This window comes from Rhopalosiphum maidis, chromosome 4 (assembly GCF_003676215.2).
Source record: "Rhopalosiphum maidis isolate BTI-1 chromosome 4, ASM367621v3, whole genome shotgun sequence".
Lineage (NCBI taxonomy): Eukaryota > Metazoa > Arthropoda > Insecta > Hemiptera > Aphididae > Rhopalosiphum > Rhopalosiphum maidis.
The window spans coordinates 47819484-47933009 of record NC_040880.1 but is presented as its reverse complement, the minus strand read 5'-3'; the positions used below and the strand labels follow the sequence as shown (position 1 = coordinate 47933009).

General features: G+C 28.1%; 9 protein-coding genes across 15 annotated transcripts; 5 read left to right on the top strand and 4 right to left on the bottom strand.

Moving 5' to 3' along the window:
• Positions 1 to 3847: 3847 nt before the first annotated feature.
• Positions 3848 to 14980, bottom strand: LOC113556959. The gene is made up of 19 exons (XM_026962206.1): positions 14586 to 14980; positions 12257 to 12646; positions 11959 to 12155; positions 11655 to 11881; positions 11359 to 11585; positions 10241 to 11295; positions 9675 to 9875; positions 9369 to 9598; positions 8971 to 9302; positions 8727 to 8901; positions 8423 to 8650; positions 7297 to 8048; positions 7140 to 7239; positions 6539 to 7071; positions 5686 to 5887; positions 4867 to 4982; positions 4676 to 4798; positions 4255 to 4429; positions 3848 to 4189 (listed from the first exon to the last, which is right to left on the bottom strand). The coding sequence occupies exons 2-19, from the start codon at positions 12617 to 12619 to the stop codon at positions 4074 to 4076; spliced, it is 5352 nt and encodes a 1783-aa protein (XP_026818007.1). The 5' UTR covers positions 12620 to 12646; positions 14586 to 14980; the 3' UTR covers positions 3848 to 4073.
• A 1930-nt stretch (positions 14981 to 16910) lies between these two features.
• Positions 16911 to 21757, bottom strand: LOC113557196. 3 transcript variants are annotated; one of them, XM_026962573.1, is made up of 9 exons: positions 21543 to 21757; positions 21300 to 21469; positions 20478 to 20698; positions 20072 to 20260; positions 19749 to 20012; positions 18711 to 18915; positions 18489 to 18644; positions 17912 to 18420; positions 16911 to 17034 (listed from the first exon to the last, which is right to left on the bottom strand). In XM_026962573.1, the coding sequence occupies exons 1-9, from the start codon at positions 21648 to 21650 to the stop codon at positions 16976 to 16978; spliced, it is 1881 nt and encodes a 626-aa protein (XP_026818374.1). In that variant the 5' UTR covers positions 21651 to 21757; the 3' UTR covers positions 16911 to 16975. The 3 variants fall into 3 exon arrangements, with proteins under 3 accessions (XP_026818374.1, XP_026818375.1, XP_026818376.1); XM_026962574.1 differs by lacking the exon at positions 21543 to 21757 and having other exon boundaries at positions 21296 to 21434; XM_026962575.1 differs by lacking the exon at positions 21543 to 21757 and having other exon boundaries at positions 21292 to 21424.
• Positions 21758 to 29272: 7515 nt separating this feature from the next.
• Positions 29273 to 40556, top strand: LOC113558678. Its single transcript, XM_026964178.1, has 6 exons — positions 29273 to 29620; positions 29978 to 30080; positions 37903 to 37970; positions 38550 to 38730; positions 38799 to 39064; positions 39128 to 40556. Exons 2-6 carry the CDS (start codon positions 30021 to 30023, stop codon positions 39777 to 39779), a joined length of 1227 nt encoding a protein of 408 aa, XP_026819979.1. The 5' UTR covers positions 29273 to 29620; positions 29978 to 30020; the 3' UTR covers positions 39780 to 40556.
• Positions 40557 to 41723: 1167 nt separating this feature from the next.
• Positions 41724 to 54951, top strand: LOC113555764 (ATP-binding cassette sub-family B member 7, mitochondrial). The gene is given in 13 exon segments (XM_026960291.1): positions 41724 to 41983; positions 44372 to 44575; positions 44639 to 44779; positions 44781 to 44844; positions 45584 to 45750; positions 46122 to 46223; positions 46282 to 46458; positions 47189 to 47363; positions 47464 to 47621; positions 47855 to 48018; positions 49749 to 49878; positions 50126 to 50401; positions 54344 to 54951. Coding segments are annotated over 13 exon segments (2052 nt in total). The 5' UTR covers positions 41724 to 41908; the 3' UTR covers positions 54563 to 54951.
• A 5891-nt stretch (positions 54952 to 60842) lies between these two features.
• On the bottom strand, positions 60843 to 72073 carry LOC113559283 (histone acetyltransferase p300-like). Of its 2 annotated transcripts, XM_026964948.1 has the most exons (3): positions 71377 to 72073; positions 69197 to 69282; positions 60843 to 68210 (listed from the first exon to the last, which is right to left on the bottom strand). In XM_026964948.1, the coding sequence occupies exon 3, from the start codon at positions 67897 to 67899 to the stop codon at positions 61690 to 61692; it is 6210 nt and encodes a 2069-aa protein (XP_026820749.1). In that variant the 5' UTR covers positions 67900 to 68210; positions 69197 to 69282; positions 71377 to 72073; the 3' UTR covers positions 60843 to 61689. The 2 variants fall into 2 exon arrangements, with proteins under 2 accessions (XP_026820749.1, XP_026820750.1); XM_026964949.1 differs by lacking the exon at positions 69197 to 69282.
• Positions 72074 to 78188: 6115 nt separating this feature from the next.
• On the top strand, positions 78189 to 81728 carry LOC113557317 (protein odr-4 homolog). 3 transcript variants are annotated; one of them, XM_026962772.1, is made up of 10 exons: positions 78189 to 78561; positions 78910 to 79047; positions 79139 to 79288; positions 79392 to 79585; positions 79676 to 79862; positions 79945 to 80097; positions 80183 to 80314; positions 81000 to 81090; positions 81163 to 81348; positions 81520 to 81728. In XM_026962772.1, exons 2-10 carry the CDS (start codon positions 78952 to 78954, stop codon positions 81672 to 81674), a joined length of 1344 nt encoding a protein of 447 aa, XP_026818573.1. In that variant the 5' UTR covers positions 78189 to 78561; positions 78910 to 78951; the 3' UTR covers positions 81675 to 81728. The 3 variants fall into 3 exon arrangements, with proteins under 3 accessions (XP_026818573.1, XP_026818574.1, XP_026818575.1); XM_026962773.1 differs by having other exon boundaries at positions 78895 to 79047; XM_026962774.1 differs by lacking the exon at positions 78189 to 78561 and adding an exon at positions 78796 to 78811 and having other exon boundaries at positions 78895 to 79047.
• Positions 81729 to 86246: 4518 nt separating this feature from the next.
• Positions 86247 to 90950, top strand: LOC113556460 (coiled-coil domain-containing protein 6). 2 transcript variants are annotated; one of them, XM_026961413.1, is made up of 8 exons: positions 86247 to 86417; positions 86583 to 86814; positions 87958 to 88107; positions 88188 to 88420; positions 88492 to 88658; positions 89269 to 89541; positions 90036 to 90166; positions 90245 to 90950. In XM_026961413.1, exons 2-8 carry the CDS (start codon positions 86599 to 86601, stop codon positions 90428 to 90430), a joined length of 1356 nt encoding a protein of 451 aa, XP_026817214.1. In that variant the 5' UTR covers positions 86247 to 86417; positions 86583 to 86598; the 3' UTR covers positions 90431 to 90950. The 2 variants fall into 2 exon arrangements, with proteins under 2 accessions (XP_026817214.1, XP_026817215.1); XM_026961414.1 differs by lacking the exon at positions 90245 to 90950 and adding an exon at positions 89693 to 89795 and having other exon boundaries at positions 86257 to 86417.
• Positions 90951 to 92211: 1261 nt separating this feature from the next.
• On the bottom strand, positions 92212 to 95217 carry LOC113557166 (protein downstream neighbor of son homolog). The gene is made up of 9 exons (XM_026962510.1): positions 94864 to 95217; positions 94532 to 94766; positions 94335 to 94471; positions 94037 to 94280; positions 93370 to 93520; positions 93121 to 93287; positions 92853 to 93056; positions 92560 to 92746; positions 92212 to 92494 (listed from the first exon to the last, which is right to left on the bottom strand). The coding sequence occupies exons 1-9, from the start codon at positions 95058 to 95060 to the stop codon at positions 92325 to 92327; spliced, it is 1692 nt and encodes a 563-aa protein (XP_026818311.1). The 5' UTR covers positions 95061 to 95217; the 3' UTR covers positions 92212 to 92324.
• Positions 95218 to 105691: 10474 nt separating this feature from the next.
• LOC113559404 (cuticle protein-like) lies at positions 105692 to 113167 on the top strand. Its single transcript, XM_026965208.1, has 3 exons — positions 105692 to 105830; positions 110139 to 110317; positions 111514 to 113167. The coding sequence occupies exons 2-3, from the start codon at positions 110219 to 110221 to the stop codon at positions 112378 to 112380; spliced, it is 966 nt and encodes a 321-aa protein (XP_026821009.1). The 5' UTR covers positions 105692 to 105830; positions 110139 to 110218; the 3' UTR covers positions 112381 to 113167.
• Positions 113168 to 113526: the final 359 nt, after the last annotated feature.

Genomic DNA, 113526 nt, shown 5'->3' with positions numbered 1-113526 from the left:
CCGTTGTGAGTCGTGACTGATATCAGTGATATTCAACCACATTGAATAATAGGCTTTTACCACTAATTGTCATTTGATCATATTGATAACTCGTGAAAAAGACTGTAAATTCATTGAAATGGTTAAAATATTCTACTTTTTCATTTTATTTTTCACATTATTTTAATAAGATGATTAGATAATATGTAATGGAAATGCGTGAATTATTGAGTGGGAAAGAAAAACTGGAGAAGAGGTGGATAGATGGAATAGATACATAGGGTGACATAAGACTAAAGACCAGTGCTGCAACTTAGTATGTCAGGATATGCAAGCAAATATAGGACCCATGTAACCAAGGACCTAAATACCTAATAGATCCTTAAAAAAATATAACTTACTGATTGTAGCTATATACATTATTGTATACAGATGGATGAGGAGCCTAAAATTACCTGCTGCTCCTAAAACAGTCTATTGGTTTTCTATCTCATTAGGATAAAATTAGGAAATGTCAATAATGTTTTTAACTATTAATAAGAAAATATGTTTCATGTAGCCGTGTAGGTAATAATAATGATAATCTAAAAATTTTTCATTCTGATGAGACATATAATAAATTGTAGCCCTAATATAATATTTAAAAAAAAGTTCCAAATAGTTCGGCCACAGACCTATTTTTATGAAATAATTTGGGGCCTGACTCCTCGGAGCCCGGGGGTTTTTGCACCCCTAGCACTCCCGTTAGTTGCAGTACTGCTAAAAACATAATAACAAACACATGCACGAGAGCTAAGATAATATCAAAACTTAATGATGGAGAAATAGAACAAGGAATACCGAACCCTAAATATTTAGAAGTGTATGCGGGGTAAAAGGTGAATAAATTTATTATTATTATATTGATATCTAAATTATAAATTTTATAAAAGTTTTATTTTATTTTCGTTCTTTAAAGAAGCTAACTTTAATTAATAAAATTGTTTAAGGTAGAGATAAACGTATTGTACTCAGCTATTATAAGCACTTGCATCTATTCTTTTACTTAACGAAAACATTTTAAACGGGGCATTAAATAGGCAATTTAAGGGTATTAAAGCATAGAATTCAAATTATACGTATCTTGCGGGTGTTGCAAAAATCTAGACTAATAAAATGAAATTACTAAACTTAAATTTAAGAATATAGATTAGAGAATGATGTAGGCGTTTATTTTAAAAGTGAGTTGTTAATTTTATATTATGCTGCTATCACTATTAACGTAAACTTCACAACGCATAAGTTCAAATTAATATTTTGGCGAAAATAATGTTTAACAAATGTTAAAAATTGTCTAACAATAACCTAGAAAAAAATGTTTAGTATTTTATTTTTATATTAGTACCTATATTTACATAATCTAAACCTTTATTACATAAATGTGTACAGTTTATAATTAAATTAAACAATAATGGTGGTAACACTATTATATAAAATAAATTCATATAAATTAAAAATCATTAATATTTAAAATTTAAATCAACATTGATGTTTAACATTAAGTGCCTTAATGACTCATTTGCTAAATAATTATAATGGTAGCAAGTGGAACCATTGTTGGTCATCGAGGGGGACTATCGTGTGAATACCTAAAATTATACTACAATATTGATTCATAACCGACAATATAGTTATTAATATATTATTTTATATTTATTTTTAGTGGATAATGGATGTGTCCAAAGAATATCTTAATCCAGAGATGACAATGGCAAAACGTGTTGTAGACTGTAGTTCAAAACAGTGGTTCTGATGTGAATACCTATTAACATAATTGATATTATAAGAAATTTGTCAAAAAACCAAACAGTATACCTTAATTTGCAAAAACTATTTACAATAGTATTATTAACGATAGGTACCAATTAGTTCGGCTACTTGCGAAAGAAGTTTCAGTGCAACTTGGCTAAGGACATCGATGCTTCAGGATAGGTTCAGCGATCTTTCTATGTATTACATATTGAATAAGATATGTCCAAAAACATTAATAGCAATGGTTTTTTTAAACATATTTGCTGATAAAAACAAATATTTTTGTTATTAAAATAAAATTAATTATTAATTATTTTTAAATATATGTCATTTAGAGTTTTTTATTTCTTAAACATATTTATATTTTTATGAGTAATATACTATGTACTTGTGTATAGAAATGGGGTGCGAGGGCGAAGCTCTTGCGGGTCACTTGACTTTATATTATAATAGCCACTCTAAAAATTCAACCAAATGTCCGCCTATGAGTGAACCGTAGAAAAATAACAATGGTTCGTGATGAGTGTTGAGGTACCTTACAACAAATCAAAGAAAAGTAAAGACAAATATATTATGTTTCCACTCAATAACAACCTGAATAACCATTCAAAATGCCTGATTCCGCAGTATGTTTTCAACTAAAGCCACTGTCGTATACGTCACGCGATGGTTTAACGTAACCATTGTCGTCGCCGTCGACAATTTAATTATTAATTTTTGTTGAATCGGCATTTGTTGACTCCCGCTCCGTATATGAAATAATATTTTGTTATATATATACAACATTACAACACCACTAAAGGTCCAAAAAATATAGGACAAGTTTATAATAACTATTGGAGTAATATATTTACATGGTGGACAAAGAATGTTTACTATGTGGCGAGCACAACGTGAAACCTTACGTTGAACTCGCTCAAGCTGCCATGGTTGTTAGTAGTGTAGGGATCCCGGACACAACACACGATATAATATACCTAGTATTTTGCCAGTCTTATAAAGAAACAGAGTTTTGAACGCATCACAGTATAATACGTATTAATATTTATGCAGGTTACCTAATTTTTAGAAAGAAAAAAAATTCAACAAACTATCCAGTGCGACGGTCGTGGCGCGACCTAAGTATAAAAAAAATATAGCGGCGGCACAACAGTGTAGGCATATTATCTCGAAGCTGGAAGTTAGTTTAGTTAGGAGTTGCCCATTTAAACAGTGTAAATTTTGGTGTTTTTTTTTTAACCGGACCCAACTAATTATCTACTGAATCAATTAATACCTGAAAAATTGGAAAAAAATCAGAAAATTGTGCAGACGATCCTTTTGCATAAACTATCGAAATCGTATGGTTAGAAATTAAGTTATAAAAGGAAACGCGCAAACTTTTTAATGAGAAACTGGAATCACGGCGGCCGTATCTCGCGTTGTCGTGCTGACCGATTCGTCCACTCCATTACGACGCATTTCATTATTGCTATGTCACATTCGCGTATTTATTTTTTATTATTGAATTTTGTTTCATTTTGTTATAGACTATCGCTTCGTTGCGTCGCTTGTTGTTAATGTATACTAAATACTAATAAAAAGGGATGGCCTCGTGCTGGTAGACGTTTAAATAATAATAAAAAAAATAAAAATAAAATTGGTAAAATCACAATAAATGAATAAAAAAACTTCGTCAAACAACGTATAAAAAATGGCTAAGTAAAAAAAAAACCAGAGCTTTAAACGCTATAAAGATGTGATATCATAAATAAATGCTAAGTAAATTGATTTAAAGTACACTTATTTTGTGTCAATAATTTATTTAATTGGCGAGAAATTTAATACTACAAATTATTCAGAGTAGAAATGTCCATTATAATATTTTCAATTATTATGAAATTCTAATGCGTTTTGTTTATTTTGAATGCGTGATTTTGTGTGCCATTTCATATAAAATATTCAATTTATTTAGAATTTATTTATGATATACTTTTTATAGTGCTTAAAGATTTGTTTTTTTTTTTTTTACTTAGCCGTGTTTTATACAGTTTGATAAAGTGTTTTGTTGTGATATTTAAGTTTTTTAACAACAACAAATACTTGAATTAATGTTTATTGAAATCCTTCAAATAAAGTTTATTGAAGCAAACAAATATAAAACAAAATAGTAGGTAACAATCAGACTACATACACAAAGTAGACATTTAAGTCATATTTAAACCTTATTATGGTTTATAATAAATCATGTCATTATAATATATTGTATAACGAATGTATATAAATAAAAAAATAATTAATAAGGAACTGTTATCCCACAAAGGTTAAGTATTTGATTCATTTGGTCCTTGGCTACAAGTGTCTTGATTGGACTGTTGATGAATAAACACAGGTCTCACGCTATCAGAATTTAATATTCGAGCAAACATTTGTGATCGTCCTGTAACAATTTTTTATTTTAGTCAAATTTATGCAGAGATTGTTAACTAATGCAAAAATATAAACCTTTAAGATTGTGTTGTGATATTGGTATAACTTTTAACCCTTGAAAAGACTTTAAAGAACTTGCAGGTACAAGTATTTGTTGAGAACCTTGTTGCACCACAGTATAAGTGTTGGCAGTAGAACTAACTACTGGTGATGATGTTGATATACCCGTAATAGCTGATGAAATCTGTGCCTGTGAAAATGAATTACAATTAATATTTGTATCAAGTTAATGTTTCAATGGTTTTTAATATAATTCCTATCATAATATCTCATGAACATAATTTTTGATATAAACTTAAGGACCAAGTGTGAAGTGTCAGAAAACAAAATTTACCTAACTTTCATTTTTAAAGAAGAAATATGTTCACGATTTGAGGACTATGCAAAAAAATAGTTTTTGTCACTAAACTTAATACTTTTAAAAATATAAACTTACTTTATTAGTAACTAATAAAGGTTTTCCACCAATTTGTGATTGAACCACACGTACAGTTTGTGGTTGATTGGTATCACCAGATTTTAAACGATCATTAATAGTTGATATTCGTGTAGGTGTTTTCTATAAGAAAAAAAAACATAAATTTAAGTACATAAAAATATAGTTAAAAATAATTTTTAATTGATAACCTGTCCAATATTTGGTTGATTTGATGGCATAAGTTTTGGTTGAGCAACAGTCACCACTGTATAGTGTGGTTGACCACTTTTAGAAGTTTGTACTCCAGAAATTCGTAATGGAGTGCCTAAATAATAAACATATACCAATTAATAAATAATAATAAATTGTATACAGGGTGATTCTTTTATATCAAAATACACTCATTATTTCAAAAAGTATTAATGGTTTTGAAAATATTTTTTTACATAATTTCAAATTGTTAAAAAAACGTTTTTATTAAAAAATTATAATTTTAAATATTTTTTAACCTTATAAATTTAAGTTTTTTGCTTTTTTGAATGACAACATAGATTCTTGATTTCATATTCCAAATTAATAACAAAAATATTTTTTTGAGTATTTTGATACATAAAAATCAAATTTAGGGCGAATAGTTTATGAGTTATACATATTTAAGTTTAGTTGCGCGGAGTGGAGTGGTACGGGGTTACCCCAAAAATGTTTGTCCACTACTCTGCTTGTCTAAACTTTAAATAAATATAACTCATAAACTACTCACCCTAAATTCAAATTTTATGTATCAAAATACTCAAAAAATTATTCTGCTTTGGAATATGAATATAAAAATCTATGTTGTCATTCTAATAAGTAAAAAACTTAAAAAATTATAAGGATAAAAATATTTAAAAATATAATTTTTTAATAAAAACGTTGTTTTTTAACAACTTGAAACTATGTAAAAAAGTTTTTTCAAAAAATTAATACATTTTGAAATAATGAGTGTTGTTTGATAAATGAATCTTCCTGTATATTTTTAATTATCTAACCTGGAATACCAGATAATTTTCTATTAGCAAGAACTGAATCAACAGGTAATTGTGCTCTTTGATTAGACACAAACTTGCCAACAAGAGGTTTAGTCATTTTTCGCTGTACATTTGGAGTGGCTTGTCTTGCTTGTACTAACAAATTAGCAGTTTTCGCTGGAGTTTGTTGAATTTTTGTACCACGGAGTGATGTCAATATTGGCTAGATTAGAACAAAATATTACAGCAATTATTAAAAATTCTATGGATACCACATACTTTTAATAATACATTTTATGTTCTCAGAATATTCTGTGACAGAAAACTTTAAGGAACCAAACAAATTTATTCATATTGAAAAATATTTACACAAACTTGTTAATTGATTTCAATTTATTATCAATATTATTAAGATAAGAATTGAAACTAACCTAAAGAAAAATAAAAGTAGTCAAAACTACAGGTGATCATTCATAGCATCACATGTAATTTCATCACATCCACAGTGTATTGTATTAAAATATTAATTATTAATTTTAAATCGATAAAATATTATTGCATACAAAAATATATTATGTATGGAAAAGTCAAGATTATTTTCATAAGAAATGTGCTTGCTTTATATTTTCACAGTACTTTTATTTAATACTAATGAGAAAATTAAAATGAGGCCACATAAAAATAATATGGACAATTTTCAACAAATTAATAAAACCAACTAAAAATACTCCGCAATCACTGTAAACCCCTTGTTCTATACACAATCAAAAACTAAATCATAACTTAGCTTATAAATTATAGAAGATAATAATATGTAATGTATGTATTTTAAGACATAAATTTTAATATAAAGATAAAGAAAAATACAACAAACCTTAAGTGCAATAGATTTCTGATCATTTCCTTGTTGTTTAACCATGACAACCTGAGCCTGTTGTCCTGCCTGTTGCTGTGGCCTTAACATCAATAACTGTTGTAATTGTTGTTGTGTAATTTGTTGTGCCTCCTGCTGTTGGACATTCCTTGGACCCTGTTTTAAGAATATAACTTGAGGCTGTTCGGTGTCTACTGCTTCTGTTTTATCATCCCCATCAGTCTTTCTGATAATGACTTGCTGTTTATTTTGTTGCAAAGTTTGCTGTTGAATCTGTTTATGTTGCAAGAGTTTCAGTTGCATATTTTGTTGTTGTTTCTGCAACTTTTGTTGATTCTGTAGTTGAATAAAATGTTGAACAGTTTGTGGTTTTATAGTATCAGTTTGGTTAACAACAGTTGTATTTTGTTCAGAACTAGAAATTGAATGATCAGATCGCTTTTGTTTTAAAACTAATATCTGGCGTTGTTGTTCTTTAATTTGAGGTGATTTGGTAATATTAAGATGATGATCATGTTGATAATTTGTAAGTCCTAAAAGAAAAGTAATTATGTAATATATATTATGTAATTTTAAAAGATAAATTACAAATAAAATATACCAGAAGATTGTCCGATAGAAACTGGTTGAGCAATTTGTACATGTTTTGTTTTCTTTCTAGAACCAATTGCTAACAGATCTCCAGATGATAACACTTGTTTCTAAAAATAAATTTTAACTTAAAAATTATGATAAATAAAAAAATAAAAATTACATACATTTGAAGATATATTGTTTACAACCATTTTATTGTTATTGATAAATGTTTGATTATTGCTGTTCATAGTTTGGGAAATGTTGATCATCTGTCCATTATTGGATACAGCTTGACTGCTAACTACTTTTAAGCTGTTAACAGCCTTTGACTGACTTAAAATGTTACCAGCAATTGATTGACTACTTATATTACTGGCAATTGATTGACAGGTAAAACTATTAGCAATTGATTGACTATTACTACTTATAATTGAATGGCTAGTAATGTTGCCAGAAAATGATTGATTAGGAATATTATTAGAAGAAATAATTGAGCTATTAGTAGCTGTAACTGTTGAATTATGGTTTGAAACAGGCATGGAAAATATTTGGGAAGAAACTGTACTATTTTGATCAATTAATGTTGGACAATCTATGTTTAGCTCAACTGCGTTATCTGTCATTTGCATGGTTTGTATTGGTACTTTTCGATTCTTAGTAACCCTAGGTGTTTTTATTGATTGTTTTGAATGGTCTATCCCAGTCATTTCTTGAGTGACACGCATATCAGGCAATACAGGTGATGTGCTTGAACTTGGAAAAGAGTCTGAAGTTGAACTTGTAGGTAAATCTAACATTGATAAAGATTCTAAAAGAACGTTTGATGTTAATTTTCTATTTGGTGTACGTTTTGGTTCTAATGGTTTTTTTTGTGCTTTATTTCTTCGCCAGCATTTCATTTTGACTGCCCCTTGTTGTTCCAAATGCAAACGTTCTGAAACATAATACAGATATTTCTAGTAGAAAAAGATAAACATATTAATTTATAATTTGTTAAAATATATCCTATTTTATATCTTTCATATCTTCTACTTAAATATAATTAAACATATTAAAACCTTGATAAACTCTCAACAATTTTTTTTTATTTTTAATTTTGTTTTAAACTTTGTAACTATATTTAATGAAAATATAAATACAATTATAATAGAATATTAGTACAATTTTATACAATAAAAATTTTAAAAAGCACCTATAAATTACTTTTATTATTTAAGCGTTATTTCTCTACACAATTTCTTTGAAAATGCTGTGAAACAATATTATGACATTAATACAAGAATATAATATGTATCGTCGTGTACATACCAAATTCTTCCAATTTTCGTCCTCTGTGTAAATAAATCCATATTTTACGTTTTGGATCATATTTAACACATGGATCATGTTCATAATGCAATCTATCCAAAGCTCCACTAACAGCATTATGTAATTCAGTTAGATTTGCTTCCATCAAGTATTGAGAATCTTTAAGTAAGGTACAAATGTCACTACGAGTGCCCATTCCATTTGGTAATCTAGCTGTTGCATCACGTACTGAAATTACATAATAATAATTAATATAATGTATTATTTTATTTAATTTACAAGAGCATAAATAATAATAACTCACCTAATACTAATATTGATATGAAATGAGGTCTATTTTCAATCAATAAGGAATGACCACGAGCTGCTTTGTGAATATTAGATGAATTATAAATACCGCGCACAGGACCCACAACCGACTCATAACCATGCATTTGATAAATAAATGAACGATGTGGTTTTAAAAATCGTTGCTTTTCCTAATTTTAATAAAAATGTTATAGTAATCAAAACATTTTTGTTTATATTTATTATATAATTTAATTTACTTGAGCCTGAAAAATTGCACGTTCTTCATCACTAGAAGGAGTCACTATCCATGTGTCTAATAACGGTAAAGGTATAGGAATTGTAGAATCAGTTTCAGACATTTCAATTGTTGAAATAATATCTGTTGTAGATGGAATTGGTACATTTTTAATACCAATCACATCATCATTAATACTTTTTAATTTTGAGCTAATATTATTCAAGTTATGTAACCAGCACTTGCATAAATCTCCAAGTCGAGTGTCTGAATCTCTACCAGCACCAATCCATTGATAAATATCTAAACTAGGCTTATATTCAATGTAAGGAACAAAATCTTCAGGCTGCCATTCTAAAGAAAACAGTATATTACATGATTTATTATACAATTTATATAAACAAATAATATCAAATTTACCAGGGAAATGTCCAGCTAAGAAACCTATAGCTGACTGTAGTGATTTTGGCCAAGTTTTTAATGTTAAGCTGTGGTACCAATCTGGATTTGTTCTGTTATTAAATGTTGAAATCACCCAATCATTAACTCGTTCATTCAATGCAGTCATATCCATACGGTAATCCCAGTTGGCACAGATTATATCCCTTATAAGTGCAAAGAAACTAGAAACCATTTTTCTCATTTGAGGACTAAAATGTAAACATAAATATAAATAAAATATTTTGTACATCATTTAAATATAATTAAAAATATATTTTAACATACGTTTTCAGATCTAAATCCTCATTGCACATAGTTTTAATATCTAAAACATGAAAACCCTCTAACTCTGATAATGATCCAACATAATTAGAATCTGTTATGACTTTACTAGGAGTAGACACTGGTGATAATGATAGCTGTTTAGAACCATAATCACTAGGAGTTAGAGAGTGTAAACAAGGATGTATTATCCTAGGTGGAGATCTACATAATTCAAAAAATTTATTAAAATTTCAATTATATAATGCATGGCAAAATGTTAATAATTAGTTACCAAATAATATAACAAGGGATCAGAAGTCATAGGAGCTAAATAGGCAAAATATTCACAAAAAAAAAATATTTTTTAGATTATATCATATATGTTTAATATGTGTGAGAAAACCAAAAAAATATTATGCTCTTTTTCCCTAAAATTGACAAAATATGTATTTTAAATTTTCTATTTTTTAACTTACATTTGGATAATTCGGATTTCAACCTGATATATCATACATCAAGAGTATATAGAACATTATGTAACTCCTACAACCTCCAAACCTTGATAACAAAATACAAATAATACTTACTCTGTATTTATGGTTTGCACTGTACTAGTTAACATGTCTTCTGGATGAAACTCTCTCTGAATATAGTTAGGTGGACTGAACTTAGAATCTGAAATATTTTCAGGTAGTGGTGGTGGTGATAGTCTCGATGATGAAGGTGGTGGTGATGATAAAGGTGGTGATGGAGATGGCGATGGTGGAGGTGACGGAAGTGGTGGTGAAGGTATTAATGGTGGATTGTACTTTTCTTCGACATCACTCATTTGTTCTAATAACATAGCTGCAGCAGCTTGACCTTCTTCTGCTTTACGTATTTCTTCAGCTGTTAGACTAATAGGTTCTAGTTTAATAGAATCATTTAAAGTTATTTCTTCTTCCATTTTTAAAAAATCTGTTAGAATAGGAGTACAAGGATCTAATTTAATGGCATTCAAATTAGTCTTGATTGATTCTTCTTCAGCCATATTTGATAATGAAATCGATGGTGATGATGGTGAAAGAAGTGGAGGTGAAATTACATTTTGGAGTGTCTCTTCTTTAGTATATGAAGTACTACACTTTTCTGATTGAGTCCTTTCTTCTTGTTTTGATAAAATATTGTGTGATTCATCTAACTGCATATTAGGTCGCACATCTAACTGCATAGTAGGTTGTATATCTAACTGCACACGAGGTTGATCATCTAGCTGCACTTGAGATTGTGCATCTATCTGTTTATGAGATTGTACATCTAACTGCACTTGAGGTTGTACATCTAACTGTACTTGAGGTTGTACATCTAACTGTACTTGAGGTTGTGCATTTAACTGCACAGAAGATTGTACATCTAATTGGACAGGAAGTTTTGCATCTAGTGGCACAGGAATTTGTACAGGTGATTGTACATCTAACTGCAAAGGAGGTTGTATATCTAATTGAAGTGGTGTTGGAATTGACTGGTTTTGATGTTTGACAGGTTTTGTACGCTTCAACCGAGGTCGATCACTATTTGCTAATTTCTTTTTCTCTGTCGTGCTTAATGATACTACTGGTTTAATATGTTCTTTGATTTGTTCATATTTCATACGTTTATGTTCCTTAAATAAATATAAATATATTATTAGTATTTTAACTACATACATTGTACTAGAATAACATACCTGTTCAATTTTCTTTTTTTTTCTTTTATGAGATATTAACATTTCTTTATACATTTCATCAGAGGGCTCAAATGGATTACTTAATGGCAAAGCAACTTTACACAAATCTAGTCTATCAGGAAAACTTGACAAGGTAGAAGTAATAATTTCTAACTCAGGTTCAAGTGAATCTTGTATAATACTTAAATTACGTCGCTGTTTTTTAGCCAAACGAGTAGGTGGTCGTTCTAAATATTTAAAAAAATAAAATAATTATAATTATAAGCTGATAATCAAAAAATATGAAAGCTTTTAACCTTGATAATTGCTATCTGAACTATCTTCAGAGGCATCCCCAACTAATTGCTTAATATCAGAAACTTCTTGGAAATATCTTCTTTTAACTTGCTGATGCATATCAAAATTATTAATACCATCATTGTTTGTCATAGATGTAGTAGAACTATTTAAATCATCAATAACCTTTTTACGCCCAGAAATTAATTTTTTTAACATATTGTAATTATATATACGTTGACTTTTTCTAGAATATTGTTAAAAACACATTATTAAAATAAAAATTAAAACTCAAGTAAAAAAGTTTATTTCAATAATGCTTACCTATACTCTCTCTTGAGCGATCGTCGTAAAAGTGATTTCATTTTGACAATATCAGGTCGAAAATGTCCGTTTTTTAATTTATCATGAAAATCATCGATTGGATTAACACCGAACCGAAAACTTTTTCCACCAAAAAGCATTCTTAAAGTAATTTCTTTTTCCATTAGATCATTTTCAGAAAATGTAGGAAGAAAATTCTATAGGACAAAATTGTATTATTTCTTTTATAAATTATTATATATCTAAGCTAAAAATATTATTATTCTGTATTTGATACAAATTTGTACATATTATTTACCTTTAAATGTTGCTTTTGTAGATCACTAAGGCACACCCAAGAGTTAACAGAAAATAATTGTTTGAAAACTTCTTCATCTTCACACATTCCAGCTGGTAAACTAAGCTCAGTTTTATTGGCTATCACAGTTTCAGTTTTCAGCGATATAGTTTCATCTTCATCGGCAGTGCTAGTACTTTCAGAATCTGAACCTGACTGACTGCTACCACTACTACTTGTACCAGAAGTACTAGTACTAGATGTAGATGACTCAGTATCATCATCACTATCGTCCTGCTCAATTTCAGGAGATGACAATTCATCTTCATCTGAATTTGATGTGGACTCTTGAGGCCAATGTTGATAGTCATTATAACTCGACATGGTGATGATTTTAAACCAAAAATGTTACTAAAACAAATATGATTATAAAATCAAAAATTGGTACATAAAAAGCTAATGAGCTATTTTATTTTAATGTCTAAATTATAATTTAACTTAAAATTGTTAACTTAAACTCATTATTAAAAAATTATCTTATATTTTAGTTTATATAGAATTTTAATATGAAAATAACTTATTTTTAAATTGGTGACTATAAAATAAACTATATCTACATTTTGTAGAGATAAAAACTTGACCAGTTATGTATGATTTATTAAAATAAAATATATAACAACTTCTAAAACTTATATTTTATTTTCTCTTATTGTTCAACAACCAACACTCAAAATTAAACATTAAATTACTTCTCTATAAATCTCTAATAAAACCAATTTGGACCTTAAACCTATGGCTTAGTTATGAAGTAATGCAAAAATCTTCAGTCTAAATAAAATACAGAGATTCCAAAATATTATACTGAAGAAAATTATCAATTTTCCTCCATACTTATCTAATCATACCCTACATAAATACTTACACATGAACATGAAAAGGCCAAAAGTTACTATAAACAGTTTTACCTGTGCCTTAACCCTCACCCAAATCCACTCATAAAAAACTTTAGCCATCCTAAGAAATCCTCCTCGTCGCCTTGAGAGAAAATGGTGTAGACACCTGTTAGATAACAATTCTTAACACAAAATAAATAGAATATGAAAACAAAAAATAAATGAATAAAAGACGATCAGTATCATCAATAAATGGGTTCTTCACTCAAATTGTTCATGTTTTCTTTTTTCACATAGCTCATACTCTTATTGTGCCTACTGGTACAGATTGTGTATAAATTGTAACAAATAAAAAAATATATATTTTTTATTTCTAACTTATATCAAATTTAATTTTTACATTTCCATAAATGCTTAAGTTGCTTATAAATGTTAGAAATTATGAGTAAATGTCAAGGTCATCACTCATCAGTTTCAACAATGATGGTTATGGGTACTGAATTTCTGTAACATTTATGTATTATCTACTATTTAAATACAGTAAATAACTTTTTCAATAAAATATAATGTTAATACTTGTTATTTGTTAAAAAAATAAATTATAGCTACTTGTTTAACCGAGTAGGTATTTAACAAACATGAAAATTATTTATACCTACACATATTATTTACAAATATATACTTTTATTTGCATTTTATTTCAATCAGCCAAATTGGTTTTTATTCCATTTATTCTAAGGCTAAGTTAATAATTTTTCATATTAGATAATTATAAAATAATAGTATTTGAAAGTACCTACTATCTAAAGCGTAGCTGGTAAAGTAACTTACTAGTCGACTAACCACACTGTGAAATATTATTATTGAATAATTTCTTCAATCAAGCTAACCAAGCCCTCTTATCTAACCTCTATCTATTACGCTTTTTGTTAATTTTTTTTTAAACAGACTGTTCAAATTAAAATAAATATGATGAAAAAAATTTGAAAGTAAAATTAAATTCTATCGGTTGTTAGACATATTATGTTTATATACTATAACAAAAAATTATATTTTTATTAAATACGAGTATTGTTAGTTTATTTATTATTAAAAACCACCACTTCAAAACATTTTTACATACTTAGTTACCCAAATTAAATTTAAAAAAATAGGTTTGATTAGGTATTTTTATATCATAAGGGTGTGTTCATCAACTTAAATGAATACTGAATGTATACTATTATTTTTATAATTTATCTTAGATCTAATTCTAATCAATTTAAGAAAATCTAGTGAACTTGTGTCTAATAAAACTGTCATCGGGCAAATTGTATTGCATAAATATTCCAAATCACAGTATATCCGGCGCGGATATAGATACATCATAGTGAGTGAAGTCAAAACGCAAAAGTAATGCATAATGCAGTAAGCAACTTACTCTATAGGAAAGCACACAGTCTAAATGTTATGCTCACCTAAGTCTGATAAGCCTGTAGTCCGAGTAGGAGAACAAATTGGACTGTGGTAGCAACAGGATTTGATTGAATTCGGCCAACGGGCCGCAGATGACCAAGCAGTCAGAATCGCGAAGTTACTGGGCGAAGACAAGTGACAACCGGTTCCGCTCACAGTTCTTGCTGCCGAACGTTAGATAGAGACAAACGACGACGAACGGTCAGTAGGTACGACGGATTGAAGCCGCTGTCGTACCGTATACATGCATTTCGGACATAACGTTACTATTGTTCGTGTTCTCCCGGCCGACATAATATTAGTAAATAAATCGGAATGGGTAGGTTAGGTGTAGTTGTTGCATTGGATTTCCTCTCGGCGCCGAACGTCACGAGAGGAGCCTGAGCTGTTGTGGTGCTAAGTATATTTTGTTTACAATAATACAAATGTACAAAGTATCGTCGTCGCGACACTGATAACGTCGCCCGCCAAAGAGCTTGGAAGAACAAACACGTTTTTCGCTTTCGCCATGACATACGAACGTTTATAATAATAAGTATTTTATGTTCGTCCGGGTAAATACTAAATACTAAATGTAAATTTACTTAACTCCCCTAAACCAGGAACGTACACAGTGGGATGTTTTGGGTGTTCAAACACCTCCCAAAACACTTGGGTTTTGCATGGTTATTTACTATTATTTAATTTTAATGTTAATTTTGTTATATCAATGTTTGTATTTAAAAAAATTATTTTAGGTATACCTAATTTTCATAAATTTTTTTTGTATATTTATTAAAAAAAGTTCTACTTTTCAATAACTGATTTTCAAAAATACCCCTCAAAACTTTTTTCTGCGTAAGTCCCTGTCCTAAAACGCATATCTAAAATCTAGATGTTAGATAAATAAACTTCCTTTAAAAGATTAAAGATGCAATAAAAATAATTAAAATGTATTTGTTCGTATTTTCTATTCTATAAGATTCATATACTTCAATAAATAATAATAGATAGTTACCATACATTATTAATTTAAAAAATGACAACAATTATTAAACCGGTTAATACAAAATTATAAAAAAACAATTTCACTGCATTTCGTTGTATAAAAATAATTTCACATTAATATTCAAAAAATAACCTGCATAACGAAATCAATAATTTTAAAAAATATAAATAAAATATGAATAAAGAAATATAAACATAAATATAAGTACAATTAAAAAACGGGTGGGCAAGTGGGTTACTACGCCATACATGTGGTTACTACGTCCTTTTAAATAAATTTATTTTCTCATTATAGGTTTGCAGTATTTTTTAATTTAAATTAAGTTTAAAAAGAAAACATTCTGTTTCAAATATAATAATATTATAAATAATATCTGCTATTTATTTTTATAAATTAAAAATGTATGCAAGAAAAACATAATTTAATAGATATAATAAATAATAATGTTACTAATAATTTAAATGATTTTAATTTTTTTTCTAGATTTCATTCTTGAAAAGTCATCAATTATATCTTCATAGTTCATACTCTAACGATCACGTTAAGTCACGTTCTATAATTTATATGATGGCTTAGGAATTTAATATTTCTTGAAACATAGTTTATTGTAAATAATTTTTCATTATTTTTAAAATGAAAAAAAGAATGTTCTGCGACACAGTTAGTAGCTGGTGTTGAGACAAATATTTGAAGGGTAATTTCAATAGTATATTTAATTTATATTTTATAACGTATAGTGTATTTTATCTATACTCAGATATTTTATAAACAACTACCTAGATAAGGTATGATAAAATACAATCATCGTCATCATCGAAAAGAAGTTTAATTTAGTAACCTGGAGATCATTTTAAAATCAATACATTTATCACTCTGTTCAAAATACTAACTGCATAACTGTCCATTACCTAAACTACACACTCAAAGATGATTAAACATAACTATAGTCTATTTATCAATAAAAGCTTTCTTAAACTATTTACTACAGATCAGATTCACCAAGCAAGCAAGCAAGTGCCCAATACCAGGTATCAATAGGAATATTTCTGGTTATAATGCATATTTTTCGAATAATACTTTAATAGTTGTTCAATATGATTAGCAAGAAATTGGGAATGTAGCAATTAGACTACAAAACAGACATACTTCAAAAATGTATGATTGAGAATACAAGTTGTGATAAAATTGTATTTTCACTTTTCAGTCTAGATTACATATTTATTATATTTTATAGTAACATACAAATAACATTTACGGAGTAAAAAAATAATATTATTTGTCTAACAAAACCAAATATTATGTAAATACAATATTATTAACAATATTTAAAAATAAAATAATAATTTTACAAGTATAAAATGAATCAATCAACACAGTATTTTGTAATTTACATTGATTTGTAACTTAAAATAATAGTTTGTTAGGTACGTATTTTCCAAAACACCAAACACAACTTTGATTTTCTGTAAAAAATATAAAACTTAATTAATGTTGCTAATAAATTATATTTTAGGACAAAAACATTATATTACTAATTTACTATGTTTTAACAGTTAAACATAGTAAATGTTTGTACAGACAAACACTACAAATGCAATTTTTTTTTATAATTTATTAGTTTATTTATAAAAATATACTGAATACCTTGTTCTTAAAGAAATTTAAAAAGTCTTTTTTGTATAGAAAGACAATTCTGTAAGTATACATATACATTATATAATATAATAATATATGCCTAACAGTACTTAGATAATACACATAGCAATTTTAATACAATTTAAAAGGTGAATGAAGGATTGACATTTGTTATGGACAATATGAGTATAATAGATTCATTCACCATATAATTTGTGGCAGTGGCAGATAATAGAGTGAGAGATAGAACTCAATATACATAATAGGTATACACAAAATCACAAAAGATACTATTCTTCAGGAGGGGGCAATCAGCAAGAACAACTTTAGGAATATAAAGTGTGTGGCTAACAGTCGAGCAGGAATAGATTTAAAACTTCATTACATAATATCATTATACCACGATATATCACTAGTCAGAAACAATTTAATATAAAAGTCATATAAACTTAATATTTTTCAAGTAAAAATTAGGGGTATCAAAATTTGGAAGTAACTTATATTTATAGATTATGTTTTTAAAAAATATCAAAAAGTATTTAATTTATGGTATAGTTATTTAAAATAATATGTATTTTTATTATTTATTTATTTTAATTTTTGATTATATGGTCAATCAAAATTTTTACAAATTTTACTATAATATCATTTAGACATAAAACATTTTTCAAAAAATTAAAAAAAAATTATAAATTAAATGTTTACCTGCATTAATATTAGCCATTGTAAAACACATTGAACACACTAGACTTGGCATACCGAGTGGTCCTAAAGTAACTGGACATCTGAGTTCTTTGTGTTCTTGTTCACAAATAAACATTCTGAAATCTGTAAACGATAACAAAATTCGTTCACATGTGTTGCAAAAGTATGTATGCTTAGCATCAATAAAAGAATGAATCAAATTAGCAGCATCCGCATTAACTTGAACATATTCTATTGGTAGTTTATTAATATAAAATGATAGCATTGTTCGACAATAATATTTGTCTTCATTTCTAAATTCTTTTTTTTTATTGGAAAAATAACTTATCATATGACGCATATGAAGTAACATTTGTAACTCTTGTAAAATATTTTCGTCATATTCGTTTTTTTTAATTTTGAAGGCTACATTCCAATAAGTAAGCTTAAGATGTTGGATGGATAATTTGTCTAATAATTTTCTATCTAAATGGCATACTTTATCTGATTTATCATGCATTCTATTTATTCTGAAAACACAAACCAAATAATATTAATAGGTAAAAATTGTAATAATTTTATATTCCCAGCTTATTACCTTAAAGTTTCAATACAATCAATAACATTATCATAATCATAATCCTTTACTGATAAAATTTTTTTCTCAAGTTCCACTAAATTTTCAGGAATTGTACAAAATAGTAATTTATTTTTAACATGGCCATCATTTTTACTATACTTGGCTATGTTGCACCTAAAATACGATATAACTTTATTAAATTAAATTAAATGTTTCTATTATAAAATTGCTTAAACTTACTGAAATGCGAGAACACAAATACACTCATTTTTTGAAAATACTACTGATGTACAAGTATAGTTTTGTACTTGTTCACTAAAATTGTTATTTACTATTTTTAAAGTATAAGTTACTTCTGAATTTATAGTAGAAAAATACATACAAATAATTTTACCAACATCTGTCACTAGTAATAACAAATTTTTTTCTAGTACAATTGTAAAACCTAAACATATAAACATGACTATATTAAGTATAGTTGTACGAGTATTCCACTTTAAAAAAAATTTTGAATTAACTTCAAGAACTAGATTCAATTACACATATTTTCTATTCATAATTTAATTGACTGCTTTAATGGAATTATGAATGTAAAAAACTGTAAACATCTCGAGACTAATGATGTCAAAAATCTAGATTTTCCAAATCCAAAATTTAAAATCCGAATAATTCAAATGTTCACATAAAAATAAGATTAAAATTACATTGCAAAAACTAATCGAATATGTTTGAGATAATATAATATTCTCATCAATACATATTTGCTTATTATGATAAAATTATAACTTAACAAACATTTTTAAACCAAACAATTATTTTTAAATTTCAAGTCTTGCCAATTTAAATAAAACAGACTAAATCCTATAAATTAAATAACTTATATTTAAATTTTAAATAATTAAGCGACGAGTTTAAAATATTCAGATTATTCAGATAATTCTTATTTATTCATAGATAACCAAATTATTCTAATAGTATTGCAATCCAGATATAAGTGACCAATACTTGAAACCTTTATGTTTCTGATGTGAACACAATTAAATAAAGATTGAAAGTATGCAATGTTTATATGCAAAAAAAACTTTTTAAATACTTGATTGATTTTAAGTTTTTGGATAATTTTCAATAATTGAAAATTGATGAGTACTCGAACAATTTTGAGCACTTACTTTTGAACTTGCCAAAATAATTAATGCTGATTCAACACATTTTCAATAAAATAATACTCGCACAACTCATAATCAGTAAAATTAAATTAATAACAAAAAATAAAATTACCAGGTATAATTGCAGTCTTAGGAATCATTTCTTTTTTTGTTGACAAAATTTGTTTTTTAGTTAGTGAATACAACATCACCAATACAAATGACATTTTTGTAAAAAATATAAGACATTCGTCATTAGAAATACTTTCTACTCTAATGTTTTTCACACAGGCAAAATCTTCATCCGGCCACAAAATAAATGTATTATTTACATTAGGATAGTTCAATATTTCATGAACATAAACTTGGCCATTTGTCAAAGAAACTACTAACCAAACTGATTAAAATATTCTAATTAAAGAATGTAAAAAATATTATTTTTATAAATTTACATACATAATTCATGTGATATATGAAACCATTTAATATGTTTTATAGAAACACTATAAAATTCAAATTCTGTCAATAAAAATGATTTTTCTGACGTAGTTGACCAAAATGTCAACATATTATTTAAATGACAACATATTGTTCCATAAACTTCTATTTCATTTTCATATTTCAAGATATGAGTAAAAACAAAATCTGAAATTTAAAAAATCATTAAGTAAAAATAAATAGAATAAAAATTTCTGATTTGATTATGTCATAATTAATCAAATATAATGTGTGACAATAACATGAAAAAAACTTATACATTCATAAAATTAAAATTAATAAAAATCATATTTATATTTTATAATATATTACCTAATACAAATTCAGTGTTAATATTAAATTTGCTATTGTAATGAAATCTTACTTTTAATTTGTAGATACTTTTCTTTTTCACGGCAATAAGAAAGAATTCTGTTTTCAGTTTTAAAAACACTAAGATTTTTTTTATCAATTAAGAAACAAGGTTTCTTAGATACTATAAAAAACCATTTTTGTGGTATGTCACTCAATTTTTCTATCCATTTATTATTATTTTTTTCTAAAAACACTATATTACTGTTGTTTCCCATATAAATAATATTCCAGCTGAAAAATAAAACAATTAATAGATGTAAATTTTAACATAATTAATTTAATTATTTTAACTATATCATAACATATAATATTATATATATATTTATATTATGTATGAAACACTATTGATTTTTTCAAATAATATTAGATACTTAAAATTTTATTTTTAAAGTATTTTCTAAACTAATGAAAAATCATAAATGGACTAAAATATTTACACACGTCTCAAAATAAAAATAAATAAGAACATAAATCCTTTGATACAGAGGTTACATTTTGTGTGAAAAAAAAATAAAAGAATAATCTATTATGATATTAGCATTTAAATCCTAAGTTTATGGGATAATCAGATAATATTATTATTGTTAATTTATTCGGTATAAAAAGCCACTAAATTTAAGAATTTAAGAAAATATATTAATCAATCTCACATTATTTTTTATATCCTATTAATATCTACTTAATACTTATTTTATAACCATAGTTTTCAATAAATCCTTTAAGTTATTAAACTTCCTATGTAGAAAACATTTGTATTTACTGATTTACTTGAATACAACTTTGACAATGCATTAAAACAATTGGATACAAACCTATCCGTATACCTACTTACTTCCTGCTATTGGGGTATATTGCTAAATTGTGTTCTTGACACACTACTGGTCTTTGAAAACGTATTTCTTTGAAATTTTTATCTTCAAATGGTTTTTCCTTTGAGAATGGGATTGACGTTCTAAATACCTTGAGGTCTGCAGACGATCTGAACAAGTCCGACTGGATATCCTATAAAAAAAAATATTAAACCCAACATATTGATATCGAAATGATACTAAATACAAATCGTCGAAACACATACAATGATCAACAAACCATCGTCCGTTGAAAAGACGAACGAATTGTTGACGGATACGCACGAGATGAACTTGCTCGTGTATTCGAACTCCTGGACCAGATTGATGGTCATCTTCCTTTCCAAAAACTGATATTCTATCCACTATAATTGGAATTTTTTTACTTCGATATTGCAGAATTCAAAATTTTCTTAAATTTAGTTTATTTTAAATAGTTATCTTAAACAATATTTGAAATTGTAATCAATCTTATCACGGATTTGCCGGCGCGGCAGCGTTGCCAGTTTGCATACTATTTTGTTTTAGCTTGTACTTGGTGGCGTTGAATATTCCATCAGAGATGGAGTCAATTATTATTCCAAAGTATTAATTTGAAATTTAGAAGAAGAGTTCTCTCCACCAAGTCGTCATAGAGAGAACCTCTATGATATATTATGTAAAAAAAAATTCTGTTAGTAAGTCAAATAAATTTTTTATGAATATTTCATGTTAAAATATTTACGATATTCGACAATTACCCGTAAATCGTGATATAATTATTTCTCGTCAAACAATTTTTGAAATTTTTTCGTATTGAAAAAAATAAATAGATACTTGAAATTTTCACGAAATGTGTATAGTATCATTTTCTCTATACGATAAAATTTTAAACATTTTTTAACTGTTTTTAAGTTATTTATAGACACGTCAAGTATTCAAGATTTTTAAAATATTTTTTAAAAAATACCGATTAAATATTATTTTTTGGCGATAGAAATGCTTGAAAATTCAATAACAAACTAATATGATATTGGATATTGGAACCATATAATCTAAAAATTATAAAAAGACAATTATTTTACTTTCTTGATTTTTAATTGAAATGAAAAAAGTCTGAATTTTTAAAACATCAAGAATTTGTTTTAAATAGGAAAATAATAAAAATGTAACTTAGTTGTAATTAGTAGGTAGATAATTAGGCTAGCTTTAACATAAAATATTAATGAGAGAGATCCGATATCACACTCAAGCGGTATAATGATTTAAATACACAAAAATGTCGGTGTGAACAGTCTCAAATTTCTATTTTTTAACTTTTCTCCTAAATTATTATAGCTAAAAAGTTGGTTGATAGCTCATTAGAAAGGGATTATCAAGTAGATAAAAAATGTGGGATTAACTATTTTCAAAAAAAATTATTTAATTTTTCACAGTAAAAAAAAATAGTTATTTTTTGCTCGATTTTCATTTAACATAGTAGATTATCGAAACTGGAGAACGGATTTTGTTATTTGGAGTCTTGTTAGATTCATATTAGCTAGGAGAAGTGCTATGAAGATTTTCAGAATTTTATCTTCAATCGTTAATTCACTACAAAGCTATAAAGCTGAAAAACATAAAAAAAACGCTTAGTAAAATGTGTTTTAATTTTTTTTTGAAGGTCCGTAGTAAATTAACTATAAATAAAGTTCTGAAAATCTTCATTGCACTTCTCCAAGACAATGTGAATCTAACAAGACCCCAAACAACAAAATTTCGCTCTCTGGTTTCGGAGATTTATCTCACTAAATGAAAATAAAAATAAAATACATTATACATACATAATACATATTGCATAAAATTAATAAATTTCTAAAAATTGAAAATCAAGAAAATTTACATGCCGATCTCTGACTTGGCAAGCGTTTTTATAATCATTTTAAGTTCCAAATTGGACGAAATTATTTCTTATTTAAACGATAAATAATGATATTATGTTAATTATTTTGTTATAACTTAAAAATATTATTTGTGGGAACTGGAAGCTTAGACTTTTATGTATTTTATATTATTTTATGAATTTTTGAACTTTGTTAAACGCAATAATGTTCTTGATTTATTTTAAAATATTATCTATTTAGTATTTATAGGTAATATGAATCGAATTTTACATAAATATGGTCAATTATTGCATATGTTGATTTTTACTTGTTACTCGTTAGGTACTAAATTTTGAGTTATTTAAGTTGATGTCATTTAAGTAATAATATCAAGTATGATTGTATTATGTTATAAATAATCAGTGGCGGAGCCAGATATTTTTTATTAGTGGGCGATACTGGGCCAAATTGTTTTCTGGTGGGGCATTTAGGTATAGCTACTCGATAACGCATACATTTATTTATACCATATTTTCAGGAAAGTCTTGCTAAATAATTTTTAGGTATAATATGTTATATTACTTATATTTCTAAATAAATAATCAAAAAATATACCTACTATATTATTATAATAAAAGTACTACAGTAATACTTCAAATTTCCTCTTATTTGAATGTAACAGTCAAACTTAATAAAATAATATAACTTAAGTTTAAAATCTCTTTAAATTAATTAATACTATTTTGTATATATATATTAATAATGGTTTACAATTTCCTTATTTACTTACATATTTTTAATATTAAATTATAATAGGGAGGAAATAGAGAAGCAAAATCAATTTTTTAGGAGGGGACACCTGTAAATATTAAATATTATTGTATTAATTAAATATATTAATAATATAATAATTAATAATAAATACAATATTTTCGAAAAAAAATTCAACTTATACCGTGTAATATTAAATAATTAAGCCTTTAATAGCTATATTAAAAAACATATAAAATATAGGCACAGATTGCGGCATCTTTCAAAGCATTTGTGTGTTCTATGACATATGTGACATTACCTATTATACTATCGGTTATTTTATTGTGATATCAGATATTGTATTTAATGCAATGATGATTGGAGTATTTAACCATAGTATTCTATGATTTAACTATATTGATAATTTTATAGTATTTAAATTATAAATCCAAATGTCATTTAATAAATATTAAATATTATGTAATTTATATAATAATATATTATTTTAATGTATACTAGATGAATAACCCAGCTTTGTTCGTGTGTTAAATAATCGATTCGTATATAAATTGATTTTTTTATTATAATTAAACTATTTAAAGCCTAGCCATGTAATATATAATATATTTTATAATTTAACTTAATTTATAATATTTATAACTGAAATGACAAATAAAATTAAATTGAAAATAATAAGAGTGATTTATTCGTAGACTCATTTGGTACAACTATGTGAAAAAAATCGTTGAATTATTTAAATAACATGCTAAAAATTCGTAATCTTTAAATATAAACCCCCTTCCCCACCCCTCAGACAAAAAATTATGAAAAATTGGGTGACGTAGTGGCACTTAGAAGTGTATTTATTTATGTAAAAAAAAAAAAAAATTGTAAAAAAGTTAAATATTTAGTTTATTTTCTTTTTTCTTTTTGGTAGTAATAAAGGTATAGCGTATATATGGTAAAATTTTTGACAGTGTGTGTCCCCCTAAACAAATTATGGATACGCCACTGATCAAGCTAATAATATTTATTATCGTCATTCATAGTCTTGCAGAAAAAAATAAAAGTTTCAAATTTTAAATACTTATAAATAGCTCAAAAAGAGTCAATTTATTGAGAAAATTATAGTACACCTATAATGTGTAAGAAATGTTAATTTATACATTTCAACATTTGGTAAAAGTTCTAAATATCTACAGTTATTAACGTTTTTTAATTACAAAAAAATATACATAAATAGTTAAAAGGGTAAATTATCAATAATTATGTCGTAGAGATTTTATTCCAAGACAGTCAAATACTGTTTTTACTTAAAAATTCGCGTATTTCTTGATTTTTTTTCTGCTATTCCCTGTTACTTTGAAAAATATTTGGAATTTTTTACTTTTGACTCCCCGATGCACTAACTAAATCTTATAATTTGAAACCATGAGCTATCCCCAAAGTTGAAATCCAATGCATATGTATTGCTCTAAAAGTTGATGAATGATGACAAATACAAAAATAACACATCTTAAAATCAATACATTCATCGTTACGCTCAAAATCTGAAATATAAAATACAATAAAAATAAATTTAAAAATGAATGATATTTTTAACAAAGAAACGTTATTTTAACTTTTTTTTTATAAAGTACATGACAACAAATGTTGTCAAGGTCAAGGAAATATTACTTTGGTTCAATCACGATGTAATCGATGTATTATAACTATTACGTGTGTAAAATAAGATATATCGTGATTTCAATTGAACATAATATAACCAATATTACAATAATATAACAATTAACAATAATGGTATAAAAAGTATTATTTGAACTACAATATATAATAATTAATGATTCGGATGGTTTATGGTGATATATAATGTTGAATGACACTGAAAGGTATTGCCATAATATGTTGGCTTAGTACTTATTTAATATATCAAATACTTTATTGATATTTAATATCTAATAGTATAATCTTAAGAAAACAATATATGCTAAATGTATTATTATACATTTTAGTAAATTGTATTTGTGTTGCAAACAAATAACGATTGGCACATTCGATTCAATTAATATATTAAAGTTACAAAATAATAATAATTTTAAAATTTTCTTCATTCCTCTTTTATAAAAATCAATTATTTTACAGTATTCGAATATCAAAAAGTTGTTAAAAAACATTTTCAAACAAATAAATGAATGACTAAATTACAAAATTGTTTTTCTAGAACTAAAATTGAATTTGATATCTGAAAGTAATTTAGACTAATTATCAGAAAGTTTAGGGATATTAAAAGATCAATCCAACATTTTTAAAATCACCCATAAATCCAAAAATATAAGATATAATATGCATATTATAGTGTCTGCTAGCGAATATTAAGTATTTATTTATGAATGTATGATATTTATTTAATATTATGACTACAAATTTATGAATAAATATATAGGTACATACCTAATTCTACTCATTAAAACAAAATATTTTACTGATACTTTGTGTACCTAATTAGTAATTACGATATAAAATTACTTATTAATAGTTAAAATTAGTTGTATAGTACAATGGTTTCGATAAACAAATTATTAAACTATTATAACCAAGAAAAAATTAATTAAGAAACTTATAAGTTATAAGTAGTTGTTCTAGTTTTAGATGAAATTTTCGTCAGAGAAACCCTTGGCGTCAATACTATGTCATTGATATACTTAGGAATTATGATTAAAGGATTTTAAAAATGCAAACAATTATGATTCAGTTCTTAATTCTTATGATTCTAAGTCTAGCTGATAACATTTATCAATCAGCCCACTGCAGCAGTATTCCTTATGGGGCTTATTGAAAAGACCTGCAGCGAAAGGTAATATTACTAAAAATATAAATCCTGTTAAATAATTTTGATATTCATGAAGTTCAATTTGTATAGAAAATTACTTACTGGGCTTTAAGTATTATTAAATATTTTTTATAACTTGAAAACTGTGGCATAAATGTAATAACTAATAAGTATAATAAACAAGGCACAAGGGTGGATTTAGCTATTAAGTTGGTCCTTGGACGGGGACTATTATGGAACTCCAAATAAATAAAGACATAAAACAATACATTTATGGATTATAAAATAATTCTTCCATTTGCAAATTTGTAGAAACCCGATAACACTATTCGCTAAATAATAATAACAGTTATATAATATAATCTTTACTAACAATCTGTATAGTGTGTAAGCCCGGATTAAGGGTGGCAGGGGGGTATGGTCTCGGGCCCACAACGGATATCAAACAATAGTGGGCCCCTGGCGAATGGTGCGTTTTTTTTTTTTATTTAATCAGAAATATTTAGATATAATAATAATAAAATTATAGTATATTTTGTATATCAAAAGAAACACGAACAATTATTTATACAAATAAAATTTTTATTTTGTGTTTAATAAAGTAAGAAATAAATTTATAAATATATATATATTTTTTTTTTTTGAAATATTTTGATTTGCGGATCACCAATACTATGATTATAATTTACCTATGGTTATGGGCTCCTAAAATTGTTTAGCTCCGGGCCTAAAATGATCTTAATTTGGGCTTGATAATGTGTACTTTTAACTTTGTAAGATGTAAACATTCATTTTCGATTGTACTGTATACGTCTGAACAGTGGCGTAGTGGACTAAAAATTTTCCAAATACCCCAAGTACCCACACATAATTATTATTATAGCAAGTAGCGGAGGAGAGGGGCCTTCAAAAAATCCTGTAAAGCATCCTTAAAATGTTTAGGTTACTATTTCATTAATACATAATTGCATTATAATTTAATATAATACAACTAATTATATGATTTCAGATCATTATTGACTACCTATTGGCTATTTAGTATACTCAGACGGTCTGAACATAATATTATTATGGTTGATAATTGTTTTTGAAATATAATTCATCGTTGACCGTCATATTCATATTATTATAACTTGACGTCTTGACGTATATAATTCCTGACCCATTATGTATATGATGCGTGTGGTATTTAAAAATTAATTTAATAATATTGTACCGAACACGGGGATTATGCCTACTCAGCACAAAAATCTATAGATCTATGATTAGAACAAGTAGAACACCGCTTATTTATTTGAATACATATAAGAATAATACACAAAAAAATACGTCAGTATTTACAATAAATCAATGTAATAGGTGCTTTCATAAAGTAAAAAAATATCTATTACTTTTTTTTAACGAAATCTTAATTTTAAGTAGAAAATAAAGTTCAATCATATTTTATATATATTTTAATACATGCAAATTTAAGATTATTTAAATCCAATTTTCAGTTAAATAATTAAAAAACTATGAGGACTATTGGTCCACAGCCCAATCAATTTCATTTAAATGCAAGTTATAGTAGGCACTTCAACAAAAAAATAAATGTGAAATAGGTATGTTAGAAATAAGTGCAAAAATAAAAGAAAGTTTTAAAAGTTATTTTGTAAATCCTTTTGAAAGTGAATACTGAAGTTATATTTTTGTGTGTTCTGACATGTCAACATGCCATATTATATTTACATAGTTAGCATTTTGGTCATTTTCATTTGTGTATTTTTCTTTTGTTGTATAATTATAATACTCTTAATATCATATTTTATCTTTGTTTTTATAATAATTTTATATATTTTTTGTATATATTTCTTTTTTTTGTAATCCATATGCACCTGTTATTCTTACGTTCATTGTGAAAAAATTATTATTATTTTTTGTATTCATTATTATTGTTATTTAATGCTGATGCCTGAAAATTTCAGGCAGGAATGTTAATAACATATTTATTAGTTTAATACCTACAAATGATGAATTTATGATTTATTTACAATAGCTATTAGTTATTTGGCTCTGAATACTAGATGGCGCAAGTTAGCAGACAATTGTTGATTGCGTTTTAAAGTCCATATCTAATATTAATTAAAAACAAAATATTGATATTATTAAACTTTTTATAATATACCATTAAATCGTATAGATAATACCATAATGGCATGATATAATTCGTATCAATCGGTCAAGACCGCGGATAATAAATTTTATTATTAATTAATAATTATATCCGACTATAACATCACAGAAATATAATACAAATTAAAAATTAACAATAAATTATTGTTTTTTATACTCGCGGTGTTTAATATCGACTTATAGTCCGTGTTTACAATGTTTACATACTATAATCTATAAGTTTTTTATACTCTACGGACGATAAGAACGCGGCACAGTGACGTCAACCACAACTATGTGTCTACATCACGGAGAGATGGTTGGTACGGTGCTGCAGCCCCGGCCCGCGATGCCGCGACACCTCGCGAGTTGCGACTCGGCCGCCGCTCAGTCGCGCTAGCTCGGCCGCTCTCGCTGCCGTAGTGCCGTCTGTTCGCTGCGGCCGTTCCATCGTTATTTCCCGTTTTTGTTCGATATCGATATACGATTTCTTTGTGTGGCAGTGCTGCGTGTCGTGTTGTGCGCGCGCCACGAACTTTGTTCCTCGGCGCCCAGCGACCGCATTGCCACCGCTCCACACGGCACACGCTCCTGTGTCTGGCGCACTGACACGGGATACGTTGAACCTGTCGGAAGACGGCGACATGAGCATTGCGATCTTCGCGGCGTTGCGGTCGTCGTCCGGACAGAGCGTCGTGTCTGCGACTTGTATCTGGGCCAGTGCACTCGGGTATGTACCCTTGTACGCCGTCGATCGCTGTTTAATGGTTTTTTGTTCGGCCTGACGCGCTCGTCGCTGTTACACGTAGTTCTTTGTACTTATAATAACGATATACGTAGTTGTGGCGTTAAACACTATTAATAATAATATTTATGAAATATGAATACAAATGTAATGTATTGCCCATCATCGGTATTACGGTTTACAAATTATTATTACCACTGTTATTGTTGTTAATTGTTATTCCACTCGAGGACACTATTAGTTATGTGTACCTACTGTACCTAGTGTAGATTTTACGGTTTTCTTTCTCATTACTATGCATTTGGTACTGCTCAACAAATTGTTGTTTTTTTTTTTTTACAGTAGTCAGTAATCAATTGGAGACTTATGAGTTAACGTCTCAGTCATGCAAGAAAAATTACCCATATCTGACCCTACAGATGTGCAAGTCGTTTCGCAGTATCCAGTAAGCATTTTATTTTTAGCTTAGTCCTTCTAATAACAGATAATGTATTATGTTACATATTAAAATGTTTTCAATTTTTATGACTATGATATGTCCATACTTTGTTTTAAAAGAAAATTTTCATTTTCTACACATCACAACTAACAACTCGTTAAAACTTGCCCTAACTTGCTGAAAGTGTTAAGACAACAAAACAAATTTGTTTGATTTGTTATTGCAAACTAGACATTGGGTCACCAATGAGAGATGTAAAATGTAAAGTACTATTTGAAAACTAGTCGGGCAATCTGGGTAATCTCTTTTTAATAGTATAAATCAGAGGTCTCCAATTTTTTTCAAACAAGTGAGGTACATTTTAAGTCCCTGGTGATCGATATCCAGGAGAATTTAGGTCTTTTTTTTTTAAAGAGATTTGTTTTTATGTTAAAATTAAATAAAGGTCTAAGCTTCAAAGAATAATTATTTGAGAATATTCCACATTATCCGATTTTTTATTATGATACTGACCGATAATGGTAAAATTAATTTTTATAATGATCGACCTATATTCCTATTGAGATTGATTGTTTGGCAACCCCTGGTATCAGTGGCGCACTCAGGATATTTTTTTGAGGAGGTCTAAATTCAAGTAACTTTTAAATATTAATAGTATTTATAATAATACAAACAGAGGTCTCTCCCGGGGCCCGGAATGACAGGTATAAATATATAATATTATGTTACACCTAATGTTTCAATTTTGTTAGTTGATAATTTTTTTATTTAATAATTTAAAGTCAATTTACCTAATAAAATTATCAAAATGTTTGGGGGGGCTAAAGTCCGTTAGCCATCCCCTTGGGTGTGCCCTTGCCTGGCATGTACAGTATTGTGAGTTTTTATGTGCGCTGAACCTTCTAGTGTTCAAGTTGAAAATTATATTTAACAAATGATGTACATTTTTTTTACAAAATTATTTTGTACATTTTTTAACAAATTAATTAAATTAGAAATTTAAATTCAAATTAATTTTTATTGAATAATAAATATTATTGAATACTTTAAGTACAGCTAATTATTTATTCAAGCTTATTATTAATTAAGAATATGAATCTCAATAAAATTTATAAAGAAATTAGTATTTATACATTTTTGTTTTAAAGAGTATTTTTTCTTGTAGGTCATTTTATTTTTTAAATGATTACAACTTTTATAAAAGTACAAATGTTGCATGGTTTTAAATTGTAATTTAAGTTTGTCAATTTTCTTTTATAGCTACTGACTAGCCATAGCATTTCTGTAATATTTTATAAATTAAACAATGGTGGTTTATTATAATATAATTGTATCATTAGATATACTTCTAAAAGTCTCCTAGAAATTAGAATGACAAGATTAATGTTTATTGTGTATTATTTTTACTAACATATGATTAAATTAGATATTTTAAAAATTCACCCTTTAGCCAAAAATCTCCAGTTTACATGAACTTATAGCCCCCATATCTTATCTCCTACCTCAAAGGAATCAATTTAAATTACCGGTATCTCCATTGATTTCTCTTCTCGCAACCAATACCAAAGCCCAATTTATGGAGATGGGCTAGTTGGGCTGCAGCCCAGGCCCCTATTGATAATTATAAATATTAAAGTGGCACCATAAAATTTTATGATATTGCTTTCATGTAAATACATGATGTATAATAGTAAACATTAATTAATATTTTTCATTTGTACTAATATTATTATAACAATCTTTAGATACCTAGTTAATAATTATATTTAAATATTTTGCAAGTATTAGAAATTAATTTATGTTCTTTAAATATAAATTTTGTTCGCTAATACAATTATGTTATTTTAATTTTCACTATCTTTTTTAAATTACATTTAACAAATAGGTATTAAATTCCCCAAAATTATATTGCCTTGGACCCATATTTCCTAAATTGGGCTCTGACCAACACTTACAAACAAAATATTTAGTTTTAAAGAAAAAGCAACCATAAAAGATCTTATCAATAATCTCATTAAAAAATGATTGTTAATCCATTAAGATGCATGGAAATTAACTGGTGCAGGACAAAAAACCTTAAAAAAATTTCACTTAGGGATGTTTTTACTGGGTAACTTTTTTTCTCTAGTTCAGATTAATCCAACATTCCACACACATCATGCTTATATCTATTGTACCGATTCTAAATATTATTTATATTTAAAAAATATATATAGGGATAGGTAATTGTACAAATAACCTGTATATTATAATATTTATAAAATTAAAAATTTTATACATACACCAATTGAATGTAATATTTTGTACAACTTGTGTAATGTAAATTTTGGGAGTTTGTAGTTTGTATTCATTATACTTAATTGATATAAATTGATATTTTAATAATAAAAATATTTAATCCATTTAATTACTAAAGAGAGGTATATTTATTTAACTTACATAATAATATCTATTTTTAATTTTTTCTTTAAAATTCAAAGCTGACACATTGTCTTGTACTTTAATTTTAATTTATCCATGAAAAATTTTAATTAAGTAATATTACCTAGGAACAGTTTAAAAAAAAGGATGATAATATAGCTTACAAATTACATTTAGTGATATACAAATAAGTTTCATTACATGAGTATATTTTGTGTATAATCATTTTTACTTATGTATACTGTCTTATTTTCCATTTTTTGTATACCTAATACAATCATATCTAGGTCATTTTAAGGTCATTGTGTCTTTAGCCCTACTAATAATTAATAACTGAACACTGACAATAACTTTTTAATCTAAGTTAAATATTATAGTGACTTTATGTCTACTTATTGGTTAATACTTTTTTGATGTTATGTGGTTACTATACCAGTTCTGGTAAACTAATACCTATAATTATTACTTGATCAAACATTCATGACATAATTTTCTCATTTACCTCTTTTTTTATAAAGTATGTAAATAGTATGTCATACATGTATATTAGTATATTAAAATTTAAGCATATAGTTTTTTGTTATTACCTAATAGTTTTTCAGTGTTTACGTACAACTAGTATATACTAATATTAAATAAGTAGAATTAGTTTAAAAACAAAATATGAATGCCTAAATGATTTTAACTTAAACTAGTATAAAACAATCATACTATGAACTTAATCAAATGAACTCTATAAAAATATAAAAATTATTTTAACTTTAATGAATCATATGTAATTATATTTTTTGTATCTATATGTTGGTCCATAGACATTTATTTTCTGTATTTAAATTACATTGTCAGTTTAGTAAAATTCTTACTGTTCAAAATTATTAATATTTGTATTTTGAGCACTTAAATATATTCGAGAGCAATAAAAAAAGTATTATGTAGGTATTTTACATAGTTTTTATATTGTGCAATGGTTATTAAATAAAAGTTATTAGTATATTTAAAAAAAATACATCAATTTGCAATTAATCATTTTAACAATATTGTAACTTGAATTTATATACCCATATCCCTGTATAATATACATAAAGACAATATAAAATTCTTGCACTATTTATCATAAGTTTTTTTTGTTTTTATCAAGAACTGAAGGTTAATAAACTTAGATTAAACTTAGATTTGTAATAAGTATTAACTATATCAAAAAAATAAAAATCTATGAAACTAACCTTATCATTCTTGATTTATTACCTACACTTTAAATTATTTATTTGTATTTAGTAACCTCTATGACCTAAAAAAAATTGTATACATAATAACAACTCAATTTAAAATATAAAAATATAAATTTTATAGCTATTAAAATTATTTCTTTATAATTTCTATTAAAACAAATTAAAAAAATATATATTCATTTAGTGAAAGTAACACATTTGGGAGCTATATTTATGTGATAAACAATGAATGGAATAATAAAAAATGAAAAAAAAATGGGAGTATAGAAGTTATTATTTACATATTTTATGTGATCTATAGTTTTATATATTTACAAGAATAAATGCTATTCTATTATTTAATACAAGAATTAAATATACTTACATTTTGTCTATAAATTGATTATTATATTGTTTTAAGACTATTTTTTTTCAAACTAATTTTTTATCTCAAAACACCTGATTAAAAAATAACAGCAAAATTATTAGGTAGGTTCACGGCTTTTTATTTTTTTAACTTCAGTCATTACATTGTCAGAAAATGTTTGTCTTTTATTTTTAATTTGTTATGTATAATACTATCTAAATTATTTTAACAATACCTTTTTTTTTTATTGCAAATCATATTTTTCACCATTTAGGTACTTACTTATTCTAAAATAAAGACATTTTAGTGAAAAGTTGATTTATAAAAATTGAATATTAAACTATTTAAATCTCTATTATTAAGAAAACATTAATTTGGAAAGTATTATACTTTGCAATATTATTCTCTCAATCCCCTTTTCTTATCTAAACGTTAAATGATTTTTAATACATAATTAACTTTGCATTGATTCAATATTTATACATTAAAATATTCTGTCTTGGTGTATGAACATTGCTATTTAATAAAGTTAAAGTAATTTTTAAAATAAATAATACTAATTTTATAAAATTGTATGTTATGAAATCATATTTTGATTATATGATTTTCGAATATAAGTATGTTAATAATACATATTTAATTAAACCAATATATTTTTTTTTCGTTAAATCAGCTTGCATTAATATAAGTGTTAATTATGGTTCTGTATATAACTAATCTTATATAACCAATAACTTACCTCAAAAAAAAAAAATCTGAACTTGGATTTTCCAAAATTTTATAAATAAGTTAACAATTAAGATTGTTATTAAATCTATTTTAATTGTGTTATGAAAGAATAAATGATGGATCAGCATAAATCAATGTTGTTTTGTTTTATAGTATAATAAATATCTATTATGTAACAAATATTAAATGTCTAATACCTACTCATATATAAATAAAATTCTACAAAATGTTGATTTTATCATAATAAAATAATATATACTAAGCATTATTAATTAAAAATACATTTAAATGAAAAAATATTATGAATTATAAATTACAGTATTTATCAAACATTTATTCATCTATACATATAACATAACAACTTTTTTAAATGTTACATAAAAAATAATATATATTTATGAACTGGTTCATAATAACTGTATATTATTATTAATTTAGACCAGTTATTCCCAACTTATAGTTTGCAAAGGCCTTAGAAAAAAATGACTCGCTGCCGAGTTAGGTTGAAACAATATATTTTATGTAATTTATAAATTTCCATTATTGGTGACTTGCTCTAATTAAATAGGAAAAAAATATGTAAAGTGTCTTACATAAAAAAGTTAGGACACCATAATTTAGATCTTGTCTTTTGGTTTTTATTATAACATAATTTTTTCGTGTACAACTAGTTACTTTTGTCACACTTTACTAATAATGTCTATAATTTATAACAAAATAAATTTTTAAATGATTCTGTTTTTTGATTTTCTAATTGGTATTTTTACCTTATTTAATTACTAAATTGTTATAATAACTCATTAAATATCTAGTTATTATTTACTGTTCTAACACATTTATTAATTGGTAAAAGTGTTTATTGATAACTGATTATCTTTATGATATATACTTAATATGATTTATTTATCAATTATAACATAGCATATTTGTAATTGACGCATATTTTCTTTGTTTGCCTATTTAATAATCATATGTTATATGATATTAGTTATGTGCAATATTATTTCTTTTTACTTATCCTAAATAATCTATTATTTTTCATACATTTTTTTTTTTTTTTATCATCAATTGGATTTTCACTGGATTATTATTTTATATAAACTCTATAGATAACTTAGAGCTGCGTATAGTGTTAAAAAATAATAACCCATTAGTTAGTGTTTCAATTATTGATTAGGCTAATGATTTATTACTCTACAATATGACGTTAGGTCAGTATTTTATTAAATATTGTTTATAATTTTACATTTTTGTCTAGGGAACTTGCATAATTCATCATAAAAAATTGTATGTGTACAAACTAACAATCTCATAAGTAATAACATTATTTGTAATATAACATTTATTAATTTTTAAGTTTAAAATATAAAGTTTTCCACTATTTATTTGTAAATTACTTCATGAATGTATTTATTTATTTATATATTATACATACTAATTTTTAATGTGAATTTAAATTACTTAATAAGGCTAATTAGTTAACTAAGACCGTGCCTGGGGGTTCAACCCCCCCCCCCCTCCGAAATTTTTTCGCGTTGTATGATGTGGTAGTAAAATAACTATTTTAATCTCTGTTTTAATCAAAACACAAATTTTTAGCTAACTATGATGTCTATCATCATAAATTAATTTTAAATTCTGAATAAAACTGTGAATATATTGATTTTACAATGATGTATATTTATTTATTTTTAAAGGTAATAAGTAGTTGGAGAATGCCTTGATCATTTTAAAAGAATGAAAAAATGTTGTCAATTTTAAAAAATTGGATTGAGTTTATATTTTTGAGAAGTCAAAATTTTAATTATTTTTTAAAGTAATAAAAAAAAAATTAAAGAATAACTGCAAATTGTATAAAAAAACTAATTTTTGACTACATTTTTTAGTATAACTCTAAAAATAAATAATAGATAATATTTGAAATTTTTATAAAATGTTTATATCAGCATATCAGAATTTTATATACACAATGATAAAATTTTTTATTATTTTAACTTATTTTAGATATTTATTGATATGAGCAATGTTTGATATATTTTATACATTAATTAAATATTATTTGCTGAGTAGAAATTCTCAAAAATTGATTATAAGATTTCTTATAACCTGCTTAAATTATGTTAGTTAAAAAATATCAAAAAGATATAGTTGTGACAATACTTTTTTATAAGCTTTGATGTTAAAATTTTGCCAATATCTTGAAAATTTGCAAATTACATTGCATTTACGATTTATAAAAATGTTCAATTTTTACAGCTAAGATTTGAAACTGTAGTACAATATATACTCTATTCAAAATGAGATCGTGACTCGGCGGCGACCAATTTTCATCGAGCAGGGGGTCAGACAACACTCGTTTGTCAACCTCACCGAATAAACTATCTGTACGCCTGCCGTGTAGTAAAGCCGCACCCATCTACACAAGTGTGTCGCCAAGTCACAATCTCATTTTGAATAGAGAATAGGTAGCTTACTAAAAAATCTAAAACATATATATTTAAACAAAGAATAACAATTTTTATTATTTTTATAATTTCAAAAACGTTATTTGTTTGAATTTAAATCTGTTACGTATACATTTTACTATATGCAATGACAATGCCAAACATGTAGATTAATTTTAATTTATTACCTATATATACCATGAACATATTCATACTGTTCTATAGTAAGGTAATATGGTACTGTTGAATTAAAAGTTAATAACAATAATATAATATGCTAAATGTGTATTGCAAAAATGTAATCAAACTACCATAATATTTGTAGTAAAATAAATTACTTTAATAGCAATATCATAAAATATACTAACAACTATCTCTCCTCAGAATCGTTATACTTGTTTGATTGGGTTCAAATTTTATGCATTCATTACAGTGACCCTCTCAATATTTAGTGTACAATATCATATTTTTACTATAAATAAAATATAGATATAGGTTCTCATTTTTTTATATTACATAATATGTATATTATATATTGTAATATATAAAATAGTTATAAGTTATAACTAATTTAATTATTTTCTGTAAGTTCTGACCTGAAATCATGTCAAATTGTTTTGGTCTATATAGTTAAATGATTTTATTAATTTGTTTTTCAGAAGATGAAGAATGATGAAGGATTTTCTAGAAACACAAGTTTTTCATCCATGAATTTTGACATTTGCAGGTATATATTTAAAATAAACTACATTTTATTTACTCAGAAAATTTAGTTATGTATTATATAATAATATATCCAGTCAAGTCAATCTTTGTGATCTTTTTTAAAAATAAATTGTATTTCTAAATAGGGATTGCTTACTATTTCTTTTTTTCCCAATTTAGTGTTAATACTAGTTAATAATATGATGACTTGCATGGTTAATCACTACAATATTAAATATTAAATAGATCAATATTTAGCCCTTTAAGTATGATTGATTTGTTATATTTTAGTGAACCATTAAATTAATCAATTGATTATGCAACTCGACATTAATGTGGTAGATATACATAGATTGACAATGATAATACTACCTATAGAACGAAATAATACTACATACTGGTAATTGTAGTAATCATAATCTTTTGTACTACTAGCTACCTATCAAATTGTTTGAAATGTTTACAAATCGATCAACATTTAAAATAAAATATACCAACAATACTGCTTAAAAACAAAAACTTAAAAACTTAAAGTGTAAATTGCTTAAGAAAAACAAAAACAATTGTATTGATGCTTATATTTTGATTATGTTTTATTTAGAATATGTCACTGTGAAGGCGACATTGACACACCCTTAATAGCACCATGTTATTGTGCTGGTTCGTTACGTTTCGTGCATCAATTGTGTTTACAACAATGGATTAAATCATCTAATATACGATGCTGTGAACTTTGTAAATTTCAATTCATTATGCAAACCAGAACCAAACCTTTTAGTCAAGTAAATTTGTTTTGTCATAAATTATGTAATTGAATTAAAGTTAGGTATCTTAAATTTTGTATTTTCAGTGGGAACATTTAGAAATGTCTGGCATGGAGCGTAAAAAGTTGGTATGTGCAATGCTGTTTCATATAATTGCCATGACGTGTGTTTGCTGGTCACTCTATGTCCTTATGGATCGGACTTTGGAGGAAGTTGAACGTGGACAGTTGGACTGGCCATTTTGGACAAAACTTATTGTTGTGGGCATCGGCTTTACAGGTGGTGTTGTTTTCATGTACATACAGTGCAAGTCATATTTTATGCTTTGCCAAAGATGGAAAGCATATAATAGGTAACTTATTAATACAAATATTTGCATTTCAAATGTGTTTTCAAATGTATTACTGTATTTTAGGGTAATATATGTACAAAATGCACCAGAAAAACCACGAAAAAATCAAACTATACTTATTGATGTTGCTGAGAGTAGTTCAGTTGAAACTAATGCAGTTGCATCAATTGTGCCTTTTAAACCACCTATTGAACAAAATGATGAAACCAGTATCGATCTCAAAGGTGTTCGTAATGTTCATATATTTTTTAATAATGAAGATAATCCCATTAGATTTCAAGAGGTTGACAATCGAGAACAAGAAGATGTTGAAAAACCAATTTCAAGTGATACTGGAACCTCATGGCATATACAGATAGGAAAAACTCAAGGGGAAAATCCTGAAGGTGAATGTAACCAGGCAGCTGTATGTCAAAGTAATCAGTCAGATCCATCTTTTTTAAAATTACAAATTAAAACAGCAGAAATAGTAATCAAATTTGGACAAAATGAAGCAATTCCTAATGAGAACGAGTTTGACAATAAAAACGTTAACATTCAAATTGAAGAATCAAAATCTAAAAATGATGTGCCTGATACTGCAAATCCAGTTCAAATACGACTGGATTTTGGAAGAGATAAAAACTATGAAGACATAGAAGAAGCCCACGGGTCTCCTTCTCAATCGCCATTATTATCATCTAGAAGACTCTCTAACTATAGAGATGATAAATAACAACTTTATACACTTATAATAAGCTAATCTGTGATTTAACAGAAAATAAAACATCATAGAATTTATTTTCTTCCCACTTAGTTTAATACATTTTTTTTTTTTTGAGCATTTATTTCAAATATATTCATTCATAGTTTTTTTTAACACTGACAACAAATATAATTTCTTCGTTTTGTAAACCTATTTTGTGTTAATATTTAAGTTTTTATGGATTTATTTATGTTTAGAAGCTCAATATGTATTAAGTGTGGTTATTATTAGGATATATATTTTTTTTTATTCACAATTATTAATAATTACTTTTTGATGATGAATGATAATGATTATGTAAATTTTTGACCCGGCAAAGACTGAGTTACAAATATGTAATGTTGATAAATTTCAAACTTTTTTTTTGTACTTCATTTTTGAACCAACATATTATATATTATATATATACCAATGTCTTATTAAAATCATTATTGATGTTATACATAAAAATTATTAAATGTTTTTCCAGTCATTTTTGATTTTTTTTTTAATTTTAATGTTAAATAATTCTGTTTTAATTTTTTTTTCTTTAATTATTATTAATAACTGTATGATGCTAATGAATGTGATTCGTTATACAGAAAACATTAAAACATGTAATGCCACTTAACATAGAGCTATTGCTTATTATAGATGTATGTAAAAGATTGAATGATATATTATATATTACATTAGTAATTAATAATTACACATATTGTTCATATTTGATTCTGTTTCTGATAAACATAAGGTATACATTAAAATAAAGTTATGTTTTATTTTATTTTATGTTAAATACACTATACAACTGTTTTACTCCTTAAATAATGATATTGATTAAAATATATAGTCTATATTTACAAATAAACTATTATTTTTCCATGTTAAACAATCAAACCTAGGGTAAGTATGATTCCATTTTACTTACAGGTGTCAAATGTTTATTGCAGAGAAAAGACAAAATAAAAAAATAATAAATAATGATTTTCATTATAGCTAATGTGAGTGTTGCAACTACCGATAATTCAGATTGTATATTGTTTTTTTTTTTTTTTTTAATTGTAAAAATAAATTGTTTTTGCTAGAATACATTCTAAAACTATGTTAGCTGCTTATAAAGACATCAAAGTTAATCATTAAGATGTAGTGGATGATATTTCAAAAGACAAGGCCAAAAAAAAAACTAGATCCAAGTTATAGCAGCTTAGATGTCAATTTCACGATGTATTATATTGTTAACTTATAAATATCTTATAGCGAAACAATGCACTATTTGTTTTCTCGCTAGCTCATGCAATCATATAAAATCATTTTTAGAAATTTATTTTAAAAATCTATGAGTAAAATCACCCTTTAAAAAATTATAAATTATAATATTTTTGATGATTTAAGTTCAAAACATTTAAAGTAAAAGATGATGATTGATGACAGACACATGCAAATAAAAAAATTGATCCTAATGCGTTAGGTTTATTATATAAAATACGTTAACAAATAACATAGATTAATTTTAACAAATAATTACTTAATTGTTCAAGATTTTTAAAGCTTGTAGAAAATTAATTCATAAAATTATAACATACAAATATTAAATTTATTAATGAATAACAATAAAACAAAATATATATTTATTAATTTTTTTTTTTTGAATTTTGAATAATTTGACCTAGACAAGATCTTTAATCATGACTGTGGTCTATTCTTACAGTATAAATAGTATAATAAATATTAAATAGTTTTATAAATGTGTAACATGAATTAAGATAAATTGATTAATTTTAAAAATAATTAATTATCTTAATTCATGATGCATAATGTTCATGGTTTACCAAGGTTTAGTAAAGATCTATTCTAATTTCTAATATTATCACAGACTAATACAGAAGTGATATCATAGATAAAATTTAATGTGTGATAATAATTTGGCGACAGTGCTGATTAAACGAATTATATTATTATACATAAGAAAAAATATAGAATACCTATTATACATATTATTTTTGATTTTGATAAAAGATCAAGTGTCAACTGTCAATAGTGTCATCGTTGTTAAACATGTTAATCTGAGTGTCTGTTTTATTATTTTAAATAGTTTTTCGAACCACGCAACATTCAAAGGCATGGCGATTGTTTTTGGTGTGCCGAAATTGTGTAGCCGACACGTTGCGCTCTGTTTGCTGAGAAACCATTACAAGGTGAGTCCCGAGTAAAGTCTACCGATTCTCCGTACTTGCCAATGGGTCGTACGGCCCGCCGCCGCTGCAAACCCACTTCTGACCGCCCTTCCACTGGCTACCAGTTCGAAGTCGTCTCTTTGACGACATGGATGAAGTCTTATGGATGGAAGCCTACCTGCCGGTTAGCGCCTGCCTGTTTTTCTGACACAGGACGAGGACTGATGGCGGCCCAAAATATTAAAGCAGGACAACCACTTGCCATTGTACCCGGTCGTTTGGTAATCACTGTCGACTCTGTGTCTGTATCACCATTTGGCAAACATTTTACCACTGTGTACAAGACACAACAAGTGTTAGCCACATATTTGATGTTTGAACAACACAAAGGATCTGAATCATTTTGGCATAACTATATTGTCTCGTTGCCCACAGTTCTGTCAAATTCAGCATACTGCCCTGCTGAACATTTGCCCAAAGATCTATCAAACAAAGTACTAGATCATCAAAACACAATATTGACAACTTTCAATCAAATCATATACGAAATGTCTTCTGTTGTATGTCCACACTGTTTAGACACTTGCAAAAATATATTTACATTTGAAGTTTATAAATGGGCATGGTCGATTGTAAATACTAGAGCTGTTTATATGAGTCCAGACTGTAGCTTAAAAAATAAAATAAAATTGTCAGATGTCAACAATCTAGCACTTACTCCATATATTGATATGTTTAACCACTCTCCTTTGGCTTGTGTTCGAGCCACAGTCAATCATTTAAATGGCGCATACACTATTATAACTGAAAAATTATTTAAAAAACATTCTGAAGTGTTTATTAACTACGGACCACATTCCAACACTAAACTATTTTTAGAATATGGATTCATTGTTCCATCAAATCCACAAGATTCTGTTCATTTGTCAGCTAATGAGATCATTTCAAAAACAGGCAAAGGTTTAAATAAAAATCGAATGGATAAACTTAAAACTTATGATTTATTAGATGGTCATTATTGTACATCTGAAGGCTTATCTTGGTCAACAAGAGTCTTAACATACCTATTAATTTATTCTGATCGATTTAATGATGAAGAATTAAAAAACCGAGTGTTTGCAAATTTATTTGACCAAAGTGAGGTTGAAGCTGTATCTAAAGTTGGAGCAATAGTCGTTAAAACCAAGCTAGAAGAGGTAAAACAATGGGAATCAAATATGTTGACCATATTAGAAAGCAATCAGGCTGAGAAGTCAACTGGTTTTGTGGTTGCTACGGAGCTGGTAAAGGAGAATCGGAGATTACTTGAGAAATGTTTGCAATCATTAATTGTTAAATAATAATCTTTTAATCTGTTGGAAATAAATATATGTTAAGGTAAATTTGTTGATTTTTTTTTTAGTTGGTTTCTTTACTTGGTCTATTTCAGAGATGGTGAGCCTATGACATGCATAACTATATAAAAAAATATCATTTGTAGGGATTTTCTAGGTTTAATAAGAAAAAAATTGAATTAGTTGACATGCAGAAAAAATAAAATCTAACGAAAACTTTTTATATGACAAAAGGTTCACCATTCCTAGACTATTAAATACAAAATATTAAAATGTTCTTTAAATAAAATAAAATAAATCTTATGAACATAATAATATGAGTACCTAAAACGTATTTCAATATCTACCTATTAAAAGACAAAGATTACATATTAACTATCATTATTCATTACAAATGAATCGCATTAAAAAATGTATTTTTCATTATTATAACTGATAAATTATTTTTGCATTGAACAGCCATGAATTGTGAATTATCATATATGAATTTCATACTTTTATTTTAGTTCTAACAGAAGTATAACTTTGATTTAAATACCTTATTCAAATTATTAACAATAATTTGTATAAAATCAAAGTAGTTACTAATCTATATTTATGACTATAATATTTAAAGATAAATTAAGTATGCATTTGTATGTAATAATTAAATCCTATGGTTCATTATTATTTCCTTTTTTTAATTATATTTTATTTAAATATAATTAGATGTACCATCTTAATAATAATATATATTTAAGTTATTATGTTATAAATTATATCGTTTGCATAGGTTAAAATATAAATGTGTTTTATAGAGATATTTTTAAACACAATTTCAGTTCTTAACAAAAGTGTAATTTACAAACTATTAAAATATTTAATTAGTATCAGAAATATTTTCTTTAAATCAACAATAGGTACATTTATATAAATAATATTATTAATATATAATATATTTGTATGTATTATCTTATAAAATATAGTTAAAATATGTACTAATTGATAGACAATCACTATAATAAAAAAAAGTTTTTGCAATGTCTAATACTTTTTCTAAATTTTTCAAAAGTATTATATCATAATCATTTTTCAGGCTATTTCTACTTATACTGTACATCATAACAATGTCCTCTGCAATCACCATAAAAAGTTGCGAATTTCAAACAGACTAGCAACACTTCCAACATGTTATCATATTGGTGGGGCTCATGTTAAAGAAAACTTGTCCGTAATAGAAGCCAACACTATTACAGGCAAAGATATGATCTTGGGTATGTTGCAGTACATTTGGCCAAAGGTTGGTTTACATATTAGTTAGTAGTTAATTAAAGTATAGTTACAAAATTTAAGAAATATGTAGGATGATGTGACTATTCGAAAACGAGTTACATTGGCACTCGGATTATTGGCTGCTGCCAAAATGTTAAATGTGTCTGTCCCATTCTTACTTAAATATGCAATCGATGATCTCAATGAAAAACTTGGTACTAGTGGGGACTGCATTGTTAACTATGGATTCAGCACCCGAAACTGTGTTAACTGTTGCAGCGACACTGTTAATATCGTGTGAGTATGAGTAAGTTTCAAGTAGATTATAAGTATAAATTGATATTTTAAATACATATTATAATCGGAAAATTGTAAGAGGAAATTTGTCTCCATCACTGGAATTTTTAAGAAAGGTATCAAACTATCAACTCTTCTCTAGATATACCAATAGTAGATATTTTTAAAACATTTGTTTAAATATAAAAGAATACAATACACTTATTGTAGGATAAAAATATTTTTTCCTCAAATTATTGCATAAGGCAAATTTATCTTAGTTTCTCCTGTTGTAATGTTATATATTATATTGTTAATTTTATTACATTACATAAATTACAAAAAAAAAAATGCAACTAATTTATTTATTTTAAGTGCTTACCTTAGACTATAATAAATTTAATTTTCTTGATAGCAATTAGATTATAGCTAGTGATTTTAATAGAATTTTATATTATTATATTATTATTATATATATTTATTTAGTATTTTAATAGTACTGCACTATTTACTGTATAAAAAAATGCTAATATTTTATTCAAGTTCTCTTAAATATTCAAAAATATATAAATAACATTTTGTGTCATAAATATTTTCACATCATATTTTCATTCCAATTCTATTAGTTGTGTTAACAAATAATGTTAGTATGTAAAATAAATAAATAGAAAATTAAATTTTAAATCAAATTATTGTTTTTATAATTATAATACTAAATTAAATAACTAAAACCAATACTAATGATTTGTCATATTTTTAGATGGTGTTTGTAGAACTGCTGCAGCTGGTATGAATGAACTACGAAATGCAGTATTTGCTAGTGTGGCACAACAATCTATAAGAAAAATTGCCAGAAATGTGTTCTTACATCTTCACAGTTTAGATCTTAGTTTCCATTTATCCAGACAAACTGGTGCATTATCTAAGGTATGATTTTATACTTCTATGATCAAAAAGGCTCAATAATATCAATTTTTAAAGGGTTAAATTTGTTTAGAGTCAATTATGTTAAAATTTAAAAATAAAAATATCTTGTGAAGTATTTAATAGTAGTTTAAGTTTTATTATTTATTTTCACTTTAAATGTTTAGCTTTGTTTTAGAAAGTTAATTAATGAAGTCAGATGTAGTATATTTTAAAGTGTGGCATACCTATGTGAAATTTGTTACTTATTTACAAATGTTGTTACCATTGTGGCTTCTACTATGAAATCTATAAAAATATATATTGAATATCCAGTAATAGTGATTATACTAATTAGGTATAACTTGTTTTGAATAATTTATTTTTTTTTCTAGGTTATAGATCGTGGAAGCAGGGGAATAAATTTTGTACTTACTGCTATGGTATTTAATATTGTACCTACTGTATTTGAATTGGCACTAGTTAGCACTATTTTGGTATGTTTATGTAAATAAAAAGTTAACAAATTTTTTATGGTTATTAATATATTTTTAGGGATTAAATTGTGGTTATAAATTTGCTGCTTTATCCTTTGGTTGTGTTTCCATTTATACAGCTTATACATTATTGATAACCCAATGGAGGACAAAATTCCGAATTTTTATGAATCAAGCTGAAAATGAAGCTGGAAATAAAGCTATGGACTCGTTAATAAATTATGAAACTGTTAAGGTATATGTTTAATAATAAAATTATTATTTTAACTCAAAAAGGTAAATTATTAATTACTTTTAAATAATTATTTGTACTAAGCAGTACCAATATTGCATTTAATACTTATTTATCATTTATATTTTGGTAGCTAATTTTTGGTTATCAATTTTAAACATTCTTCATTCTTAATCTAACCATTTTTATAAATATTTTATGATATCTCATCATCTTCTATAAAAGCGGAATAATGACATTTTGCAGGGTTCCCTTGTGCCACTCCTATCTGATTAATAATCAGTGATCATCTAAACTTTAAATACTTTAAATACATATTAAGTTAAAACTAGTTGACCTCTAATTCAAAATTTAGTATTTATATTATATATTATTTACTTATTCTAAATAAGATGTTCCTAAATTCATTTCTATCTTCATCTATGGATAGATAAGTTAAACATTAAAACTAATAATCAAGAGTTATATTATATACTTTTTATATACTAACTTTATTATATATCTATATTGTTTAATAAACAAGAAATAAATAATTTAAATTAAATCATTCCAATATATTATAAATCTTTTAGTATATACATAATTGACATGTTAATATTTGAGAGATTGAATAATATTTTAATTTTAAGTAAAATTGTAATTGTATACCTATGTTTGATATTTTACTCTTTTTAATTAGTTCAGCTTTATGTTTAACTTAAAACATTCAAATATTTTTTTTCCTCAATTATAGTATTTCAATAATGAACTGTACGAAGCTAACAGATATGACCGTGTCTTACAAAAATTTGAACTGGCTTCACTTAAGACTAGCTCAAGTTTAGCACTTTTGAATTTTGGTCAAAATGCCATTTTCAGCGTAACAATGAGCGCAGCAATGATATTAGCTGCAAAACAAATAGTGGAAGGTAATATAAATAAATTAGATTTTTATTTATTAATTTTATGTTATGTATAATTAAGTAATAACACATCAAAAAATCAGATATAAATATAAATAAACATTAGGTAACATGACAATTGGTGATCTGGCAATGGTGAATGGTCTCCTTTTCCAGCTGGCCATGCCACTAGGATTCCTAGGATCTGTTTACCGTGAAGTTCGACAAGCATTGCTTGACATGCAGTCCATGTTTGCAATCATGGCATGTGACCCGTCTGTTAAGGTATGCATCCATTATACAAAGCAATTCTTTAATCAATGAACTCTATTAATTGGTCAAAACTTCAAATATTTTTAACACAAAGTTTTTAAAAATGTAATAACATTTTTACAGTTCCCTATGTTTTTAATATCATAAGCTATTAAGCTAAAGTAGCAAATTGTAATTCTATTCTAAAAATGACTATACTCTGTTCTATGTATGTTTTGTATTTTATTTTTGTCAATTTTAACCAGAACCGAACTGATGCTGTTCCTTTGTCAATCAGTAAAGAAAACGCGTCCATCGAATTCAGAAATGTCAACTTCGGATATCAAAACGGCAAACCTATTTTGAATGATTTGTCCTTTATTGTTCCAGCTGGCAAGAAGGTCGCAATTGTTGGAGGTTCTGGTAGTGGGTAAGCATATCAGCCTAATATCATCAAAAGTGTTATCTATGCCTTAGCAACATAGTTTTCCTCATTATTATTTTATCAGTGTATTTTCATACTGACTCATACTTTTAAATTGTACTAAAATATAAAAACAAAACTTATGTTTTGGTACTTATCTGTGTATGAATGTACACTACTTGGTTTTGTTATTTGACTTATGTTGATAGAAATTGTGTTATTTAATAATATTATTTTGGAATTAAACAACTAAAAATTGAAATGCTTGATAATGGAAAAATGTCACTTAGAACAGTTAGAAGTTAGAAGCTTTGAAGAAAAGGTTCACAAATATTCTAACCCAGAGATGTGACAATATCCGAGTCCCTTATAATAATAAAAATAGTATTATAACTTTGTAAATAAAAAATATGTATTATAACCAGACCTGTGATTTATTTAATGTACTATAAAAAAATAACTATAAAATATGCATTTTAAAATTCTTAAAATATAATATTACCTTTTTTTAAAAAAATTAAATTACAACTATTAACAAATAAAAAATTAAGTGTGTTCTTTTCTACAAAGCCATATAAAATTAATTTGCATAGGTACTATATACTAAACTATATATTATAATTTATTAAATTTGTATTGTAAATTAATTTAAGGTTAACGACACAGATGTTTATTTTAGATTTTGAGCCACTAAGAGGAGTGATGAATCGATGAATGTATTGATTTATAATTATGTTTTATTTGTCTGTTATCATTTTTTAATTTTTATGGCATTAAAAATATTTGATGTTTAATTATGGTTTCTGGTGGCAAATTGGATATAATTGGTAAATGGTACTTTAGGATCAAAAGTAAAAAATGTTCAGTACTTTTCAAAAACTACAAAAAAAAACGAAAACTAATATATATGTATACAAAACAAGATTTTCGATAAAATTGATTTCTCTATTTTATCATATTCCAAAGACGAATGATTTTAGAGACTTTTAATTGTTTCCAATTTTTTATATTATCATTTTCCATATAAAATAAGAATCTATATCTAAGAATCTTTTTGAGCTATAATTGAAATATCAATAGAATATTTATGGTTGGTCCTCCAAAATTTATCGGTAATTCGCAAAAAAAAAAAATGTTCAAGCATTTAAACTTCTTAATAAATTCATTAATCATTGTTATGATTAAAAAATATTATTCGTGGGAACATAAACATTTTAAGTTTATTATTATGAATTTTACTATACGCAATGACAACTTCAAAATACGTTTATTTTTATTTTAATATATTTTCTATTTGTACCTACTCAAATTGTTTTACGGCAAAGGGATTTATAACTTAAAATTTAATAATAATTATAAAATATGGTATAAATATATTATTATAGTAATTAGATACTATAATCATTTAATAAATTCAATGTTTTTGCATTAAATCAACCTACCGTAATATTAATAATAAAATAAATTACTTTATTATTAATATTTTCAAACACCATGAAATTTATTTAGTGATAGGCTAACAAACAGTCTCCGTTCAGAATCGTTTTGTGTATATAATTGTGAATTGACATCTACTGTACAGCAGTGTGGTATTCACTTGTCTATTTTATTTTTATTTTTTTTTGTGTAATAATATAAATAAATAATATATGCATATTACATACTAATATTATTTTAAAATTAAACCCTAAAAATAATAATAATTATTAAATAGTGTTGATACATGAATGTTTCAGGAAATCAACAATAATCAGATTACTATTCAGGTTTTTTGAACCGACGTCGGGCGAGATACTGATTGGAGGCAAGAACATTAAGGATGTTGATATCGACAGTCTTAGGAAATGCATGGCTGTAGTTCCTCAGGTACCTATAGTTAATTATTGCAATATAAATTATCTTACATGGATTAGGTAATGATCAGTAGTGTCATTTTAAGTAAGCTTATTTTTGTAGATTGTAGATAATTTTTATTTTTACGCTGCGGTATTTCTTTTATAAACAACTTACATTTATTTATATGTTTTAGGGTAGGTATTTTAAGAAATTGTTTAAAATTATCTCGAGGGTGAGAAATTATAGTATTATTATTTTGTTTTATCCGTCTGTGTAGGATTCAGTTTTGTTTCACGACACGATCATGTACAACCTTCACTACGGCGACATGAGCAAGTCCGAGTCCGAAGTCGTCGAGGCGGCAAAGCTCGCGGAACTTCACAACTCTGTATCGAAGCTTCCCAACGGGTATTTGACCCAAGTTGGTGAACGAGGTTTAATGATATCTGGCGGTGAAAAGCAACGAGTGTCTATTGCCAGGGCCATACTCAAGGACAGCCCCATTCTGATATTCGACGAAGCAACGTCATCTTTGGACTCAATAACTGAACAGGTATATATATATCCTATAATCTTTAACAATATAACTAGAGATTTATTTTACTCCGGGTCAACAATTCCATTTTATCAAATCCTCGGACAAAGCCTTAAATATCTTAATTTAATATTGTTAACCAGATTCTATATAGTAAATAACAATCATATTATATTAACTATTCAGTACTTTTATACTATGTATTCTTAAAAGTATATTATAATATAACATTTTATGGTCTATAATTGCAATAAATTTTGCATATTTTAGAAACCAGTAAATGATCATACTTTAATTACTTAAGTTACGTATATTATTCAGCCACAAATTAAAATATATAATTTTACTTTTAGATGACATAAACTTAAAAATAAAATAAACATTCCCTGTTGTGTCGTTTTATGACCGTATTAAACGAGCGCATAATGTTATACATAATACTGATTCTCAGAGTAGTATTTTTGTCTGCAGGCAGTTATATAGAGCAAACCCTAAGTACAAAATTGTATTTAAATATGTTCAACATTTCTACATTCGTACGATGACTGTCAACCAGATGAAATTATGATCCAAGTCGGTTATAAGACGTGTTGGTAAAATATATTAGTAATGTTATAATTATAAAAATTATATAAAAAATAAAATATAAAACACTCGCGTTACGGAATACAGTGAATTCACATTAATGCGATTTACAATATACCTGTATAGAATATAAGTAGGTATAGCCGGATAAATAAAATAAAGTATAATGAAGATATTATCATGTGCATGGCGTCAAAGACGTTATTTATTTAATAATAATTTCACGGCCTGTATCAATCTTAAAATCGAATAAAAACCTATAGAAAATCGTCATCACGTTATCACCTCTTTATATCGGGAATCAGGATGGTACTAATACGTGAATATAGAGATTGGCGCCAATAAATCTGTTCTTCATAGTATCGTATTCGTATAACCAGTGATGACTAGATTTTCTGTAGCTATAGTACCAAACAATTTTGCTGGACCTTTTTTCAATAAGTAAATATACAATAAAATAAAATAATATTAATTTAAAATTTAAAATATTTTATGCCCATACATAAAATAATAAAATAGTATTTTATGCATTGTTTTTGTTTTTTTTTTTATTTTGATAACTAAATTTTGGCTTCAACAATTAGAATTTAGAGGCAATTAGACAGAGATGCCTAACCAAGTTAGATAGTGAGGGATAGTCTTATTGTTGCTAAGGCTTTCTAAAACTACTCTGCTAAACTATGAAAATAATGACTTAAAATAAATCTATTTAGGTATTATAAAATATACTCATAAAATGATTATAAATGTGGGTTGTCACAAATTAACAATAATGAAAATATAAATTTAATTCAACCCGTCACGGTTCTTTACAACTTTTCATAAACAAGATTATAATGACGATTTCACTGAGAGGAAGTGAGGTAATAATAATTTTATATGAGCTAAGCCCCCTCCATGATATAATTTAATTATATTAATTGCATCATACCCCCTCCAGTCCACCATTAGGCTCTAGTTGACCCCGTAACCCTGCTTTCCAACCGGACAGGACACCTATAGATTGTCTCTAGCCGTTAGCCTTACATATGTATACATTTTCTTAAATTGTTAAAGTTATTAACATCATGTTTGTCTTGTACAACCTACAAAATAAAATACTAAAATAGATATACATTTATAATACAAATGATTTTTTCTATGGTAGAATTGTAATTGTTTCATTACACAAAAAATAATGAAAATTGCATAGGTAAATCAATGTTCAACGCAAATTTCGTTACAGTTCAAAAGCGGTTTAACTGCTCAAGATTTAGCTGCGGTTAACAACTCAAATGATAGTTGATAGCTGTTAAGTGTACCTAATGTAGGTTTCCATGGTTAGACAGGTATTATAGGTAGACTTAAAAACCGAACCCCGCTTATGCGGATTCGGTGGCGGCACGTGATTTAACACCACAGCCACCCTAAATTTTTAATTTTTTTTCTATTTTTTTTGCGTTTTTTTAAAAATTCAAAATTATTTTGAATCATTAATGTAATTGTTACAATTAATACATATTTAAATGTTCTTAAGGCAAAGCCCCCCACTATATGTTTATCCAATAAATTATATATCCCCACAGAACTGAATCATATCCACTGCTGTGAGGTTTAGTTTCATTTAAATTAATTTTCATCAGTCATCACTAACTACACTAAACACATAAATACAGTATTAAACTTTGACCTTTTTTGCGTACAAAACAGCTTTGGGGTATCAACGATAGGAGTTATGACAGTTGGCCGCAGCCCGCAGGTAGATCGTTCAGCCGGGTATCGATTTACACCACGTGACGACTGATAGGTAGACACGCAATTACCATTTTTATTTGTTTACATAAAAAAAGCACTAGGAAAGTGAAAGGACAAAGTATTACACTGGGTGATGACTAATTGGTAGACACTCAAACATGACAATCGGCTTTATCCTATTGTTATTTTACAAACAAAAAAACAAACCTAATAAAGGCGGTTTGCAAACGCCGGAATTGAGTTATACCAGCTCCTATTAATAATAATAATTTTATTTATAACATATTGGTTATAGTAAATTAAATATTTGGATTTAATTAAAAAAATTGGTGGTATGTATACATTTCCTGGATTTAGCCCTAAACTCGACGAAATTATATGACTTAATTTGAATTTTTCTCTGTCAGAGATTCAATGTATTGTTTTCATTCCTCTAAAATGTATATTCAATTTGAAAAGTGGTGATAAATGGACATATAGTTGACGTATACCTACTGGAGAGTAATTTTAAGCCTTCAAAAGTCCATAGGTTTGTATGAGTCAATTGTATATGTCTAACTCTGACCCGATTCCATTCTTTTTTCATTTCAGATTATGCTTGGATTACAAGATTCTAAGATTTTTGTTTTAACTAATAATTTTATTTGATTTAATTGATGTTTATTGTGTTGTATACGGGGAATATTTTTTCTTATGCATATTATGTGAACAATATATTATATATTATATAGCTATGAATGTGTTGACTCAGGGAAGTGTCGGAAAGGCGCATGTGAGAACCATCTGGTTCTCACGATGGCCCACATGATCTAAAAAGCTAAGTTAGCATATTCTAAAAGCTCGAAACGGACTATGGGTACAGGGCTCGACAGTTAGTGGGCAGTTGAGAGAACAGACCATCAAACAAGTGACTAGTGTGAACGGAGCAGACTTTACAGAATCTCGTTTATATATATAATCCCAAAGTGTTATAAATTATGTTTTTCTTTTCAATAAAGTGTAGTGATAAATTAAATCCGTCCAAATGTAATTTATTCTAATCAACATAATACCAAAGTTAAAATTACTGTATGATGGTGCATCACATTTAATTTGGCTGCTTCGTTATATGTTTTTCCAGAGAAATAGTGTTTTGTTTGAATTGTTTTTTTACGTCTGTGTTTTGGGAAATGTCGATAAATTGCATTTCGGGTGATGATACAGCTATAGAGCTTGTTTGGTTTGTTTATCTGCAATATCATTGCCAGTTTCCCAATGTATCTAGGTATCTAAATTATAAATTTTTTTATTGTTTTTTTTTTTTTTATCATTTCCTCCAATTTATTTTGAATTTGTATAAATTATATCGCAAGGAATTTTTTTTTAACTCATAAGTGAGTAGAGCGAGTCCTTTAAAATAATTGATTTATGGATGTATTTTTTGCTTATACATTTAATAGCCAAGTAATATATAGCAGTTGCATCAACTGAATTGTCTGAATATATTGAGTATGTTTATATAAGTTTATAACTAATCAATTTAATTTTAATATATTATCTATTATAGGTATTATTATAGAAACCTATTGCCTTATATAAAATGTCTTTAAAAAAATAATATCAATAATTATTGTTTTCATTTTTTCATTTTCTTATTTATAGAACATACTGAAGGCATTGCGGCGTGCTACTAAGGATAAGACGAGTGTGTGCATTGCCCATCGGTTGTCGACCATTAAAGATGCTGACGACATATTGATATTGCGTAATGGGAAAGTCGTTGAACGCGGCAGTCACCAGTTCTTAATGGAAAATGGCGCATCCGACTATTCCGAGATGTGGAACATTCAACAAGACACTACTACAGAAAAGGACCCGTAAACTCACGACGATCTACATTATAATATATTATTATTATTAGTTTCGTTTATATTCACATGGTATTTACATCAAAAGTCACGTTTTCGCCTTTGTTGTACACTGATTTATGCGATTTATGTACAAATTATTATTATCATAATTTGTCCACGTTTAAGATATGTTATTATATCAGGCTATACCTAGCTAAATATTATGTGTAGACTTCTGCAAAATGTTACAAGTGACGACATTTTTCGAAATTAATGAAAAAATATGTATTTAGGCGTCTGCTGTTACCTGTTATACAGTTAGGTAATTTATATACGTGAATAACATATATGTAATCGTACCCGCTGTACTGTTGTACATTATTTGTTTTCTTAATAAATTTAATTGTTTTTTTCGGAACACCTTTGGTTTTATTTCAAAAAAGTCCTAGTCAGTGTTATTGGCGGCCGGTGGCCGCCGACAATTTAATTTTTAATTTTTAACGAATATATATAAGTTTAAATTACCTATAAATAGCTTTACTAGTTCGAATAGTTCAATGTTTCCCGGATAAGAATAATATATAATTTGTATGAAATGTAATATACAATTAATCAACCTTAATAAAATATATTGAAATAAAACAGATTAATGGTAAAATATCAATATAATCGATCTTTACATACGAAAAACGATTCTGGACGAAAACTGTCTGTTAGCCAACATTACTAAGTGTTAAAGCTCTTAAAATGTACTACAATATATACATGCATTTTTGCTGATTAAAAATATAGAAAAGTACAATCAAGCCCACATAGTTTAAATTCTTAAGAAAGTTATATATCAATTATGATATAATAATTTTTTTTAAATACGGAAAATTACAAAATTAATATAAATTTAATATGCGAATATATTCTTAAGACTTTATACATGCAAAATTGCAAAATATGCACTTTAAGCTTTTAAACATTTTTTGATAGTGTATATTGAAACTAATTTCTAGCTAACTTAGCTAGTTATCTAGAAACCTAATATATCACAAAAAATTATTGACGCATCAATGCATATATCATAGATACTTGAACGGTTGTGTTTTTTAGCCAGCAGAGACCAGTAATGTATTATCGTTCAGACTAAGCTATTGTCTATATATACTTTGTGAACTTTTTTTTAGTTGTATATCGTATATGCTTCAATGCTTCTACAGTTGTACATAAGCATAATATGGTTAAGAAATTTAAGATGTAATAACTAATAAGTATAAACGTATAATATACCTTAAATTTTATAAGTGTTGTACTTGTAAATTATGTACTTTAGTCTTTAATATTTACTAAATAAACCGATATAACGTTTAATTTAAAAAAAAAAAGTTATAATTTAAAAAATCAGCTAAATGAAATTTTTCTTGTCTAAATTTGTCAACTAGGCTTTTTACTAGTCACTAGTGAGGAAAAAAATGCAGATTAAAGAAAAAGTATAAAAACTTTATTTGTCAGTCGAATCCCATTCCGAGTACGCCTTCGAAAATAGACTTTATTATCAGTATATACAGCTATTTAAGCTATTATAAACCATTTTGGAGTAATAACATTCAACTGTGGCTTGTGGGGTTGTGCCAATAAATAAATTGATCAATGTACTTATAAACAACGCGCTGTCAAAACATCGTTTTTTCGGCTTTTTGGTCCATCACTGCAGCATAGTGGTTCGAATGAAACAACACATTTCGCCATGATATAAATATATTATTACAATTAGAGAGCCTTATATATAGGTAGGTACCTAGAACCTAGTATCTACAATAGTAGACGAAAGTTCAAAAGTTTATTCGCGAACACGGAAGAAAGCTAGATTACTATGTCAATCTATTGGCTATCTAATTATTAGTCAACCCCAACTACTCCAAGGACATCAGATGCTCAAACATACGCAGTGGCGCCGAACCCTATGTCCAAATTTTGTGACCGCAATACATTCTTTGGATGGACGGTGGTTGCCGTAGGCATAATTTTAATGTTGTACTTAAAGATAATACTAAGGGTCAAAGTATTGGCTTAATTCAAGCTATATCATAAATACGTGAATACATTACACTTATATAAATGGATTAACTCTTCAAAATCTAAAGCAATAATATCATGCAATCCAAGGTCAAAAGTTTTAGCTTGCCCGTCTTGCTATAATTAGTAAATATATGAATATGTTTTATATATATATATGTAGGTCTATAAAACAAATTTAGGTGGTGAGTGTCTATATAAAAATGTTTAATTTCGCAACATGATTTGAAACGAACATCGGTAACAATTACCAAATTTTTATACTGTAATATCAGGTACCTAGGTATAGTAGCTACTACCTCACCAGATTCATTAACTTCCATTTTATAAACAATTATAAGCAAATTTTCGAGTCTCTGCGGTGACATGGTAGTTCGAAACCTATATAGTTTTTACCAATTTCAAGCCCGAGGTGTCTACAAATCCACTTGAGTCTTAAATTACTTACAACACATTTGTTACAGCTGCAGAATCATAGGATCATAGGATCGACATTCGACGTCATTGAGTATGTGAGTGTGGTAAATCGCAAATGGTTTATAGTGATCGACTACCACTCGTGCTATAACTATATAATAATCCGACTTACTTAATTGGTGTATCATGTAATTCATAAATTTGCAGTAATGTATTTATACTTAATTATTATAATAGGTATACAAATATATTTATCATAGACATTAGACGGCTAGATACATGTGTCATCTTACCAACATTCATTCTGTAGGTATTATTACAGAGTCCGACCAATGACCATATAGGTATAAATATATTTTTATTAATTACGTTAAATTATACTTGGTGTCTTGTCTGATATAATTAACATCTAAATTCTCAAACCTCCCATTTGCAGAGGCGTTTTTAGGGGGAGGGGCAATCGCCCCAGGCTCTAAATAGTAAGTCTCTTAAAGTGGCGCCGCGCTTTTTTTTAGGAGGAAAAGAGCGTCAAAATCTTAAAAACGTCTCTGCCCGTTTGGTATTAATCTGTCACTGCAGTTAGAGATCGTACCAGGAATAGATGATAGATATTATGTTTTAATTGTTACCTACCACGTAACATTCCCTTTCTTGACATTTTCTGAATAGCCGTTGGAAACTTGGAACAAAACTTATAAGTTATAACGTGATCTACTATCAATGAATAAACTGGTCGTCCGGCTCTGCTGCAGAATATAGATTGTAGATTGTCCGCTACTCGCTAGTTCTCTGTTTGTGTATTTTATGCGAGTATAAATATTAAATATTACCTAAATAATACCCAGATATTATTGACTGTCGAGTGTTTAAGTAAAAGTATTGAATTATTTTCAAATCAAGAAGGTATACCTCACTACATATATGTAAGTACAGGGGCGGACTGGGAGTGATATACTCCCAGTGGAGAAGAAATATACAGGCCCAAAAGTATAATAACAATAATAATAATATCTTTATTATCATAGGTGTAAGTATGGTGATGCTGTCGCGCTTTCCCCTCCAACTAAAAAAACATGCAAGTTTCCCAATTTTTTTAGTTTGAATATTGTAGTCCTACCTAAATAGTAGTATTAGTAATATTTTTAGCTTTAACGATTATGCCTACGTTATTGTTTGTAATATAAAATAAATGATAATTCCAAAATAAAAAAAAATAAAAAAAATAAATAAATGTAGGTAGACGAAAAAAAAAGTTGACAATTTATTATTAAGGAACAGCATAATAATATCACAACCACGCCATTAATTTTTTCATATTCATGTTCCTATAATTAATTAACAATAAATAGGTACAATTATGAATAATGAATATAAATAAAATGTTATGAAAATGTAAATAAATTATAATAAATAATTCCAAATATTGTTGTTGCAAAAATACTAACTTACCGTATAAGAATAAAGATATTGTTATTAAAATCATTATGTGTTTGATATTGATTTTTAAGAGCTTTGTTATTAATAAACATTTTTTACTGTGGCAGGTTTTTGCAGCTTCATTTAATTAATTTATTTTTTCTTTACCATTTTTTAGCAGCCCCTCCTAATTGTTTCTTTACATTTTTGGTTGTATCCATTTCCAAATTTTATTAGTTTATAAACGAAAATTATAATATGTAGCCGACTATATAATTAGTATATTATTCAGTATCCACACACCACACGTATTTGTGTGTACGTGTATTGGCTGTTGAGTGACGGCGGATACAATAACAACATTATAATAAGTAGATATCAAGAGCTATTAATAGCTAAATATACTTATTGACAACAATGTCAGCACACTAAGATGATAACTGAATTATGTAACACTATATAAAGAATCATATTCATATTATATGATTATTGATTATAGCGGATACGAAATTAAAATTATAGAATGCATAAGCATGACAGACAGTCAATTTACCATAATATCACAAATTTATAATTTCAATTTAGAGCCCCTAAATTGCCCGGCCTAGGTGGATTTTTCCGCCTTTCCGCCCTGGTGAGTCCGCCCCTGGTAAGTACTAAGTGATGAGTTAATTATATAGAAGTTAGTATTAACTATTAAATTTTTTCTGAGCGGAACGATAACTATATTATATTGGTTACACTAGGGCTCAGCAGTTGCAGCACTAAAAATTGGTAAATATACAAAATGAAATAAATTGTCAAATTTTTTTAATAATACAAACACTTTTTTTTTTTATTAAGGAACTATAAGTATTTGACCAGCTTTTGGAGTTTAAATACGATAAATCCGATAATTTAAGTACAATGCGTCTATTAAACATTTTAAAAATAAACAAATTATTGGTAATTAATAAAATAATTAAATAAATTGTCCGATGTCATTGGTAATAATCGATAACACACCTACTTATTTATTTTATTTTCGCACATTTTTATATTTTAATGGAGTTGTATCTATTGGTTATTTTCTTTATTATATGAAAAATATGCCTATAAATAGAACTAAAAACCATAAATATGTATAAATTATAGCAAAATTAAGTTTCTTATATATATTATACATAACATCATCAGATTTCATAGAAATCAGCCATTTCAAATCGCCAATCGGAAAAAAACGAAAATAGGGAAATAGAATATTATTTGTTGTCTATACGTATGTCGTACTTATCAATTATCGTGTATACGATATTACGATAAGTATAGCAAATAGAATGTTTCGATTTTTATCTTTGAAGGTGGTTTTGGATAGCAAATGCCAAATTGGACCTAGTTAATACTTTAATATTTTAATTTAAAATTACCATTATATATATTTTAAATAATCGGGAAAAAAATACAAAAATGAGGAAAACCCGAAATTTGTATGAAAATCTTATTAACAAAATTGATTTGTTATTTGGGCGTGATGCGAAAACAGAATAGCTGTAGATACTTGACATTTTCACAAAATATAAAAGCAGTTTTTATAAACATTTTAAGTTGAAATTTAGATGAAATTACAATTAACTAATTAATTAATTACAATTATATACAATTACTATTAATAACGAAATTTATTATTTTATTATAATTCAAAAAAATTATTCGCGGAGACAAAACTTTTACGTAAATTATTTTATTCTATACTCACTCAATGCTAATATGGTATTTTCAAATGCAAAGTTTTTAGCAAAAATTAATTCAACTTACTATATTACTATTTAGTATTTACAAATGAATAATAATAAATATATTATTATACCTATTAGCAAATAGTAATATTAAAAAACATAAAATAAAATATAGTAAAGGACTTAGACTGATGGATTGTCTCCGCTCAAATAATTTTACATTTTTACGTATACCTATTTCCAATGAACCATTACCAAAGATATATCATTGAATTCATAATTAATACATTCATCACAGTAATCCACTAGACACCTACCGCACAACATATCGGTATCCACTTACTCATCTTTATAATACGAAACTGAAAAATATTATTTGAAATGTACTTTCTTAGGTATTTTTATATACTACCAACGAATATTTCATACTCAAATTTATATTTTTCAATAAATAGTTAAATATTTTTTTTTCATCCGTTTCAAATAATTCATGTGGTTAATTAGGCTGCATTTATCAAAAATGACCACTGAGTATGGATACTTAAATCGTTTAATAACGACACTATCAACACTTGTTACATGTGAACATTATAATTATAAATGTCACAATGAGTTTAGAGGATAGTAAATGAAATGAAAACAATAAGGGTTAAAATCAATTTGTATAATAATTGTCTTACTTTATGGTTTCAATTTATTTACAAAGTCAATAATATATGTATATGTTTTTTCTTTTCATTTTTATGCAACTATGTATAACATATTTATATCAATTTCTTACATTTATTTATTACAGTATCGATTCTAAATTAATAAACATTATATGCAGTCTGACTAAGCAGACACATTCCGTACATAAATAAATATATACCTATATATTTATAATTTTTAATTGGACACAAATGTCCCTCAATGTCTTTAAATGTATAACTTACATTATATAATATAATAAAAAAAACTTAAGTTACATTATTTAAAGACTAAGGACAAACAAGAAGCCTTACACGGCTATCTTACAAAAAGCTGTTAAGGATTAAATTATTATGTGTATAAAAAAAATTGAATAAATAAGTTGGATAAGACCATCTAGTTGTCAACTCCCCATTTTATAAATTATATAATATATCCCTTAAAAATAATATTTCTATATAATAATAATAATAATAATAATAATAATAATAATAATTATAATAATATAATAACAGAATGTCTAGGAGTAAAAAATTGTAAATAAAATATTACACATTAATATTATTATTATTCCTGTACAGAAGGAAAAATCAACAAATATTATTTTACTAAAGTAGGAAATTATAAATGATTTTCTTATGGTTAATGTTAAGGAGGACATCCTTAATTACATTTCTCTAACTAAATAACAACAACGAATAGCAAAACAAATGTACACAAGTCATATAAGTCAACACGGCCGTTCAAATTTCTATACAAAATTATTATTTTGTACTTTAAGCTGCCATATTTACATTCATAAATGTACACAACAGAAACAATACCAAAATATTAAATAAGCTCAAAAATGTTCACTTTATAAGTGCATTCGGTTTTGCATATTTGATTGAGGCTGGTTAGGACCCTGTGGTCCTGGCTGCGGTTGCCCTTGCATCTGTTGAGGATACATTGGAGGAGCTATGGCACCGCCCTGTTGCTGTTGCTGTTGTTGGAACATTTGCCTTTGTCGTTGATTCCTGATGAATTGGGCCAACAGCTGTGGATTGCTCCTCAGAATCTCTCTTAGGCGTTGCTGCTGTTCAGGTGGACTGTCAGTGTTGGTGCGCAATGCATTTAATAACTGTTGTAATGATTGATTCGGTACTTGGTTAGGATTTTGTTGATAACCTTGGGGCCTAGAGGCCATAACTTGTTGCTGTTGAAGCATTGGATTTTGTTGGTTATTGAGTATCATTTGTTGTTGTTGAGGTTGTATGTTCATCTGCCTTTGCTGTTGCTGTTGAACTTGTTGTTGCTGCTGCTGCTGTTGTTGTTGCTGCTGCTGTTGAACTTGTTGTTGTTGTTGTTGTTGTTGCTGCTGCTGCTGCTGTTGTTGTTGCTGCTGCTGTTGCTGCATCATCATTTGATTGTAATTAGGTTCAGAAACCCATTGATTAACTTGTTGTTGAACAGGAGGGGCAATCTGCATATGTGGTCGCTGCATCTGTTGTTGAGGGCCACCTTTTCCATAACCCACATTATCATGTTGACGCGCTGCTTCTTCTTGCACTTGCTTAACTACTTGTAACACATTTGCAGGTGGTGTTTGTTTCCCTGGGACCATAACTGGTCCTTTATGAGGTATCATTTTAGGTTGATTAGACATATGTTGTGTTGCTACAACAGGAGCGGTATTTTCTGTACCTAAAGTACCGGTATTCATAATGGCCATACGTCTTCTTAATAGTTGTGCTTGTTGCAGTCTTTGTTGTAGTTGTTGCTGTTTGATCTTGTGTTTCATATTTGGACAGAACAAAACTGGACACTTGGCTTCAGTACAATACTTAGCATGATGGAAGCAAAGTGCAATATATTGCTTACAAATCGGACAGTTGCCATTAGATTTGACTTTACATAATTTAACATGTTGAACCACCCTTTTCATACGTTGACAACTTGCCAAACGACAATTTGCATCTCTACATTGGCATGCGTGTACAAGTGACAATATACACCGCCGGATGGACAATTTTCTAGCTTCTTGAGGATCTGCTTGTTTTTGGTCACCAGGAGATGATCCATCGTCCAAATCAAGACCCAGTTTCTCCATAGTGTGTGGATGTTTTTCTTTTTCGTAACAGGTAATACATAAATCAAAGTCATCACAAACAGTGCAGTGGTATCTGGTTTCCACATGTGACTTACAACTGTTACATGTGTAAACAAATTTGTCTTGTCCTTGATTATGAAGTTCATACAACATTGCCATAGAAGAAAACTTAGCTCTCCTAAGTGATGAAAATTCATAATGCTTTTCTCGAGCCATAGTTAAAAATGCATCTCTACCGTCCATTAAATCACAACTGATTAAAGGATCTGGGTCTTGTATGGCTCCTAATGCAGCCGCTGATTGTACACTATGCAATCTAATAACAAAAAATACTTCTTTATGTTTATCCATGTTGTCAAAGATTTTAGCAGAAAGATCACTGCTAGTTTGAGGTAACATTGTTTTCTTCGAACTGCTTTTTCTCTGGCTAGACTTAGATTTGTTTGATTTTTTGGCCTTTTGCAGGCCTTTCTTCTTTCCATCAGGTCCAATTTCAACTTCATCACTTACACACATTTCAACAGATTCTTCAGCTTCAGCTAATTTTCGTTTCTGTTCTTCTTCTTGGTCAAGCTCTTTAATACTATCTTCTAAAGCATTAGGCCAAAAATCACCTTCAAAATAGGGTAATTCTGCAGCTGAACTTAATTTGTCTTCAATAGCTTGCTTTAAAATATCTTTATAGTCCAGAATAATGCGTTCAATAATACCTTTATCTAGCATTTTCTTATACCATTCTTGTAATCGTTTTGGTTTTGGTATTTTTTGTTCAGGTGGATGACAATGAAATATATAATCGTCACCTTCAGATGGAGGACATGCCCAGATGTGTGCCATAGTATAACCTAATTGTTTTACATAATCAAGATAACCCAATAATATTTCATGATAAACATACGTTCTGTACTGTTTAGGTCTGAAAAAGTTGACAGAATCTAAATACGCAATATAAACTCTTCTTGTGTTTGGTGATGGAGATTCAGACCCATATTCTTGGACATGCATACCAAAGAAACAAACATCAGTTCCATCAATTTCTTCAAATGCATAAAGTGCTTTAGCTCTGTAAGGAAATTCACCTATCATTTCTCCACTTTCAACAAAACGATTTCGCATTCCAGGTTTCACTTCAACTATTTTATCCGAACTGGACACAACACGTATAGCAACTTCACCAGCACCTGCTTCTTTTTTCTTAAGGAAATTGTTCACTCTAGTTTCAATGTATGTGCCTAATTTTGTAATAGCCAATTTTTTTGCATTGAATTTATGATCTTTTCGTTTTTCACCCCGCTTCTTCAAACAGTTATCACAAACATATCCTTGTGGATTAATATTTTCATTATGGAGCACACAGATTTGATGGAGTTTTCTTCCACAGTGTGTACACATTATGAACGGTTCTAATTCTAGATGATCATTTTTCATTTCCATAAATTGTTCTTTTTTAATTACTTGTTGGGCTTGTGTAGGGTCTTCGCCCAATGTTACAGCATCTCCAGGTATATCATTAAAACATTTAACACAATAAATATATCTATTTTCAAAACTGAAATACTTGGCATCTCTTGGAATAGTACACAATTGTTTTCCAAAGCAACAAAGCACTTGTGGATTAAATGTGTACTTACGACCACAACAGTAACCAAGACTTCTCATAACAGGGTAAATTTCTTGTTCAAAAACTTCTGAAAGTTTTGTACAAGATTTATATACTTTTGTAGACTTTTTATTATAATGCCAAGCATTTTCAAACATCAACCAAACATCATCAACATAACTCCAGGGGTCAGTAAATTGACCTGTATTCAGTTTTTCTCGAATAGTTGATAAATCCATCGGTTTTTTTATGATAATAAAATAATCGGGTATATTAAGTGCTTGAGGATCAACAGGCTGTTTAAACGGATCTGATTCAGGTTCTTGTTTGTATAATTTTTCAAGAGTAGGCATTAATGCTTGTCTAAGTTCATCAGGTCTAAATATACATTTCTTAATGGCTGTTTTACTGTCAGATGTAGTTGGTTCAAATGGTTTAATATCTGTAGTGATGTTTGGTTTAGGACTCATAGGTTCATCTTTAATTTTAACTTCCATTTTCTTTGAACTTGAAGCATCATCACGTTCTTGTTTAATTTCAGTTTTTACAGACACTGACGGTGTTTCGGAATTCATTTTACCTTTTCCATATGCACCTTTTCCATCATTACTATCATCATATTCATCTTTTACCTCCCCTTTAATATCCTTAGGAGAGTCATCTTGTGCTAAAGCAGAAGCAATAGCATTCATCTGACTCGAATGACTAATTGATGAGGGTTCTGATCTAGGATAACCTTTACCCATACTGTTGGGCATCATTGATGGAACACTTGTAGTTGATGGTACAGTGTTATTGGCTATCAAACTAGGTCCATTAACCATTTTTTCCATATTCATTTGATTAAGTCTATTTGGTTGTAACATTTGATTGTTTAAGTGTTGTTGTTGTTGTTGTTGTTGTTGTTGTTGAACTTGTTGTACTTGCTGCTGTTGTTGCACTTGTTGTTGCTGTTGAACTTGTTGTTGCTGTTGAACTTGTTGTTGTTGCTGTTGAACTTGTTGTTGTAAATGTATTTGTTGTGGTATTTGATTCATTGATTGATTTGGAAATTGAGGTTGAGCGAACGAACCTTGAGATATGTTTGGCATCATAGGCGAGTTAGATGGGAACTGACTAGTATTGATTGGACTTTGGGCAGGTGGTTGTGTTAAACCAAAAGTAGTTTGAGGTAAATTTGTATTTGGACTTGGTCCAGGTACAGGTGAAGTAATTGGAAAATGCACCCTGTCTGGCATTTGTGTTTTCATTATACCAGATGTTGTTACTACTTGTTGTGGCAAATTTTGCTGGTTGGGCTGAATTGAAGTATGATGTAAAGGTGGTTGCTGTTGTGGTTGTGGTGCTTGCTGTTGAGTAGGTAATCCTTGTGTAGACGCAGTTGGGAAGCATTGGGCATTGATATTATTAGTTGGTTGCTGAGTCCCCATTTGCTGCTGTTGCATTTGTTGTTGTTCTTTTCGCTTTTGCATTTTTTCTTCCAACTCTTTCTGAATTTTATAAAATGTTTGGGCTAACCTATGATAATATTCTGACCTAGAGTTAGCAACATTGTACATATCACCTTCAACTTTTCTAGCATAAGCCACTAAATTATTCATACGTTTGTCAAGCATTGCTTTAGGATCATATGTTGGGAAAATTGCTTGTACTAACTTATGCACTAAATGATTTCGTAGTTCAGGTGTAATAGACTCATGCCATTCTTTACTTTCAATATGATTTCCTGGCATTGATTGACTTGGTTGTGCTTGATTGTTCATCTGAGTAGTCATTGTATCAGTACTAGTTGTCATTATGAAAGAATTAGGTATATTTGTCACAGATTGTTGAATGCTAGACGGAACTGGTACAGTTGTGTTCGAAACAGACTGCAGCATTTCATTTACAGAACTTGTACTAGGATCTGCTGCACTCATTGTAGTTGTTACCTGAGGTTGTGAATGTGGAACTAATACTCTTGTGTTTTGATTAGGCGTCAGCACATTATTATTAGGAGGATGTGGCATTTGAGATTGCAAAGCCGTTCGTATACCAACATTGTTAGGGACTCCCTGTACTTGGTTTACTTGATTATTAACAGTGTTATAACAATTCATATCGTTCATTCCAGTAGTATTTTGAGTAGTATTATTTGCTAAGGCATTGCGATTATTTGATGCTTTTAATGGTTGACAAATAGGACAATCTGGTCTAGTGCATTGTTTCCAATGTGATATTATTTGTCTAGATGACGAACAGTGAGCTACATTACAATTTCGTCCAGCTAAGCAATTTGTCATATGAGCTAAAACCCCTTTCATTGTATTACAGTGTTGCAAACGACATTGTCTCACTTCACCATTAGCTTGTTGATTATCTCGTCTCTGACATTGATGTGCATGTAATAATAGAACAAGCTGTTGGGTTATCATTTTTCGTTTTTCTGGATTTGCTTGACTACGGTCAGCAGGGACTCCTTGAGGTGGTACAACCACATTTTGATTGACCATACTAACTTGCTGTGGTCCAAGACGGACATTTGCTTGAGACTGGGGAGGAACCGGAGTATCCACTAACATTCCATTAGTGTTGGTATTAAATCTCGGTACTTGTTGTCGTACAATACCAATAGGTTGTTGTTGGACAACATTAATTTGTTGATTATTTTGGTTGTATGCATTAAAATTATTCACTGGACTCATTGCACCCATTGGAGCTTGTAACCTATGAGAATTAATTGGCAAATTATGAAGTTGATGAGGAGTTTGGTTGCGAATTTGCTGTTGATGATGCATTGCTATGTTCCTTCCCATCATAGGTCCATTTTGTTGTTGCTGGGGAATCCCATGATGAGGATTGTGCATTGAATTACTAACCAAATTATTCCCCATCATAATATTTACATTTGCCACATTTATTCCACTAATACTGTTTTGTAATTGATTGGAATTAATGCCTGCATTTCCCATATTTACAACCATTGGTTCTCCAGTTTTACCAACCAAAACATTTGGTGATGGCATATTTGGATTAATTGGTTTATTATTCATAGATATTCCAGCCCCAGACACAAGATGTTTAGTAGAACCCATAAAATGATGGGCTAACTGATGTTGACTGACTACTAATCGTTGTTGAATTGGTTGCTGAAGCTGTTGAGGATTATTTTGCTGAACAATCATACCATTTTGCAATGGTACTTGAGGACCAAGATTTGGTTTGATATCAGGTTGCTGGTTCCAAGGCGTAGCGCTAATAAGCTCATCAGGGAGATCATTCTCGAGATCAAACATCTCATTACTAGAATAGACACCAGATGAGTCGGAAGACCCTTGAAATGGATCTTCCAACTTTGGCCTCTTGTTCGGAGGGCTATCCACCAATAGGTCTGACATATTTAGTTTTAAAATTCAAAACAGATAAGACCTAGTATAAAGTTACTAGTATCAATAATCACATATTAAAATTGCACAATGACCTAAACCTATTATACATATGTCAAATTTTTAAAAACTCAAATTGAGAAACAAAATAGTTAAACATAGTTAAGTCACATAATTAAGCAGTATGTGATATCACCATACAGTAATATGGGCCATTTTATGCTATGTCGAAGGCTGATAATTGAAGATTTCATTTGTAGTTATCTATTTTCAGTTTGATTCTTGCATGTTTGAAATTCTTTATGATTGATTAATGGTTCAACCTAAAATAAATATTATCAATTAATAATTAATATATATTATAGTTAAGGTAAGTGTTAGTTATATGTTTATAAAATAAAAATTGTTGCTCAATATAACCTAACCTAATATGAACAAGAAGTATTTATCATAAACAATAAGTCAGTAAAATAGCAATAGCCATATTTGAATATTATATTATGATTAAAATAATCTTAGAAACTTGCAATTCAACTCCAGATTTAACTTAATGATAAATAATGAAACTAATTTTTTATTCAAATAAAATATGATTCGATATCATCTTAATTTTAAATTTTTAAACCATTGATGCTTTATGTTTATAAAAATATATTAATATTAACACAATATAATAACATTTTAAATATTTGGAAAGATTTATTTTATTAGAATTTGGGTTCAAAATAATTATCAACGTTTAAACTTATAAATTAATTAAGAAATTAGACAGTTTTTAAACTATTTCCTTTATAATATTATACAGGAAATAATTATTATTTATTAGTACTACAACTAATTTATAATAATAAATAATAGTTATGTACCGATAAAAAATTATAAGTTCCTAAATATAGATTTATATACTCTGGTCACAAAAGAAGTTACTCATATCGAACATCCAGACTGATGTCGACTGGCACCAACATCATTGGCATATAAAATGGAGGGGACATCAACTTGGATATATTTTGGTACTTTATTTCAATAGTGGATCGGAGTATAGCATGTACCTATATTGTATATATTTATATAATATGTTAGCTATTTTAAATAATGGTAATAATAAACAATATAAATGATGATCATGGATATTTTTAAATAGAAATTTGAAGAAATATAGGTACCTATTATAATATACAGCTAACATATAAGAAACATAACGAGACATATTCATTTTTTATCATTTTGCTCGTTTTATAAGAAATGTTTACCATTAAAAATAATTTTCACAAACATTAAAGGTAAAAAAAAATCCTAAGTTACTTACAATAAATAATATTTGAAGCTGGATAGTAAATTCAAGTCATAATATAAGTTGTATGAATAACATGGGCAGCCATAAGCAGAACCGACCTAAAAATAGTAATTTATATTATTAAAAATCTTATTAAATTTGTAAAACAAACAAAACAGTTAAGTTAAATAAATAATTATTTTTTGATTAGGATTTTTATGTTTATAATATGTACATATTTTAATAAAAGGTTGAAAGGAAAATCTTTAATTATTTAGGAAAATATAACTTTTGTTAGATACCTAAGCGTTCAAAACTCAAATAAAAATTGTGTATTTAACGAAATTATTGTTATTATAAAATTTTAAACAATAATTTGTTTAAATACTAAAAGGGAAAGAGGTGAAATTTGATATATAAATTAGTAGTAATACCTTTAAACATAATTTTTGAAATAAATTAAAATCAATTTATATGGGTAGTAAACAAGTTAACAAATAAATGTAAAAATAATTTAACTTGAATACATATAATGTAATTTGTATACAAATGTATAATTTAAAAAAAAAATTTATTAAGTATCTAAATTATTGTATTAGGATTTAGGACCATAATCAATTTTAACATAATTTAGTAAGTTACTATGTTTAGGGATGTATAATATTTTTAACCTATAGTAGATATCTCAAGTCAATAATATTCCAATAACAATATCAATATTAAAATACATGTAATAAGTACCTAACCTATTTTTAGAATAAAAATGAAAAAAAAAAAATGTTTTATTTAATTAAATTTTATAATCAATCAAAATAGTTTAAATGTAAATAATACGAAGGTTACAATATGTGTGTTAATCTACATTAAGGCAGTTAAAAATTGACTCACTTTTTTTTAATTAAGTTAAATTATTTTTATTGTTAAAATTATTATTAATCTTCATTTTAGGTTCATTTCAACTGTGATACAATAATTAATAAAAAAAAAAAGTAAATATAAATAAATAAACTTTAATAAGAATATTATTAGACTATATTTTTAATAATACAACTAATAACGAGATGACAATGTATCACATTTAAAGCAACTTATAATAAAATTGCTAAAATATTTTTTTAGAAATCAGTATTAACACTACAAAAATTTGTTAAACTTTAAAAATTTAATAATAGGTATAACCTAAAAATAGGTAATTCATACTAACTATTAAGACAAATAAAATTAAGTGTACTTAAAAATTAATACAAAATTATTATACTAAACATGACATAATGTCAAATTTGTTGTAAACAAAATAGGTAGTGATCAAGCATGAAAACATATACAAAAACCAATGTGCGTGAACATACATTGTTATTATTATTGTTTACACTAATATATTATACTGCTATATGCATTTATTAAAACCTAATCAAAATGTTCTATATACTTAGTACATTCAATCATCTTATAATAAATGACTTGTTGAAAATAGATAAACCATAGATCTATTATCATTCACCAAAATTTTTTTTTTTAATTGTTTTACTAACAGAATTACTTGTAGTAAACAATTTCATATACTTAGGAAATAGTATAGACAGTAAATGTTTTGAATGTGAAAATAAATTGTAGTATTTGAGTAGTATCATAACAAAATTGTAAGCTCTTTAAGCAAACTAGTTGATAAAGACAGAAAATCGACGAACTTCAGAGACAAAATTAAAAAGCAAATTATTTTGAAGGATATTTAATGTACGAGAAGGTATTAAAAATATTTAAAATCGACAAAAAAATTAAGAAAACTTGGGACAATGAACACTATCAGAATGAAGTGATAGTGGGGAAAATGAAGAAAAACTTAGAAAATCAGATAGAAATTATCATAAAAAGGAGTTTGAACGATGGGTGCAGCGTAAATACTCGCAAATCAAGCAAAGGGGGGCCTAACCCGGGGTCCGGGACCACAGGGGTACAATTTAGACGTTGATAATTGATTTCGAGGGTGCCACGGCAAAGGTGATAAATGCCATTGGGGACCGTGAAAAACGGTCGGGCCGTGTAAAAATACGACGGAGAACGTCGAAAACGAGTCGGAAAAGCCGACGGCGGCGGTAGTAAGACCGCCGTTGCAGTGGGGTCGAAGGAAAAAAAATTTCGGTACGCAATGTAAACACGGCCGTCGACGAGATTGTTAAAAAGTAGGCTGCCGCGGCCGCTGACCGTGTACTCACCGTGTCCGAGATTGACGTGATCCGAGCCGATGATTGCGGCCGATAAGCGCCGTCGCTATGGACCTCGGCGGTCCGTCTGAAAGCGTTCCTGGACACGTTGCGCGGTACGCCGACGATCTGCGACGGTTCGATGCGGTAAACGCGACGGATTAACAACGAATTCGGACACTGGAAATATATTTTTCGACAACAAAACTAGATGTAAATAAAGCACTCACGGGACATAATAGACATACGGGGAACGGGGGCAGCCATCGGCAGTCGGGTCAACGATTGTTCGGAGCGCTCAACTATCGATAGTTGAGCCGGGCTGTCACCGCTGACGCGAAATCGGTAAAAAAACTCGTCGGACGTCGGCAATCACTGAAATTCGTTCGGCCAACGGTTTTATGTAATTTTTTGTCAAAAATTTATGGCGAAACGCACATAAAAACTGAATTTTTGCAAACAATTTTATCAAAAATTTCAGTCCTTTATCGACGTAACGCACCCAGTGTGACCGGCGTCCGAGGAATTCACGGTCCAAGGTCGGCCTGGGTCGGTGTTGCCAACACGATTGCCGTCGGCGCTCGCGGTCTACCGTCAAATGTAACGAGCGCGCCAGCGCAAAACGCAGAAACAATAACAATAATAATAATAATCGCGACGCGTACTACAATTCCGTGTGTGTGCTGCGTACGTACCCCGCGCGCCCGTCGTAACTGTAACGCCGACACGCCGTGCGTGCACTGTACTCGACGTGTGTACTGCGTACAACGTTACGCTCGCGTTGCGCAGAGGCAGCCGTCGTTGTCGTCGACGTGACGTCTCGACGCGGATGACTCGCGTACGCGCACGCACCCGACCGAATTCGAGCGAATGAACGACACCGCGGCGGCAGCGGCGATGATAGCTACTGCTGCGGCCTGTGCACCCCCCCTCCCCCACCGATCGTTCGGCCGTTGTAATATCGCTGCACCCTGGACTCGCGATCACTATAACGTCTAATAATAATATTGTCGTAAATTCTAATCCATAATATTATATATTATTAAGATTATCATGTGACCATTAATACGTGCACGTGTGTGAGATGCGACACTGACACGGCCGCGTGTACGTTCATTTTCCCGCGGAGAGGAGAACACGCTTCCCCCCCTTAATGACCGCCTAAAACCAGACCCCCTCCAAACAAGACTTTCGAAATTCTCCTTCGTCGACTGTCAGATCGCAATGTTAGTGAAATATTTCGGGCATGAAAATACTGATATGGCAAAAAACCAGCTATTTCTATATTATGTCCACGAATATAACACAACATTGTGATATTATTATTTTGTTGTCATAATATTTTCGTACGTCTCTGGGTGATCGATGGCAGGGCGGCGGTTCGTCGGTTGTCTATATATTCGTTATTCCGTCGCCCCGTTCGTGGACTCTAATTAAAGTATTAAATTGTCGGACCGCTTCGGCCGCTGGAACTGTCGCGGAAACCGACGAGAATATCCACGATATAGACAATTCTGTATGGTCGGAGCTTTTTGACGGACAGATCCTTCGGTACGCGCGTGACGTAGCGCAAAGCGTATAGTAATAATAATACAACGACAATATATGATAATATGGGCGAGTAAGTGACGTGTGCGCAGACTTGAACCAAATCTGAACCTTTTCGATCGTACCACGCCGCTTATACCACGAGAAAATCGTATTATTATTATTATTATTATTATTATTTTGTCCGCCGCGGGCGGGCCCACGACTATTCCGCGGCCTCCAACGGCGGGGTGACCAATGCGCGCGCCCGTAACTTTATACATAATATATTATTATTTACAATTTTACTGATATTATTATTCTCGTTGGCCGTGTCACTACGAACTGCGTGCACCGCGAACATTCTGTATAATATTATACGCGGTGGCCGGCTGGTACGATGTTGTTATTATTATTATTATTATTATTATTATTATTATTATTGTATCGGCGGAGAATATTATATTCCAATATTATATACGTGTGTAGGTACGTTGTAGGTGCTCTGCGCGCGAGCGTTTCGATCGACGTCCCGAATCTCCCTCCCCGAGTGAACACGCACACCCACACGACGCGCGTCACCGTATAATAATAACGAATAACGATAATATCATAAATGATATTATGTATAGTACTTACGTGCGCAACGCTCGTACGTATATTGCATTGTTACATTCACAATATTCTCGTAGGAGACCGTATATTACACTATATAGTGTATGGATATTATTATGTACGTAAACGGCATGACAAATAACATGGCACATATTTTATAATATACTTAATATATTTATAATAAAATATACGGATGTTATAGTGTGTATATTTCTTATATCTATATTTTGTATTGCACTGTACACAGCCACACAGGTAATAAATATAAATACATAATATCATTATTATACATCTGTGGAGTTATTGACAATGTTGCTCTAAATTTAAATTTAAACACCTATCGTCTTAGAAATATGTCACTTACGTCAAACTAATTAAAAATATAAAAAATATTCGAACTTATATCATAGTATGTACAATGTACCACAGATGCACCCTGTATGGCTCTGTAATAATATATATAATAATGTGGGTTTGTGCATAGTTGGCGCGAGATTTGCCGCAGGTTATCTCCCAAATGTCGAATGACACATTTAAGTACGAGTATTGTGTATTATACAATACAAGAACAAAATATCGAATACATTTATAAACACCACAAAGTGTTTTTTATCGGGTTGGTGAACAGGTGAAGGGGGTCTTGGACCAGCCCTGATTTCCGATAAAATACATGTACCTCATTGACGACTTTACGAGAAATTTTCGTTACCGTTCGTATTTTTTCGTTTTTCGTCCTCGGTTACTACGTTTCACGTCGTTAAAACTTTTATACTTTTATAGCCTTATAGGCATCAATTATGACAAAGCCTCACCACCCACGGAGAACGAACATTAAGTATAATGTTTAAATAGGTACTTTGAATTACGAAAAAGAACTAACGTATTATATATTTTTTATTTCACACATAATAATAAATATTATATAACATAACAAATTAAAAAAATTTTATTCATGATCAATATGTTTTATATATTATAAATATTATTATATATAATTTTCGTGTGCGTCACTTTGAATATAATACTATTTTAATTACTGTTCGTGTTATCAGCTAATACTAATGCGTTTTAAAAATAATCGCTATTGGCAACAAAATGTTTTCATTATATTATATTATATTTTTATGTATTATGTATTATAATGGATGGCATATAGTTAAAATAAAATATATGAAATATTCTATGATCTGTAAAATAATATTTTCAAATGTACAATTATTACTTAGGTAATATTAAGTGAAAATATCAAATTAACTTATAATTCCACATATATAAAAAAAATTGCAAATGTCGTTATAGAATACATTTTAAACATCAATTATAGTATTATACAAAAATATGAACTCATTGTTGTACATAATATGTATTATAATTCGAAACATTATTATTATTAGTTGATACTAAATTGTTAAGTACTAGATTATTATTTATTAATCACCCAACCACCGTAGATATAGATTTTAAACTTTTTCATCTGTTCTGACAACTTATTATTTATTCTGCCTCAAAATGTAAAACACAAATATTACACTGTCTCCGTACAGCATTCTTGATATTCATAAAATTTGTTCTTAACTCTTACTAATTGAGTATGGAAATAAAATAAAATCTTAGTACTATTATTAATTAATGTACAATCACTTCCTCTTTCAAGGAACGACCAAGTATAGTCTATACATACTACTATATTCTTAATGTACTATTTAACAAGCATTTCATTTTTAGGGAACCATCTTCTAAGAATAAATTTTAAACTATATACTTAATACTTAAAGTAATAAAAATAAATTTAAATATTTTGGAGTTATTGTCTATGGGCTATAGTGCTATCTAGTGGTTTTTATAAACTAAATTGCTTTATGCTAATAATAGGTATTTGTGATAAATTCACAAGTTTCTTTATTTAGATTCAAATCTAAATGTATATATATATATATGATCTAATATATTTCGATCACTATTCACAAAACATCCCTTAAAATTTGGCTTTCTTTGAAAATAATCTGCACAATAATTTATCTAATTACATGTACTACGTACAACATACAAAATAATTGAATTAAAAATGTTCATTATTATAATATACTTAAAAAAAACCAATTCTGCCCAAGTTATAGAATTTAAAAAACAATACGGATGCTCGGAGCAGAGACAAAAAATATCACAGTAACAATTTGTCATTAAAAGTGTTATATTTGCAGACTACATTATTAACAGTAATTTTTTGTTTAACAAAACGACATTTACAGCTTCTTTGTCTCATTACTCAGTACAGAGTCAGTATGTAGGTACCTTTATTTTTTGTGGTAGTTCTAAACTTAGAAAATATGTTACAGTTATTCAACTTAGACGAGTATCACAACTATCATACTATTCTCACTATCGTATATCACAATAGTTCAATATATACTACTCTATTAAATTCGAGCAGAACTGTAAATGTATTGATTTTACAATGATGTGTGTTTTTTTTTTGTGACTGTCATCACATTTTTCGGAGGAGTAACATATAGACATAGAATTACGAGGTTCAAAAAGGCTATAGCCCCCTCGAAATTCTGTTCAGCCCCTTGTGTAAAAATGTACCCGAATCATTATTATGGTAGAGCCATAAGCTATACCTATAACCCCTCCCTTCATATAAATTCAACATGCCTATAACTTATAAGCAATAAAAAATGCTTCAATTTTGTATAATTTAAAGTTTCAGAGTTATAGTTTGTAGTTTCTGATAGCAAATTAGATCAAAAACTTTAAGTTTAAAAATAACAATTTCATCAAACTTGGGCTTTGAAATAAATAAATTCAATTTCTATTGTTAAACAAAATAGAGCAGTTTATAGACATTTAAAATCAAGATTTTCAGTTCTGAATTGTTTTTCCTTAAAATGTCGTTAAAAAAACTTGACCAAGAATTATAATAATCGACTAGATAAATGTAATATGTAAAAAGTAATAAACTATAATAAATTAATAAACCTAGATTAAAAATCATTAACAAAAAAAAAAAAGTTACAATGACAAATGATCTAAATTCTAAGGTAATAACAATAGCCAGTAGGTGTAGCGTGTAGGTCTGTAGGTATGTGTTCAACCCCTATTTTTTAGTGAACTCTGATACAACGTGTAGTGTAGTCCGAAATTGAGAAGTTTATATTAATAAATAAGACTTTTTAGTATTTTTTATTTTTTTTATTAAAAAATTTTATTTAATAAATGTGATTTTTATCATCATATATTTTGATAACTAACAGAAGGTCATCATTATTAACAGAACCTTAAAACTTCACTTTATATTAAATTAAATATTATGCGTAAATGTGTAATCTTTCCAGTTTTAATCCTCATCCAGCTATTATAAAATGATTATCTGTTAAAAAGCATAATAAAGTGGATTCGTTTCCATACAACAACAATAATATGAAAGTATTTTCCAGAAAATATGTCTAAGCAAGATAGCTAACGAGAATTCAAATATATCAATTCAATTTTAGATGATATATCCCATATAAATAAATAAAATATTATTATTAATAGTGTCTATTGTTTTCAGATTTTTATTTCATATTCAATTATACTTTCTTAATTTCTAAAATAAAAATAGATTGGTAGTATTTAAACAATAATGTGCATTATATTTGCAATTTAATTTTAAAAAAGAATTATTACCTAAAAAATTGGTTATAATTATAATTATATATTTATATTTTATCAACAAATATTTTAATGTTATGTAAGTTGTGTAAAGGGGGTAGTAGGGGCTTTGCTTCCAACTTCACTGTATCATTTCAATGTACATAAAGAAATATGCAATAAGAATTTTTATGAAAAATGGGGAATTGGGAGTTTGGGTCTGAGTAAAACCACATAATAGGTTTATATTTAATATTCTATTCTGCGTTACTTACGTATGACGTTTAATACAAAACAACGACACGATAGTTGATTACGAAAAAACCTGTGGCGCGAAGAAATATTTTAAACAACTATACAATAAGTAATTAATGACAACATCAAGACATCGAGTTATATTATACAAACTGTTGGTTAAATATTCGTTATTTGAAAAAAATAAAAATTATCACGATAAAATATTAAATAATCAACAATTAAAATATAATAAGTAACCTACTAATAATTATTAACCATTAGCCCGGCATTAGGTACATCTAAGTAAGTTTGTTTAATAATTTATAATAATTGATGAGTTACAAATTATGCAATATTTTTTTTTAACCACAAAAATTTACCGGGTTAACAAATGATTTTATATTTCTATATGATTATTAGGATGGATAAAATATGTAATGATTCTTAAATTTGAACGAATTTTTTGGGCCACTAACCAGTTATTATCAGTACCTAATGTCTAATGAGTATTTAATGACTATATAGTAGCCAGTAGTAAAGTTGTAGGTAAACATTTTGAATGTTTCATTTCATCTTTGATGAGTATAAACACTATAAACTATAAATTATGAACAAATTACAAAAATAGCTAATCTAAGATCTTATAGTTTGTGATACATAAATAATAAATATATAACATTACGTATACAGCGTATACCATCATATCACAAACTAAATTAATTCATCTTGCTATTTATCATGATATTATTGATTTGTGATTATATTTTTTTATCAATTTTACGTAAATCCGTATAATGGTAAATTAATGTAATAATTATTATTGATATAAGATATTATATTTATGCATAATTCGAACTCTTATCAATTTTTTTTATTTACGTGTTCTGTTATTGTACCACGGACCAGAAAAATTTAAAAATCTAATCCACGATCCACGGTTGATTATCTTGCCCATGCTACTATCACCTATCATACTTGGCACTTGCATATTTTATTATTGTTCACGTTTTACGTTATAATTTTACTTTCTCAATTCCCTATAGAAGTTATTACTTATTTAACATTAGTATTTACTACCAGCTGTCCAGACGTCCAGCGCTTTAGCTACACAACTATCACCACGACACTACATTAACACAAAAAAATACTTAGTGAAATGTGAATAGATAATAATATAGACTATAGGTATGTTATTACTTTTTATTGTAAGGTAAACCTATCTTAAATCGTTTTACTTACTATATTGGTTATAAAATAACATTTTATTATATATTAGAAAATGCTTGAACATAGAATATTATGTAGATCCAACATTTTCAAAATGTGATTATATTTTTTTAACATTATTGAAGTTAGATTCATCATTACCCAACTGTTACCAACTATTATTAACTTATTATACTTGTGTTCGTTTTTATGTACTTTATTCAACATAGTAAGCGTTTCAATTCAAAATTTGACAGATTTGTTAAATATAGATATTATATTACTATGACATTTAATGATTTTAATGTTTAGTAAACATTGGTTTAGAACTTTGAAGAATTACAACCTATTGTATTTATCAGTTGGAAAATGACGACCAAAGTATTTATTGAAGAACATTTAGATACATATCTAAAAAGCTTAGTTAAAGGAAAGTTGTTTATTCCAGGAGTAATTATTGGACAAGTGAGTAATTTATTAAGTTTGTGGTTTTATCAATTGTATTTACCTATATTTACCAAGTCATTTATTCATAATGTCATAATTTTTTAATTAGGTCATAGGTAACAACTATCATATAGTGCATTTATCAGCAATGACTGTATGGAATGATGACATACAAAATAATAAAATTGATGTTCTGGCCTTCAAAACTCTTTCTGATCTTTTAGCCAATAGTGATACAATATTTCAAAAGTCATTAGAAGTAATCTAATCAAGCTTCTAAATATTATTGAAAGATTCAAAATTAGTATTTACTGTTCAGTAAATAAAATATATTTTATGTATTTATGAATTATAATGTATAGGTAGCGACTTTATTACCTGGAGGTTCACATGTACTTGGTTTATTTTTTATTGTTCCACAAGATTTAAAAAGTATCCAACCAATAGATATTGATTTTCATGCATTTCACAGTGAATTAAATGAAAATGTATTGTTTAAAAAACCCAATGAAACATGGAATTACTTAATATTAAACTATTCAACCATCAACAAAAAGTAAATTATTTTTTTTAAATTTAATAGCTATTTATTGTTATACATATTTATGTATAATGTTATTATAGTATAATATATGTTTATGTGCAGATCGTATTGTTATTCAGTTGATTTTAACCGTGTAAGTGGTCCTGAAAAAACAACTTATAAAGCAGTAGATTCAGTTTGTGGATCATTTAATAATGATTGGATCACTCTTATTGGAACATTTAACTTTGGAACATTAGATAGACTAAATGTAGGTGGTGGACCAAAAGCTTTATTTTCTATTCGTGACGTATGTATTTATTTATTTTTTTTTTACTCATTTTAATGATGTATTAAGCTATTATATTTATATGTTTTGATAATTTTTCTAGAGTTTATTAGATAAATTTGAATCTATTTTAAATGAATCAGTCTGTACTTTTAACGGACATGTATGTGATGAAAATAAAACCCTTAAAGATTTTGAATGTGATGAAATTGATAATGTATTGAAAAATGTTGTGAAGATTGAATTTTACAGAATGGTTTGTTTAATACTTAATATATTTTATACATTATAAATGTGCTTAGCTTATTTACAATTTTTAACAAGTCTTTATAATATTTTAGGTTGATTTAGGTAATGAATGTAAAAATGCTTCGCTTACTGTAAAAAGAGGAAAAGGAAAAATTTCAATGTCTGGTCTATGCAGTATAGTGGTACCATTTAATCGAAATGGTACAATCAAGGATGCCTTAAAGGTATGGTAATTTTCTATATTTATTATTATTATTATTTTCCAATAACTTAATCAAGATTTGATGTAATATTATTTTGTATTATTAATATTTGAATAATGAAGAACTATTATTTGTACTTGTTTACAATAAAATGTTTTCAATATACAAGATTTTAAATTGTATAACAAATTCAAAGCAGAATGTTGAAAAAAATATTTTTGTACAATTAACTTCATTAGGTTTATTGGCTATAAAATAATTTTAACTATTATCCAATCAGAAGTACTAAAGCATATTTTTTTAATGTCTTAAGAGTGTCAATAAAATAAATTTTAACTAAAACTTAAATGTTGAATAATCATTGTCACAAATAGAGGATACTTTATTCACCCAAATTTCTGCCAAATCCCCTAATTTGAAGTTTAGTACTTTGTACTATTCATATATTATGTTTAAAAATTAATAAGTTTTTTTCTCAAACTTCAGTTTCAGCAAAAATTTTGACTATTTGCACCTAATGTTAATTTAGACAAAATTATGAATTTATTATGTAATACAATTTCAAATTACTAATATATATTTTAAATTTATTTTGTGTTAGTAATAATAATTAAGCTAGTAAATAAAATAATTTAATAGTGTGTTGTGCATGAAGGGTATCAATTTTTTATAATTTTAAACTTTTATAAAAAATATATTATTGTAGGCTATTCACGAAGATGCTATGCAGACATTTGCAACTCGTTTAAAAATGCATTTGGAATCAATGGTCGAAGAGGAATCTCTTGAAGAAGAAGGTTCTAATAGATACATATTTAAAAATAATTTAAAATATTGTATCTAATGAATACAATATTTTTAAATTTCAGATGGAGATGCAAATATATTACACGAAACTCCGCGTCGAATATTAATTTTAAAAACTGAAGGTTCTAGATTTGCATTTAGTGATTATGTATTTCCTGGTGAAACTTCTCAGGAAGCATTATGTGTAGCTGGAGAAATATTGAATCTGGCTGAAGACAAAATGGAATTATATGATATGTTGGAAAAAGGTAATTGTTTCATAAAATATTGTAAGTTCTGTTAATAACAATTTTAATTCTTTAATTAAAGAAAATCAACATCTGTGCTTTTCTTGGCACATCGGTAATTTTATGTAATATAATTTATCCTATTTATAATTTGAAACAATAATTTTTAATATTACAATTATATGTTTAAAGGACGACATTCATATTATGAAACACTGCCAGACATTGATAGTAGTCCACCACAAGATGCAAGTACTTCATCGTCAAATAATATGTTAATTTATTTCACTTGGGCAGCTTTAATATTGGCTATCTTTGCATATGTTATGAAACAGATTTTCATGTAAATTAAATTAATGTGAAGCTAATTTAACTGTAAAAAATAACATTCCTTAATTTATTATTATTATTATTATTATTATTTTTTATTGTTTATTATAAAATTATTTAAAATAATATTAAAATTAAAGTGATTGTTTTAATAAAATAAATGTGTATTCTTAACATTAAGTTTGACTGAACAAATAATTAATATAAGGTGTTCCATTAACCATTCACTCAAATTATAATAATAAAAAGGTTCTTTATACTTTCTATTATATATTTCTATAACTATTGAATAAAAATGTATGAATTATTCTATGTTCAACAGATTTTAATGCAATACAATATTTAAAATCAATCTTAAATCATGTTTGGTTTGTTCTATTTTTCATAATTATATTTTTTGAGTATTTAAAACCTTGGTAACATTCATAAAATTTAGCAGCTTGTTTATTGTTATTGATTAAAATATAGTTTAAAATAAAATGAAGAAATTATATAGCGAAAAAAATCAAGATGGTTCTTTGATTTCTTCATCTATCTTAATCATGTGTAATTAACACAACCATTGATTAAATTTAACTTTATATTTATTTTGTCATTAATAGTGTGGTAAAATATTTTTTCACCTTGTTATTATTTAAATGATCACTACTTATTATATTAGTTTATTGCTTTAAGCATCCATACAACTTATCAGAAACATACAATTTAGAATTAATTGTACATCAATAGAAATTTTAATTGACTATTAAGTATTTGTTATCAGTAGGGTTAGGATTTTTATGCACAAAAAACAGCTAAGTATGCATAAAAAATTTAAAAAAAATAAAGAAATATGGACAAAAAAAAAATGCAATAAAGCATAGAGACAAATTTAATTCTTACTATTACTATTATTAGTACTATTTTTATATGCTCGTTATATTAGCTATTATTTATTACATTTTTGAATTTTATTATTTACTATATAAAATTATATATTATAAATATATTTTAAAAAGAGTTGCATTGAATAATTATTGTTTGTTTCAAACGTTCCGTTGTAAATATTTGTCAATTTGGTGCTAATACGTATATATTTAAGTAGGTACCTTTACTCCATATAACCATATTAATTCTCAAAAATAAATAAATGATAATTTGTAAAATTCAGATAATCAAACTTATTTCAGATTCGGTTAATAAATTAATATAAAATTATGGTATTTTTCAACATTTTGCATTGAAAACCGTCAAATATGCGCTTAAAAACAGAAAAAAAAATACAAATAATGCATTTATAAATAAAAAATGTTGAAATATGCAATTATATGCAAAATAAAATTTTGATATTTTGAATATAGATATCATGAAACACATTTCTATACAAGAATGGAAGTTATTGGACAACCTAAAAAAATTTGTAAAATTATATTAACCCTAATTTTAATGTAATTCATACATACAAAGCTAGACAAATTCTCTATGACTATGAGTGACAAATAATTATAGTAAAATTATAATGCTCAATCATAAATAACTCAATTTTTAATGTCTTTTGTAGTTTTATGTAAATTACGTTATAAATATTCAAATACATGAATTTTAAGAGAAATTTTAATCAGGTGACATTACTTTATTAGATATAAAAAATAGACACTACAGGTTAATGAAGTACAATTTAGTATTTCATAAATATTATATTTTATATTGATTACTATAACAGTTATTACTGTTAGTAGTGTACTAGTGCGCATTATTCATGTATGAGTTTGTTTAGAATTTAGTTGGAGATTATATTAATCTTGGAAACTATTTTAATGTTATTTTTTGTGGCCCCTTGGCTCCAATACCTTAGAAATATAACTGATTTTAATAAATGTAATGTTAATGTTAACTTTAAAAACAAAATATTGGGAGTACACCATTTTAAGTATAGAATATTTAACTTTTTAAAAAAGAGAAGTAATTTGTATAATGATCTATTCATATGATTAATTGAAGGAATGAGTTAAGTGAATTGCAAAGGCGTGTATCCTCAAAATAATACATGTTGCTGCAAGGCATTTCTAAAGATCCTCACCTACCTACAAAGGACGGCTTATTTAGTTGAAAATATAAGAATAGTCTCACATTTTATCCACTAGGTACCACAAAATGTATATTATAATATATACATGATATATCATCAATTTTCAATGAGTGAGTCACATACCTACATACTTCAAAAATATAATTTAGTGAAAAATACTGATAACATAAATCATAATAATATGGATATTGGAGATTTAAGTTCTTAATACCACTAGGAATAATGCATTTAATTAAATTTTATTTTAAGCCTGTGACAGTGTAACGGAGCCAAAGGTGAGCCCGCGGAGCGATCCATGCCCCCTTCCTTGACAATTTAAGACTCATTAATTTTCATAGTTGGCCTGCCTTGGAATTTTAATTCAACTCAAAAGTTTTATTTTGAATTTTTAAACATCATTACATAAATAATTTTAAAAAGAAAACTGTAATGCTGTAGTCTAGTTTTTCAATACGCAGGGCCGCCGTCTTTAAATTTTTTGAGGCCCTGGGCAGTGGTGTAATGATTAATGGGGCCCCTATGACTTGGACAGAGTAATATTTTATTAAAACAGGTAAATAGGGTGGTGGTAGATAAAAAAAGTCTAGATTAATTTAACTATAAATATTTTTTATTTTTATTATTATTATAATTATTACTAGGGCCCGGATTTATATGCTCTAAAAACCTTAAAAATATGCGCTTATTTTGTAGAAATATATCCTTAAAGCTAAAATTATGCTAAGAAAAAATCTTTGACTTAATTATTTTTAAAATCTTAACATAAAATTATTTTATATTATAAACAATTTTCAATGGTGATGTCGTATTTATTACAATTTTAATCTGAAAAAGCAATAACGAAAATATTTCTTTTTTTTGATAAATTCGGTATGTGGCCAAATGTAAATAAATACATACCAAAAACAAATTGTATTGGCTGTAAATATAACTATAAACATGTTATTTAATTAATATAAACAAAATATTACATATTATGCATTTAAAAACCGTCTATATCCAAAGAAAAATCTTAAAATACAGAAATATGCTGTACGTGTCATATGGCTAATCAATCACCCATTAATTTGTTTATACCATATTTTTAGGAAAGTATTGCTAAAAATGTATTGGATATAATATGTTATATTTATAAATAAATATTCAAAAAATATACCTAATATATTATCAACATAATTCATTAATGCATTATATAGTATAACTTCAAAATTTTACCGTTTTCTTTTATTTGTATGTAATACGTCAATACATAACTTTTTATTTTTTAATGTATGAGATTTAAAAAAGTCTGCACACTTTTAGTTATATTTTATATATTTTAGTATTAACTTAATTAGGTCAAATAGGTACTCAAATATACTACAATATATTTTCATATTTTGAAACACGGAATCACAATGAATATTGATTACCTACCTATCTAATTTGAAGAGTAAGGTTTGTTTAATATTGAGCGATTTAATGATGTTTTAAGTGGTATCTTCTACATGCCTGTCATTGGCGTAATTTCATTACATTTCAGCAGGTGCAAACTAGGCGCAGCTCCAGCCCCCTCCCCCTAAGAACATATTATATTTTTTATTATAAAGTTTTGTGAAAAGTATGAGTTAGTCCCCACCCCCAAATAATTCTAGGAGCCTCCCCTGGGTGAAAACATAACAATAACAATTCAATCAAAAACATTATTAAACAATTCAATAAAACAATAAAATAGAATTATATTTTTATAGAATTTTGATTTTTGAGTTCAGTTTATTTCAGCAGGTGCAATATGTGCAAACGCATATATGTGCGACTGTGTATCACCTGCTATGTATCACCAGGGGGTGCTGCAAATGCACCGCTGTGGCGTCGTGCATCCCCGTATTTATACCACTGGTGTCTGTGATTGTAAATTAAATGCTATTAGTTATTACATGGTGTGGGTGCTTTATATTTTCAACACTTCTTAAGAGTTCCTACCTAATAATAATTCATCAGATCTGTATTCAATTAAAACGAGGATTTAATGTATGGTCTTTTGTTGACGTTCAATAAGCGATATTATTAAAAAATATTGGATAGTTTTATATTACTATTATATTATAATATAATAATATATAGCCATACAGATACAGTAGATGTTAGTTATTAGGTGACTGCTAAACTAAATCAGCTGATAAATGTTCTATAAAAATTTTAATAACGCTTTTAGTGGATTAATCGTCAATTCAATACATTTCAAAATTCTGATGTGAATATATAAATTAATTAAAATCAAATTGTCTTAATTCCTAGTTTATACATCGACAGTTTTTCAAATTTTCCACCATATGACTCATATGAGGGTAACTTGAATCAACCTCCACACCTACACTCATTAATAAATAAACCTATTGAATTATGTTCCATACATGTCTCCTCCAAAGTAACGTCACTGGAAGAAAATTGCAGTGCAGCCACACAATGAGCGTTTTCCGACGATTTAAGGTTATGTATAGATCTTCGTATTTGACTATACTGTTAAAAGTTCTTTTTATTATTTTCGTTTTGTACAGAGTTCCGACTTTCCGAGTTAGGTATTCATATTTCGTGTTATTACTAGTTTTTTCTCGGTATTTTTCATTAAAAATTCCCAAAAATTTGGTGTTCATCGCCGATTGTTGTCGTAGATAACCATTCGGGCAGCCGGACATAATTCCTAGCATTTTCGGTATGTTAATATGAAACGTTTGAGTTTAAAATCTTTGTAAGAGGGTGTCGTCCGTGCGGTACGCGCGGTACGCGCGGTAGTCGCGTTCGAACTTAGCAATTTGGCTGTTCAACTACAAGTTGGTGATTGAAATTTACGTTTTTTTTTTACTTTCAATACTCCCAGGTTTGTTTTTGCGACGATGGCGGATAGTGCCAGCGAAAGTGATTCATCGTCCATCGACGGCGGACCCATCATGATGCCTCCGTCACCGATCACAAGGGAACAGATGCAAAAGCGAATCGATTCCTTGCAGCAGCAAAATCGGGTACTCAAGGTAGAATTGGAAACTTACAAGTTAAAAATGAAAGCAATGGACGAAGAATGCAAACGACTGCGTGAAACTTCGGTTTATATTGTGAGTACCTACTTCTTAGTACCAAACTATTTTTTTTTTAACAGAGAAATAAAAAATTAATGTTTGAATTTAGTACATGCCTGATTTGTCATTTTTAGTAATTTTTAATTATTATGAGAATATCTATTAAATTCAATTTTAAATCTTCTACTCTGGTTTTCAATAATTGATTTAATTATGTATTAAGTGTTAGAAATATAATTCAAATTAAAAACAGATTGCAAATAATTTAATTATGTCTGATATTACAATATTAAAAATCAATTTCAAAATTTTTCATTCATTTTTTTCTTCTATCAATCTATGTTGTATTTTGAGATTTCAGTATTGACCATTTTCATGTTAGGTATAATATATTCAAAGACTTAATAATTATTCGTTAATTGTGTTAAGGGTTATAGTTAGCAGTTTAAAACTTATTTAAAGTACTAGCTGACTCGACAAATAATGTTTTGAGTGGTAGAATGGTTCAGAGTATTGTTGTTATCAGCATTTGTATACCAAATTTTAAAATCCCATTGAAAAAGCACTTAGTTTTCCAAATTTTTCAATTTTTTCAATAGTACTTTTTGTAATAATTTTGTTTGAACTGTTATGAGTATTAAAAAATAAAATAAAATGAGTCTAGTTAGTCCATCCGTTTTCTAGTCATTCAGTCCGTTTTACTAACGAACAACATTTTGCTTGTATGTTTATAGATGATGTTATATTTAATTTAAAAGATAAGATTATGTCTTAAACATTAATTTCGGTGTACATAACTGAATCATCAAGAGTATAAATTATTAAATTGGAAAATGTGAAATGCTTAGGTAGTGCTAGCTATACATGTTTATTTTAATTATAATTTATAATATTTTTGCATTGTTTCAACAATTTTAATGCATTTTGTTGGACAATCATCTTAATTTTTTATGAAAAATACTCTGATATTATTTTAATGGATTTTTTATATTTACTGTTATTTTATTTTTATTAAAAAAAAGATACTGAATATTATATCTTTTAACTTCGTATAATTATTTTATTAAATAATAATTATATTAATTGAGTGTTTTAGAGAATTTGAATTATACTTATTCAGTAAAATAGTTAAATAACTTGTATACTTAAAATAAGAAATGATTTTTTTTCTTTTTTTAGCAAGTTAGAGCAGAACAAGAAGAAGAGTTTATTAGTAATACCCTTCTGAAAAAAATTCAAGCTTTAAAAAAAGAAAAAGAAACTTTAGCTCATCATTATGAACAAGAAGAGGAATGTTTGACAAATGATCTGTCACGAAAATTAACTCAGGTTAGTATGATCAATAAAAGACAAGAATTTTTCTATATAATTATTTTCTCATATTAATACATTGTTTAAATTGGTTACAGTTACGACAAGAGAAATGTAAATTAGAACAGACTCTAGAACAGGAACAAGAATGTTTAGTTAATCGGCTAATGCGTAAAATTGAAAAACTAGAAGCAGAAACTCTTACAAAGCAAACAACCTTAGAGCAATTACGGCGTGAAAAGGTTGACTTAGAAAATACATTGGAACAAGAACAAGAAGCTTTGGTAAATAAACTATGGAAACGTATGGATAAATTAGAAGCAGAAAAAAGGTAAACTATTTATTCTTATACTTATTTAAGTTAAATTACTTTATTTTAATAATTTAAATTTGAATTATTAGGCAATTACAAATAAAACTGGATCAGCCTGTTTCCGATCCAGTATTACCTAGAGATCAAGTAGGACCCAACAAAGGTGAAATGGCTACAAATATAAGTGCACATTTACAACATTTGCGTGGAGAAGTTACCAGATTGCGACACCAGCTTGATGTTTCTAAAAAAGAAAGCAAGTACATAAAAATAGATGTTCTGTTCTTAACATCTAAAGTTTGGATTTTAAAGATATTAAAAGGACGTTATACCCGCTTTAAAATGATAATATCAATAAAAGCAAATGACATATTTTAGATAATATTCTTACCTTTAAATTTGATATTAGGTAAATTTACTGTAATATTAAAGCTAACACTACAAAATGTGTTCTGCTGAACAAAAATTTGCTATGATCTACATTAGTAAGTCAGACAACACATGCGGGTATGTCATCCTAAAATAATCCGTTGACTGTGTTTTGATTTTATTAGATGTCCTTAGGCTCGTTGAATGCTATTTAGTGTCAGATTTATATTTGAAGTAAATTGTTTATTATTTGTTCATTGGATATTTAATAGATAGATATTTTTTGTTATATATTTACTCATTATTTGGAAGTATGACTACATGAAAACAGTCTCTATTTATTAGAAGTCATATATATATATACAGAAGTAACTACACAGTCATTGTGTTAATGATTGAAAAATAACCAGAATTAATTTGTTTGATGTTGTTTATATAGTATTATCTTTTTATAAATGTTGTTACTTATATTTTAATTGAAATGATGTACTTTTTAGATTCCAAAAAAATGGAAAAAATGGCTAAAGAAGAGCGTCAAGTGCGTGAAGACAATTTACGATTACAAAGAAAGTTACAACTTGAAGTGGAAAGACGTACAGCTTTATGCCGTCATTTATCAGAGTCTGAGAGTAGTTTAGAAATGGAAGAAGAACGTCAGTATAATGAAATGGCTTCAAATCGATGCCGAACATCATCAAGTCCACTCCCATTTCCTCCATCTCCTAGCCAATCTAGGCCTCTTAGTCCTGGATCCACTGCTGGAACGCCAGGTAATAAAATATTTCATACATTAAATAAATAATTTAAAACATTAAATTAAATTTCTTTAAATATTTATGTAATAAGTGAATGCCTACTGTTTATGTTACTGGGTTCTGATGTATGCTCAATTGTTGTTACTTGTTTTGTATTGTACGATAGATACGACTGAAGCGGGTAGTGTATCTGCATCACCGGAACAGAAAAAAAGGAAGTGCGGTGGTGGAGGTGTAGACGATAAGTGTTTTGTCCATCCGTGAGTTGTGTAAGTAGAGGGCAGATAGCTTTTTGATTAAAAACAAAACCAATAGTGCAGAGACTGTTTATAATGAGATAGAAATATTTATATTACATACATTTCAATAGGCATTTACTTAATACTATTACTACTCACTTAAAGTTAATGTGTCAAAGCTATTCTCAGTATCAATTTTGTATATGCGTTTTACTAATTTATTTTATTTTTACAAAGTAAATTACATACAATTTTATTATATTATTTTAGGAGTGTTTCGTGGCGAAATTGGTGTATTGGGCTATGCCAATATGAATCGATGTTATGTTTGTGGTCAAGCTGTACCATCGAATCTCGTCATAGGAGCACCATCAACACCTTTATGTCCTACTACTCAAGTGGTAAGTTAATATAGTTCTGTTTTTTCATTGAGTTTTAAAAATGAAAAATATACTTATTACTTTTATCATTGTATGCAGATTAATCAATCTCGAACCCTATCATTGGGACGTCCAGTCAGTGAACGTTTTGTTAAGCCAATAGTGCCACTATCATCTAATGTAGTTAATAGTGGTAGTTTACCAAGCGGATCACAAATTCCCTTGCCCAATTCAATGTCACCGTCAACATTGCCTGCAACACTGATGGATTCAGCCAAGTACTAATTTAATCTTATTTATGTACATACAAAAAGAGCATATATTATAATATTATCTATGTATGTATAATTTTATTTTTATTGCTTTAATAAGTTGTGAAGTTCAATATATAATACATTTTCAAACAAATAATATCAGTTATATAATAACATTAAGTTTGTAATTTATACATGAATGAAATCGTTTCAAATTAAAAAAATCAACTAACAATTAAATAGTAATGGAGAGATCCTTAATAATAAGTTGCATATTGTGCATACTATGCCATTGTATTTTTTTTTTATTATTATTATTAATTTATTATTTATGAAAGTTTATTATCATATTTAACTATATAGTTTTTGGTTGGGTAACATTTGGTAAGAAAATAGTAAACCTAGTTCAATGTGATTTGCCTCTTATTGTACCTAAGCAAATGTTTTGTGTAAAGCAATAGTTGAATTTTTTTTCATTTGTAAACTATATAAAAGTTAAGTTATTTTTGATGTATGATTAATGTTTGGTAAAAGTAAATTATTACCTATTTACATTAATATTTGTTAAATACTCTGTTGTCCATTTTCTTTCAACAGTTCTGGAAACAACTATTTTTTTTTTTAAATCACATAACTGTTTGTAATGAACATAGTGTTTATAATTATTAATAAGTCCTATAATTTTATAAGTATATATATAATGACTAATTTTTCAATTAATGATAATTTCTTATAAATATCTTAATCATCTCTTTTCTATATTGCCTGTTTATATTTCAATTACCAATACTATTCACATGTAAATAATATAAATTAAAAGTATTAACTGTGAAGTCAATTGATCATGTGTCTGTATAAGCTATTTAAATTATATTTTTATTTATTTGACACAAAATTTAATTTTTATGGTAATCAATTATTTTCAGTATTTCATGTTTCAATTTTTATGTAATTGTTGGCAGTTGTAAAAAATGCCAAATAGTTATGAAACTAATATAATTTTTTTTGATAACATTTGAGAATTTGAAATTATGTTATGTATATAATTTAAAGTCTAAAAAAATAATGTTGAATTTTAAAGTTGCAGGAGTATGAATACTCAACTTTTAATAAAACATTTTGTACTTATAAACACAAATCATGACTAGGTGTCATAAATTAGAGTCTTGGTTTGTTTTACTTTGGCTTACACACCTACACATCACTTAATATTAATTACTCAATAAGGGTAGAATTGTATTTTTGCTCAATATTTATTTTAATAATTAATACCTGAGGAATAAATCCTATTAATTCTATTTCTTCACCCATACACGAAAAACATGATAATAATACATACTGTCTATATAAGAAAACAATTTTAATTTTTATATTTTTGTTGAATCTAACCTATTAAGAAGGTACATCATTATTATTTTATTGGTTTCTTGATGTGACATTGTAGTTAAACAATTTTACATCATGTCTTTTTAAAGAAATATTTGACTTTGTACCTTAAATATAAGTATTAATTAAGTTTTATGATTAATTATTTAATCATAAAATCTATAAATATCTTGAAAATGTATACTTCTGATTACCAATTAAAAGAGTTTTGGAAGTTACTATAATATTTGTGTATGCAGGGAATTTTTAAATTTTCAAACACTTACAGAATCACGAGTATGAATCAAAAAAGAAAAAAAAAACAATAAACACACAAAAATAATAGATATGAAAATAAAAATATAAATTTTAAACAAATATTATACAGTCAATAATGGTTTATAAAATTCAATTTTAATAAATAATAATTTGTTTATGTATAAATAATATAGGGTCCATTAATTAAAAACAAATAATGCCCAAATATTTTAAATTAAGAAAAAATATGCATATAAATCAAAATAATATTCAATTTATAAAAGTTTTGTAAATAAAATTGTTTATGAGATGAAATATCCATCGTCTTTAGTGTATTTTACACTGTCAAATGCTTTGGTGGTTGCTGCACAGAATTTTTTTAGAACTGAGTCTCTTAGGCCACAGTCACTAAGGTTTTGTTGACCAAATAAGTGTATAGCTTTGTCTTCTGATTTTTGACTACTACAAAATTCTAATATAAATGAAAAAATAATATTAATTTCAGTATATAGTTTTGAATCTGTTAGCAATTTATACCTTTTTTTGACTCTGAAGCAAACGTAAAAGGTTTAGTGCTTTCTAAATTGGCAAATGTAGCAGTAAATTTCTTTAATGAACTTGATAATAAATCACAAAAATTGTAGACTGCGTCTGGCAATACAGGTCCTTTTACTTCTATTGAGTTGTAGCTTTGACCATCCACTTTAACTGTACTTTGTCTCACCTAAAATATTTATTAAAAATTGTATTTACTTATTCATATATATATATACTATTTGAAACAATGTTTATTTTAAGATGAATCATAATAAAAATAATGGAATCCTTACTTTGAGTGGTGTTAAAGTAGCTCCAGTAAAAGCTACTGGTGCTAGAAGTGTAGGCGGTATACCTGCATGAGGTCCTGTATTTGATACTGTTGAACGACAATTTATTAGCCAATTAAATAGTGCTTGTGCTTCAACACCAGTTACAACTACCAAAGACTCTTTAGTACTATCAATTTTTCGTTGACGACTTGACACTAGTTCATTCTAGAAATACATTTTGAATTATATTTACAAATTCTACACTATTAATGAAATTCTGTAAAAGTACCTGTGAACTTTGCAAGCGTTTAATTTCAGATTTTTCAGCACCCATTGTTTCCAACCAACGTTCAGGTTCTTCATCATCTCCAATTTTGATGTCTTCTAATGTTTTTTTAGTAAAGAGTTCACTACTGTGTTCATTCTCATCAAGTAATGGCATTGTGAACTCTATATCTGTTAAATAATTGAACAATAAGTATGATGAATAATCAGTAACAATTACAATATATTATAATACTATATGAATGTAATATACCTTCACGTTTAAGAACATCTCGAAGTCCTTGGGTTGTTGGATATATCATTGCATTCAGCTCTTCATAACCACCAATGCTCGATGCTCGAAAAGTACATGTAAATGCATTGGCCAAAACATAGAAGTATGGGCATTGGTTAGCTCGAACAAGCTAGTGAAAAATTATTATTAATACAAGCACAAAATAAAGAAATGAAAAAGGAATTGGGTGTCCCATCATCTTAAATGCATATAGTTGTGTTGAGTACTTAAAAAAATAAAACTTAAATAAATATAATATTCAAGTACATAGGCAAATGTATAACTTAAAACAGTGAAAAACAAGAGAAAAAACTAAAAAGAATAAACACAGTATAAAATTTAAACATATTAAATGGATATTATGTATCATGAAAATATTTTAGTTCTATACTTAACTTATATTTCAATTATTTTTGTTAAATAAAATCTAATATTATCTCTAATGATTATAATTTTTTCCTGCTAACTACAGCTATAGATACTATCTAAAGTATCTGATTTTATTAGTTCACTGATATAAATTTGTTTAATTTTTGTGAATATCAGGAAAAGTAGTTAAATCTAGGTTTAATGAGTATATATAATACTGACTAATATATTTATATTTATGTATGTATTAATAATTATTTAAATTTTGAAGTATTACCTGAAATAAAGATCGAAAACTATCAATCCAATGAGTAAACAGGGACTCTCTAAAAAATTGATTTGCATTAACAGAAGGTACAGAATTGCCCGAATCCTTAATTGCAACACGAGGACCTCTATGAATGAGATCAACCCAAGGTAAAGATGGATGTTGCCAAGCCATACAACATTGATGGAATCGACTATTAGGACTAGTATCTAATGAGTTTTCAATGTTCTCAGTGTCTAGACATCTTACAAACCTAAATGTATAAAATTAGAACTTTAATATCACACACTATCAAAAATAGACTTGCCCAGTTGTAGCCGATGCTTCTTCACATGTTTTGATTTTTTGGCTCCATGGAAATGGGTTTGGAGATAAAAAACGTACTTTGGTTCTTAATGTCCAATCAATTGGTAATTGCTCTTCGCCTTTTATCACATCGACATCCTAAAATGAATAACTTGAGTGAGATACAGTAAACACTTAATATTCAATTGTATTCAATACATCTTCGACAATTGCCACCGGATCAACTTTACGAAGAACATCTACAAATGAGATGACACTTTCATCAAGAACAGGGAACTGTGAATAGCCGGTCACAGATGGAATGGATTCACAGTCACGTATCAGCTTAGATAGATTTGATGTGCAAGCATTGTCATCATCATATTCAACTCTAGCTCTTTTCAATGTCTCTCGTGCATCCACTTGTTTCTTGTTCTTGACAGGAGTTTTCCGTCTACAAACAAAAATACGTGAAAAGTACATAATGGTAATATTATTGTAGTTGTAATCCCAACAATAACTGCTAATAGTAACAATAGATCTGCTTTTACCTGAACGGATTTTTAGCTGGTGATCTCTGTGAAATTGCTAACCGACCAGTTGATACCTCTCCTGCAGTGGCTGTGTCCATGGATTTGACAAATCTGGATTGCAATGCACGTTTTTTCATCTTCATTCGGTGCATCTTCATCACGTCTTCTGGCCGCTTCCATTTTGGCGGAGTACAACCGTTGTCCAACTCCAACATTTGATCCGATGCCAATACGAAGTACTAATATTATTTATGGACAAGTAATGTGCAAACGATGATTTTTTTGTAATTTTACTTCCTTATTTAAGTAATTACATAAAAATTTGAATGTGATGGCAAAGTGCAACTGCAGCTGTTGCTGCTCGTCTTTATCTCGTTCTTGCTTACCGTTGACGGTTGTTATCAATATATATATGTATGCTTATCAATGCTTAAAAAAATAACAAAAAAAGATAGGTATACTATCATAGAAAAGAGTTGAAGGTATGATGTAACCTATGACGTATAAAATCTAACCTGATTATACATCATGCCCATCATAATATCACGGAACATTAATATTGTTAATCTGTAATATTGTATAATATAATACAACCAGGTATAATAATCGCGAGGTTTATAGATAATTATCTATCTTGGTCCGAGCTATAAACTTACTAGGTATTTGTTCTGTGGTATAACCGGACTTGTTTAACAGTCAGGTCGTTTGAAAGGCACGAGTGCACGACGTGACGTGACGTAGGTAGAGTATATTATAATAATATGATGGTATGGGTAAGTAACAAAGCAAGTGACGTGATGCTGCGTAGACTTTAACCGAATCTGGATCTTTCTGATCATATCACATGTTGCTTATATCACAGTATGATCACATTTTTAGTGATACGCATACCCCTCACTGAATCTCGTCAATTACTCAGTTCTTGGCTTCTTATTGGTCATCCAAATAATTATCAACGTAAATATTATTTTCAAACGGTAGAAGTACTACTACAGACTACGCAGTAGAGTAGACATGGTTGACGTACTCCGAGCCGGATTAGCACGAGTGCAACATGCAAAACGAGCTTTTACTGTAGCGCGATATAAATTTCACGTATTTATACAGTATTAAACATGAAGTATATTATGTAGTTTTAATGACTCCTTTTTATTAAGGGGTACTTAATATTTATTGCTTTAGGGCGGCTCTGATACTTAATCCGGCTGTGCGCGTACTGATGTGATCATAACTGTATGTTTAATATATAAATATATAACTATATATTTAGCGTGATCGGTCATATATCTACAACTGTGGACTATACACATTAAAATCGTTAGGGTGCTTAAAGATTAAAGAACAAAAATTGTAGACATTAATTTATTATAATGATCCTATGCTCATTACTGTGATGCTATATAGGTACATTTCACAATACTCAGTCGTGTTGTGTGTGATAGATACATATATAGTATATATATTTAGTTTATAACTACGTTTGAAAACAGAGTTTTAATAGAGAAAACGGAGTTCAATACAATCTGCAACCTGGATAATCATAAAAAAAAAAAAAATATTTTTCGAAATCCGACTACAGGGTAACTAATCTAACGCAGTGGCGTATTTGAGATAATTTTTCAGGGGGGCAAAATACGAAAATCTATCAGTTGTTAAAATATAAGGAAATTTGAATACAATAGTTTATTTTTTTTTATTTGGTTAGGGTTTTAGACACTGGTTCAAACTTGTTTAGTTATAATCCAAAATAAATTCAACATAATAAAAAGCACCTTATTTATGCTCAAAAGTTTAAATTTTAATATAATATAGTCTATAGTCATAAAATAATTATATTATAAGGTTTATATTTCTTTTTTTCGTGGCAGCAAACATATCAATGACCTCTTCTATTTGAATGTCCCTGTGTCTATGAATATTTAGTAAAGCCACGTCCTAGTCATAATACTCATCATAATAATGGAATTTACCTTATAATTACAGCTTCTGAAAAACAGTAAAAAAAAAACAAGTCTAGGTCCTCAGGGGTGGCAAATGTCCCTATTGCCCCCACTCAAATACGCCACTGATTTAACGAAGTGTTGAAGTTTTTCCCGTGATACAAGTTTTTTCACTATATTATATAGGTACGCGTGTAAATACCTGATACATAAATAGATTGAAAGGTAATAACAAATTACAACTTTCGTATCAATTAACCTAACCTTAGATAAAAAATAAAGATTTGTTCTTTTGCATATACATATAGGCGATTCAGAAATCGCGCAGCACGACTAGATATAATAATACATTATCATTATAATATTAATATAGTATTATACGCGGGCACGTAATCAGAATTTTTCTTAGGGGGCGTTATAATTTTATATTTAAATATAACTTTAGGGGAAGAGGGGTAACACACTACGGTGAAGTAATCAATCTTCATAACAATTATATTAAGTATATGAAACACCAGAAACAGAACCATATATAACATATATTTTAGATAATATCTAAAATATTTATAATATACTAAATATTTTTTTTTACATAAATACGATTTACGGGGAGTGTTACAAGTTGATTGAACGTATTTTGTTGTCAATTACAAAGTTACAACACCAAAAACACTCTCCTAGTTACGCCATCGAGGCATTGATATCTCTATAGGTAAAGGTAATATAATAAATAATAGTATAAGACACTTAACATTTCTACGTTTTATTTTTGTTTAATAATTATACTAATAGGAATTAATTTGTCTAACATTTTAGTTAAGGGCTTATTTAGGTGTATTATAAATTTAAAAATATGTATTTAGTGTTCAAAATATCTTTTAAAATTATTTAAAAAAAATTGTTTTAAACATTTTACGTATAAAACATAAATTTATAACACTTCAATAAGTATTCGTTAATTGTTTTAAGTTACTTACCGCCAAGTATTTAAAAACCAAAAGATTTTAATATTCCAAAATGTTTTTGAGATAAATAATGGACGTTGGATGTATATAATTTATCTATAGCATTGTTTCTTAAATTACGTATTTCGCGGAACTCTGCCGGGGTTTAGTGGAAATCACTTAAGGGTTCTGTAAAATTTAAGTGTTTTTTCAAAAATATTCAATATTAACTATTTAAATAAATCTAACTAATCAACGAGAAAATGTTGTCTGGTTATGCTCGTTTATAAAATATATTATATTATTTAATAGTAGTCAATTACAGTAAAAAAATGTCATACAATAAAAAATATGTTAGGACTTTTACCTTTTGTAAAACCACAATTAGGTATATGTGTGAAACGGGATTCTCAGCTTATGTGTATAATGATAAAAATAAAATACCGCAACAGACTAATGTAAACTTGACATAAGAATTCAACTTTCATCAATAAAGCCCAATATTATAATAAAAAGCAATTTAACTCATCTCATTAAAATTAGTGTTTTGTTTGTTATTTTAAGAACTTTTGGATAATTCTGGAAATATTTTTTGAATTAAATTTAATATTATATAAAATAATTGTCATTTTTGTTGCATAAATACTTATATAATTTTTGCGTTATTAAAACTATTAAAACAAAATAGGGATTCCACGATAAAAGTAGACATAAAAATGGTTCCAAGGATAAAATATATTGTGAAACGTTGATCTACAGTAATAATGTATCTATAAAGTATAAATTAAAATTCACCAGATAAAATTCTGTTACAGTCGGTGCCCGGTGGTAAACTGGAGATTTTTCAGATGTTATAGTCATGTACCTATTCCACTAACCCTGAACTTACCCACCTAAAACTTAATAAAGACATTTACTTTTTACTATAATTTTTTTATTTTTAACTACCTATTGTAGTAAATGCTAGTTTATACTGAATTGTTATTCGTTAGCCATTACCAAACACCCATAAAAAAACTCAGAGCCGGTCGCCTCTCAATTATCTCTTCACCACGCCACCGCAGTCCGCACTGGCGAGTAGATATAATTCAAAAATTAATTAAATGTAAAAAATGTAATTTATTAATATATACAATATTAGTATAAACTAATTAAGGAATAATGTGATGATGGGAGTAAGTGTACCTATAATTCAATAAGGTTGTTAAAGCTTCCGTACGTCTGATTACACTAAATATAATCTAGGACATTATAATTATTACTCGTGAATTGTAAACACATACATACCTACTATTAATGAATCCAAATTTTTACATTTTCAAAGAATAGAGTGTTATGTGCGTGTTATATAACATGAGAATAACATTAAAATGTTATAACATATTATTATATGAGTATATAACCGTATAGGTATCATTAATATTACATATATGCTTAATGATTGTAGGATATACATTAATATTTTATGGATTCTGAACGAAGAAAAGAACACATTAGATTTACAATAATACTTTTTAAATTAAATTTTTTGTGAACAATTTTTATGGAAAAAAGTACTCCAGAATAGATATATGTCAAAAAGGTGGTTTTTTCCAATTTCTCAAATTCCCTGAGCGTTTTAGTAAAAAAATGAAAAAAGTGTTAAATCGTTCTTAAAATATTTTAATTTATTAATTAATCATTGCATATATTTGTTATCACTTATCACGGTTTTTGACATATACTATGCATCGAAGTATGTTAATTTATAGCCTTTTACAATCGTATATACTACGTAATTTGGTTGTATTATTAATATTATTAGAAAAAAGCTTCAATATTGTATTCAATACCGTCTGCAGACAAAAATCGGATAAAAGGAATTTCTCTACTGACTAATCATCACTGATCAGTATAGGTATATATCTAATATTGGAGGTATAGCGTAGAAAGATTTACAGTACATAGAAATAGAGCAATATAGCAATAATATATAGTTAGGTATAAGCAGTAGCAGGATCCTTAAGTTTGTATAATAATAACATATTTATTTTGCACGCTAGATATATCAGTTGGTCATCTATTATGTACGTGTCCCGTAATAATTTGGATACATTCCATCGTTTCGTTCTACTTGGACGAGAGTGAACGTGAATTACATAAAAAGAAAAACACACGTATATGTATAATATATATAAATAAATAAAACTAATATATATTATACACTGGTACATAGCAGTATATTTTGTTGTAAATTGTAATTATTATTACGCCGTCTATGGACTCGATGAGCGACAATACTCGTAATGTATGTACAATGTACATATCATATTATTTTCCGGTAATGTCATTAATTACAATATAATATCACGACAATACAATAAATAAATAATAATATGTACAGTATTATGTGTTTGTTGTATACAATACATTTGTGCACGCGATGTAATTACATATCTATACTAATTTTTTTTTTATTTAAGTTTTTAAGTATCTATTTATTGGTATAATATAAATCACGATTAAATTTATCACGGTGGTTAATAATCAAAAGCAGAATATATTTCTAAACTTTTTATTGAGCAGATATTGAATAACAATAGAGAATTAAAAAAAATAAAAATACGTATCTAATATCTGGCCATTAAAATAATTCTTTAAAAATTTAGATTTTTAGTAAAAATGTAATATCCAGTGGACAAATAGTATATAGGAAAACATGTCAATCTATGTGTTCTGCGGGGGCACATAAGGGCACATATTTTTTTTTCATAAACACAAATTTGGCGTGGTCAATCAATTGCGAATTACCACGTCGTATAGGTACAACACACAATATAAATATTATGTCCATAATATAATGCTCATTTGACGAGCTATTAGCTAGGTAGGTGTATATAGGCACATCTCATATCCGCGCACATGATGTCCGTTAGAGAAACGCTCGACGCAATTACGTCCGCGATTATCGTTATCGTTTATTTAAATCAACATATAAGGTAGTCGGGGAAAAGTCTTTGACGATTTTCGAAATGAATGCGCGCGCGTGTGCATTATTTTTATTATTATTATCATTATCTTTAACATTATCATTATCATTATTATTATACCATTAAAGTTTTTTTAACTGAAACCGTTGGCGTTATTATTATAATAACAAATGTATACACAACAATAATAATATAATAAACACCTACTCTTGTTATTACGATTTACAGCATTACCTATATGTACCCTATGTACGTCTATACATGCGAATAAATTAAACAAACGCAAAATGCAGGTAGGTATACCTAAAATAGTATAGATTGCAGTACATATATAAGTATAGCGCCCGTGTACAGCATAATGCGCATTATCTATATACACGTGCGTATTATAATAATACGTGTAGGTATATAATAAATATATATACAAATAAATAGAAATATAATATATTATTATATAGGTACGAATGCCGAAGAAAGTTTTTTTTTGCGATTCCCTTTGGCCATGCGTCTAAATAATACTGTTTGAATATTATATGTACGCATCGCATTTATGTATATTATTATATTATTATTATTATGTACCTATGCGGTGCGTTTTGTATCCGTTAAACGCTTGCGTCGCATTTTGAGATAATTAAGTTTCGCGAATGATCCGTTACGCGCAAACTGGTCTAAATGATGAAAATCCTCTATTTCTATCCAATAACCGGTTAATGGCTGTTAAAACTATTGACTGAACGAGTCAGTTAATTTACGACTGTTGCGGTAATGAAATCTGAAAAAGTGTGATTTTTAGTAGGTACCTATACCTACCTAATTTGTTGGTAGAAAAAAAGATTATAAAACCTCTTACAAACAATACTTTTACCGCGGACATCATATAATATAAATATATAATAAAATATAATTTATAACGTATAAAAATATAAGATTAAAATTAAAAATATATTATTTTTTACTTCGGGCGACTTTCACAGTTTCACTGACGATGCATGTGTGTGAAAAAAAATGTGAGTAAAATTACTGGAAACAATGTTATTTGTCGAGTTATCGTAGACATACATAATAAGTTGTAATTACCACATTTATATCAAATTCGTTAAGTGCATTAAGTATGCTCAAGCATCAAGTTGTTATGGAACGTGTTTTTTTTTAAATCTGGCTTTTATTACGAATTTTCTTAAATCGTATCTCATCGCTTACATTACTCAATATACTTATTAGTTATTATTACGAGTAAAGTATTGTATAAATACGTGTTCTCTTATGTATGTAATTTTACCTAAAAAATGTAGTAAAATATAAATAATTAATTATTTTAATAATACTAGGTATTTACTTTTTACGTTAATCTTGAATATTTTCATAAACTATATATGTATAATATGTATGTATTTAGATGAATTGTAGAGTAGTTATGGAAGAGTAAATTTAGATAGTTACGAAATAATTCTATAAAATGGAGATATACTTGTATTTTTACTTGGTTAATACTTATGACTATAATATATACAAATTAATCAAGTAAAATTACGATACCTAACCTACCTCTTGTACATTAAATATTATAAATAGGGTTAGGATGCGTATTGCGTATGCATTAAAATATATAGATATGTGGACAGAAACTATGTAATACATAATAAGAATAATAGAAAAAAGTTGTTGGTTTTATTTTATATTAATACTTATTGATATTATTTCTAATAAAAGTTGTCCGGATGATTTAAGTCGTGTTAAATTGGCTGATAAATTCAGATCTCAGATAAGTTAATAAAATACAAAATTTCATTTTTTTAAATTCTGTGCCAAAATCAATCAAATATGTGATTAAAAACAGAAAAATATCAATATTAGTACATTTATATAAAAATCAGAAAATATACAATGTTGATATTTTGAGCAATTAAATATAATAATAATATTTTCCTCACCTCACCTAAATTTTTTATGTTTTAATTTATAATTATTATATGTATCTTAATTTATCACGTTATCTGTATTCTGTATGCAATATTTAATCAAATTACAATATTAATACACAAATTATATATGTTTATATAGCTTATATTTTTAATCATTGATATTAAGTGGTTGAATTTTCAATTAAAAAAATATTTTCATAAAATTCTTATATCATATTTTATACCTATATAAAATATTATTGGATGTTCAGTTTTTGAGTAAGAGTATATGAATATATTAAATCATAAAGTCAAACTCCTAGCTAGAAGGGGTCTTTCTAAAACCAGTAATATACATTTATTATTATACATAGGTACACGCATAGAATAATTAGACAAGTCGACAAATAGATAATGATGTACGATTAATATTTTTTTATTTGTTTACTGTAAACGTTCTATAATTCAATACATAATATAATACACACGAGTACACGACAACGCTGCATAATATTATTGTACCTACATGTTTATATATATATATATATATATATATAGGTCCGTTTTGTGCGCTTGCCTCTGTTAGCAAGCTTCGTGACCGATATTTGAGCGTTTTTCTATTCAACGCTTGACAATCAGAAACAAATCAGAAGGAAGTTAAAAATGCACATATTGAGTGCGGTAATAATAATAATTAGTTTATATAAGAAATGTTTCAAATCATTGCTTATCGTATATTTTAATCCGAAATTTTGTCTGAGAAGTATAATACAACTATTTCCTCCGGGTACGATCACTAATTATGTACCTATATATTCTATATTATACGCGAAAATTATACTCTTATCAAATTTCGATTCGCTTGACTGATTGACTAAACATTGAAAAAAATAACCATATTCGTTAATGGTTCAATAAATATATTTTATTGACTTTATACAAGTTTCGACGTTTCGTGCAACGTAAAACCGTACATAAATTCGGTTTAATGTACAAATCGTTCTGTTAAATTTGTGTAGATTTTATCTTTTTTTTGACAGTAGGCACGAAGAATCGAAACGACTGTATACCTACGTTTAAAATGTATAGATATAAAACAAGAGTATTGATACCCATTACCTACAAACCTACATCAAAATCATAATTTGTACTTTAATTATTTTCTGTGTTGTGTAGGTAGGCAACGAATATGATAACTATATGCTGTATTAAATTATGTAATATTTATTTTTACCATGTAAAATGCAATTGTTTTGGATATTATTGTGATGAATGCAATTTAAAAAAATCGTCGATACGGCAAATACCTAGCGCAAATCGTCCATTTTTTTCCATAGCCCAAAAGTGCAAAATTAATTTGCATTTTTGAAACTTATATAGTTATTGGACAAAAGCGCAAAAATAAATTTTATTACGTATTACGACATTGTAATTGTTGCACTAAGAAGTTTAAATTTAAAGTTTCACGCTCATTTTATTTAATTCTTTATAGTATAGTGTATTTTTCTATTTAAAAAACAATCATGTTCCAGACGTTCCAGTTCAGTTAAAATTTAGTGTAATTGCGTCGTATTTTAAATTACTATTATGATTGATAATCATTTTAGATAATTGTATTATACTGCAATATATAATATATACAATATACATTATAATAAACAGTAAAAACTTACAGAAAATGGGATTTTTGATAGTTACAGCTAATAGCTAAATCATTTTATTGAAAATGATAGCAAATATCTACCACACCTTTGTGCTGAGTAACCTTCGAACACGCCAAGGACTTAATTGTCCAGAACACCACCGTCACTAGAAAAGTTGAAAAACCAATTTTATGATTCAGAGTCCACACCCATCTATTAATAATTTTATTAAAGTATTTAAAAAAAAATCGACACGAGTTGACTTAAAACTAAAATTAAATGGATAAAAAATGAAACAATTTGCTAATGGGGTGTTAATAAAGTAATTTATTTCGCTCTTTTATTCTTATACTAGTTGTACTATTGGGTCATATTTTGTGCTTATGGGCTACAGCTGGCAAGTCGTGTAGGTAAGTTAAGGTATTTGAAACGTAACTATCGAATGATCGTAAACAATTCCATAATATAAATTATATTTTTTTATGTAGGTATTGTTGGTACTTAAAGCATTTGTAAAATCAGTATTTACAAGTGTTTTGATTAATTATCTTTGTGCGATATTACAATTATAAATAGAAATAACAACAGTTATATGGTTGGACTAGTTCATACTAAAATAACATTTTTTATGAATTATTTATTGTGTGATTTAAATATCATTATTATTGTTAAAATAAACACAATTCCAATTAATTTTGACATTTCATATGCATTTATAAGATATTAGATATTACCTAATTCCTGTAAATAATTATTATACGTACATACATGCACTTATTATAAAATAATTATTTGAGGTAGAGTATAGTATTAAATTATTAATTTTTCATAAATTTACACTAAAATATTTAATAATAAATACTACGAGTATAATACCTATTTTAAATAACCATTCATTATGAAAACTGGGAACGTGCAAATTCATTAAAACAATTTTACTTTTATTTAAATGGGTACGGACATTATTACCATAACAGCATAACGCAATATGCACATAAAAAAAAAAAAATGAAAACCTATTTTTTATTAGACGTTTGTAAATATAGTAATTAAAATACGTCTATCTTATGTCCCGCTACAGCTATAAATTATTATTGTTGTTATTATTATTATTATTATTTTAAGAATAAAAATTGCTTCACCTTATTATAAGATTATCGTTTATCTATTACATTCTAATGCTGAAACAATTGACTCGGGAATTCACGTGGTATGTACTGTATAATATAATTGATGCGTGGGGGGGTGTGTAACACTGTACTATACGTAAAACAAATACAAAATAAAACTAAAGTCGTTTCTAAGAGTACGAACGGCGCGCGAGAGAGAAAAAGTGATTGAGCGAAAGAGATAGACGCGTAGAGAAAGAAAAATAAGAGAGGGATGGGAAGAAACTATATACTATATAGTGAAATCGGAAGTATATCAAGTCCAGCTCGTTGGTCTAAAGCATTTTAAAACGTCCAGTGCAACCGATTCAGCGTTCAGTGTGTTTTCGTATCCATTACGAGTTACTAAAGTCTGTGATCAGTTTCGTATTCAATACGTTTTATACATTTTTTTTCGCAAGTCATATTATAAAAAGGTAAGGATTTATTTTTTCAATGCAAGCTACCAATTCACATCAATATTTATTATTTTACTATTTTGATAATAAACATAACGATATACATTATTATTGTACTTATATAGTTTTAAAACGGGTTTTCATTATAAATAATTTTTCCATAACCGTTAACATTTTTTTATAAATATTGTAGCTTCTTAAAGTATATCATTTTTCATTTAATTTTACTTGAAAATCTGGCTAAATGCACGTTGTTTAGATTTGATGTATCTATAAAATAGTTATTTAGGATGAGTTAACTAATTTTAAATTATTTTTATTGCCCATTTGAATTTGAAAAGATGATAAGTATAATAGTTATTATTTTGATATTTATTTTTTGAAGTGAACCTTTAGGTTTTCATCAAAATATAAACACAATAATAGTCAGTTAACTGTAATAAAGTCTTCACGATACACATTAGAAGCGACATAAGTTTTGATATTTACAATTATAGCTAATTTATAAAATAGTATTTTTTGTATAATTTGTTGTATAGCAATTTTAGTTAATATGAAATTCATTTTACAAACCGTTTTAAAATTATATTATAATATCATTTACCAGATAAATTTAATCATATACTTACATAATATAATACTTTTCTCATATTTTAAATCAATCAATAATAACAAATTCAATTACCTACTGTTAATCACAATAATTGTTTGTTGCCTGTTGGTTTTTAAACATTTCAATAGTTGTTATGTATATTTTTGATTTAAGTTTGATGTTATAAGTTGTTCTTCAAAAATAATTAATGTGTAAGAATAGTAAGATGATTCCTTCTAATAATTATTTTATATGAATATTGATTAAAACATGTATGGTAGACATGTATTATTATTATAGATCCTAAATCTATCTTTGGCTACTATATGAAGTTACACCTTGAATTTAGATTTTCTTACACAAAATAGTTACATTTTCTTTTTTTTTTAATCATATCAAAATAATCGGTTTGTCTCATAAAACATTTAACAAAATAACGTCTTATTAACGTTTTAGTGTTGTACTCTGGGTCTGGTCTTAATTATAGGTACATCTAGGTGATGTTCTAATTTGAGCTGGAAGCAGTAAAAATGATAGATGTCATTCAGTTAAAATATATAGTATGTTATGGGGTAAATTTCACAGGACTCGTACATAAGAGGTTTTTCCCTGGCATATAGTAGAATTCATTAGCAAACCTGATCTGGTCTATATGCTTAGTTTAACTATATATTTATCACACCGAATAGCAATCGTTTATCGCACATCCAACTGGCACAACTATAGGCTATAATGCTATTATATTGTTTATATTATGTATAAATTATATATAAAATATAAAGGTCGTATAGTACGTTCGCTGTTTAGCTGTTGACTATCACTATTTGGGTGGGTACCATTTAAGTTCCTTATAAGATGTTTTGTTGAGCTTTCTTCTATATTAGGATTTTTGTGTCACCCCATATAACAATAAAGCTAGATCAAAACAAATTTAAATTAAAGTCGTTACGATGATACTGCATTCAATGCATTCTTACTTATATCACAGATGTTGCATGGCTGTTGTGTTTTAGTCAAGCTAGTTTGCTAATCTATAATGGCCATCAATGGCCGTCGTTAACAAGTCCTGCGTGGTCATCCCACACTGAAATAATGTACTCGGAATTAATAGCTTGTAATTATGATATTTTGGATTTTTCTCGTAGTTCTTGTTATATATATATATATCATATACGTATGTACGTTCTTATACATAATATATCCACGAAGGGAGCACTTTCACTATATACACCGTATGAAATTATTCCGGATGTCATCGACACCTCGTTATTTTGTGTTTATGTGCCAACGAATACATTTTTTGTTGGTTCAATTAGATAATAATAATATACCTATACAATGGATATAATAATTATGCTCGATCCATCCATCATGTGTGGCAGTTTATATATGTCATTATATTATTTTCCTCCCGCGAGAAACATATCGATTTGTAACGGTAAATACGATAAAAGATCATTTATTCACGTTTGATAGTCATTATAAACTTATTTATCACCGGAGAGATGGCAAATTCCAGTGAACATTTCATGTTTATGACAGTTTCGGATTTACATAACATTTTTCTATTTACGTAAAATGAAACCGTTTACGCACATTTACAATAATTTGTACAAATTGTATTTTCAATTTTGTTTGATATTATATTTTTATAAAAACTATAATAAAATAGTAATATAAAAATAGAAACACGAAACAAATGAGATTTATACAATTGAAACATTTTTTATTAGCAGTAAATATATAAAGATCCCCGTAAAGTTAATAATATAAAATGTATAATATCAAGTATGTATAATATATTTTATTATTATATGAACTACATATGTTATAAAAACGATACTGTGTAGACGTGTAGTTCGGTTTAGGTAGAATTATTTTTAAAAAGTTAAGTTGCTGCAATGGATTCATTGATTACAGTTATCAAATCTTTAAGTTTATTAGAAATTTAACTTACTAGTCGAGTTAAAAAAAAAAAATGTCGTTACTAGTTAATGGGCACCTTATTATTTGTATATTATATTTTATAACAGTGTATGAATCGTACAAATGATATCGTTCGATCCGTTTGACTTGTGTAAGTTGAAACATAACGAGGGTACTTACCCACGTGACCATCATCTCGTATGCATAATAATTATTGGCAGTAAAAACCGGCGAAGGCTGTAGCGTTCTGATATATAACTTATAGAGTTGGTATATATATATATACATGGAACGATTAAAAGAAAAAAATCGTCTCGGACCGACGACGATACGTCGGCGTGACAAACTCCGATAGTTAAAAACGCATACTCAAGAGTACATATAAATGTATAATAATGTAATATATTACAATAAACTTATCCGATCGGGACGTGCCTGTATTACTAACGCGACCGTGACGAATATTATTATAACGCGCGCGCCATTTACATCGCGGCCGTGCACATAGTACATAATATATAGGGCGCATATGCGATGGACGTGTTTGAAAAAGGTTTGTTTTTGTCGTGCGTTTATTAAGTGACGTGTCTCGTCCAAATGTGTTGTATCCATATGAACAGTATAAAAAAAAAAATAACGTTCATTAGCTCCAATTTCGTGTAGTTAACTTTATGATATTAGAGTGAACTGACCTGTTACTAAACTCGAAGGTGATGTGTTTGCATGTTGGATTTTCGCAATATTTAAATTTTGAAGCGTGTCATGAGCATTTTTAAATATTAATGTTTTCCATACTCACAATTCGCTCAAAGTGAGTGATTAAAATATCATTAATGTTTTTTGCTTGTAGTTTGATAATATCGATCGATTCGATTCACGACAATATTTTGCGCTAGGAATAAAAGATACGACTACCTATGCGTGCTGTCTCCGTCTTTGTATTGTATAACCGTAACGTAACGTCCATACAAAATTAACGTTCAGTAGTTCTAGTTTTTAGTTTCGTTAGATTTGGAGCAATATATTTACTCATTATCGAACTTAGGGTGACAGGAAAATCTACGGATTTTCGATAGTGTTTTGCGATATCAATTTAATTTTGAAGCAAGCCATATGAGTGATGTAAACTATTACAGTATTACAATACATATTCATAAAGTGCTTATAAATTGTTTCATAATTAAAATTTCAAAAAAGCACTTATACGAAAAAACCGCAAAAAATTTCGTCACCTTTAATAACGGGCAAATTAACACTAATATTAAAACTAACGAAGCTGAACGAGAACTGTGCTGAACTCAAATTTTCCGTATAATGTAACGCATACTTTTAAGGACGGAGACAACACGCGTGTGAAGACCTCCACTTATACTCGCGACAAAATAAAACGATCGTCGTCGTGTTCTCTGCTTATAGTGGCATGTTATTATATTATGTATATATAGTTTTACTGCTACTACGGTAGTATTACACGCGTGTACGTACGTATAGTCGTGTAATGTATTAATGCAATACGCGTAGGTATATTATTTGAACGCGAACTTATCGTCGCTCGGTCGGCGGCGCCGTGGCGGTCAGCTGTCCTCGAACAAACAGACCGTAAATGACTAATATACTATTATACTCGTAAGTCGCACTGCATATACACTGCACATTATTTACATAATGTGTTTATAAATATTATTTATGTGTTGCGGGCAAAGCGATAATGATATAATAATAAAAAATAATTAAACGGTGTTATTGCATAATTTATTTTTGTTTAATCTCTGTCTAAAACGGAAGTCGTTCGCGTGTGTTTTTCGCAGGCCGTCTCTCCGTCACCGTCTCAACATCTTCAATATACGCCATCCTCGTCAGCCTACCGCACCGCCGTATAGTCATCATCATGCTGGCCATCGTACCGTGTCTGCCAGCGTTGTTGCTGTTGTCAGCCGCCGTAGCCGCGCGATCGGGTCACACCGTTCACGATCCGAACGAATATTACGTAAGTCGTTATTTTATTATCGTGATACACACTCACACGCACACAAGAGTTTAAGTATATTATTATTATTATATTTTTGTCTTGACGGGGCAACGGCGACGATAGTCGCGCCCTATTGTTTTTGTGTACCGCCGCTGACGCCGATTATAAGTACGATCATTGCGATTTTTTTAATTTCGAACGAACACGCTAAAAGTACCTACGGTTATTATGGTACTACGCGACATATTGCGCACAGAGACCCGCGACCGAGAACCGAGCACTTATCTCCTTGTATATACCACACTCCGGACGGACGCTTTTTATATCGTATTATGTTATGTGGTAAGCATGATATAGACCTTAAGAGTTGTAATCGTCGCGGTATCATTTTCTAACCATCACGATCTCACTACCGTGAAATTTCATGAGTCCGCGGGTCGAGCACAATTCTCAGACGTTACACGACAGACGACCAGCCGTGAACTCAGCTCAAGAGTTTACGAGGTCTGTGGTTTTAAGCGGTCAAAACTATTTTTCTCGTGTGTCGCATTCGCATCTGCACACGCGCATTTACGATGGTCGCAGCACAAAATCGGCGCGATCGGACCAGGCCAATCGTCTGGGGTCCGGGCTTCGTGTCTGTGTGTAGATTTTTTTCTGTTTCGTCACGTGCACGCGCCCCCGGACACAAATGACGTCCTTCGCCGGATTGCGAGTAATCGCGCGTTTCGCAACAGATAAAACAAAACAAATGCTGCAAGACCGAAATTATACCAAGCTAATTAGTTTATAACACGAAACGTGTGCGGGGAGGTTGTAAAACGTCGAAACGTCTCGGCGGGTCGTATGCACATGTCGTATCGACATGACAATTAAAATAATTTTGTTGTAGTGCCCGCGCATTATTGTTGCACAACGGAAACGTATTTTAATCAAAAGCAGTAAACGTGCGCGAGCAGAGGCTTACCACAAATCTCGTTAAGGTCTGTCTATCTGTCTATAAATACCTACGATATCACGAGTCCATCGATAACGGACGTGTTTCCTACCGCTCGTCGTCAATAACAGTATATTCTCATTTCTCAATTTAGTGATTTTTCGTAGGCGTTTGTGTCGTAGAAGTCTCCGGTCGCGACGAGACTCGTCGTTAACTAATAATAACAACAACAATATCGTCTGACAACCGTCAACACGATGGCGTTTTGTGTTCACAGAGCGAGCCCAACTATCACTTCAACTACGGCGTCAAGGATTTGCACACGGGCGACCTGAAGAGCCAATGGGAGCACCGGGAGGGCGACGTGGTCAAAGGGTCGTACAGCCTGATGGAGCCGGACGGTTCCATACGGACGGTGGACTACACGGCCGACAGCCATAACGGGTTCAACGCGGTCGTGTCCAAGAGCGGCCACAGCGTACACCCGGCCAAACACCACCAGCGCCAACACGGCGACAAACAGCAACAACCGTCGGTGCTGCTGCACACTTACAAGCAACAGCCGTTGGCGCAGCAGCCGACCGTCGCGGCGTACCAGGCGCCCGCGCAGCAGCAGCACAAGCCGGCGTTCGTGGCGTACAAGCAGGCGCCGCCGTCCAAGTACCCGCCGCCGCTCCTGTACCGCGGCTTCTACGGCAAGTCCTCGCCCACGGCCACCGCGGCCGCCGTCAACTACATGGCGTACCCGAACCGTCTGGTCCAGGATTCCGCCGCGGCCACGGCCACGCCCAAGTACTACACCGCCGCCGCCGCCGCCGCACCACAGTATTACGCCGCGTCGCCGGCCGACTACGACGTCCAAGCCAAAGCCGAAGCCGAGGCCGCGCCCGAGTACTATTACTACACGTCGGCCGCGACGCCCGACGCCGAATCGCTGGCACCGTCCGCGTCGCCGTCGCCGACGCCAGACTCGGCCAAGTCCGGTCCCGTCCTGTTCCCGGCCGACAACGCAACGGCCGCGGCCGACGCCACGTCCGACCGACCTTCGCCGTCGCCCACGCCGATCACTCTGCTCAAATACGAACCCGCGGACAACAACAACGGCGGCCAACCACTGTACGCCGACTACAACTATTACGCATAATTCGCGTCAGCTGTTAAAATGTAATATTATTGTCGCCTCACCCGTCTTCCTGCCAAAAGAGATTTTTTAGTTTAGACTCTGCTCGTGTTATAATTGATATGTTTATTAAAGTGCGCGTACTCCCTTTTTTACCGCCATTTTCCGAACCCAGTCGTAAGGATGACATTTCCGCCCCCCCCTCCCCATACGGGACAAGTCATTTCCCAACTCGTCTTACTTGTAGTGTACATAGTGTTATACGAAATCGCGTTATTCATTTCAACAGACGAAATTATACGCGTGTCACGACGATGTATTATTGTTGTTGTTATTATTATTACACTGTACATACCGTGAAAGTCCAGTTTTTACGGAAAAAAAACCGCATGTTTGTATATGTGTATATATAATGTAGTAAAATAACACGTACTCGCTGCAGTGGGTACTCTAATATTTGCTTTCTATATAATATCCGAGTTGTGCGTATTCCCGTCGCTGCTTCACATTAATTCTACGTTTCGATCCATACACACGAGCTATTCGACCTTTTACTGTACGATCTATATCGTATTATATAATAGTTTTTCGAATCAAAAATACCGTCTGCAAACGAACCCATAGTATATATTATAATAACGCGTTCGTCGGACAGAATCCTATACGCATACATTATATTATATTATTATTATTATTATTATTATTATTCACCTTAGTGCAACCAAATATTTTTAATTATTTTTATGTGTATTTTAGATTTAGGACATTACTATAGTCTTTGTAACGAAGTGCAATATTTGATTTGATCTTTTTCGTGTTTATTTAATGTTAATATTATTTTTTTTTTTTTTTTTTGTATTTAGAGTACATAATAATATATTATAGCGTATTTATAATGTAAAACGCACGTTTTATGTGTATAGTAATTAAATTTGTATTTTTTTTTTTTAAATAAATATCAATTGTTTTATATAAAAAAGAAAGATGTACAATTTATTTCACATTTATTTCCTCTTCGCTCATAAATCGTGTACGTATATGAGACTGAACATTATGATATTATATTATTGACGAATCGTTGTTTATACGGTGACACGACGTATACTATCCATACAATGAGCAATAGAATATTTTTTATAACACGTGATTTCATAACGTCTATCGTCGACG

Excerpts from the sequence above, each read along its gene's own strand:
- LOC113559404 (XM_026965208.1), top strand. The coding sequence starts at position 110,219 with ATGCTGGCCATCGTACCGTGTCTGCCAGCGTTGTTGCTGTTGTCAGCC. Across the intron at positions 110,318-111,513 it reads ACGATCCGAACGAATATTAC|AGCGAGCCCAACTATCACTT; the intron begins GTAAGTCGTTAT and ends TTGTGTTCACAG.
- LOC113557317 (XM_026962772.1), top strand. The coding sequence starts at position 78,952 with ATGACGACCAAAGTATTTATTGAAGAACATTTAGATACATATCTAAAA. Across the intron at positions 79,048-79,138 it reads CAGGAGTAATTATTGGACAA|GTCATAGGTAACAACTATCA; the intron begins GTGAGTAATTTA and ends TTTTTTAATTAG. Across the intron at positions 81,349-81,519 it reads ATATGATATGTTGGAAAAAG|GACGACATTCATATTATGAA; the intron begins GTAATTGTTTCA and ends ATATGTTTAAAG.
- LOC113557196 (XM_026962573.1), bottom strand. The coding sequence starts at position 21,650 with ATGACCATCAATCTGGTCCAGGAGTTCGAATACACGAGCAAGTTCATC. Across the intron at positions 20,013-20,071 it reads TCATATATCACATGAATTAT|TTTGGTTAGTAGTTTCTTTG; the intron begins GTATGTAAATTT and ends TATTTTAATCAG. Across the intron at positions 18,645-18,710 it reads ATTTGTGTTCTCGCATTTCA|GTGCAACATAGCCAAGTATA; the intron begins GTAAGTTTAAGC and ends ATCGTATTTTAG.
- LOC113556959 (XM_026962206.1), bottom strand. The coding sequence starts at position 12,619 with ATGTCGAGTTATAATGACTATCAACATTGGCCTCAAGAGTCCACATCA. Across the intron at positions 8,049-8,422 it reads ACGAAAATTGGAAGAATTTG|AACGTTTGCATTTGGAACAA; the intron begins GTATGTACACGA and ends ATTATGTTTCAG. Across the intron at positions 4,799-4,866 it reads ATCAACCAAATATTGGACAG|AAAACACCTACACGAATATC; the intron begins GTTATCAATTAA and ends TTTTTCTTATAG.
- LOC113557166 (XM_026962510.1), bottom strand. The coding sequence starts at position 95,060 with ATGTTGGAGTTGGACAACGGTTGTACTCCGCCAAAATGGAAGCGGCCA. Across the intron at positions 94,281-94,334 it reads GAAGCATCGGCTACAACTGG|GTTTGTAAGATGTCTAGACA; the intron begins GCAAGTCTATTT and ends TTATACATTTAG. Across the intron at positions 93,288-93,369 it reads AGATGTTCTTAAACGTGAAG|ATATAGAGTTCACAATGCCA; the intron begins GTATATTACATT and ends ATTATTTAACAG.
- LOC113559283 (XM_026964948.1), bottom strand. The coding sequence starts at position 67,899 with ATGTCAGACCTATTGGTGGATAGCCCTCCGAACAAGAGGCCAAAGTTG.
- LOC113556460 (XM_026961413.1), top strand. The coding sequence starts at position 86,599 with ATGGCGGATAGTGCCAGCGAAAGTGATTCATCGTCCATCGACGGCGGA. Across the intron at positions 88,108-88,187 it reads TGTCACGAAAATTAACTCAG|TTACGACAAGAGAAATGTAA; the intron begins GTTAGTATGATC and ends AATTGGTTACAG. Across the intron at positions 88,421-88,491 it reads AAATTAGAAGCAGAAAAAAG|GCAATTACAAATAAAACTGG; the intron begins GTAAACTATTTA and ends TTGAATTATTAG.
- LOC113558678 (XM_026964178.1), top strand. The coding sequence starts at position 30,021 with ATGCAAGAAAAATTACCCATATCTGACCCTACAGATGTGCAAGTCGTT. Across the intron at positions 38,731-38,798 it reads GAACCAAACCTTTTAGTCAA|TGGGAACATTTAGAAATGTC; the intron begins GTAAATTTGTTT and ends TTGTATTTTCAG. Across the intron at positions 39,065-39,127 it reads AGATGGAAAGCATATAATAG|GGTAATATATGTACAAAATG; the intron begins GTAACTTATTAA and ends ACTGTATTTTAG.